Below are 143786 nucleotides of genomic sequence, written 5' to 3' on the forward strand. Positions count from 1 at the left end.
CCATATGGTTGCAAATGAGACTCAGCTGATCCTAAGGGGAACTCGGAAACTGAGATAGCCTTTCAGAGTTGTCCCAAATCAGCAAGGGGGGCAGGCCTTTGGATCCTTGAATCAGTCAGTCATTGGCCTTGGGGAGTCTACTGTGAAGGGCAATTCTCAGTGAGCCATCAGCATTAATATTCCCAGCTGAGGGATAGGAGCAGCTACAGAAAGGAGAGAATCTGGGTGGGCGATCTGGAGTCCTATCAAGGGATGTACATAATATAGGTGTTTTAGAACCATCCACCCGATACACTCCTTCATTCATTATCACAGTGATGAATGAGACAGAGGGTCAGATACGGATTCGGTCTTCATTCGGTACCTTCATACAAGTACAAAGTGATAATGACCCAAAAAATAAAGGATCGAGAAAAAGATTAAGAAGGGAGATACCAACCTCAGAGGAGGATCTGGGTCTCTCTGGGGGAAGTAGCTTTGAACTGGCCCTGAGAGAAACACTAGATTTGATAGGTAGATGTGAGGTGTAGGGCAGCTAAAACGTAGACAGAAGGAGTCATTTTGAAGTAAAGTTCATCCTTGGACAACATGGTGATTAATGGTGCTTATCCCCTGCCCAGTCAAAAGTTCATGTACAACTTTTGACTCCCCCAGAACTTAACTGCTAATAGATTACTACTGACCGGAAGTATTACTGATAACGTCAATTAACACATATTTTGTATATTATAGGCATTATATGCTGTATTCTTACAATAAAGTAAACTAGGGAAGAGAAAATGTTTTAAGAAAATCACAAGAGAAGATACATTTATAGTATTTACATTTATAAAAAATTTTTTTTGCATGTAAGTGGACCCATGCAGTTGAAACCTGTGTTGTTCAGGGGTCACCTATACTTTAAAGTCTGTGCAGGTCTTCAAGCCCCAGATTATTTTGAATAAGGAAATGCTGATTTGTCAAAGTAAGCATCTTTAAAGACTTGTGATAAAGCATAAGATGGAGTGGAAAGAAAACCCAAGAGGCCTTTCCCTGGAGATGTTTTGCATGAATTAAAACCTCGAAGATGGCAGGAAGCTACAGGTATGGAGGTGTTCCCTGGAGACCCCATAACTTTAGCATCCTATATTTAATGGAAGTTTAGTCACAAAGCCATTTCTGAGGCTGGTGCCTTGAGACGAGGTTGAGAACTTTAAGGATTGTAATAGCTGCTGCCTTCAGGGATCTGAAGGGTGCCATGGAGTGGGGTGGGGTGGGGTCTAGCACTTAGTTAATATGGATCCAGAAGGCAAATCTGAGATTACTATATGCATGAAACAGGAAAGAGATGGCTTACCTCATTGAAAGGAAAAGTTTAATGAAAGACATTGCTTTGTCAAAACCAAGTAGGTTAGGAAGTAATAAGTTGACTACAGAAGATATTTCAGCAGAAGCTGTAAATGCAGACAAGGTTAGAGAGAAGATTCTTTCTTTGGGATTCACAGTTGATCTAGATGATCTTTAAAGCCCATTTCAAGTCAGAGATGATATAACAATGACTAGCATTTATTCAGCATTTACTATTACTTGTCATAGTGCTTAGCAGAGCAGGAATTGCCATCAGACTACCCAGGTTCAAATCCCTCCCGTACCACCTGCTGCCCAAGTGACCCAGGGCAAATTGTTGAGCCATTTCAAGGTTTATTTGACTCACCCATAAAAAGCAGAAAAGCAAAAGCCTACTTTATAGATTTGATGTGAGGATAAAATGTAAACCTTTAACAGGGTGCCTGCTTGGCCTATAGTAAGCACTCAATAAATGCTAGCCATCCTTATAAATGCTGTTGAACGGAAATGTGGGCTGCTATAGAGAACATAGGAACTCCCTGCCTCGGCCCCAGTATAGGGGAGTAAGCATACCAGGCTGAGTAGCGTGGTGCTCTATGAAGACAGGATTCAGGCATTTCAGGGGGAAGAGACATCAAGGACAAAGGAAGAGGTGGGATTCCAGAACCTGTTCTGGGAGTAGAGAGGCATCGGTCAGGTGGGTTGAGAAAGGGTAAAGTAGTGGAAGCTCTGCTTGGTGAATTAGATTGAGACCCGGTCATGGGGGAGCTTGAGAACCACACTAAGCAATTAACTCAGGGGGGTTAAAGTGGCCTTAAAGTCTGAAAACGGGTTGCTTTCCACATTTATGCATCCTTCTTTTGTAGACCCTGCTGAGTCTAGTTGGAGTCAGAAAAAACTTGGAACACTCATTGCCAGGCAAAGATATAACCTACAGCTGTCTGGGTTAGAGGGTGGTTATTTTATAAATTTGGTCATTTAACAATTTGAGAAGGATTCTAGACAGCCAGCCGCCCTTATTTGTTCATAAAATCTTTAGTAAGGAAAAATTATGGGCATGGTATCATGTCCTCATTGGGAAAATAGAGAGTTGTTCCTTGCATGTTTCCGAGGCTCTAGGGGGGTTTTGGAGAGGGAAATCCTGTCTTTACCAGAGCTACAGGTGGGTTATTAATTGGGGGCCCACAAATTATTAGGGCAAGGACAAAACTTACAGACACGTGCTACAATTCTACCAATTTTCCAGACAGAGAAATGGAAGACCAGAGAGCCCAAGTCACATAGCAAGTCAGTGACATAACGGCAGACCTACCATTTCTCTTTCTCGTTCCCATTCTTTCTGCACAGTTCTCGCTAACACTATTTCTCTCCTGTAGTTTCTGAGAGTTTCTATATGTAGATATGTACTGAGTATCATATTTACAACTAAGATGTGGATCTATGTGCAGAGGTGTGTTGTACCACGTCATACCAGATGTTGGTTGCTTCCAGAAGCAAGGGTCCCAGATATCTGAAATGCAATTCAGTCAAACGATGGCGAAGAGTCTACAGGAAATAGCAAAGGTTTTGCATAAAATGAAAAGGCTATGGACACCAAAGTCCTAAGGCTAGCCAGGTGTGGGTGGCTGCACTGTAAAAGGAAGCATGAGTCACTATGACCCATGAGTTCCCTCTGGTGCAGACTTGGCCAGTCTGGGTTGGAGTGTTCATGTCCTTGCGCCTTCTGCACCTGTTCCCCTTGGGCACTCAGATATGGGGCTTCGGGCCTCTTGACCTTCTACCTGGTGTGAAATCCGTCTCTCTTCTGGTGGTGCTTGTCAGACACCCTGAGCAGGGGTTTCACTCCTGGAAACTGAGAAATGCAGAGTAGAAATGCAGCTTCTGGTACTGGTGCCCCAGACAGCCTGCAGGCTGACCTTCAGTGAGGTCATTTGATAAAGAGTAAGTTGGAATACCATAGGCTTATTTATCTTGATAGAAGTACTATTTTATTGGAGAAAACATCCTGCTATACACAAGGAAGTATTACATTGGCCTCTGCATAGCAAGCTCAAGTTCTAAATTAAACTTAATTTGTGCCAATGGGGATTGCATCAGCTGGTTACATACACACACACACACACACACACACACACACACACACACACAATTCTGGTGATTCTTACCTTCTATGTTCTTGTTTTTCATCATAATGTTTACTGTAGCAACAACTGCAAAATGCTTCTAGAGAATTCATTCCTGGTACTGGGTGATATGCTTTGACTCCAGGGCGAGGTTTATAAGCTTCCCTCAACCTCACATATTTTCTGGGAATGTCCTCAGCCTCTGTTCTCACCTTGGCTTATGGCTACAACCTGAGACAGCTCCCAACATACCTCTGAGGCTGATTAAGTCAGTTCACTTCTCTGGGCATTGATTGCCTTAATTCAGAGACAAGAATACTGACTTGAAGGATAAAAAGTTTAATAAAAAGAAATCCTTTCCAGTGTTAAGGTTCAGTGGCTACAATTTAAATTCTGCCTTTCTTACCGTGTCCAGTATAAAACTGGTAGAGTGACACCTTCCCAGAGCTCTTCAGTTATGTAGTGGCCCCTGAGGAGACAGACCCTGAGTCCAGGCATTACCCACAATGCCTCATTAAGAGCTTCCTTCCTCCATCCAGTGGCCTCTATCTTCCCTCCTGTACCCGAAGGATTCCAATTTATAAGTATAAAGCTCTTTGAAACTGTACATGGTATCGTCACAGGGGACCTTAGTGTTGCCATATACTTTAATACCCCATTGAACAAATGGACAAACGGAGGCCAAGAGACGTGACATGTCCAAGGAACCAAAGCCAGCCAGTTGCAGAACTGGGATATACATTTATATCTCCTAACTTCGGGTTCAGTGCTCTTTCCACTGCACCTGGGTGCCTGTCATCAATTGGTTACAGGCTTCACAGGAACGGTATTCACACAGATGGCTTTATGCACTAGATCTTCTTTGGTAAGATTTCAAGACGAATTTCTATTTCAGCTCTAAAATATTTACATTGGGCATCAGGGGGTCCATGGACCCCTACAGCAGTAACAGGGAGCCTGACGGGTCAAATACGCCTCACCCCTCTTCCCCAGAGTTGTGGCCTCGGTAGGTTCTAGTGAACCACTTGCTAGAAAAACATGAACTTCAATCCTCAGAGTCTGGAATGGCCATATTGAGTGATGAGAAGGTAGAAAGACGTTTATTTTGTGAATATTTTGTTCTAGATCCCATGCTGGACAAAGCTGATCAAAGCTGGGACTTTGGAGACAGTCATATAGGATCCCATTCCGGTTCCATTAATGATTAGCTGTTGAATTTTGGGCTTCTCTGCTTTAGCTTCCACATTTGCAAAATGGATCTGCTGCTGCTGTTACCTACCTATGGAGGTTGTTATTAGGATGAAATAAATTAATATGTATAAAGCACTTAGGATAATGTCTGATACCTGGTAAGTGCTGTATAGTGATTGCTGTTTCTATGCAAATTAAAAAATATGTTCACATGAAAACACATGTTTTGCCAGAACAAAATGACACACATTAAATATATTAGAACAGCTACCTATGAGAGAGAATTGCTACCTATATAAGAGAATTGCAAATCAGACAAACAACAACCAAAGCAAGTGATTGCAGAGCCCTTGCTTTTCATCTCTACAGATATTGCTTCCTTGTTATCCCGTTGTCAAGGTGAATAAACTGAGGCTAAGATAAAATATGTCAAGGCATCAAGCATTCATGCAGGGGCAGGAGGAGCACTTGGAAGGTGGGCTCCTGTACCAGATGGGAATTTTAGGCCTTTCTTTTTCATCTGCAAACTTCAGGATCTGCAGGCTGCCCATAAGTCATACTGTTTGAAGAACCTGTTCAGATTCTGAGCTTCTGCAGAGAGTAGAGTCAAGAGATGTGTTTTCCAGCTGCAGGAGGCACTGTCTGTGAGATCTAGAATGCAGGACCATGAACTTCATCAATAAGTTGTATACAAATAGGTAGCAAAAATGAAATTATAAAAGATTAGAAAAAAACACTTTAGTACTCCCAAATAGAGGAGTAGCTAAATAAATTATGTTCCACTAGATCACAGAATATAGGCAGACCGCAAGATGGAATAATATTAATTACTTAGAAAAATATTCACTATATATCGTTATTTAAAACATAGATCACAGTGGGGCATGCAGAATGTGTGTGTATGCGTGTATATATATACAGACACACATATACACACACCCATGCACAGATAAGTGGCAGTCAGGATGCATATATCGTGATATTAACAGTGATTATTTTGAACATGAGTTTTAGCAAGAGTTTTACTTTTGCTTTTATCTATATTTTCCAACTTTTCTAAATAAAACTGGGACTTTTATAAAGGAAAATAGTTTATTAAAAAATATCAGGAGAGGCACCAGGAATAAAGGCTGTTTTCCCCCACGTATATTGCTCTCGTCTTCTATCATCAGGTTGAAAATCATCTTTTCTCCTCCTACCAGGCTGATGCAATGGTACCCACCTTTGTGCAAAGGTAGTTGCTCTTGTACAAGGCTGTCCAAGTACAGATCCGTTGCATTCTGGCTATTGGGTACATACACAGTTACCACCTGGCATAGAGCCTGGTACAGGGGTGTGTTTGAAATGAATGACCTAAATGAATGAGTATGGGCTCAATCACTTGGATTTGAATATGAGCTCTCTGCCATTTATAAGCTAGATGAGTCCCGCCTCCTGATCTGTAGAGTGACAATAACGATTGTGGGTCAAAGGACCGCCAATAGTTTTTGTAAATGGCCCAATGCCAGTCACAAATGGGTGGGAGTGCAGAGAGTTTATTATTATTGCTGCGTCTATTAACAGGTCCACAGCGTCCCATCCCTGAGGTCTCTTTGGCTCCCTAAGGCATCATGGTTACCACAGCAGCCAGATGCTGATGATGCCTCCAGGGGCAGCTAGGTGAGGCTGAGCCAGCTCCCGGGTCTTCGCCTCTGCGAGCCCTTCACAGGCCAGAGTGAGATGGCCTGAAGCTCGCCTCCTTTCAGGCCCCCCACCTGCCTCAGGTCACTTAGACCCACAAACCTTGCCTCCGCAGCCTCAGTTTGGGGCCTTCCAACACCCCTTTGGAGAGTCCCTCCTCCCCAAGCTCTGTCTCTTGGCGCCCTGCCTGGTTGCTGTGGAAACAGGTTCCACTGCGGACAAAGGAGGGAGCTGGGTCCTGCTTCCTCCCGGTCCTGTCGATGAGGATTTTTAGACCGTGGAAACTGCGCTGCCCTGCCCTACACCTGCCCTCGCTCTCCGTGTTCTCGCTCAGGTGGAGCCTGCCCTCCTTTGCCACTGACGAGACCATGTGTAAAAGCGTGACTACAGGTGAATGGAAGAAAGTCTTCTATGAGAAGATGGAGGAGGCCAAGCCGGCTGACAGCTGGGACCTCATCATAGATCCCAACCTCAAGCACAACGTGCTGGCCCCTGGCTGGAAGCAGTACCTGGAATTGCATGCCTCGGGCAGGTGAGTGGCCCGGGAAGTAGGGGCCTGGCAGGCTGGGGGCACCTTCCAAGAAGAAACAGAGATATAGAGAACCCAGATGCTTAGGGTCAGTCTCGCTGGGCTGGTATAGACTGGGAGGCAGAGAAAGAGTCCCTCACTGGGAAGTGGGATACTGGAGTTTCATTCCAGCTCTTCCTCTGCACTCCTATGTAACTTTCCCTCTTTGAGTCCTAGCTACTGCTTCTGACGAAGAGGTGGGACATACTTACTAGTTCTAACCTCTGACATTTTACATATTTTCAGATTTTAATCCTCTAAATGGGTTGAAAACCAAGAGACGGGGGGCTCAAGGTCTATGGAGGTTGAGTTCTGTGCTCTGGTCCTGGGACAGTTCAATTTCAATCTATTTAATTCGGCCTGACTTAATATAAAATACTGAACACATGAGGTGTTCTAGAAACTGGCTCTACTATGAGCTCCACGGCCCTTGAGCAATTCATTTTCCTTCTTGGACCTCACTTTCCCCATTTGCGAAAGGAGAGGTTAGACTATATCCCTACCTTGTGGGTCGTGGACCAGCAGCACCAGCATCATCTAAAACTTGTTAAAGATGCAGAATCTCCAGTCCCGTTCTAGACCTACTGAATCAGAACCTGCATGTCAGCAAGGTCTCTCAGTGATTCAGATGTACAGCAATATCTGAGATGACTTTCCAGCACTCTTGTCCATGGGTCTATTATGCAGGACTTCCCTTTGGGACAGAAGATGGGGAGGCTCCATGGTGCAGCGTGGGGGTCAGAAGCAAGGCCTTACTTCCTGCCCTGGTTCAGTCCATCCAATTCAATTCAAGAAAAATCTATTGAGCACTTGTTACGTGCTGGCTACTGGCCCTGACTCTGGCTGTGTGCACGTGGAGGCCCAGCAGCAGTAACGGTGTCATTTTTCTCCTGATTTGGGTCTAACCTGTTCACAGTCAGTGTTAACAGGTAAGACTGTGCGGACGGATGGTGCGTTTCCCAGCTGGTCCAGGCCATCCCCGCCGTGAGACTTAAAACAGGTCTGAGCAGGAAGGACTCATCTGGTGCCCCCTGAACATTTTGCAGATGAGGAAATATCCCCAGAGCCAAAGCCCCAAGGGCAAGGCCTGAAGGCACTGGGATGCAGGAGGCAGGGGCCTCTGCAGCACACAGTCCTTTCCCCCTGCCTCAACCCCTCCCCGCAGGTTCCACTGCTCCTGGTGCTGGCACACCTGGCAGTCGCCACACGTGGTCATCCTCTTCCACATGTACCTGGACCGCGAGCAGCGGGCGGGCTCGGTGCGCATGCGCGTCTTCAAACAGCTGTGCTACGAGTGCGGCACGGCGCGGCTGGACGAGTCGAGCATGCTGGAGGAGAACATCGAGAGCCTGGTGGACAACCTCATCACCAGCCTGCGCGAGCAGTGCTACGGGGAGCCCGGTGGCCAGTACCGCATCCACGTGGCCAGCCGCCAGGACACCCGGCGGCACCGCGGCGAGTTCTGCGAGGCCTGCCAGGAGGGCATCGTGCACTGGAAGCCCAGCGAGAAGCTGCTGGAGGAAGAGGCCACCACCTACACCTTCTCGCGGGCGCCCAGCCCCACCAAGCCACAGGCGGAGGCGGGTTCTGGCTGCAACTTCTGCTCGATACCCTGGTGCTTGTTTTGGGCCACGGTCCTGCTGCTGATCATCTACCTGCAGTTCTCCTTCCGCAGCTCTGTCTAAGATTCCCTTAGTGGGCGCAGGGGAACTCTTCGCGGCCCAAGGCCCATGGGGGCCAGCCAGCTGGGGGGAGGCGGCAAAGAGAGACCTGGGGTGGGAGTGGGTTAAATTCTAGTGCTGGTGCCGCCATGGACTCCATGGGGACCCTGGGCAAATCACACGTCCTTACCATCCATAAAATCAAGGGTTTCTGAAGTGAAACCCAGGACCCCCAAGTTCTGCATAGCTGTTGCTCAGGGACTTTTGGATTTGGAAGGTAGGCCCGGTGAGTAGGGTTCCCATCCTGGTCACACTGTCCATTCCTGGCTCCTACTTCCTCATCTCGCCTTGATCAGAACATCTTGGAGTGGCATTTAAGAGTTGTGGATGCAAATAGGTTCAACTGCTTCAAAAGAAAAAAAAAAAAAGCTTGACCATCACAGGGCTTGGTGATCTCAAAAGGCCTTTCCACAGTGATGAGCTCATTCTTGTGCTCTCTTGTCAACCCTCGGTCCCTATGGAGAAGCCTCCTCCTCAACTCTGCCTCCCTGCACACAGCAGAACTTTCTCTTGAAGAGAAGAGGTGGAAGCATTAGGCTGTCCCTTTGCTGCTGGATGCACAGGGTTCCTTGGTTCTGTTCCCCAGACCCCCAGCTTCCAGCAGCCTCTCTCCACTCAGGATGGATTCTGAGGCCTACCTGTCTCAGAGATGGTGGTTGGGGTAGAGTTCCATAGACGAGGCTTCCCACCCATGGCTTATGAACTGACAGAGAATTTAGGGGAGGTTCGGAAGGTAGAGTGTTAGACGCAAGGCACAAAATCCCTAGGAAACAAATATATGATGCTCTGTTATAATGAAGAGTATGTAGAGTTCAGGGACCCAGCCTCACCGATTCTTCAGCAGTTCTGATGGTCATGACACCTAGGGGTCTGGCCTCCAGGGCACCTTGCTGATATGCTAGTTGAGAGGCTTCCCTACTTCGGCCATGCATAGGCCCTCTCACCAACCATTAGCTGTCCATCTAGAACCACAGGGATGGGGTGTCATTAGCAAGAGAGGGAACATTAAAGACATGAAGTGCTTTACCCATAGAGAAGTGCATAGATATGTGAGAGAACCTTGTATCACTTTAAACTGGGATGTGTATGGTTTGGGGTGGGAGGAGAGACTTTCTGAGGGTATGGGTATGGATGGGGTGTGGGGGGAGGCAGAAGGCAGGGGATGGGATGCCACCCTGCACTTTCTAGGGTCCTCATTCACCTCGCCTCTGTTAACAACTTGATTCTTCCTGTGTCCCCTACCGATCCCCTTTTTAATGGAAAGTCACCACCGTCTGTAGTGGTGGAGGGAGTAGGGCCACTTATATAAAGATGGGATACTTTAATAAAGACTGTATATCTTCAATCAGGCTTAGTAGTCATGAATGTGTGCTTGAGACCCACTACAACGTCCCTGATATGTGGTCCCTGATATGTTAGACGCCCCCTGTCTCCTTCTTTCCCCTTTCTTGGGCTCCCATATAAGGCTTTATCTAGCTCCAGCTTCAAGGTCTGGGCTGATCATGAAGGTCAGGAAGAATGCAGGCAGCGCTCAGTCAGTCATCCAGGGGACTCAGCCTAAGGCCGGTCGTACCCTTGCCCTTGCTGTAATTCTAGCACCTGGCTGCCGCCGTCCTTTGCTTTATTCACACAGTGCTCATCCCTTTGTCCAGGCCAAGTACCCCAAACACCCTCTGTCTGATAAGCCCTGATTTGGGTGCTGGGATCCAGTGGGCACTGTGACAGGCCTTGTCTCCCAGAGAGTCCTGCTTATTATTGAGGAAGTTCCTGGCCCTGGCTGTGCTTTCGAAATCCTGGGGAGCTTTTTAAGGAAATGTCTGTTCCCGGCCTCCACTTCAGTGCAACAGAATCAAAATTTCTGGGCATGAGGCCTGAGCATCTGAATTGGAATAAGACTCCCAGGTGGTCCACCTGCGCTGCCTGGTATAAGGCCTTCTCGCTGAGGAACAGACTTCCTTTTGCACCCAGTCTTGTTATGATGAGCCCTGAGGTCTCCCTTGATGGCCCTGCCTTGGATTCTCTAGGACTAGGACTCAGCTTCCCTCTTACCCCCCTAATCTCTGTCCTGGGAACTTGACTTTCCCTCAAAACTCCTGGTTCCTGCCTGTCCTCTGCTATGATGGCTTTGTCCTGCTCTGAGAGTCTCCATCATTGAGCTCGACCACTCTTGCCAGATGCTTATCAAATTTTGTTACAAGTACTTGCTTATGGCTGTATTCCTTCCTGGAATGTGACCACAGTGTGGAAGTGGCTTACCTCAAGTTCCCTTGCCAGCTAGTGGCAGAGCAAGAAGTCCAACCCTCACCTAGTTTTAGTTCAGGCCTCTTTTTTAAAGCATTAGGCCTCTTCCTCCTCTGTAGGAAGATGTCTGCAACCCTCGGAGGCTTCCACTGTTTCCTTTATTGTTGTTGCTACAGATTGGGGGGCGGGGGTGGGTCTAGGTTTGCTCACTGGCTTATGCCTCATCTTGGCAAAGGCTTCTCTGGGACAATCCTTCCTTTGTACACATTGCCCCGTGCCACATGATGAACTTGTTAGACGTGCCCTAGGCATTATAAATAAACTTCTCGGAGACATTTCAAGATCCCAGCCTCTTCCACTGGAGATTCTGGGTACTAGTCTTGATGTTCAAGCCAGGAGCAGACCTACAGGCTCCGAATTGTGGCTCCAGAGGCTGAACTCCTCAGTGTGGTGTCAGCATGAAATGCAGCCTGGATCATTTCCCTCACTCACGGGACAGGGCCATCTCCATGGGAGAACACTTCCTGGGGGTCAGGAGCCCTAAGAACAAAGGAAATCACCAGCTCAGGACAATTTCCAACATAGTGAGTCCATAGACCATCAGAGCTGTAAGGCAGCTTTGATCTAAGGGCCTTTATGTCATGGGTAAGGAACTTAAGCCTAGAGAAAGTAAGAAATTTGACCAGCGTTATACGCACAGAGTCAGGGAAGATGATTAATTCAAACTTCAGAAACAGGTTCTGCTACTTATGAGCTGTACAGCCTTGGGCAAATTACTTAAACTCCTTGAGCCCCCTTTCCCTTCTCATCAAAATGGGAATAACACTCGTGCCTTGCGGAGCTATTGTGAGAAATAAATGAGGCACTGGCAGTAACTTTGCCTGATACAGAGCATAGGCTCACCCTCTTCCTTCTTCCCCTTTGCCTTTCATCTGGCAGCCTCCCCTTTGACTCCCTGAGGGGCTCTTTCTCTTTGTGATTTCAGCTCTGCTGGTAAATGTTTTAGGGGGGGAAAAAAAAAGCAAAGAAAGAAAAAAGAAAAAGGAAGGTAAGGGTTAACTCCTCCAGCCCAAGGCTGAGACCTGGTTTATTTAAATGTAATGTAGAGTCATTTCTTTTCTTCGTCTCAAATTTATTTCAAAGCAGTGACTTCATTTTTCCAGTGGCATGGTAGCCACTCTTCATTCTTCAAAGAGAGCTATATAAAAATCACCCCAAACAGAAAACACCAGTGATTTCTGGGCTCTATTCCCATTGGCTGAAATACCGCAAAAGGAATTTCGTTCCATTCCAAGTCCCATTCTGGTTCTCTGTAGGACTCCCAGCTAAGGAAATTCCTTTGGAATCGTTTTTTTGGCATGGCGTGGGTACTGCCACATGCACCAGGGAAATGAAATCCGCCTGTTGTATGGCTATTTTGTGACAGATCTTGTGAGGGTAGGTGGGTGGTGGTTGTGCTACAGAAAACTCATTGGCCCGGGATTTGGGCAACATGGGTCCCAGCTCTGGGTTAGATGTCATCGAGGCATCTAGGCTGCTGACCTTGGGTGCCTTAGTCTTTCCCCTCTCCTGGCTCTCAGTTTCCTCATTTGTGAAGCAAAGAAGTAAGGTGATCTGAAGGGCCCCTACTAGCCTTGACCTTGCTCATACACTTTAGCTTGGCCTTCTTTGTCGTCACTCGTTTGGGGTGGCGCCTGACCCTGACCCATCTGGTGGGTCATGTAGTTCAGTACTTCAGTCTGACCAGGTGGGTTTGGAGTTTGATCCTTTTCCCCTTTCCTTTCTGGAGGCAAACTTTGAGACATCATACCCTAACTAGACCTCTCTGCAGTGATATTTGCATTTGAAAAGGCAGTTACCTTGAGAGGTGCTGCCTTATACAGGGACTTGCGTGGTAGCCATGGAATTTCAGTCTGTGTTGTTGTCCCCTCACTTCTAAAATAAGCTCAATCATTCTTCACTTCATCATAGTGGGGTTACAGTAACGTTTTGAAGACGTAATAAGATTTCCCCTGTTTCCAGGATTATTCATTCATTCAACAAATGTTTATTGGGTACATATTATACGTTGCGCTTTGTTCGAGGCACTGTGGATAGAGGAGAAAGCAAAGCCACCAAATAGTTTACTGTATGCTTAGTAGAGGAACTAGGCAATAAACAGTCTGAGTAAGATGTGTGATATATTAGGGGCTGTTAAGTACTAAAGAGAGGAATAAAGTAGGCAAGGGGGATAGAAAAGCAAGGACTGGAGTTGCCATTTTAGATTGGGTAACTAGGGAGAGTCTTGCTAAAGAGGTGAACTGAGGAAGGGGGGGGATGGCATATGCAAAGGCCCTGAGGTAGGAGCAGCCTGGAATGTTCAGCTGTGAGGAGACCAAAGTGGCTGGGGTGCAGTTCAGGCTTAGTAGTCATTACTAATAGGGTAACAAAGATTAGAGTACTAATGAGGGTCAGACCATATGTGTCACAGGGTATTGTCAAAACGTTGGTTTTTAATCTGAATGAGACAAGAAGTCAGTAGAGGGTTTGAGCAGTGGAGTAATGTCATCTGATTTATCATCACCATGTTGAGAAGACCATAGAGGAGTAAGAATAAAAGAGGGAGGATTACCTGGGAGGCTCCTGCAGTAATCTAGGAAAAGACGTGATTATGACCTGTTCCAGTGAGGTGGAAAGTTGGATTCAGTCTGGGTATATTTTAAAAGTAGAGCTGAGAGGATTTGCTGATGACTCAGACATGAGAGAAAGAGGAGCCAAAGAGGCCCCAAGGTTTTTGGCCTGGCCAACCCCCTTCGGCGACAAGGAAAGCTATGCGAGGAATAGATTTGGGGGCCATGTCGGGAGCTTGGTTATGGACATGTAAAGCTTGATATGTGTTGTAGACATTCTGTTAGACATTAAATGTAAGAAATGCAAGGTGGCAGTGGAATGTTCATAACAGGAGATCAGAGGAAAGGCGCAAGCTGGAGAGATAATTGGAGCAGTCAGCATCTACGTGATATGAAATGTCATGAGATTCGCTGAGATTTTTCAGGGAGTGAGGCTAGATAGAAAAGAGGCCAAGGACTAAGTCTGGGGCTCTCTAAGTAGAGAGGTTGAAAAGAAGGAGCAATCCACCAGGGACTGTGGAAACTGAGGCACAGAGAACGTGATTTGCTTGAGCTTTCAGAGCCATCAAGCCGCAGGGCTTGGACTGGAGCCCAGGTCTTCAGCGTCAAGGTGCAGAGCTCTTCCCCCTGGCCCAAAGCACCTTCTCTGTCATGGCTCCAGCTTGCTCTCTGGATGGGAGTCCTGCCCCTCTCCCTTGCGCGGGAAGTGTTTCGTCAAGTCTGAGCAGGACAGGGATTTTTGTTTCTGTTCTTCTCAGTGTGTTTGAAGTGTTTCATAATTTTAAAATGCACTCAAATTAAAAAGGCTTTGTGGGAGGCCTAGACAGCCAGGATGGGTTTGGGCATTGGACACACAAACTCAGACCAAAGGAAGATGTTGTCGGAGTTGTTTAAAGGAAGGATTCTGTTGTCTTGGATCCCGTTGGCAGGCCTGGGCCATGTGTGAGCACTTAAACTTGGGCATGGATGAACTCAACCAGATCGTGTCAGGAGATGGGCTAGATGGAATAATGTCACAGGATAAACAGCTCGGGGGAAGTGTAGGTCTTCTCTTTCAAAATAGGTCAGCATCTTCTGAAACTTGGGTCTGGACCACATCTACACGGTGCCCTCCAGATTCCCAGGGCTTGCTCTGTTTGATTCTGGCCTGTGGTATGGCTTGGGGTCATAACCTGTTCATTTGCAGAAGCTTCCACTGGGACTGGCAGATGTTGGTGGGGGAGATGCGTTCCCACACACGCTGATCTGTTCATTCAGCACGCTTGCCCTGCGGCACCATCCAGGCTTGACACACCTTCCTCTTGTCATAATACTGTCTTGTCCTAATACCCCATTCTTCAGAGGGGACCCCCTTGGAGCCTTTGTGATCTGCCTAGGTGTTGAAAGGGTCTTGGCTCTTTTTCCTGCATCAGAAGCTCATTGCTGGGAATTGAGCCCGTGTTTTTACATGCAAACAATTTTTCTTAACGTCTCCAAAGAGAGGCCAACACACATCAGATGCAGGAGACGGTTGCAAAAACCGTGTTTGTGTCCTTCCCTCAAATTTAGAGACGCCCATGGCTTTCTTTCTGGAGATAAACACTCATGCCTGCAGCTCACAGAAAGACCAGGGGCCTGGAAAACCATTACTGCCCTTGGGTTTTGGTCTATGCCCTGTTTTCTCTCTGCTTCTCTGTTAATTCATCCTGAAGTATTATCAGAAGCTGGGAATCTCTTAACAGTGTCTCTTTTGGACTTAGCCCTAGGTTCTCAGACCTCTGAAAAGCAGATTCCTGTCCTCCCTCCATATAGGCCTGCACTCATTCAGGACCAGAAGGTCCCTTGCCTGATGTCAGAAGCCATCTTGAATCTCCTACCTTTGGTGTCTTCTCCTTTAGTTACTTCTCTGCATTAAGGCCTCATTGGAAAAGTCAAGTGATCATATCTCCCTTTGATTCAAAAAACTCAAATGTTTCCCCATTCCCAAAACCAAGCTGAGCATACAAGGCCTGCACTTCATATCTGCCTGATGGTGTTCTCTTTTCTCCTAGTTCTTCTGGTTTTCCAGGAACACCAAGTCATTCAGATTCCCCCAAACATCCACTGCCCTTTCATATCCTTTGTTTTGCATATGCTGTTCCTCCATGCCTGGAATACTTTCCCCTTCTTCAGTTTACCATTGCAAAGTAAAAAAGACTGTTCTTTCCAGGAAAATACTCATGCAGAGATATCATAGTGATGGTTTTGTGGCTGAGAGTCAGAACATTCTGGATTGTGGGCTAGAGCAGCAGGGTGCCTACCTCACCTCTGCTTCCCAAAAGCTACATGACCTAAGTCAAAGACCCAAGCTGGAGTAAAAGAGGCTCCCAACATTCTTCAGGAGCCACACACTGGCAGGATAGCTTAGAAATGTGGTTCTCAAACTGTATGCACATTAGAGTTACCTGGGGAACTTTTAATCCCACCCACCAATGCTCAAGACTTACTCCTGGTTATATTTGAGTCTCTGGGGGCTGAGACTCAGACATTGGTGTTTCTGGTGCCTCCTGTGTGCAGCCTACCTTGAGAACCATTGGGGTAGAGCCAGTGGAACCCAGAGTCCATCAGAACTGGTTTCAAATCCCAGTTTCCCCATCTCCTGACAGAGGGACCTTGGGTCACATTTTAAAATAGAAACTTTTAATTTTAAAATAGTTCTTTTTTTAAGTTTACTTATCTTCAGAGAAAGCAAGGGAGTAGCAGGGGCAGAAAGAGAGGGAGAGAGAATCCCAAGCAGGCTCCAAACTGTCAGCACAGAGCCTGACTCGGGGTTTGATCTCATGACCTTGCGATCATGAGTTAACCCAAAATTAAGAGTCAGACACTTAACAAACTGAGCCACCTAGGTCCCTAAAATAGTTTTATAATTACAGAAAAATTGTACAGATGGTACAGAAAGTTCCCATAAACCCTTCCCCAGTGTCTCCTATTATTAACACCTTATGTTAGTATATGGTTCAATTGTCACAATTAATAAACCAGTATTGATGTGTTATTCTTAACAGAAGTCCATCCTTGATTCAGATTTCCTTCATTTTTACCTAATTTCCTTTCTCTATTCCAGGGGGCCATCTAGGGTCCTATGTCACACATTTAGTTTCAAGTATCCTTAGGCTCTGTGTTAGTTTCCTCAGACTACCATGACAAAGCACCCCAAACTGCATGGCTTAAAACAACAGACATCTATTGTCTCATAGTTCTGGAGGCTAGCGGTCTGAAATCAAGAATTGGTGGGGCCACGCTCCCTCTGAAACCTCGGGAATAGTGTTGGGGGGTGAGAATCCTTCCTTGCCTATTCCCAGCGTGTGGTTGCTAGTGACTCTTGGCCTTCCTTGGCTTCTATCCGCGTCCATCATACATGGCGTTCTCCTTCATAAGTCTCTGTCTCTGTGTCTCATCTTCTCTTCCTATAAGGTCACCAGTCATATTGGGTGAAAGGCCCACCCTACTCCAGTATGACCTTGTCTTAACTAGTTGGATCTTCAAGGACCCAGTTTTCAAATAAGGTCACATTTGGAGGTCCTGAGGATGAGAACTTCAATATATCTTTTTTAGGGATACAGTTCAGCCTATTATAGACTCCTCTTGGCTGGGACAGTTTCTCAGACTTCCAGTAGTTTTGATCACCTTAACAATTCCAAGGAGTATTGGTCAAGTGTTCTATAGACTGTCCCTTAATTGGGATTTTTCAGATCTGTTTCTCATGATTTTAGGCTGGGGTTATGAGATGAATGGAGGAAGAGTGCAGAGATACAGTGCTATTTTCATTAGGACATATCAAGGTCATATACTATCAACATGACTTATCATTGTTAATATTAACTGTGATCACCCGGCTGGGGTAATGTTTTTGTTAGGTTTCTCCACTCTAAAGTTACTTTGCCACCCCCACCCCCAGCTCCCCCATTTCCGTACTGTACACTTTGGAAGGAAATCACTATTTGTACCCCACACTTAAGGGAGGGAGAATTATGTTCCATCTCCTTTAGAGCAAATTATTTATATGAACCATTTGGCATTCTTCATGGGAGATTTATCTATTCTCCCCCATTTACTTATTCATTCAATAACTTACGCATGTAAGTATACACTTATGGATATGTATTTTATACTTTGGGTTGCAATCCAATTCTGTTTTGCTTTGTTGCTCAAAGTGTTCTTGCTTTGGTCATTAGAGATCTTCCAGTTGGCTCCTGTGTCCCTTTGACATACCCCCCATCACTGTGTGTGACTACCTTATTCTCTGGAACAACATACTCCAGGCTCATCTTGTATATTTTCTGTGCTAGTCCTAGAATCAGCCATTTCTTTAAGGATCCCTCGTTCCTTTTATTGAAGAATAGTGTTAGAAACCAAAATCTGGACATTAGGTGTGCTTGTTGCTACTGGGGTGTTGGTGTTTGTAGGTTGGTCCACATTTTTAACCTCACTGTTTTAGTTTTCTTGCCTGTAAAAAGGGGAGAAGAGAGTAAGAGTACTTTGTGAAGATAGATGAGAGAATTATGTAAGAGCTTAGTGTGGTCTCAATCAGATAGTGAATGTTCAGAAATGTTAGTGATTATCTCCCACAGAACTTTTTATATTTGAGCTACATTTAGTTTCCAGAGTTCTTTCCTATATGGTAATTCATCTTATTCTACAACCCTCAGACAGGTAATGCAAAGATTTTTCTGCCAGTTAATGGATGGAGAAATTAAGTGGATAAGAGAGTCAACCTATGCTGCACTAGAACCTAAGTCTCTTGGTTTCAAGACCTATTCTAGACCCAAACTGGTCACCATCTCTGCCACATGATCAGTATAGATTTCTCTAATTCTACCTAATCCTACCTATCATTGCTTGAAGGGCTTCTTGTTGGTGCTAATTCTCTGATTCTTGCCATCGGAACAAGATTAACTCATAGCAAAAGGAAAGTACACACTACAATTCAAAAGAGTGCACTCATAGACATGGTGCCATATTTTCTGAACCAAACAATTGAACACATGATGAAAAAAATTTTTTTTCTATTCTGGGAGTGGATGACAATCAAGAAATGTAATTTGGATGCTCAAAGATAAGCATCCTGGAATATTTTGATAATTTATAGGAATAATAGGACAAGGCGTTTAATCAGAACTGACCTGAAAAACCTAAGACCTGCTATTGTATTGACAATATGATCTCCCCCACTATCTCTGTTCATAGTACAGTGATACTAATCAGATTCAGAGAAGTGTTGATAAATGAAAGTACGACTTACCAGAATCACTAGTGCATGAAAAACATACAAGCCAAACAGGATTCTTTGACTCAACGCAGATGTTTATTGGAACAAATGTGTAGCTACTCACAAAAACAATAGCATTTGTTGCTAATGAAGTTGGCATGATCATTATTGCAAAGAACATTCATGGTATGGAATCACAGCTACAAACTCTATTCTAGGGAGGTGGAGTTTTGTTACACAGAAAAGGGACCCTAAGAGGCAGCACATTTTGAATTTGGAATGGGCTGCATTTGGAGCTAATGAGTTTCCCACCTCTAGATAAGATGGTCCTAATAGACACTCCCACCCTCTGCTTCTTTTAAAAAAAATTTTTTTTAATGTTTATTTATTTTTTGAGAGAGAGAGAGAGAGAGAGAGAGCACAAGCAGGGGAGGGGCAAGAGAGAGAGGGAGACACAGAATCCGAAGCAGGTTCCGGGCTCCGAGCCGTCAGCACAGAGCCTGATGCAGGGCTCGAACCCACAAACCATGAGATCATGACCTGAGCCAAAGTCTGGCGCTCAACTGACTGAGCCACCCAGGCACCCTCCAACCCTCTGCTTCTATAACTCTGTGAGAAGTTTGGGTTTCTTGAAACTCAGCAGCAGTGCAGCGGCTGATAAATGCTTGTTGATCAAGGGTAAGCTGGAGTTCCAGAGCACATTTAGACATTTCCTCAGAATAAGGATAAAGGGGAAATAACAGGATGAACTGGGTCCAGCAAGAAGCCAGTATTTATGCACAAATCCTGAGGCTATTTCAAACGCTATAGTTGCCTGACTTTTAGAAGAAAGGCTATTTCAGATGGTGATTCTGATCCCAGAATCAGAACAATGTCCTTTCTCTGTTCCAGGCCTAGTAAACCCACCATTTTTGTGGGAGAAGCTAGTGTAATATGAGGAAAACCTGAGTGGACATTTACTCTTGTGATCCTTCCACCTGGAATGCCTCCCTCTGTTTTACCTGTGGGAATGCCCACCCTCCTCAAAGGTCAGTGCCAACATCATCTTCTCTAGGATTCCTTCCTGATGTCCCCTCTTCTTTCGCATGCCTCCATATCAGAGTGGCTATTCTTTTGCTTCCATGCTGCTCCCAAACATAGCACTTGGCTAGGTTCCTTCTGTTCATGGTAGTCACTTGTGGATGTGTCAGTTCCACCTGTAGGAGCTCCTGGAAGGCATGAACCATGCTTCCCTCAACTTGGTATTCTCCATAGCCCCGTCGGCACAGCCTAGCACATGGGGACACCTGGGCAGTGCTGTGAGGCAGGAAGGTATGGGGTTTTGGAATGTCTTACAGCAACTCCAAAACTTTGCATTGCAATTCTTTGGTGTCTGAGATAGAGCTCCAGCTCGTCTGACATATATCTGATGAAGTTGGGTACCCATTGCCATCTTCCCTTTACAGCATGGACCGCAAGGCCCAGAGAGGTAGAATGACTTGCTCATGGAACCAGCAGCAGGCTGTGAATTGCTGTCCCTGAGCACTCAGCCTAGTGCTTAGTTTCTGTGAGTTCTCACCCCTCGGTATCTTCATCTTCCAACAAGAGGTTCTGACTGAGTCCGCCAACCGCAGTGCAGGTTAAGAACTAGAATCTCCCACGAAGACCAATTTTGATAAAATAGAAGACAGGAACCTGGGGCTTCTGACCCTTGAAGAGCTTAAATCTCAGAGCTCTGGAGGGGATGAGGTCTCCCCAGAGAGGAGGTGGTTCTTGGAGGGGAGAGGCATTCTGCCTGGGAAACACTTGTGATCTTGCAGTGCCAGGGCATTCAGGGTGAGGGACAGGGTGTGAAATCAGTGGCACTGCTGCTTGGGGTTAGCTGGGGACATAAGAAGGAAGAGTTCAGGGGTCTGAGTCTAGCCTACCAGGGCTGACCTTGTGCAGCTCAGGTTCCCAGGAAGGGTAGGAGCAGATGCTCTGCTTTGGAATGTGGAAAGTTCCCTTGGCTAGCACTTTGCTAGGTGACATTCTTGGAAACCAGGGCATGGTAGACGGGGTGGGGATGGGGAGAGCAGTGGATGCAGTATTGGGTCTGCATCAAAGCTCTGTTGAACCTTAAAGTAATTTTTGCCTTTTGGTTACTTCAGCTTCAACTCATCTCATTAGAGAAACATGTCTTTGTTGGATCCTAGACTGTCAGAGCTGGGAGGGTCCTTTCAGATGAGGGGAAGGGACTGGCATAGAGCCACACAGGAGCTGGGGGAAGAGCTATTTGTAAAACCTGGCATCTGACTTCCCAGTCCACTGCTCCTGGTCTGTCCCCCTCCTCCTGTCCTGCTTCTCTCGGGCACTCTCTCAGTTTCGTGTCCAGCTCACATTCACAAGCGCATTGCTATGGGACATGCTATTGGACTTAGAAACTTGTCACTTTTTCTTTTTTTAATAGGGAACATGGATTGGGACTGAGAAAAGTACATGGTAGCAAAGAATCATGGAACATTTTCAGGCAGATGAAGGAGATGGTCAAGGTTGAGGGGAAGGGTACACACTGAGCAGCCCTAAGACCCGACGGGATTTGTGGGAGAACTTCATTTGCCTGGTAAACACAATGACTTTTGCTAAGTCATGTTTATTGAGGACTTATGTCTGCACTGTGCTAAGTGCTACGTATATATTAATTAATTTTATCTTCATCAGACTCTTCTGAGGTAGGTAAGGTATGCCATTTTTATAATATGGACAAAGAAACAGCCATTCAGAGGTAAAGCCACCTGCCCAATGATGCAATGTCAGTAAGTGATAGGGCCTGGCTTCAGCCTTGTATTCTGATCACTCAGCTACTCTACTCCTTTACAGAGTGTGGAGAGGGGGCTGAGATACCTCTTTATTGGCCAGTAATGGGTGGGCTGAACGAAATGGGTGAAAGGCGAGGGGTGGCCATCTTGCATCAGATAATTATCCTGTGCTGCTGAGTGACCCAGGGCAGGTGGTTGGGGGTGAGGAACAGAATTCAATTCCTTATCCTGGTGACCCTCTGGATCCAGTCTGTGTTGTAGTAGATGTAGGAATACACTCCATAGCGGTCTTTCTTTCCACAGTCGTCGCCCCAGGACACCGTGCCCACCAGGTACCACTGGCCTGTCGCTTTATCCAGGGTCACCATGGGGCCTCCGGAGTCACCTGAGCAAGCGTCCTTTCCCCCTAAATGAAAAGGAGATGCATGTTAAAGCTTTCCCCTTCCTAGCCCCAAATAAATCCAAAGGAGCCTCCTTTTCCCTACGTCTGACTTGCAGTTCAGAGAATTGAACACGAGGGGGCGCAACAGACCATGTGACCCAAGCCTGGACTCCGCAGTTCTGACCGGTCTCCCGAAAGCTCAGTAATTTCAGTTATTGCAGGCAGGTTCGGGACTCTCCTTTCATAGGGGAATCCTTGGGCTTGGAAATGGGAATGATGGGAATTTCTTAGCACTCGTTTCTCTGACGCAGTGTAATTCTCCAGTGGAATCCTTCGTCTCGTGACCTCCCCCATTCCTCTCTGAGTCCTACTCTGCTCAGCCTTAAAGACTGGACAATCTCCAGTCCTTCCATTGCTGGTGGTGCCCTGTTGTATGCCATCCTCTTGACTTACCTTCCTTCTCCCCAGCACAGATCATGTCCCTGGTCACTTTCTTCTTCAGAGGGGCATAGGCCTCTTGGCATGTGCGGTGGTCAACAATTGGGATTTCAATCTGCAACATAAGACCATTGTTGGCTCTACCCCTGGCTGAGGAGTTCTTGCTGTTCTGATACCCCTAGAGCTGGCTCCTCTCCATCTCCTTCCTGGATGAGCTTAGGTCGAACCTTAGACCTGGTCTCAGAGACTATCCTATTGTGCAGGTGAAGGAACACTGAAGAATGGGGAGATCATGTTCTGCTACAGTCTTAGTCATGAACTTGCTGTGCGACCTTGAGCAAGTCTTTTGCCCTCCCTGGGCCTCATTTTTCTCATCTGTAATAATACTTGCCTAGCACATTCATTATTTCAAATATGGGAATGTATACAAAACATGGTCAATCTTGTTGACCCCTCCCTTGTAGGGACCGCTCCCATCCCTACAATTGCTGGCTGTGGGACCTGCGGCATATAGTTTACTTACTGCTTTTCAGACCTCTGAGATCACTTCCTCATCTGAGAAATGGAAGTCACACTACTTGCCATACGAATCACATGGAATGGTCCAAAGAGGAGAGGAATAAGCAGATACTTTGTAAATTACAAACACCGGATAAATGTTAAGTCCATAGGGGTTACCACTGTTTGCCTTACAGCAGGCATCACAGTAGTATGAGCTTCTGGACACTGGGTTTGCATTTTGTCCACTTCTACTTACATAGCTTGGGACAGAGTCAATACTCAGGGAATAGTCTTTTTAACTGAAGCAATAAATTGATATGTAAAAATAAGGTATTGTGATTATTATTGCCCTGGATTCAGCTTGGGGGTAAATGTTGGAGCAGATGTCTGGAATAAAATGAAGAAACATGAGAGTCTCATTTACCCACACCAAGAACTGAATGGGTCATGGGACCCCAAAGTATAGTTCTTGTTGACCTTTGCCATTTCAGTCCCTCTTGGGCCATGGCCTTCCCAGATCACTGGGGAGAGAAACTTAGGGCAGAGCGGTCACAAGCACAGAGTAGTCACAAGCACATATCTTCAGCAGACCATCAAGTGCCTGACTGACCTCTATTCATTGTTCAGGTATTAAAGTGTTATTTTCTCTGGAGAGCCCTTCTGTACCCTTAAGATGAGGTTGGATTTCCTGTTATACATTCTGGAGCCTCCTGCACTTCTTCCTCATCACATTTATCATGTTGGTAACTACTTTCTGTCCCCCTCACTTGACTAAAAGGGCAGATCCAGTCCCTATAAGATCCAGGGACATGATCTGTCCTTTTACCCCCCTGCATACCTAGTAACTAGTACAATGTCCGGTACATGGGAGGCACCAAATAAGTACCTGGAAGTTAGTGAAGGAAAGGATGAATGGCTGTTGCAAATCTGAAATTTCGAAGTGTGTTAAAATAACATATGTTGAAAGGTCAAAAATTAGCTGTGGCAGTCACTAACCCCAGTCATGTCAGAGTCAGGCAGATCTTGGGGGGGCGTCTAGCATTGCCCCTAACTTTGCAGCTCGAGATACTATACAATGATCTACAGAGGCAAATGACTTGTTTAAGATCACCCAGCAAGTTAGTAGGAACCAGTACTTGGAGCTATGGCTCCTTACTTCTGGTTCAGTGTTCTTTTATGAAATGATATAAATGTGAACTCCTAAATGCAACTGTCAAGTTTATTACTACAAGAACTGCAGCTCTCAAGAGCCCATTCTTTAGCCCATTCTCTGGTATGTGAATCTTTATGGTATACTGATGGGTCACCTTTTGGGGTGTCCAAGCCTGCTGTTTTCTGGAAGAATTTCCATGAGCTGAGTCTTTAATATGTTACAGAAATACTGAACAATGTTTAGAGACTAGTGCCCCATGTAGAACAAACAGACCAAACTTGTTGGGGTTCAAAGTCCCAGTGAACTTTGGAGGTGGGTCTGGGCCCCTTTTGTCTCTCTCACCCAAAACTCTAAATCCCTGAGGGGAACATGGAGCAGAAAGGGTCAATGCAGGGCAGAGGCATCATTCTCTATGGGCATAAATTGAATCTCACCTCCATCAGTGTCTCTGGGAACCTTTGCAAGAACTGTTTCCCCCAGCCACTGACGATGACCATGGCACCTGGAGGAAGGAAGACACAGTGAGAGAAGAGAGGCTGTCTGTGGGGTTCTCAGAGGGTTGAGTCTTGCTGTCCCATCATTCCCTGCATGGGAAGGAAGGGCTGAATTTGTCCCCTTGGAGAACGGCAGCATGGTGGAGAGGAGAACTGCTGGGTTGGAGCTTACCTGCAATAGAGGTTTGGACATTTGTTTCTAGGACTCATTAGCTGGCTAATTTGTTGTCCAGTTTCTCCCGCTCCCAACTAGCATGGAACTTAGGCTCCATTAAGTTAGTAGACTCAGCTTTCTCTCTCTTCCCTGCTATATCCTCATGCCTCCAGCAGTGCTGGTGCATAGTAGGTGTTCAATCAATAATGGTGAGAAATTAAAAAGTTCAGCCTAGTCCACAGTGTGCTCTGATGCCTTCGGGGAGCCCCCTCACCTCCCTCCCTTGCTGAGGCTTGGCTTCCCTGTCCATAAAACAAAATGAATTGGCTGGACTTGGTATTCTCTAACACCTCTCCCAGCCCTGATATTCTAGAAGTCTATGAAGTTGGCAAATACTGGGACAGTGTGGAAATGGGTTGAGCTCTGATAGAGCAATCATTTCTTCATTTGAAAAAGAGCCTGGACACTGGAAACAGCATTGGGTGTTAAGAGGGAAAACCTGGCTTCTGGTCCCAGCTATGCCTCTTACAAACCGTATCTTGGGTAAAGTCACTTCACCTTGCGAGGACTCATTTTCTCATCTGGAAAATGGGACTACAATACCACTTCACCAGGCTTTTAGAAGTAATAAATAAATTAACAAAAGCAAAGCAACTGGTACATGGTAGGCACATGACATCTGATAAAGTAGAGTCATCGCTGTGCCTTTCCTGTTGGCTCAGCTCTATTCAGCCATGTTTTATAACTTGATCAAACCGAAGAAGGTTAGCTACGATGCGGCACTACTGGGTTTAGACCAAGATGAAAAGAAAGCCAGTGTGTTTGAGTGTATTATTGAACTTAAATATCACAGCCACCCTATGGGGTATTATCCTCTGTGTAGAGGTAAGGGCCTTGAGGGTCTAACACTGTCTCAAGGTCACCCAGTTGGGAAATGGCAGGGTGGGGTTTTGAATCTGTGTGGTGATGAAACCATTGTCTCTCGGGCCCAAGCTTCCTCTTTACTCTGCTTTGTGATGCTGCAGATGAGGCTCTAAAATGGGAGTTGTGCTTTGTTGAGGAGGAGGGGTCCCAGAAATTGGGGGCGTTTCCAGGAAGCCTTGCTGTTACTGTTGGCATTGCCCTAGCCCTGGGGGCTGGCCCTGGCTATTTCCCCAGCACCTCAGCACAGGGCTTTCTCCTCAGGCTTCTGAATCCCCTTTCCAAGTTTCTAGGTCCTGTGACTGCCCCCTCCCCCCTTTGTTCCCCCAGCCCCAGGAGGGGTGGGTTCTTCCTGTGGGTACTACCTGTGTTACATTAGCATTAGTATCCCCCTTTACTGCCCTAGTCCTCCAATGCCCTGTATTAAATTCTCTCTCTTGCGATAACTAGTCTGGTTTCTGTCTTCTCATCTGGATCCTGACTGACATAGTATTTACAGTACTGGTCAAGCCTGCCTATTTACTGTGTCCTGCCATGGAGCCGGTTCTGACTTAGCTGTTTTAGGGGAGGCAGCGGAGGGATCACGCAGACATGGTCAGCAGGCTCGGCTGGCACCAGAACCTCCCCAGGGCTGGAGAAGAAGTCCCTGTGAAGGCACCTGCTGCTCTGCAGAGGCAGGAGCAGGGGTGCGGCAGAGTACCTTCCTGTGGGGGCCCCTCGGGCAGACAGATGGGCATCACATAGTCGTTCAGCACCGGGCTCTCCAACAGCTCCACCAGAGCCACGTCATTCTCAAATGTGTTGGGGTCATACAGGGGATGGAGGAAGAAGCGTTTGACTCTGAGATGCTGTTCATTCTCATCTGACCGGCGCCTCCAATGCTTACCTGGGCAAGAGAAGGCCCATGAGGCATGGGGGTAATGGAGACATGGAGGGTAAGATCACACCTTGTCCCCAGTCACCCCCTGTCCCACCCAGCCTGCTTTCAGCCTTAACCCTTTTCTGCCTCTCACTGCTCTTTTTCCAGCCATCCCCTTACTCGACTTCTGCAAAGTCATGGGCTCCTACCTCTGGCTTTCTTCTTGAACTGATCCCATTGCCTTATAATCCTCATTCTGATGATCATTGCCACATGTCCAAACTATATAATCACACTTCAGTGCCTCAGTCAGGTGTTCCCTCCTCCATGAAGCTTCCCCGATTCTTGCGTTAGATTCTTCAGTTAGAAGTCTCTTTCTTGTGAATTCCAATGGTACCTCATCTGTTCCCCTCCTATAGGACCCTCTGCTTCCTATCTTATACTAGAGGTCTCTGTGTTCATATTCATAGTAGGCTGTAAGTTCCTTGGGGTGCAGGAACTGGCTCTTAATTACACTGTGTTCTTAGATCCCGGCATAATGTCAGTAGGTAACTATGTGCTGAACCGAACTGAATCAGCTGATGGTCTAGATTTTATAAAAGAGAGGGTCAGCTTGGATCATCTGTGTGTGACTTACCTGAAACCATGGATTCATAGAAGCCTGAAGTGTCTTTAGAAAATATCTAGACTGGGATCCTTATTTTACTTATAAAAACTGAGGGCTGGACTTCAACGACTTGCTCATGGTCTCACTACCTGCAAATCATAGCCTTGGGCTAGGACTGAGGCCTCTGGACTCCAGTTCTAGCTCATTCTTCGTCCCAGGTGTCCTGCCCTGATGAGTGAGTGAGTGGACACAGTCTATGCCCGGAACCACTGTTGGCTTTAGGAGTCAGCCTGCCCCTCACTCACCCAGGATGATTTTGAAGTCAGAAGGTCTGATCAGGTCTGAGTCCTGTAGGGCTGGGTATTCTGGATTGAGTAACTGGTGGAGGCAGTGAGCCGCAGTCACAATCCAGCTGGAGCCTGAGAACAGAATTGTACATAGGTACTGCCCTAGACTGCCCCCTCCTGCCTTCTATTGCCTTGAGGTGAGAGCTTCAGACTACTTCAGGCTTTCCCCTTTCCATTGTGTTTCACAGCCCGAATTCAGACACTCATTTGACCCTAATCTGAAGATGAGGATTTAAATCTGTGATTTCATCTATCTATTCTAACCAAGAGGCCAAGACTGAACATCTTCAATGGGATTTTAGGGCTCCCTTAAACCTATGGGCTTGGTGAACTCCACACAGCCCAAGATGGGTCCGCAAAAAGCCTTGTGCTTACTGGCTACCCTTTAGGCATCAGCCTCAACTGGGAACTTCTTAGAAATGCAGACTCTCAGGCTCTGCCTCAGATTTCCTGAAATAGAATCTTTATTAATTCTATAATAAAATCTGGGGATTTTAACAAGACCCTCAAGTAATTCCTATTCATATTAAAGTTTGAAAAGCACTGATCTAGCACGGACATGTCCTTACCTGACTGTACTGTCAGGAAGGTGAGTCAGTGAGAGACAAGGCTGGCAGCCTGGGAGCTGCCCAGGCAGATGTGGACCCATTCATGCCTTCTGATCTCTCAGAGATCAGACCAGGAACTGGCCAGGGACTCTAGGTTGCTATTCATTTTTCCTATGATGTCAGAGCTGGAATGGATCTTTGATCATCTGGACCAAACTGCAATGGGAAGAGCTGTCAGCCATTTCTTTCCCACCCTTACTCCCCTTCCCACCCACGTTCACTCCTTGCAAAATCCTGACCGTCCTATTTCCTAATCCTTTCGAATCTGCCTTATTTCTTTCCCTTGTCCCATGTCTTCATGCTGAGGCTAATGACTTCCCTCCCTACAATTGCAATGGCTACCTCACTGAATTCCTGGCTTCTGGATTCACTCTTCCTTCAATCCGTGTTACCCCGGCAAGAACTTTCCATAATATGTTTATAAATCTGCAGCAGCCTTCAGGAGAGATCTAAATTCCTAAATATGGCACTCAGGGCCTTTGTAAATCTCCCTTCCCTGACTTCTCCAGGGTGAGTTTCCTGGTTCTCCCCAGTCCCACAGCCCTAGTCACCATGCCTTTGAGCTGCACATAAGTGCCTTGTAATTCATGTTTGAGGGTCTGACTCCTTGACTTAGTCCTTCCCAGTGCCAGAGACTGACCAGGACTTCATAGGTGTTTGTTGACTGAAGGAGCAACCTAGAGCAGGAACACATGTCTCCTAGCTGCAGTTAAGGACTCTTCCTACCACACTGTCCTTCTGGGTCCTGCTACTAGTGTGGACAGTGATTCTCAATGAAGAAATCTTGATCAGTCTCTAGAATGAAGGTTGGTTCCCTTCACTTGCACCCAGTCCCCGAATCCTGGGTCCCCCACCCTTTCCACATCTCCTTACCTAGAAGGGAGCCCCCACAGAAGGGCTGCTCACTCCAGTGTGACAGCATGGCAATCCAGGGGGTGGTGCCCTTCTGGGCTGGGCGTCCATTGAAAATCCTGGCCATCAGCTTCCGGGAGAACTTGGGGAGCCCACACACTGCAGCCAAAGGAGGGAGGGACAGATCACACTCTGGGCTTCATCTTGCTCTTTGCTAGAGGTATGAGCTCATCATCGTCTTTTAGGAACATCTATTATTTTTGATTTCCCAGCATTCACTGCACTTTAAGTAATAGCACCCCAGTTTTCCTCTGGGGTCTACTCTTCCCTCATTCTTAGTCCATTATGTCCTGAGTTGGAATGATCTTACATCTGTTTCCAGACATAGGAATGTGAGCCAGACCTAATGAATTAAATCTTCTCATCCTCTGGGGACAACAATTGCTCAGAGATGGGAATGTAACCCTGGCTAGCCCAATGAAAGCTGGCCTTGGGAATTTTGCTAAACGTATTAGAAAAAGAGAAGGCCTTTCTCTATTGGGGTTGCTAAGCTGCTGGTTATAATCCAAGATCTATCAATGATCACTTCATTGAGAGTCTTCAGAGAATGATGCTACTAATGGAAAAAAGTGGGTCTAGATGATGAAGGATGAAGCAAGAGAGAGATTGTATCTTGATATTTGGGTTCCTTGATCTAACCATACCTGAAGTCTTGTGATTTGGACTTTTTAGCTATGTGAGCCTATAACACAAACACTCTCTCCCTCCCTCCTTCCCTCCCCCGCCCTCTCTCTCTTCCCTAAGCTATTTGTATTGGGTTTCTTTTACATGAATGAAAGAGTCCTGACTATTAAAGAATTTTCATGCTCTATCCAGGGGGATCTCTTTTCAGAGAAGCCCTTCCTCAGGGCCTTGGGGGGTTGAAGACCCCTCCAAGGGTCTCTCTGATCCATATTGTTTCCACTGACTTGGATTCACAGACACAGACACACAGCACCTTACAGCTGAACAGCCTTGGAGACCATCTAGTCTATCCCTCTCATCATACACCTAAGGAAACTGAGGCTTTAAGAAGGGAATTAACTTGCAAAGAGCTACTCTATGAGTTAGTGGCAAAATTCTAATCTAGGTCTCCTGACTTCAGGGCTTTTCCCACCATATCCAGCACCACTAACTCTTACTATGTGACTTCCTAGAGCACTCATACCCTAAGCCCCTGGATCCAGATAGCCATTTGCCTTCTTGGTAGCTGTCACCAGGCTGCTGAGTAGGGCTGGGGAAATCCCAGATGGATGTGCTTTAACCTTGACTGCATCTTCAGTATCTTCCAGTAGCTTCATTCTACATGCCCTTGGCTAATGTCCCAGGCTAATGTCCTGTCCCCACTCCCAGCAGAATATCAGAGCCCACTGGGTGGGAACTCTCCCAAGCATTCTCTCTCCATCTTCCCCTGTCTATAAACCTTCTTCTCTTCAGAACTAATTCTGGACTCTGGATCTTCTCACTTCCACACTCTTGGGGGCCTGGCTTGGGAGATTCTCATCCCTCTCTGATATCTTGAATCTTTCCTTTGCCCACACCTCCAAAACATGGCCGTGTTCTCATCCTGAAATCGCACTTCCACTTTCCTGGCTTTTCATTCATTCTACAGTCTCTCCTTCTCCTCCCTTCCATAGCCAAACTTATGGAAAGAGGAATTGACAGTTAGTCTCCACATCCTCTCCTCTCCTTTGGAGGTGGATTTGGAAGAAGAAAGTGCCAGACTGTGCATACACTTGGAAATAAAGTGGCTATTTGGACATTTAGTAGATCCACAACAATATATGGAGGTAGAATGACTCTGGACCCATACATGGGACTTCAAAAGACATGTTTTCATGTGTAGGAAAACAGGATTTGAAATTTTCTGTCATATATTCTCTATGTCCAGGAATTCCCCTTGCCCTCTGGCTCCTTATTATTAAAGCTGAGCATCCATTGTTTTAGGTGAGGCTGGATACAATTCTGACTTTTGAAAGAGCAAAGTAGAAAGAAAAGTTGGAAATTTAAACTTTCATTTGAAGAGTCAAGGATTGTGGTAAAAGATTTGTAGGTTTCAAGGAATCCAAACCCAGAGAACTAAGCATATAATCATATAAATTTTACTGTAAGTCATAGAGAAAAGTGGATGTAAGGATAGTTGCCTGCCTCAAGAGAGAGAGATAAAACCTAGGAAAAGTGTGGAGACAGAGGGGGGAAATGAGGGAGGGAGAGAGGAAGGAAGGAAAGAGAGAGAGAGAGAGAGAGATAAGAGAGGAGGAGGAGAAGGAGGAGGAGGAGGAGGAGGAGGAGGAGGAGGAGGAGGGAGAGTTGGAGATTTAAACACAGCAGGGGCCCTGCTTCCTAGAGCCTCTGAGTGGACAGTAGAGGCTGGGTCCTTGTCCCTGGGGAGTGTCCTGCTTGGAGGTTAGCTTCAGACTGTCCTGTGGCATTGGCACTGCTGACTACTGTACCTTTCCTGATACTGCCTCCTTGGCTTCTGAAGCACTTCTCTTCCTGTGTTTCTGACCCCTCTTTTTGGTCTCTTTCTTGGAGTTTCTCTTCTCTCCAAGCCTTCCATGCTGCAGCACCCTTGATCAGTCCTTGGCCCATTCTTCTGGACACTTCCGGTAGATAATAGCAATCTCCTGTGCCATCCTACTGTACCCTGATGGATTCCAAATCAGTATCTCTGACCTGGCTTAACTTCTCAGTGATTCCCTTCTTGCTTATTCATTCCTTACATCTCCAGCTGGATTGCTCGTGACCTTCTCCCCTCTGATATTCCAGATGTCTGTTAAAGTCTGCATAGATTGCATCCTAAAGCTGGTAAAAAAAAAAAATCACCAGGGGAAGTAGAGAGTAATGTGACTCCTCCCTGACATGTCACAAGGTGGTTTCCATGTAACCTCATGATACCTCAGTGTCTCAATATGTCACAACATAAAGTACTAATATTTAGAGGATAGTAAAAATCTGAAACACATTAGAACGCAAGACAGGATAGTGCTCGAGACCAGCTACATATACAATGTCAAGCATAATTTAGGATTCTTTTAGTTCTCAATAGTGTAAAAAACATGATATTTTCATTATGATACGAACCCCAAACAAAGGCAAACCATGAGCACATCCATGGAGAGCCCTCATGAGCAGGTTAGCTGTGCCCCCCCTCCCCACCAGCTCCGTGCCTGCACTATTTCACACCAGGCCTATACACTGAGCCCTGCTGAATACATCATTTGGAGGTTTTAAACTCCCCCAGCTCCCACATCTGCAATGGCTTAGCCATAGGTCTGGTGGGTTTGCACCTTTTTCTCCAGCACCTTCCCCCTCCCCCCACTTCCCACACTGTGCTGCCCACCCTCAGAATCCTCTGCCAGTGAGACCCAGGAATCTGCATTTCTAAGGAGCACTCCAGGTGATTCTAATATACTCCCAATTAGAGAGTCACTGGTTACAGGACATAGTACAACCATTGTATGGCCTTTAAGACTCCTTCCACCTTCCCTGATTCCCTGATGCACCTCTCCACTCAGGCATGCTTCCCTGCTTGATCTTCATCCACACTGGCCCTTCTCTCCTGTCTCCTGGTGTGTTCTCTGCAGCCTGTTTATAAAGCTCCCCAAATCCCCTTCAGCCCTGTGACTCTCCCGCCTTCAAGTGCCCACAGTGCTGTGATCTCTACTCTTCTTACGACACTTCACTGCTTTCACCTGTGTGAGACAAGGATGCACGTGACCCTGTCTTGCATGCTAGTTTGGCCTCTTTGAAGTTAAGGACTTAAATGACAGGTGCTTCAGTGAAGTCACACAGCCTTGGGGGACACATGTCCATAACTGACTCCATTCCTCATTTTACCCTTTCTTGGATGATGTCCAAATGACAAAAAGTTGTACCTTTTCTGTAATGGGAGAGATAGTAGCTTAATGAGGGGCCAGTCTCCTTCAAAAGGTCAAAATACACAAACATCAACAATAACCAAACCTCAGAATGAAGGCTGTTTGTTATCCACAGAGGGTTTATTTCCACTTTAGACCCCTGACAGGAGAAACAGAGCACAGAGGCACCTTGCAGAGTAGTGAAGCTTGTGGTATGAAATATACAAAATACAGCATTCTCTATGTGCACTGTTCATAGACATAGGAGTGTGTTTCATGGACTGATTGGACAAGCGGACACTTCCCAATGTTCTCTTGGAATTCTTCTCAAGAGACTTCTCTGGCTGCCTTTCTCTGATGGAGAATCTCCAGAAAAGCAAGCTCTGGGGAGGAGGAACACAGTCAGCCCTGTGAGAGCCAGGGAAAGGCTCTGGCAGTCAGAAGACTGAATGCTAGCACTAGAAGAACACTGAGAGGGATCTGATGTCTTCCTTTTCTAGATGAGGAAACTGAGGCCCAGAAAGGGAAAGTGATTTGTGAGAAGTTATACAGCCAGTTAGGGGACTGGAACCCAACACTCTTGGCTGTCTCTCTCTCTTCCCTGCCTTTCATGGGCAAGTCTCTGCTTCCCATGACTCGGGCTCCTGGAAACCGGAGGGGTGGATCTCTCTGAACATCCATGCCAGGTGGGTTCTCTGAAGAGCTCAGACTGTAGGCACGCTGGGCAGTCTGGTGAGATCAGGTTACTCCTAATGTCCTGAGCCCACCCTTCTTCCATTTTCTTGCCCAGAAGCCCAACGGGACACCGTGTGGGCCTTCTCTTTTTCTAAACAATCCAGTTGGGTCTCCATGCCTAGGGCTGGGGCTCAGGTCGCCCTTGCAGATGATACACTTCAAAGCTGGAAGTTTGCTTCATGCTTGTCTGGAGCGGCAGGTGTGGACGCCCATGTTGTCAGCTGATATTGGAGAGTAACATATGGGTCTAAATGATGTGTTCAGAATTGACAATAGGAATTTATCAGGGATGGGGGGCCTCCCACTGATATTCTCCTCCTCCTGGTCACCACAACACCTTCCCAGCTTTCTCGTTGTCCTTTGAAATTCCTTTAATAGAGAACACAGGCGTATGGCTTGGACTACAAGAAGCTTTTGGGAGAGAAACCTAAGGAACAAAAGTACTCCAAGGCATCACCCTAGGAGACAGAGCCTCGGGGGTCTGATCCCTGTCTTCTAAAACCCTAGAAGAGACTAGACTTGTCTGTGCCAGGGCTGATCAGGGAAAACATACGGACTCAGCATTCAGCTCAACATAAGGAAAGATTTTCTAACAATCAGGTCCCAGCTCGGGCACACCAACAGTGCGAGGAGTGCGTTTGGTAAGTGACTAGGAGTGCATAAGGCCACCGGGGTCAAGTGCTCCCAAAGAGGAGTGCTGGGATTGGCCAGAGGTCTAGTCTCCCTCACTGTGCTGCCGGGGAGAGTGAGGCCTACAGAGGGGCAGGGGCTTGCTCAGGGCCATGCACCCAGGTCTCTTATACAGCCTTTTCCTATTCCACACTGCTGGCTCTCATGGCCCCTGGGCTGTCTTGGGAGGATGAGAACAGCGCGTTCCATTCCATCTGGTCTGGTGAGTAACGTGGAGTGTGCTGTCGGAAGTGCGTGTGCAGACTCACTCGGGCTGGGGTGGGGCAGGCAGGCCCTGAGGAAGTCAGTCAGCTCACCGTTCCACCTGGAGCGCCCCCAGGCCTTGTGGGGAGCCCATCTGCTCCCATAACCAGTCCACGTAGTTGGAGACCTTTGTGTAGACCCCATAGACCTGCTTGCTGCCGCATTCTTCAGGGCCCCCCCATGACACCAGGCCTTGGGCCACCCAGCGCTGGGTCAAGTCATCCAGAATGACAAAGGCTCCACCGCTGTCTCCAAGGCACGTGTCCTTGCCACCCTCATAATAGCCGGCACAGAACATGTTCTCCGTGACACTGTAGTTACCCGATCGAGACTCATAGCTGGTTTTGCACTCAGCGTGTGGCACCACAGGTAACTTGACGTACTGCAGGACATCGGACAAGGTCCGTGTGCCACTGCTGATGATTTCATCCACTGTCACGTTAGGATTGGAGATGCCCCACCCAGCTACCAGGCCCAGCATGTGGGGCTCTGGGCCTTCGGGCTCAGGGCTTGGTAGGCAGATAGGCATGACGTGGGGTCCCAGGGGCACAGGTTCCTGAAGCTGCACCAGAGCTATGTCATGGTTGTAGTTCTGGATGTTGAAGTCTGGGTGGAGCACCACTTGTGCAGCTGAGCTGTTGACAGCGCCTGATTTGTCCCGCACATCGTGCAGGCCCAGGTAGACGGTGACATGCTCCTTGGAGACCGGTGTCACTGTGTTGTCTCTTCGCTGGGAGCGCAGCACATGGGCTGCTGTGAGGATCCAGGACTCGGAGAGCAGAGCCCCACTCCCAAACCACTTGTCATTTGGCACCCTTGAGGTGTCCTCCACCACTATCAGGGCCTGCCACGGAAAGAGGCCAGGCTCGGCATTCCGACCCCCAATGATTCTCTTGACCAGGTTGGGCAGAGAGCGGGAGGGCTGACCACACACTGTAAGGAGAAGGAGGGAATGGGGACAAGAGACAGAGACTGGTCAGGTCAGACATATGGAAAGAGCTGCTGAAAGAAATTCACATCATTCACTGTAGATTATGCCACACAGGACCCTACTCTACATCACAGGGCCACACTAGCCTGGGAGAGTTCTGCACAGGTGTCATCTTCGACTTGTCTTTCTGGTCTGGCCTGTGTATGGTCTGGCCCTTCTGTAGCCAGTGCTATCGACAGACCAGACCATTTCATGTGTGGGGGCTTCACCATCCTGAATCATTTCCAGCCAACATCACTTTCGGCTTTGACCAGCTCATATTCCAGAAGAGGCCCATGCTGTGGATACTTAGAAAAGTTCTGAAAACCATAGGTCATGGGCTTTGAGCGATGGAAGGAAACTAAAAGACTGTCCAGCGGGTCACAGCAAACACTGGGCTGGGAGTCAAGATACCTGGGGACTTGACCCAGCTTCTCTCTCCTATGTACTGTGTGACTCTAAGTAAATTTGTCTCTTAATTTTTGATCTGCTAAATGAAGCAGTTGGCCAATATGATCTCCATGGATCCTTCAAATTCCAAATTCCCTCAATTTTTATTTCATTTTCCATGGCCATCCCCATTTTATGGGAGTAAAACTCTCCAGAGGCTAAGCAATTAGCCCAAGACACATGACCATTAAGTTAGTAGGGGAATTAACTAGATTCTAAGATCAATGTCTTGTCCCATATCCCACAGTACCTCATTATGTATACAGATCATGGTCATGGGCTCTGTAACTTTTTCTTCTTTGGCCTAAAGGACTCATGCTATGAATGCATGCCCAGGGCATCCAAGGTTAGGGGAAAGTGGCATAATCTACAAGCAATGATGCATGGGCTCTGCTCTGAGCCACCCATCATTGCACCCAGGAACCATGTAGTACCTTCAGGGGAAGAAGAAAGGTCTGATCAAACTTCGTTCCACTGAGTTGTACCCCGAGCATGCACATGCACCACCAGCCTCCTGCAGCCAAATGTCTTTGGCCCATGAGCAGAGAGGGTCTTCAGTACCAGTCCCCTGCTGGCCAAGAACAAGCTCACATGGGCCTTCCCAGCAGGGCTCTTAGGCTTGGGAGGTGAGCCTGGTGTGAGTGTGGGCTTCCTCCTGGTTGCAAATGGCCTGGGGACTTTGGTTCTGGATACTTTCAACAATTCTTTAAAGACCAAGGAATATTTGTTTTCTTGGCAACTTTGGGAGGTCAGGCTTTCAGCAACCCAATGTTTTTCAGATGCTCTTCTTCCTGATGCCAAAAGCTTCTGACATGATCCTTAGGCACTCTGTCCTTCACATCAGGCCAGATGTGAGCTGGCCTTTGCTAATTCTCTGTGGCCTGGTCTTTCAGAGTTGAAGGCCAGACTCCCAATTACAAGCAGCAGCCTACAAGGTGACATCTCAAGGCAATCTGTGACTGGCCCTGCACAACAACTCATTTAGTGCTGAAAGGGCCTCATCTGGTAAGGGACATGCCTGTGGTTGAGTTCATGCTTACAACAAAGCCAGCTCTGAATGGTGCCTTTCTTCAATGTCAGAGCTGGGGAAGCTTGGAGCACCACTAATTGACAGATGGAGAAATCGAGGTTCAGAGAAGGCAAGTGACATACTCAAAGTCATTAGTGACAGAGCCAGAAGTAGAGCCTGTTTCTTCTAACTCTTGTTTTATTTTCTGCACTAAAGTCTGTTTTTCATCTTGATGTGCTTTTGTCCTTTCAAGAGGTTGAATGATGCAACAAGCCTTGAGCGAGCTCATTGAAATGGGAACTTCTTTTTGGCTGCTACCCTTTTCCATCCAATCTTTCCTGGAATAAAGGAATCTTCTTGAAAAACTAGAGCTTCAGCTGCACTGAAGCCAAATTCAGACTCTAGAGCACTGGAGGTACTGAGGGAGGGCCCTTAAAACAAAAATATAATATTCTAGAATTCTGGGTCCATGAGGATGCCATGAAACATAGAGTCAAGAATGGCTCAACATTGCTTGTGTTGACAGCAAAATTCTTGGCTTCATCTTCCAGCTCTGCCCCTAACTTTGTGGATAGCTTTGGATAAATCAGTGCTCCTCACTGATCCTGTTTTCTCACATGTAAAATGAAGGGCAGAGAGTATTTGCTTAATAAGATTCTTTGGAAAGGTGGATGTTATGATGTTAAATAAAATGGCTTTCTCCTTTCTGGTTTGCTTTTGGGTTCAATTTTGGTGTTTTAGGAGGAAAGGATTTAGAAATCTCTGGCATGGTCCAATGGTAAACCACAGTTCTTCCCAATACCAGGTGTTAAAAGAATTTCATGACTCACTATATCCAAGATGCTTTGTGTAAATATAGAGGATGATAACCATTGAAGGTTATAGAATGTTATGGATCACTTGGTCCTACTCCCTCACTTCTGAGGTACGGAATCTTAGTCCCAGAGATTACTTACCAAAGATCACAATAAGAAAATGACAGCACCAGGACTAGGACCCAAGCCCCTGACTCCCAGCTCAATGCCTCTTCCCCTTCCAGAGGTTGCAATATGGCTGCCCAGGATGGAATCCACCTGCAATGCTTTTACCTTTGGCCCACATAGTATTTTAGCAACATGGGGATTTGGCTTTCCAGTTTTCCACAGCTCCACCATTCCCCATCTTCTCTGAGGGTTCACATTGGGTGTGCTCTGTGCCCTTGGGTGTGCTCCTGGCTAAGCCTGAATGAGATGATGGGGATCACCAGAGTATGAGTGGGTTGACCTTTCCTCTGCTTCACCTCCTCCAACTTCTTTCTTAAGTATAAAACCCTCCCAAGTGAAGTCTTCCTAACCAGTCCTGACTCCTCCACTCCCAGACTACCACACGCAGTGAATTCCTCCTTCTGTAGGATCTCATAGCAACCGTGATGGCCAACATAGAATGCTAACATTTTCTTTGGCTCTTACAGATAATGGTAGACAACCCTATAGTCTTTCTATTTTAACATCTATATCTAACATATAGAAGCCTACTGAGTGGATTTTGAGGGTTACTAAAATGTACCGTTCAGATAATACACTGTCTCAGTTTACCCCACACTCTAATTCAGTAAAATACAAATGCCACGCAACATTTAACTATACTGCAAAGCTCCTGCTGTTCCAGCAAATATGTAGGTGGGGTCAGCATCACTCCTCAGTGCTGTCCTGAATGGTTGTATCTTTTAATGAATTCTGCTTGATTAATTAAGTCAATTCTGCTATTTTTGCTTTTATTAAGAGTGTATATTTCTGTGCCATGACTATTAATTTTCTTTTTGGTGTGGATTATTTGTTTCACCCTACAGAGTGTGTTTGAGGCTACAGTTTTCTAGAAAGTTGATTTGAATATATGTGTGCACTATGATTGCAATGCAAATCACCTATATTTTTAATGCTAACACAAATATCCACAAAATGTCTCCCAAATCTCTATGCACAGTGACACTTTCTGTTACCACAAAGTTCTTTTTTCATCTTAGAGTGGGGTGAGTAGGTGAGCCATGGGGCTGCAGTGGTCAGTAAGACTTGAATACATTGCTCTTTGGAGGAACTTCTTATTCTGTCCCATAGTTGTCCATTATTTGTCCTATGTTGCTCATCTCTACAACACAGTGAGTACTTGAGGACAGAGTGCCCACTTTCTTGATTTCCCTGGTGCACAGGAGGTGCACACACAAACTGTTGGAGGGAAAGCCTGGTGGGAATGGAGCAGAACTGCAGAGAGAAGAGACAGGAAGGCTCTTGGCATGATAACAGAGGCTGAATGTAGAGGCTGGATGGTTTGCCAAGACCTGATCTTGGGCTCTCTGAGGTAGCCCTTAACAAAGGACCAAAGCATCATGTTCCCCATCCACTCTCCATCAATAGCCAGAGCACCTTGGATGGGAGACCTGGAGGCAGAGGACTTGAGGGTCAGGTACCTGGTAGACATGTGGGCTGGCTTCTCCCCAGTACTTCATTCATCCAGACTCCTTGGGCAGAACAGGTATATATACCTGGGAGAGTGAAAATAGATGGGAGAAAAGGGAGAGAATGGTTGATTTGTAGCACATGGAAAATAGATCTGGGTTCTTGATTCTTTTATAGTAGGCCATTGCAAGGGGTCTCTCTGATGCCATTCTCTTTAGGCCAGTCCTCTCTGCACCCTGAAGGACCTTTCTAAAATTAGAATCTATGCCTTCCCTCTGCTCACAATCACCAAGAGCTCCCCATTGCCCTCACAAACAAACAGCACACTCCTCAGCATGGTGTCCAAAGCTCTGTACAATCTGACTCCTGTCTGTCTGGGGCTGCCCCTTCCTTTGATCCAGCCCAGCCCCTGGAAGGCACTTCCTCCTCCTCAGTCACCAGACCTTTGCTCCTGCAGTTCCCCGTGGCGCACTTGTCTGCCCTCCTCTCCCCACTTAATAAACTCGTGTCCACACTTGTGTCTGCCATCTCATCTGAGTCTCACATGAGCTCTACGAGTTCCCCTTTTGAAAAGTGAGGGCTTTGAAGCTTAGAGAATTTTCTTAGTACCAATCTGTGGCAGAGGCTTTGGCTGATTGGCTTTACCGTCTCCCTGAGGGTTCCTTCTCTGCCAGGGGCTCTGAGTGTGCATGTGAGGGTTTTGGGGGTGCCATGTGGCCTAACCCGTGGGATGTCAGCTTGAGGCAGGGAGAGGTAAGACATGCCCCCAGGTGTTTCTCCTTCCAATTCCTCCCAAACTTTGGCCAGTAGACTGGCTGCCTCATCCCCCCGTCCAACCCTGAGGCCCAAATGGTACAAGGTGGGAGTGGGCTGGTTTAGCATGGAGGGCTCACCTGTGATATTGTGGAGCATCTTGTAGTAGGGCTGCTGGCAGGAGTATCGGATCTCAGATTTGTATGTGGTAAGTTTGTTCCTGGTGGAGAAGCTGATTTGCCCATGTTTCAGCTCTGCTGGGGCTCCACAGTCTGCAACTGAGAGAAGAGAGTAACACCTCTTAATTACCCTGTGCTCTTCTCCTTGGGGCCATATGAAGGATCTGTCTCATATAGATGTGCAGGTTGTGCACTGCACACAAGTTCAGAGAGCGGTGCTCTAGTCTATGAGAATGGTACCCTAGAGATTTTACAGGGCCTTTGCGCCATGAGTAGCTGTGCTTTTGGGGTCTCTTCCATCTACTGTGGCACTACTGTGTGGCCAACTCACCTGGCCTCGTGTCAACTCCAGGGCAGGGGCAGGGCTGCTGAGATTTAAGCAGACCCCAGTCTCTTCCCCACATAGTCCTTTCCTTGACTTCCAGTTCTATTGTGCAATCCTCTTAGTCTCTCCTGCCCAAGCATGAAGCCTATAGCTCATTGAAAAAACTCTGGCTGACACGAACCAAGGAATCATCAGTTCTTCCAGACCCGACCACATGCTGAGCAAGAGCAGTTAATGTGCTCACATTGGTGCCTGGCATAAAAATACCAAAAACAAACAGAAATACAGCAGCTCCTGCATGAACACACAGCCCCACCCTGCTGGCCTTCTGTGGGCATCTTGGCCACAGAAGGTGGGAGGTGGGGCCCAGGGTGGGCTAAGTTTGAATCGTTCACCTGCTTATGTTCTCCAATTGTTGGGGCTGGATGTTGGGCTTGGCGGTAGGATGCCTGCTCCTCAGAGGTGGTCTTAGGGGGTTGCCAGCACAAAGTCCAGTACAAGTCTGTCAGAAGCCCAGGTCATGGGCTGAGGACCCAATTTATCAAACGGTCTCTTCAGGGACTTCTTTTAGGGGGTGGTGCTCATTTCTAAGGGCATCTTCATTTTAGGGCTAACAGCCTATGTCAGAGTTGAAGAATCACAGAAAAGTCATAGATAGAACTTTGCAGTTCATAAGGAACCCCAAAGGTGGACAATCCAGAATATATTTACAGATGAGCCCAGAGAGAAGACTTGACTGGCCTAAGGTCACACAATGAGGTACAATCAGAAAACTAGACCTGATTTTGAATTCAGGTTTCTTTTGAGAAAACCAACTAACAATTCCTAAGGATCTGTTTTCTAGGTAAAATGGCTTAAAATCAGTATTATCTGGGTAATGATGGACATTAACTATTAATCTTCTGATAATTTCAGAGGACAGCATTCCACAGAGCAGAACTTCCAGAATCCCCCCTCCTTGGGAAGCAGAGAGAGGGCAATTTCCCCCTGAGATGCTACCCAGAATTTGTGATTTTTAAGTTTAGAACTCTAAATTTATCATTTTGATCGAATAAAGAGTTACCTAATTTAAAACATAGATGGCTCCAAGGCCCTTCGATGTGGAGGAGAGCGGTGACAGCTGAGGGTAACAGCAGGTGTCTCCTATCCACAAGGAAGGCAAAAGCCAAGAGAACTGGCTAATGTTTTGTCTCGACCTCTAGTCTCCCTAGACAAATCGTTCCCACTCATTTTGATAACCCAAAACTAAAGACACTGTTCTACTCTGTATGATGAAGGTCAGCACTAGGGTCACCAGAGGTGATAACATCTATTATTTAAAGCTATAAAACAGTTTTAAATGTGCTTTCCTGCTGAGTCTCAAAGCAGATCTTTCTTCCTTTTTTAGGAAATACCATTCACTGGTGCCTGGACCTTGGTATTACTGTTGTGTCTCTGAGCTTTGGTTCATTTTACCTATCCTCTGGACCTAATACCTAGTTCCAGGGGGAGGAATTGCAGGGTTGGGCTTAGATCCTAGAAGCCCTGGCTAGAAGTTCAGTCTATTGAGAGACTGTTACTTGGCCAGCAATGGTGGGGAGATATTTCTTGAGTACCTGCTTTCTCATCACTCTAGAGAAGGAACTTTGCTGGCCCTCTAGGCAGATGGAGGTAATAAATAGTATATAATAAAGGGTCGCTTCAGCTTGGGACTTCTCCCAAGTCTATAGTATCAGGTGAAGAGCCATGCCTCTCTGGGACCTGGAGACAACTTCCCTTTCCCAGGGGCCTTGAGCCCCACCTGGTGCAGTCAAAGATGCTATACCCAGAGCCTCCTTCCTCAGCTAGCCTAGCCTCTTTGCTTTGGAAGGGGTCTCATCCTTTCTCTCACACTCCCTCTGGCCGGTTCCCCACTCTGGAATCAAAACGCTCTTCCTTTTTTCCATTCCCTTGGACGCCCTTTCTCATCATTCCCTGGGATGGGACGCACCCCACACACTGTCTCTGCTGTCACTACTGGCTGCCATTTATTTTCCTTCAGACACATCCTTCTTGACCTGCCATCCTGAGTGTGCTTTGCCACAATCTGGGGCTTCCTGCAGAACAATGCACCATGGGCTCCCCTGGCACTCACCCCAGCATCTCTTGGTCCCCACCCTCGGTGCACCTGTGCTCCAGCATCACACACCCTCACACTGCCGCTCACTCGCCTGCTTTCCCCACACAGGAAACCATGTGGTCCACGCTCTGGCCACCCTTGAGGCCTTGATCAAGCGCTGCTTCTTCTTGAAAGCCTTTTCTCCATCTTCTACTTGGAGAGGGCTGCCTCCCTATTTCCCCTTGCTGAGGCCTCTGTTCATCTCTCTGATGCGTGCATCTTATGTTGCCCAGTGTTGCAATTATTTGGGTCCATATCGGGTCTTCTGACTAAGTTAGGATCCCCTCTATCACACTGAGTAAAATATCTGTTACACATTGTGGGCTTAAAAGTATTGACTTAACTGATGCCCGTCTTGACTGCCCACCTCATCTCTGCTCTCGGGGGCACCCCGCCCTAGGCTGGCACTGCCGTCTCCGGACCTGCCATTGTCCACCTGTGCAGGATTCTGCCCTCGTCGAAAGCCCTCATTAATCACCACATAGACTGACTGACTGGTCACAGTAATGAAGGGTTTCTCAGATGCGTCTATTCTGATTTTGTTCAGGCTGAAGCAGAGATTCCTGCTGCCACTAACAGAGCCCTTTATCGTGACCCATTGATGGCCCATGGCGCGAGAGCTGAGGACTGTGCTTTCAAGCGTGATACCTATCTTTTGAAACCTTTAATCAGGGAATTTTCAGAGATGCAAAATTTGTAAGCCCTGGTCCAGAGGAAAGAATACTAATAATGATAATGATAATGGGCTTTCAGTCCCGTGTTAGGTCTAGGTGGAAGCAACACTTCTGTGGATGAGAACAGGTCTAGATTTCCTAAAAAGCCATGCTCTAGGAGTTATGGTTAGTTTCACACCTACTCATGGTTAGAAAGTAGCAACAAATAAAAATACTAAAGTCATAAAGTCACAGGCCTTCTGGCCCAGTTCAACTTGAAGTGTGGAGTGGATGAGGAACCAGGGCTCACTTTGACCTGGTCAGCCTAGTGATTGTGTGATTGTATGTATATGAAATCTTGTGTCTCTGGAACCAAAGTCATTTTTCCTTTGAGAATTGTACGGTCCGCTTGGAGGGTGCTAAAAAAAATCCCCCTTGGCTTCTCATTATTTTCCAGAGTAATGTTTGAATGATGGGTGGGCCCTCCAGGAGGGAACCGTTCTCCATTACACAGCAGTTTCAACTGCTTGACGCTGTGTTGCCTTGTTCAGCATCCACACTAATCCGCACAGAAATTGGAAATGGAGCGTTGGTGGGGTAGGGAGGGGTGGAGTAGCTCTGGGGCCCCAGGGTCTTGGGTATGGTCCATTCCTGGATGTCTGCACTCTGAGGGGTCCCGTCATTCACTCTGTCTCTTGCTCTGACCCGAGTTCGTTCTCCTCATCCATTTCGGTTTCTGCCACCGTGGTGAAGATCAAAGAGGGGTCAGGAGGTGCAGAGAAAGAAAGCAGAGAGAGGAAGAGAGGGAGAGAGAGAGAGAAAGGAGAGAAAGAGAAAAATTAGCAAGCAAAGCAGAAACAGTTCATGCAGGAAATACAGAAATCGCTCCACCAGATTGATTAAGAATGCAGTTTAGGTACAGCCAGTGTGGATGACAGTTTGGGATTGTGGAATTTGTACCATTCTGAGAATTTGCAGGGTCATAAGTCCTGGCTCACAAGGATTCCAGCATTCTGCCCCTGAAGCGAGCTTTGTTTTCATCTGGTTTGAACCTTCATTTGACATATGGCATTCAGCATGGAGAGTACTTGTGTTGGGTGGCCATGGCAAGGTGGAGGCAGGTCAGGATAACCCTCCATCATTTCCACTTCCTGTTCCAGTGCAAGTTTCTTCACTACACATGCACACTTCCTGTTCCCAAACTCTTGCCCCACAATCCCTAGGGACTTCAAATTTCTTAGTCCTACTCATCTTTGCACCTAGGACCCAGCATATGTCTGGGACGCAGAGATGCTCGGTGAAAACCTATTCAGTGAATGAGTACAGGTGCCAGGTATGCCTGAATTGGGATTCTAATAACCCTAATCTGGGCTATGTTGGGAGAACCAGGCCATATTCAGGAGAAAAAAAAATATTCCTCTTATTTAGTACAAAATGACGGCCATTCTTTTGTATACTAACGTAAGTCACTTAAAATAGTACCATCAAATGAAGTACTTCTGTTGTAATCGAAGTGTGCATGCTTCATTGGGGAAAAATTACTATTAAACTTTTCTACCTTCCAAAAGTATGAATGAGAGAAACCAAACCTCTGCCTAGTGAGGAGTTTGGATGTGGGGGGTGGGGAGGGAAGAGAGAAGCTTTTATGAACTTTCACTTATTCCTGGTGCTCCACTGGCACAGTAGGTACATTAGCCCAACTGGTCTTGAGAAGAATCAAGAGTGTAGGAAACTGAGGCTGGAAGTCTGAGTAAATTGCTTAGGGACACTCAACTGGTCAAGTCTGGATTTGATCTAGAACTTTCTGACTTTACAAACATCCTGTCTTCTCCACACCACATTCTCTTTTGCTTCCTCCTTCACAATGTGCCCTTGTTTTGCCTTGTACAGTATTCACACAGAACTTAGTCGCAGCACTACACGTGAGCCAGGCGTTGGAGAAGGTGGTGGACATGTCTGCTGGCCTTTGAGTTCCTCAGTTTCTGGACCTTTCTTTTCTACCTGAATTTCCTGTTTCCTATAGGCATCCAACTAGTGGAAGCCATAAAATGCACCCCTCCCCCCCGCCCTGCCTTTTCCCACCCTGAGCTCTGACTCCAGCCACGTTGTCATATAAAAAAGAAAGATTTGAAAAGCAAGTGTATTTTCTAAAATTCTGTCTGGGATTTGCCTCAAGAGAGCTCCTACTGACAGAATCCCCCCCTGGGGCTTTGGGAGTGGATCTGCCTGCCTAGAGAATTTGAGCCATTTAGTTCTCCTAACTACAGGGAAGTGGGATACTACTCCACTGTTTATGGCAAGCCATGAAAGGGGGGTGGGTGGGACCAACTCTTGCCTTTTCACCTCTCCCTCCTAAAGCCAACCCTCTCTTTGCCCCTTCCCTTTCTTCCCTTCCCACCCTCCCGTCACCACACCTCTCTTCCCCCATGCTGCCATAATGAGTTTCCTAAAACTGTGGTCTTCACAAGTCTCTAACTGGAGCGACCTGGGTAGGGGACAGGGTGGTGGCTGGTAATCTATACTTTCACAGTGCACACTAGGTGATTTATGTGGAATATATTATTTGAGAAACGCCCCAATGTATTCTAAAGTATGAAAGCTAGTTCAACTTTTTATTGCACATTTGAGGTGAAGGATCTTGTCCATGATCACGGGGTGGGTTAGGAGCAGAGTCAATGCAAAATCTCAGGGTCTCAAGAGCCAGTACAGAGCTGTGCCCCTGGCCCCTGCTTCGCACAGTTCTACTGACCTCACAGCCTTTCCTGACGGGCCCTAAGTCATGAGCTGTTGCAGAAACCTTAGTGGGTATGGCTGATGACCACATAGAGATTGGCAAGGTCATTTGGCTCTGAGCACCGGTGCTAAAATAGTTTCCTGAATTAGTAATTGCCAGAGCTAGTTTCGGAGCTGGGGACAAGCTACTTCTTTAGCAAGTTTGGCAATTGCCTGCAGGCAGAGGTAAAGTTAGTATTTGGGAAGTAAACTGGGACCAACAAGAAGTTTCTTTTGGAATCCTAATGTCGTATTCCCTAAACAAACAATAGTCTTTCGGTCCAGCCCTCACGTGTCTGCTGAGTTACTGGCCCTACCCCTCATTGAGCACACCTGTCAGGTTTTCACCCTTGTGTGGTCTCTGATTGGAACCCACCAATGCTGGGGAGCTCATTATCCTTATCATAGACCAGTTTTGTTCTCTTACTTTTACATGTGGGAATCTTGTTACTCCATGTCCCATCCTTCAGACACTCGATCTGGAATGTGTCCATCTCCACATTATCCTAGGAAGAAACAGGAAGAAGATGTGGCAAGAGGGAGGAGGGGTGGGGTTGGTGGTTGTTCCCCAGTACAACCGGCTCAAATTCCATACCCAGTTGTCTTCGACTAACATTTTCCAACCACTGGCTTCCAAGGGCAAGCTTGACTTCATGGAAAAGACAGACTCTGAATTCATGGTGCCCATTCTGACCGCGGAAAGGGGCAAGGGCTGCGTGTGAGGAAGGGCTGGGGCAACTGTCCTGGAGGGGAAATCTGTACCCTTGACTCTCTTTCCAGAGCAGGGCCTCTCAAATGTGCATAAGCATCCGTATGCCTAAAGACTTTTGCACAAACTGCTTGGCCCCACCCCCGGAGTCTCTGATTCAGTGGGCCTGGCTTGGAGACTGCTGTTTGCATTTCTAACGAGTGACGTGATGCTGTGGTGGGGACCCCACGTGGAGACCCATTCTGTGAGAGCTCCTCCAGCTTGGCTCGCACTGGACTCACCTGGGTAACATAACAGAAAAACCAATCACTGGCCCTGCCCCAGAGATCCCACCTTAATTCATCTCAGGTGAGGCCTCGGAGGTGCTTTTGTTTCTATTTTCCAAGGTAGCCAGGAGGCTCCTGGGAAGAGTGAGCCATGTGCCACCTCTCAAATCTCTGCTTCCCATCCCAGTTTCCCCCAATCGGCCTGACTGATGAACTCCGTTAAGGTTGTTTGTCCTGATTGTAGGGCTGAACGGATCTTGATTTGTTTTTGCAATTCAAACCAGCCCAAGCTCTGATAAATGACTTTTGTGCCATTTCTAGAAGTGAGAGTCTGGGATGCATGCTTTGGATTTTCAGAGGGCTGGCATTTCTGGAACATGCTGGAGGTTTATGGGGAAGTTGGTAAATACTGTGGAGGGGCCATGGCAAGCTCCGGGAAGCCCGCCTGGCCTGGGAGGCACAGGAGCATCTCTCTGGCCTGGTGGCCCTTCCTCCCCCAGCAGGACCCTGTACCTTTAGCACTTTGTAGCCTGTGTCACAGCTGATGAGCACCTGATCTTTGAAGGAATACTTGGCTTGCAAGGGCTCGATTTTCCCGTGGACAGGAGGTTGTAGGTCTGGGCACTCATTCCCTGGTGGGGAGCAATGAAAGAGCGGTGGGTGAGAAAACAAGGAAAAGGCTGCATCAGGTGGCGAGCCCCTGCAGTGCAAGGTATGGTGCAGGGGAGACCCACAGAACTAGGTGTTGGGGGTCTGTACCTACTAGGTTCTGAAGACTTATTCTGGAACCTTGAGCAGGTCACTTTCCAACTTGGACCTCTATGTCCTCATCGGTAAAATGAGCGGGTTGGCCAAATGATTTAATCACAACACATGGTAGGAAGGATATTAAATGTCATTGAGTGCAACCCTTGTCTGAGGCCTCCTTTACAACATCTTCCGTGGTAGATGTCAAACATCTATTTGCATTCCTACAGTGACAGGGAGCTTAATACCTCCCAAACCTGTACCTTTCCTACTGGACTCCTCTGATGAAAGGAACAGTGTTTTCCTATTTCACTGAAATTTATATCCTTGTCATTGGCACTCACTGGGCAAAGTTTATTCTCTTGGGCAGCTCAGTATGACTTAATCGCTCTTTCTCCCCAAGACCGTTCTTCAGAGTGTTAGAGAGAGACCGTGACCATATGCTTCTGAGTCCGCCCTTCCGAAGCCTAAATTGGACAGGATTCCCAGGCCTGGCTCTACCCCTGGCATTTTTTCCTGGACAAACTGTTAATACACTCTCCATTCCCCTCCCCAGAACCAGGCATTGATGTGATAATGCAGGCAAGGTCAGGATATCAGATCTATGAGATCAGCCACAACCAGTATCCTCTTTTTCCTCGGCTTATTGCAGACCCCTGGGGCACATAGCTCTATCAGGCTTTGGGCCAGGACTGGCTGCCTTGGGGTACTAGGGAATGAGGCCTATGGAGGCTGCCAGTCTGGGGGCCACAGGAGGCAAACCACCATGAGGAAACGTTTTGAGCTATAGGCCCGCACTCAAATTCCTGCCCCAGACTTGGAGAGGGCTGAGCTGGGAGGGTTCTCTCCAGGCCCAATGAATCAGTGTGAAAGAGTAGAGTTCAGGAAATAAGGTTTTTTTTGTTAGTTAGTTTGTTTGTTTATTATTGTTCTTGCTTAAATCTCTTTATGTGATTCTGAAGTGCGGCAAGTTTGAAAACTATGTCTAGTCTAATCCCACCATTATTGCTGCCCTTGCCCCCATTTTCTGGATGGTAAACTGAGTCAGGAGACAGAATGTACTTGGCCCCAACCTCCTTTATAGTGGAGCTGAGGATCCTGTCACGTCCCCAGAGGAGTCCCAGGCCTGCATCCCTCCTCCCTCAGCTATTGTCCCATGAGGGCTGAGCATGGTGACTAAGTGTGACCCATGGGGGAAGAGGCTGTATTACCTGTTGCCCTGTACGAGAGCCTCCAGCCCTGGTTCTCACCAGAGTTGTCGCTGCGGAACAGGATCTGGACACTGTGGCTCTGGGTATTGATGGGTTCTGGGGCTCTCTCTCCACAGAAGGGCCCCCAAACTTTTGGGTCAGCTTTAATCTGTGAGGGGCAAGATAGAGAAAAAGGTCACATCTGAGCTGTGGTGGCAGCTGCTGGGACCATCTCTGTAACTGAACCCTGGCTTTCTGGAAGCTTCCATGTGAACCCATAGTATTCACTCATGTTTTTAGCGGGCATTAGCATTCACCAAACAGTTCCATCTCTACTCTCTCACTTACAGATCACAATGGACTTGGAAGTGGACAAGGCAGTCCTCTGCTCCAAGATGAACATACTATGTCTCAGAATGGGACAGAGTCCTGTCTAGGTGCATAGGATAGAAAAGGCTTCTGCTCTCAAAGAAACTGCAGTCTAGTCGAGGATGGAGGCGAGGGGGGGGACTAACAATAAATAAGCAAAATAATTATAAAAAATAATCATGATGGTGTGTGTGTGTGTGTGTATATATATATGTATATATATATATATATATATATATATAATACAAGTATATGCTATATATTTCTAATGTATGTAGTAAAATCTATGTAACCTATATAATTCATCATTTATATAATAGATAAAATATTTATTTGTTTATTTGTAGACAAAACTTTAAATAGATGGTCAGGGAAAGTTTCTTCAAAGAGGTGACACTGGATTTGAGACATGGAGAATGAGTAGAAGATTGTCACTTGAGGAAGAGAGAAGAATACTTTCCAGGCAGAGAAAACAGTATATGTAAAGGTCAAGGCCAAAGGTGGGAAAGAGCCCAGCATTAAGAGCAGGGAAGGAAGCCAGAGTGGCTGGAACAGAAGGAGTGCCATAGCATGAGGTTGGAAAGGCAGGTATGCACCACATGATATTGAGGGGTTTATGTTTACTTCCAAGAGCAGTCCTAATTGGATCTGGATTTTATAAAGATCAGCCTTGATGTCATGGAGAACAGACTGTGTAGGGCAAGGCTAGAAGCAAGAAAAACAGCTAGAAGCCTTGCCACGGACCAGGAGATAAGAGGGATTTTCCTGGAATGGAGTCAGTGGGGATGGAGAGAAAGAAGTAGGCACTATTAGCTGATCTATATTTCCTGACTACCAGGTATGGGTCCTTCCTGTGCCTCTAACTCGTGTTTTCTTCCACCTCCGAGGACCAGGACTCCTGACCCTTCATCTGGTGACTTCCACAATCTTGGGTGATATCTCCATCTTGTCATCTTATTGTGAATGGGGGAAAAGTGAAGCCCCATGAGGTTAAGTGCCTGGAGAAGGTTTACAGCATAGCTCCTGGGATACTACGCGTGGTAGGCAGAAGTCTAAGATGGTCCTCGTGACCTTCACCTCTGGTGTTCCTTCATGGTGATATCACGTGACATGGCAAAAGGGATTTTACAGGTGGCCAAGGAGCTAGTGTTGGATCAGGGAAGATCCTTAGGCTGGAGCTGATGAAGCTGGTAGGCACTATTTTAAGTAATTTTTGGTCTTGGTCTTCTATCCTGGGAGAAACTGGAGGACCAAGAATATCAATTTTCCCAATTCAGCCAAGATTTCCCAGCATGGCCAGGGCAAATGTCCATTGTAGGCTTACCTTGATGTAGTCATAGGGGCAGGGCACCTCAGGGTGATCCTCAATGTCGAAAATGTCCTCAAACTGGAGGCTGACCATGAAACCCTCCTCTAGCTCTATCGTGTAGAAACATTCCGAGCTCTTAGGATAAGGGTTGGGGAAGTCGGGGCTGGTGATCACGCCGGTCCTCTGGGTAAAGAGGTTATCACTGCACTCCACTGTGGGAAACATACCAGAGCAAAGTGGCACACTACAGCCATGGCCACAGCAACCCCTTTCTCATCGGTTACTGTATGACTTTCCCACTGGTCCTGAGAGGCAATGGGAAGGCATCATTAGCCCCATGTTATGGATGGGTAGACTGAAGTTCAGGGAGAAGTGATGTATCCAAGGTCACACACCTCATAATATTCAGAGTCAAGACTCAAAGGCAGTGAGTGTGATAAACCTTCTCATCAGCTTCTCTGGTATTGGTGTGGGGCAGAGGGGGTCTGAGAAGGAAAAGTTTTGAGATAGACTGGTAGGGGGAAACCTCTAGACCTCCTTTGTCTGTTCTCCCCTCAGCCCAGAACTCCATTAGGTCTCTGTTCAAAGCCTTCCTGATCCCTCATCCAACACGGGACACTCACACATATCCGTACTCTCTGGCCCCTGACCTTGTTCTGTTTCTCCTCATGTGGCTGACCACTGCTTGACATTATGCAATATATTTGTTGGGGGATTTTCTTGCCCCCAGTAGACTGTAAGTTCCCTGAGCTCAGGGATTCTGCTTTGTTCGCCACTGTAGCTGCAACCAAGGATCCAGTGTCCTGGGACCCTGGCCATGGCTTAGCCCTGCCAAGGCCCTTTATCTGCCACTGAACCTTTGTCCTTGGGCTGACCCCTCCCAGATCTGGGATGTCAATCCTTTCTAAACCCTTGTTTATCCTGCTCATTTGAATATGAGAAAATTATGGCTCGGAGAGGGGGCATGGCTAACCTAAAGTCCTATAGCTGTGAGCTGCAGAGTATGGTTAGGATGAGGCCTCTTGAATTCCCACCTCTTTTCATTTCTTACACCAAGCACTCTCTGGGGGGGTGGCATTTAGCCCATGGAGGCTTTTTCATTTTTTTAGGCAGGGCTACTCTTTTTATGCATAATACACAGACGGGACATAGAGTATATAAACATATATACGGTATTATCTGTGGTATTAAAATTTCATGGGTAGGGGAAATTAGGAAGATAATGTTTTAAAAGGCTCCTGGAGGCAGAGGAGAAAATGAAAACAAAGACTGAGAAGCCTTGCTCATTCTTAGTCCCCACCGGACTCAGTATGTAGTAGATACTCAATAAATACCTACTGAATAAAAACCAAGGAAAATACAGCCCTCTTGAAGAAAACTCCTGTATGTGCCTCCTTTATACTGATGGATCACATGAGGGTTGTATTCAGAAGAAAGTAGAAATTTTTTAAGGAGGAAGGAAAAGAAGTCTTGTTTCCAGCCTTTCTCTCCTCCAATGATCCCCCACTCAGCTTCCAAGTGACCCTCCTAAAACACAGGTCTTTACCCTGCAGCCATACTGATCTGATGGCAATGCCCCAAACATGCCAAGTTCTATCAGGACTCTGAACATTTGTTCCCTCTGCCTGGAGCACTCTCCTTTTCCTTCTTCTTCCCACTCTGCCAAGGGCCACCATCTCTGGGACATGTCTGCTCACGGTACCGTGCAGACTTAGGTCACTTGTGCTGAGCCCACAGCATTTGCTACATTTCACCACTTGCTTCTGTGCTGATAACCCCACTAGTCAGGGAGGCCCTCATGGAAAGTGGCTGAAGTCTTCCATTTCTCCATCCTCGCCCTGCCCGGAGGTGGCAGCAGGGTGAGCGTGTTGATTAAGACAGGAAACCAGAGATAGAAGGAATGGGGCATGTTCCTCACTGTCTCTGTCTTTGCCTCTCTCCTTCCTCATCTTTTCTCTGGACTGAGGTTCTCTCGATCACAGAGGAACTTGTGAGGCCAGGGGAGTGAAGAGGTAAAGGAATGGCTGGGTGAGGCCGGGTGCATGGCTGAGAAAGGACTGGGAACCCAGCTTTTCCCATAACTGAGGCCAGGCCAGTTACCTACAGTAGGAGAGCAGAAGTTCCTGCTGTCCAGGAAGAAAGATGGCCTAGAGGCTTCACAAATGTGGTCCTTTGAGAACCTGAACGCAGACTTCCCGGCTGGCGGGCATTTCAGCATCTTCAGGCATAGGGTATCTGAGGCAGAGCTCTCTGGCTTCATTTTTACTTGTTTCTACTCCATATCTGTTCCGCCTCTGAGCCTCCCCTAATCTTATCGAGAAACATGGCACAAAGTGGTGATATACGGAGTCATCCTTGGGCCCCACCTCGGCAGGTCCTGTTGTCCGTGTGGAGGAGGTAGCCAAAGCGGCAGGAGCAGTAGTAGCCGCCGATGTAGTTATGGCAGTAGTGGTCGCAGGACAGCTCCTCGTCCTCCCGCTCAGTGCACTCGTCTACATCTGCAGGGCAGGTAGAGCCTTTTGGTCAGTCAGTCCATGTGGGACGATGAAGACAACAGCCATGTACAGAGCACACAGTATGGGCCACTCCCTGTGTTAGCCTCACATAAAGCCCCAAAGTAGCCATTGTCTCCATTTACAAATGAGGCAATTGGAACTCAGAGAACGGAGGCAACTTATCCAAGACTGTCGAAAGCCAGGTTCGAGGCCAGGCAAGCTGCCTCTCACTGGTGCCATTACCCCGTAAGAGTTGTGATAATAGCAGGTAGAACTCTTACCATCCCCTTTCCACAGACGGTGAAACAGACAGTTGGGGCCTTTAAAGAACTTACTCCAAGTCATAGAGATGATAAAAGGTGGAGTCAGTATTCACTCCCAGGTAGGGTAGCTCCAGAACCCATTCTTTCTTTCTAGTCCATGCAGCCCCTCTCTCTATATATATATCCCACTTCCCTGGGCAGTGGGAACGTAGACATTAAAGAAAGGCATGTTCTCAACCCAATTTAAAAATTTGATCATGCAAGGGCACCTGGGTTGCTCAGTCAGTTAAGCACCCAACTCTTGATTTCAGCTCAGGTCACGATCTCATGGTTGTGAGATCAAGCCCCACATTGGGCTCCATGCTGTCAGCTTGGAAGCCTACTTCGGATTCTCTCTCTCCTCTCTCTCTGTCCCTACACCACTCCCACACTATTTCTCTTTCAAAACCAATAGATACACATCAAAAAAATTTTGATCATACATTTCCCCCTAAAAGCTAAAAGAATGGCCAACAGGCACATGAAAGGATGCTGAACATCACTAGTCACCAGGGAAATGTAAATCAAAACCATAATGAGGTACCACTACATACCCCATCAGAATTTTAAATTTTAGAAATTAAAAAATTGACATCAAACTCTTGTACATTGGTGAAGGAATATAAAATAGTACAAAAACACTTTGGGAAAGGCCTGGTGCTTTCTTATAAAATTAAATATACACCTGCCCTATGACCCAACAATGCTGCTCCTACCTATTTACCCAACAGAAGTGAAAACATATGTTTACAAAAAGAGTTGTACAAGAGTGCATAGAAACTTTATTAGTGAGAGTCAAAAAACGGATAGAGTTCAAGTGTCTACCAATGAAAGAATGGATAAACAGACAGTATTATATTCATACAATGGAAAATTACTCTGCCAGGAAAGGAGCAAGTTACCGATGCATTGCAACATGATTGAAACTCAAAAACTTTATTCTGAGTAAAGAATCCTCACTTCCAAAATATATTTTGTGTATGTTCATTTATATGGAGTTTAAGAAGAGGCAAAACTCATCTATAGTGGAAAAAAAAATCAGAACAGTTGTCACCTCTAAGGTAGATGGGACCAGACTGTGACTGAGAAGGAGCATAAAGGGACTTTCTGGGTTAATGGTAAACCTCAACATCTTGTTAGGGGCTTGGGTTACATACAACATAAAATTTTTGAAACTCAACAAATGTACTGAAGGTTTATGCATTTCACTGAATGTACATTTTACTTTATTTTTAAAAAAATTTTTTTAATGTTTATTTTTGAGACAGAGAGAGACAGAGCATGAACAGGGGAGGGGCAGAGAGAGAGGGAGACACAGAATCTGAAACAGGCTCCAGGCTCTGAGCTGTCAGCACAGAGCCTGATGCGGGGCTCGAACTCACGGACTGCGAGATCATGACCTGAGCTGAAGTCAGACACTTAACCGACTGAGCCACCCAGGCGCCCCTGTACATTTTACTTTAAAAGAAAGGAAATTGTGAATAGATATTGAACTTCAGCAAAATGAAATGCACGGGTAAGTATTTAGGAAAAAGTGTACCACTGTCTGTCTGCAACTTACTTTGAAATTCATCAAAAAGAGGGGATTAATAGCTTGATTGAGGATGGATAGATGGGTAGATATGTGATAAAGCAAATGCAGGAAGATATTAATGGCAGAATCTCTATGGTGAGTATGTAGGTGTTCATTGTAAAGAAACGAGCATGAGGTACTCTTAATCTTTAGAGAGAAGGGGAGACCTGGGGTGAGCCACCCATTTCTCCAACTTACCTACAGCCATGTAGTGGGCATCAAAACCTGTGAATCGCTCCTCATTGGAGAAATCTGACCGGAAAGTGATGGACATGAAGGAGCCCGGGGAGAACACTACTTCCTGGCCAGGGGTCTGCTCTGTGTCTGTGGTCTCCCTGCCACAGAAGGTTGCCAGCACCTGCTCTTCGGTTTCTACCTTTGGGATCAAAGAGGAAGGGAACAAGATGAGTAGCTTCCAAAATTAGCTTCCCTGCTGGTGTCTAAACGAAAAGAGGGAGGGGCTGCCCACGAACAGACCAGGCAGCCTGGGAAACCCAGAGAAAGAGGATTTGGGACTCTGGGACTTGAGGAAAGACCCAGTGCAGGTTAAGTCCATGTGGCTGCATAGTCACTGCCTCATTCCTTTGTTTAGGTCCATCAGAAGTAGCTTGACATTTGTCATCCTATGGACAAAAAAATGACTCATCTGTCAAAACTAACTCACTATTAGAACTCAGACTTAGATAACCTCACAGATGGATTCCATATGCAACAGAAACTGACCACATTACCAAAGACGAGAAACTGAGCATTCTGTGTGTGCCTGCCACTGAGTAAAGCATGGGAGCTGTGCCTGGGGAGCCAATATTCAGACTGATGCAAACACAGACAGAGCTGTTATACGGTGCGACAAGTGCTTTAACGGGAACGCAGTCACTGGGAACGCACTGGCACTCAGAAGATGAAAGATCCCATCAGAATGGAAACTACAGGAGAACGAGACTTTGTTTTCTTTGTAGATGTGTTTTTAGTTCATGGAGCAGGACCTGGCACCTAGCAATTACCCAACAAATGTTTGTTACCAAGAACTAAAGTGTGAGGCTCTTTCTGAGAACAAGAAGCCAGGGAGTCTGTGGGAACATAAAGTCGTAGGAAAGGTTGAAACGAGATTATGACTGACTTTGGATACCATAAGAACACTATGTGACTCTTAATTCTGAGTAAAGAAAAGACACTGGAAACTTTTGAACAGGGAAATTATATAATTAGAACTATATTTAGTAGGTAGTCTTAATAATTCAGAAATGACTGGAATCATCCCTGAAACATTTGTGTTTGTGTTAAGACTCAGATGCAAAAATTACCTGTTTGCTAAAAGAATTCCCTTCCTTGGAGGAGCCAGAGACCCTGTGTAAATTCAGAGACCCCAGCGGAGAGCCTAAATTGGGTGCCTAAAGCTGATTTTGTGTGAGTTTGGTTTGGGAAGTACAATACGGTAGCTGGTTGGTATGTTTATTTGACTATGAATACTTGGCCTACCTACCACTCTATCATTACACTGACTGGATTCTTTTGAGGCTGTATTTGTGTTTGCAACCTCTAGATTGACATTTTAGCCAAGATGCGTGAGAAAATCTCTTACCAAGAATGATTCTGATGCCTTTTAAAGTCATTAAGGGAAAGTTCTCAAAGGCTCTGCGTACCTCTAGTAGCTTCTAATGCATTCATTGTTTTGTTCATTAGCCTAGTATGTCAGAAGTATCTTGACATTTGACACTTCTGTTTTGAAACTAATGATTTATTTATTTAAGATAAGTGGGAGTTTTAAAGAAAAACAATTTGCCCTGGCAACAAAACACAAGGACAATTAATCACTAACTTTGGGAATTGAAGTGTAAACAGAAGATGAGATCATGGCTTTGCTGTTTATTCCTCTTCTCTGCAGATACTAGCCAAACTCACACCAGCCTTGTTACTGTAGAATGTACCTATCTGTACACAGTCACTTCCTTGACCACCATGGCTTGTTTGTTATTTTGGTTATCTGAGTTTTCCAGATAGCTGAAGTTTTACCTGACCATAATTAATAATAATAACCATCATCATCATCATCATTATTATTTAGTGTAATAATTTTTAAATTATTACATATAAAAAGCACTTTTTAAAGTGCTTTATACAAATCCCTGCTTTTGTAGGTGAAACATGCTAACCCTTTCTTGGCGACCCAAGGACATTATTATGAATGTCAATCATTCTGGGGATATTGAGTTGTTTAATGTCGCATGCCCTGCATCGAATATTCCTGGACTATAATGCCTTTGCAATTCTTAGGTCTCCTTTATGTAGTGTTTTATTTTGTGTCTTTTTAAAAATCAGTTTATTAACTGAAATATGTTGTAAAATGGAAACCAGAGTAAAGGCCTAGGAAAGGCGTGAACTGGAGGACCCTATCTTGGTGACCTCTAACTCTGAGTTCTAATATTGATAATATAAGATATCCTGACCTGGCAGTTGAAGGTCCTGAGCTCTATTCCTGACTCTACCATAAACCGTCACAGGGCTGCCTCCTCTCTACTCTCAGTTATCCACCTGATAAAACAGGGGTTTGAACTAGCTGAGCTATATATATGTTCTCTTCTAATTGTGACATACTAGTATTCTAACAAATCGTTACACCCACACATTCAATAGGCCAACTGGAGGATGGTGAGCAGAATTTTCAAGACACCAATTGTTTTCTGCTGAAGAACTTGGTGAACTTGAACTTGTTTGTGGTCTATAACCATGCCATACAAAGTCAGTTAGTTAACGAGTAGTCATATGACTTGAGCATTAACACTTCCAGACTCAGCAGCTTCCTGCTTGTACTTTGGTATCCCCCAAAGTCTCTTGGATCCTATAGTGCCTGGGGCATGGACGCTTTCAAGTGAAATCAACCAGGGATAACTTGGATCATGGGGAGACATAATGAGGGTCTGTGATAACAAACTCCCTCATAACTTGCAGGATAAAAGACATTTTCATGATGGCAGATAAACAGTCATCATGTACAGAGCCACACTATTCCAGACAACAGGTAAGCATGTTCTGGCTGAGGCCCATGGGAAAATCTCAGCCATCTATATCTTTAGGAGCAGGGGATAGAAGGCTCTGGAAGCCTGGGAATTCAGCCTGCTGCTCAGAATAGAGTCCTGGAATATCAGAGCTGGGAGAGAAGGACCTGTAAGAGCTATTTCAATCCCCCTCCTTCTAGAGGAACCTGAGGTCCAGAGTGGGCCCGTGACTTGCTCAGGAGTAGACAGATAACCATGAGCATTTCCTGATAGCACTTTTGCTTTTGGAACTATTCTGACCCTGGAGAAAGGAACCCACCAGCCCAGAGAGTACATGACAAAAGACATAGGCACTTTGCCAAACAACTTTTCTGGCTCGAGGGCCTCTTGAAACTTTATCTTGGGGGCATGGACTGTCTCCCAGAGAGGATGTGGCTCAGTGACAGCTCCAGTCATAACTTAAACAGAGGGGTCATTGACCTTGGTTAATATTTGCAGCCCCTGCTAACAATTGTAAAATTCTACAAAAATAATTTACCTCTGAGCACAGGCAAAAGATTGAGCCCTGGCTTGTGTTCGGACTGTCCCATTTCTAGGGTCATCATGTGAACGTGATGATGGGAAGTACCTTATCAAATGAAGATACAAAATTCATAATAATAGAGAACCATCTGGCCAGGGATCACAGACTCTTCATTTTTCTATTTCTTATTATGGCAACCATACCCTTTCAGGCTATTGTTATTTAGGGCCCCAACACATGGATGCATGTCCTCAATTTGTTTTCTTTCAACTCAATTCAAAAAATATTTATGTACCAAATTCTGTCTGGACTGTAATGTGGAGGATGCCAAAAATTACTTATTTGTTGCATGAGCTTAATGAGCAAGTCCCCTGCCTCTGGGAATGTGAAATTTAGTAGGACAGTAAGATAAGTACTCAAATGGGTATGTGTTCAGGAACTGTCAGGGCATAGTTATAGCAATGAAAGATAGGAAGCCCCAGGGGTTTAAAGAAGGAAACAAATTCCATCCAGCTGAGGGGAATCATAAAACATTTAGGAAGAACAGAATGTTCTTTGAACTGAGGCCTGAAAGATGAATAGGAATTAGGGAGGTAGAAATAGTAGGTAGAGTTGGGGAAAGCAGGAGGAGCTTCTAGGCTAAGGGAATAGTGAAGTCCTGGGGGTATTCAGAGACTCAACCATCCCTCCTTTCCCATCACCACCTGCCATAGGAAAGGTGTTGAGGCCAGGGAGCTGGGAAGAGAGATCTAAGGAAGAGAAGCCAGGGTCTGTTTTCTATGAATTTTCAACTTAGTAGAAACAGCACAAACCTTGGCAAAACTAAGACAGGCCAGCAGATATTTTAATTAGGCAGATATTCAGGAAATGTGCTGGATTATTCTGCGGTCAATTTAGTTAATCTGGGAACGATATTTCTCAGAATCTCCCTTTCTGTATAGCTCCAGGGTAGAGGGGGCCAAAAGAGAGGCTTGTGTGAGTTTAGAACACAACAGTCCTTACTCTCTGAAGGCATTTTTGTGATCAGCTACGGAGAATGAACAGACGTAGATGCGCCCAGTGGGTTCCTACTTGCCCTCACTCTCCTCCACTCTGCAGTCAGCGCTTCTTTCCAACTACTGGCTCTGCTGACCAACAGTGGCTCAGACCCACCACCCACTCTGAACAGCTTCCACCTCTGTGGGTGGTTCAGAGGTGTTCAGAGTCAACAGCTTCTCACAGACCTCTCCCCGTGGGCCCCCCTTCATGGGCCTACTTTGGCTTCCTAGAAGGTCTTGGATTCTCACATTCCCCTGCAGGTGCCAACATCTCCACCCACGTCCAGTTTTCAGGAGCACTGATTAGTGACCGTGGTCCTCCGGCTCCCCAGTTCTGCTTTCACTTTCCCAGCTTCTCCTCTAGTCATGTGATTTCTGAGGCCCCAAATAGCTCTTACGTCTCAGTGCTCACAGAGCAATTTCTCACTCTGCTTTCCTCACTGAACTCTGGCTGATACAGGTACCGGCTTCAGAAGTACGGGGCTGTAGCAAACAGGACCCTTGGCTTGGGTTTTGGGACTGGCTAGCAAGTAGAGGTTAGAAGAGCAATGAGCAAACCGCCACGGGGGGAGCTTGACAAAGACAACCTGCATCACGTAGTGGCGAGACGATTGGTACAACCTGCCCGTGGCAATGTAGATGGCAGAAAAATGTACACAGTGCACTTGTGGATCTGCTAAGGAGATCTCTGGACAGTGTTGAAATCGTCAGTATGTGTTTCTAGCTATACGTGGCAAGGCGCTTCTGGAAGGAGTAGTCCTTCAGTGTGCAAGCCTTGTGACTTGCCTTGACAAAAGGCATGTGACGTGTGGAGCTGGTGTGCCACTTCCAAGGGGCCCTGTGGCTCTTGCAGGCATCAGGGGGCCTTGTAGCTCTTTCCCTGTGTGCCTCCATGTGAGGAAGCCCTGTCACGCCTACTGGAGAAGCAAAGGTCACACAGGCCAGAGAGGGATTATCCCAATTGAGGTCTCTAGACCAGCCAGCTGACAGCTACCACCATCTGCAAGGTCATCTTGGACCTTCCAGCTTCAGTTAAGCTTCTAAATGACTAGAGCTACTCGAATGACCTCAGGCAAATCCAGCCAAAGACCATCCTGTGAGCCTAGCCCAGACTTCTGACCAAAGGATCTGACCAAGTAAAATGGATGTTGTTTTAGCTACTAAGTTTTACAGTGGTTTGTTGCACAAGAATAGATATGCTATGGGGAGTAGGAAGCGATTTGGGACAAAGGGAAAGAGTGACATTTATGAAGTGATACTTGGAGAATTACCATCTCATAGGTTCTTGGGGCCTTGAAAGCTACTTGGCTTGACTCCTTATCTCCCTATCACACCCCTATCAAAAAATCATGCCGCCTTCTTGAGATCAATTGCAAAGATGAGAAACTCACTACCTTCTAAGACAGATCAGGCTGTTTGGATTATCCTCCACCTACAAAGTTCTTGCTTGGCCTCCTATCTGGGAATAAAACATAGGGGAAGTTACCCTAAATGTGGAAAAACCTTTTGTGACAAAGATGTTTATAGCAGTCATGTATAATAATAGAAAACTAAAAAAAAATGGTAAATATCCAATTCTAGGGGAAACAGTCTAAATGAGCCTTAACTTAATAAATATTAGGCATTAATTATCACATTAGTGAAAAATTTGCAATGATCTGGAAACTTAGTAGGTTATATTACGCATATTAGACATATACATGGCGTAATTACCACAATGCATTATGTCGAAGAAATGCATTGAAAATAAAAAGGAGAAAGAATTAGAGCTAACTGTTAACAATGGCTAGTTGAACTGCAGGTAATTTTTCTTTCTTCAGTTTCTATATTTTAAAAGTATTTTAAAAAGAAACCTGGGCCCAAAGCTACTTCCTTCTCATTCTACCAGTGGCACAAAATTGGTCAGTTTAGGTCAACAAACACGGAACACACAAGAGCGGCAACTAACCCAGCCTGGAAGTTCAGGGTTGGTTTGCGGTCCCTCTGTCTCTCATAACCACCCGAATCTCTGGTATGGTGACTCCTCCCCACTCTGTCACCTCCTAACGTTTTCTTCTAGCCCTTGGGTCCCAACAGAGCTGAAAAAGAGGTGAGGCTCTTTGCTTTAATTCCACACAGATAATATGGTAAGAAGTAGAACTCTGATAAAACAATCAAGAAACTCAGAATAACTAAAATTCACATATGGAAGTGCATGAATGGTTTTTGTGATCATGAAGTCCAAGGGGGAGTCAGTGGATGGTGTGTAAGTGGATGGAGGAGGGGAGACAGAAGAGTTCTTTGGTGTGGAGTTCTTGGAGACTGGGGGAAGAAATAGAAGGGGGAGAGAGAGACGGATTGAGAGAGAGAAAGCGAGGTGGGGGCATATAAGAGTAAAGTAAAAGCATTTCTGTTTGGGTTTGGTTTCTCAAGAAAGTGAGTTGAGTTGTGAATTGCTTTCAATTTTTAAATTTCTCTCTCTCTATACACACACACACACACACACACACACACACACACACATATCTATATATCTATATATCTATCTATATATAGATATATAGATATATATATATAAAGTGTTTGTTTACTTAGAGAGGGAGAGAGTGAGCTCTAGCAGGGGAGGGGCAGAGAGGGGGGTACAGAGAATCCCAAGCAGGCTCTGTGCTGTCAGTGCAGAGCCCAATGTGGGACTCAATCCCATGAATCATGAGATCATGACCGGAGCCGAAATCAAGAGTTGGGTTCTTAACCAATTGAGCCACCCAGACGCCACCAAAATTTTTCCTTTCTTCTTCTTCTTTTTTTTTTTTTTTAACATAATCCCTTACTGACACTGGATCATGTGGGACCTCATCTTTACATGAGTTGCACATGAGTCTTCACCAGTTATTAGATGCTGGGAAAATCATTCAAACTCTCTGCATTGTAGGTGAATTGTGGCCCCCCCTCCCCCATAAGATATATTCAAGTCTTAACCCTTGGATTTGATTCGACCTTATCCGGAAGTAGGTCTTTGCAGATGTAGTCAAGGTAAGATGACCTCATACTGGCTTAGGGTAGACCCATAATTCAAAGACTGGTGTCCTTATAAGGGGGACGTTTGTTCACAGAGACACACACGGAGTCAAGTGTGAAGGCAGAGGCCGAGATTGGAGACATTCTGCCACACACAGGGAATGCCGGGGATTGCAGTCAACCACCAAAAAGCCAGAAGGGGCAAGGAAGGATTCTTCCCTAGAGCGTTCAGAGGAAGAGTGGCTTTGCTAACACCTTGATTTCAGACTTGAAGCCTCCAGAGCTGTGAGACAATACATTCCTGTTATAAGCCACCTAGTTTGTGGTGCTTTGTGATGGCAGCCCTAGGAAACGGCTACGCTCTGTATACAGGTTTTCTCATCTGGGAAATGGTGACAGCGATAGCATTAATATCACAGGACTGTTGTGAAAGTGACATGAGTTAATACGCGTAGAACACTTAGAAGGGCACCTGGAATCTAGTCAGCTCTCAGGATATCAGTGAGAAGAACAAGACTGCTGAGATCCGGTCATCCAAGATGACCCCCTTCTGCACTCCCTGCTGGGTGGGCATGGGTAATTTCACTGTTTGAAGAAGAGGGAGAGACTGGAACTGTCCCCGTATCCCCTCTGGTTTCCAATTTCACACCTTCATTCCCGATCTCACTGAAGCCATCAGCACAGACATCTCATCCTGTGAGGACCCCAGAGCCCAGGCCGATGGAGAGGGAGGAGCACCTTGAGACCCCTTACAGCCCGGCCACTTCATTTGGCAGGTGGCGTCTATCTTAAGTTCCTTTGGCCCTCTGCACTCGAGGCATCTCCTGGCAATCCCGGGAGGTGGGTGACAGACAGAGGATATTACACTGATTTCACAGAGGAATGTGAGGGAGCTCTCAAAGTTTCCATCCCGCAAGGGAATATAAGTCCAGGAATCTCCTCACTTCCCTGTGTTTCAAAGGACTGTTCTATTCCATGGGGGAAGGGAAGGGGAATAAATAGTTTCAAACAGAGAGGGAGGGAGTCAAACCACAAAAGACTCTTAAATACAGAGAACAAACTGAAGGTGGACCGGGGGGGGGGGGGGAGAGGGAAAATGGCTGATGGGCATTGAGGAGGTCACTTGTTGGGATGAGCATTGGGTGTTGTATGTAAGCGATGAACCACGGAAATCTACCCCAAAGACCGAGAGCACACTTTACACACTGTATGGTAGCCAACTTGATGATAAATTATATTTAAAAAACAGCAACAAAAACAAAAAACAAAGGATTGCTCTAGATGTGGGAATTTAGGTCGGGGATTCACTTGCAGCCCTGGGCTAGGACTTCTGACTCGCAAGAGAGTGCTCTGTGCTCCTGAAGCCACCCTCTCAGTAAGTCTATCACCTCCAGGGACTGGGCCAGGGCTTGACAGCTCAATCTTCTACTTTACACACTTGCCCAGATTTCAGTTAAAGATCACGACAAGGAGCAAATTACGGGTACTGGATTCCAGACAAGAGCCTGGGACTGGAGAAGAAAGGAGGTGTGTGTGTCCGTATGAGTGCGTTTTGTGTATTGCATTCTGGAAGCTCTTGAAAGCCATGGAAGTAAAATAGCACAGCTGGTGGGTCTAAGGCTCAAGTTGGCCTTACCCGAGAGGGGCTGGAGGTTGATGTTTGGGTTTCAGCCAAGTCATTTGGTCATAAGGTAATAATAATAATAATAATAGCACTGGTAACAGTCATTTCCCTCCTCTGTGTGGAACTTTCCAGCTGACAGGTATTTTCACCTTCTTTATTATATTTGCTTCTGCTGGCTCTCTTGCAAGGAATGCACTTCAGGCACACATTGTGATTCTGAGCCCAGAGAGGTGACATGAGTGCCCAAGGGAACACAGCCTAGGAGTAGCAGACCTGAGACAAAATCCTGATATCCTGACTTCCAGCCCTGGTCCAGTCACTGGAACCAGAGAACCACAGAAGGTCAGAGATAGAAAGGATATGAAAGGCTACCAAGTTTATCTCTTCTCTTTCTTACGTGGGGAAAGTGAGGCTCAGGGAAACGGAGTAACCCCTTCAAAGCCACATGGCCTGATAACGGCAGGGGTGTGTCCCATAGTCCCAGTACGGTATTCTTACTTATGTGTTCATCACAGTAAAAAGCTCCTAACAGAGCTGGGTAAGCCCCTAAGAAGGTATTGTGTCCATGGAAATGGCACACATCATTAACGGCGTGGGGGCCTGAGCCATGGCTGGCGGGTCCTCGGAGTCCAAGACTCCCACTGCTCCCGGGAAGGATTGCCCTTTTGCAAGAAGGGCTCTGGACAGAAAAGGGGATGGTCTCCAGGCAGCAGGAGCATGGGGAGAAAAAGAGGGCTGGCAGGGAGGGGCTCTAAGAGCCTGGGAAGCGGGGCGTCCCGCAGGTGGGAAACTGGCAATGCCCACTGTCCCAGCAGGAGCGGGGTAGAGAGGGGGTAGGCGGGAGAGTCTGGGAACTGGGGCTGGGCAGGAGGGCCAGGAAGGATTCACTCTCTCCAGCTTGTGAAAGACTCCCCACCCCGTGCCTTCTGGAACTTCAGAGCCAGGCTCATTCACATGCAAATCCTCTCAGAGACTGGGGGTGGGGGGGGGGCTGGGCCTCAAACTGTTTGGAGCCCTAAAACAGTCCAAGGGCAAGAAAACACAGCAGGGTTGTGTTCTGCAGCAGAGGCAGCCTGGCTCAAGGTATGTCACAGTCAGGCTGGGGGTGTAAGCCGTGATTGAGTAAGGGCTGAGCGCAGCGAAGGGGCCTGCCACAGGCCAGGGTCCCCAGGCAGAGTTCCCAGGAATGTGTGAGCTGGCATATTCTTCTGCTCCTGCCAAGGACCCTGTCCAGCCCTGGCCCTCATGAACATCCTCAGATCTTCACGGGAAAACTGCAGAGCACAGGAACAAGGACCAAAGGACCTGGGTGCCCGCCCTGCCTCTCATGGCATGTGTCACCCTAACCTCCCCAGACAGTAGGGTGGCAGAGCTGGCTGCCACCAGTTTATAAGTGCAAAGGGTCAACTTTTTGGAGATTTTGCAGCCGGTTGTTAAAACACAGCCATCGTTAACAATTCCGTTTCAGAAAGTTGCAATTAATTAAATTATATTGGAGACAACTTCTACAGAAGGTCATCACCTCCCATTGTCAGTATTTAACTGGTTACCTATGCCCTGGAGGTAATGAGTGTCTAGGGTACCTGAATGGTGAACGGTGTGTGAATTCTGAGCATCTCTTCTCCCTGCCCTCCCCGCCTACCCCCAAGTCCAGAGCCACTTGTTAATCATTGACAAGCACACCTCTGTCATCAGGCCTCAGTGTTCACAAGCATCTAAGGTGGGGGCAGGATGTTAATAGTGTCCTCTAGGAGTTGAGAGGTCATGAAACACTGGCATGAAAACAGCTTGTAAAGTCTGTCATGCCCAAGCTGTGGGCGCTGAGCAGGGACCCTATTTCCCAGCCGCCTGGTGATCTGGCCGTCCTTCCCGGCTCCCTTCCTGCACCTGTCTCCATTTCTCATCCCTGTACCTCCTGCTCCGGTCACAGTGCTTTCCTTGCTGTTCTTTAGACAGACTGGCCACGTGCCCCTTTCAGGGTCTGCGCCCTGGCTGTTCCTTCTGGGTGGAAGGCTTTTCCCCAGGAAGCCACATGGCTAACTTCCTCAACTTCTCCAAGTCTTTGCTCAAGGGTCACCCTGTCGATGAGGACTACCCTGACCGACGTGTTTATTTATTTTAATTTTGTATTTTTAAAAAGTGTGTATTTATTTATTTTTGAGAGAGAGAGTGTGTGTGAGCGAGTGGGGGAGGGGCACGGAGAGAGGGGGACAGAGATCCCAAGCAGGCTCTACACGGTGAACCCGACGTGGGGCTCGAACTCACGAACCATGAGATCATGACCTGAGCCGAAATCCACAGTGACACTTAACCAACTGAGCCGCCCAGGCACCCCCTGACCAACGCGTTTAAATCACAACCCTTGCCCTGCCTCACCGTGACCCTTTATCCTGCTGCATTGCGTGTCTCTGCCTATCGCCTTACTATGCCCTATATAATTTATCTATGGATTATGTTCGGTGTGTATTGTCTGTCTCCCCCCAGGGCAATATAAGAACCCTGCAGGGGTTCCTGTATGTTTTAATTATTGCTGTACCCCAAGCTCTAGTAACTAGTTTTCCCTCTTTGAGCACACCAAAGTAGATTCAAGCTCTGCTGTTCACCGAGGTGGAGCAGAGATCGGTCTGCGCACACACAGGCATGCAGATTTGTGCACCAGGTGCCCCGGCACCCCAGAGCACCCCCGCTTCACACCCATCTGAGTGTGCCTGTGTGCCCTGCCCCGGCATTGGGACCTTCCTTCTGTTTTCCATCCCCCAGAGCCTACGCTGTTTGCCCTTCCTGCATAAAATGAGCATTTGTCACACTTCTCTGAAGCTCATTTCCACTTCCTGGGTTCTGTGTCCCTAGCATTGGAACCCACTATCTCAGGAGTGGAAGAATACCCCCAGGGACTACAACCGAGATTCATGAGAAACATCTCCCCTCCTCTCGTTTCCTTCAGAGGCCAAGGCCGCCTGTCCACTCCCAGAGAATTAGCAGAGCTGCTGCAGTAGCTGGGGTCAGCCACAGCCTGAAGGTCGAGGGCATGTTCTGAGTAAACACAGAGCACTGCACAGAAATTAGGAGCCCGGGGGTCAGGGGATTCGGGCTTGGAGCAGGGCCATGGGAGGGACTTATCTTGCCATTCCACAGCAGGATGCAGACTGACCCTATGAGGCCTGGAGAAGGGAGCACTGGACTGAGAGCTGTAGGCCGTCAGAACTGGGAGGGGTTGGAGATGCCCACAAGTCCTCTTCCCTCACTGGGCAGCTGGGGAAACTGAGGCCCAGAGCAGGGAGCTCACTCGTCCAGCATCTCAGCAGGAGTCAGTGGCTGCCTTCTAGGCCAGGGCCCTTTCCTTATGCTCACTAATGGGACACATAGGCCTTTTCCTGCTCTGCCTGCTCTCGCCGCTGGAAACAAATCTAGACATGGGTCCTAAGGTGCCAGCGCTGACGGTCTAGTGAAACGACCTGGAGTTCACTGTTAGGGCTTGTGTACCACACACAGATAAATCAAGCCCTCATCCCTCACAGCTCAGTCTCCATTTCCTGATAGTTTTGTAAAATAGATGTCATCTCCAAGTGAGGATAAAAGAGAAAGTTCTTTAACAGATTCTAGACAATACCAGGACCCTCAAAGTCCTTCTGTTTTACCAAATTTTACTAAATTACCCTGACGGGCAGGGTTGCCTTAGGAGTAATACATAGCCAGGAAGCATACCAAAAGGTCTCTTCTAGGACAAAGCCTGTTCTAACAGAATGACTAAATGGAGAGACAAAATTATGACTTGGGGGTAAGCAGACCAGGGCCTGAGAACTGGCTTTCTGTAAAGACTGGACAAGTCCACCTGGGTTCTTTGCACGATTTCTTTTTCTGTAAAGTAGGTGTAATGATCCCCGCTCTTCCCCCAAGAATCAAATGCCGCAATACATGGGGAACAAATGTGTGTTACTGAAAGGTAACACACAAATGTGTATGACTGAAAGGTAAACACACAGGAGAAATGACCTCTCGCATCTGACCAGTCCTTTCGAAATATTTCCCCATAAGTTGCCTGAAGAAACCGAGGGGCACGAGCAAGGTCATGGGTAGCCAGTTAGTGGTACGGGCAGAGTGGATGAGAAACGCGATGCTCATGCAGCACCTGGCGATACCAGCAGGCACTTTATTATGCACACGGTTGCCATCGTTACCGCTATGACAACATTACTGAGTGAATTCCATACGTGTTAGACAGATGTCATTAAAAATTCTGCCTCGTTTGGCATTTGCGATAAGCCCATGAGGTAGGCATTATATTATCCCCCATTTTGCTGTAAGAGGTGGGTGGAGGCAGGACTCCCTCCCCCCCCCCACCCCGCCCCGCCCCAGCCCCAGCCCCGCCGTCTGACTTGCTCTAAAGCCTGATCTCGGAACCACTGAGTGTGCTTGCCCCTTGTGCTATGAATTCTACTTCCAGCCAACATTTCGTTTAAACCCTCCCACCACCTTCCAGGAAGGTACCATGTCATGATAAACTTTTGGTTGTTGTTGTACTAGCGATAAAACCAGTGCTTGGGGAGATCGAGAAGCTTAGGGAGTTGCGCTGTGAATTCCTATTTATTGTTATTTAGTATTATTCCTATTCCCCAGCCTTTCCTGAACACCTGGAAATGACTGCTCCCTGACTTGTATACTGCCTCACCCCCTTTGTGTTACTTGCACAGCTTTGATGTATTAGTTAGATATTCGTCTCGTGACTCGCTATGAAACTGCCAATTCCTGGAGGGCAGATACTGTCTCACTCATCTCCGTGAGCCCTGTCTTTGGTGCAGTGTCCTGCTTACAGTAGGTTTTCAATGGGATTCTTGGACTGTATTCCATAGGCCATGGGGAGTCACTGAAAGATTAGAGAGTGTCACAGTCAAAAAGGTGTTTTAAGAAGATCTCTCTGAGGGCATCTGGGTGGCTCAGTCAGTTGAGCGTCCCGCTTCGGCTCGGGTTATGATCTCCTGGTTTGTGAGTTCGAGTCCTGTGTCAGGCTCTGTGCTGACAGCTCGGAGCCTGGGGCCTGCTTCAGATTCTGTGTTTCCCTCTCTCTCTGACCCTCCCCCACTTGCACTCTGTCTCTGTCTCTCTCAAAAACAAATAAACACTAAAAAAATTGTTTTAAAAAAAGATACCTCTGGACACAGGCAGAGGGTGGACTGGATGGGGAAAGACTGACAGCTGGTAGACGTTTAGGAAGCAATTGCAGTAGACGTGGTGAGAGGAATAAGAATTAGAATGGAGGTGCCAACAGTGGGAAGAATGGAGGAAACGCCGAGCGCGTCGAGGACAGAGGGTTAACAGGAGAACACTGGTGAGACGTCACAGGAGCATCTGGCAGATGCCAACTGAGCTATATGTACTCAGTGAGAAAAAGAGAGAGAATAGAAACCAAATGTAGGTTGTTATTGTCTCTTTTTCCAGTGAACAGATGTTGCGAAGTGAACTTGAAGATAGGGTGTGTGACTTTGGTGTTCCCTTGGGGGTTCTGGTTTCTCAGGACCTTTTTCAGTGACCATGGCTCCGGGGACCTTCTCTAGGCACAAGTCACCACTTCATCTGATGCCCAACCAAAGGACCTAATTTGCTGTATTCCTGCAACAAAAGGTTCTTCTGTGCTCTATTGTACTGAAGAGACCAAATAGGATTGACTAGAGACAATGTTGGCCTTCATGGCACTTACTTACATTTACATTATGTTAAAAACCTAAGCACCCACCCGGTGGGACTTCACTGTTAATTTTTTTTTTTTAATGTTTATTTATTTTTGAGACAGAGAGAGACAGAGCATGAACGCGGGAGGGTCAGAGAGAGGGAGACACAGAATCTGAAACAGGCTCCAGGCTCTGAGCTGTCAGCACAGAGCCCGACGCGGGGCTCGAACTCACGGACCCTGAGATCATGACCTGAGCCGAAGTCGGATGCTTAACCGACCAAGCCACCCAGGCGCTCCAATTTTTTTTTTTTTTTTTTAAAGAAGAAAAGACTGAGAGTCTTGAGATACAAATTCTCAGTGTGGCCCTGGCCAACGAATGGCCCCTTCCCTAGGCTTCGGTCATGCTGGTCTGGTCGTGGAGTTGAACCATGATTTCTGAGGTCTTAGATGCATAGAATATCCAGGCCGGGGTGGCTTTGGAGACTGTCTGTTTCAACTTCCCTTGTATGAGAAAAGAGGAAGTTGAATCCCCTCTAGAAATACTTGCCCAAGGCTAGTGAGTGGAGAATGACCCCAAGAGTCCAACCCTTCTGACTCCACCACAGCCAGCGTCCGTGCTGTGTCCCGTGCCTGCAGTGCTAACCAGCTGTGACTCATCTGCCTCATCTGTGCGCTGCAGGAATCCACACATTGCAGCCACATTCCAAGGAAGCAGATGCTGTCGTGCAGATGTGCACACGCCTCGAAGACCAAGGACTGCGGGAAATCAGGCCAGAGAGGAATTTTCATAAAATGAGAGCATCCGGACCACAGCCTTGGGGTCCTGCTCTTCTTCAAGCCTCTGAACTATGGAGTCAGCAGTTCCATTATTGTTACCCTGATGGGCCTGGGTGGGAAGGACAGTCTGTCTGTGAGTTTAGGCTGGGCCAGCAAGGGTCCCTGTGAGCTCGAGGGTGCTTTAAATCTACTCCTAGGCCTGCCAGGGGAATTCAGTCACAGAGTGTAAAAGCCTCAAAATAGGGGATAATGTCCCACCAAAGGGACATCAGGGATATTTAAAGTTGCTTGGGAAAGGACAGTGGTGGCATGGCGTGTTTACAAGTTTTCTCTAAATGACATCCCCCGCGGACGGTAGGCTCTCATTGGAATGCTTATGGCCACAGAACTTGGAGAAGTGGATGTTGTAACATATGATTACCATTTTCTGGCATTATCCTAACTAGGACAATGAGGGTTTGGTGGGGTCATCTGGAAAGTTCTGGTGAGGAGCATTAGGGTTAGAGTCTAGGAATTTAAGAGACTTTAGGGATCATCTCATGTCACCCCATTGTGGAACAGATGAGAAAATAGAACTTTGGAGAGGAATGTTGACTTACCCAGGAGTGACATGGCATGTTCCTGCTTTATTCAGATGGAAGGGAAGGAGCTTCCCTCTCATTCATAGCCAGGAAAGGCACCTTTTCTGGAGGGCAGAGGGAGGGGGGCAGTTAGAAGTGAATGGATTTCAACTGTATGTGGAAGGCTTCTGGGTTTGGAAGTTCAGAGGCCAGAGTACTAGCCTTGTGCCAGAATTTGGAGCTCCCAGGCTCCTCTTCTGTCCGGTGGGGACTAAAGCAGTATTCAAGTCATAAATGCTGACCTTCAGGGTGCCCCAGGAGGATGAGTGAGCTTCAGAGCCACCTTCCACCCGCCGGCCACTCTTCTGTTTTCTCTATCGCACCTCCCAGAAATTTGTTAGACGAAAACTTTCACGGGGCGGAAATGTTTGAAAAACAATAATAACAACAACAGTGGGGGATTAACTGAGTCTCCTGAGGGCTGAGGCAACTTGACGTTCTGGGAGTTCATGACTCCAGACAGGAACTCCGCCAGGTGCCTGTGGGCAGGGGCACAGAGCGTGTTGCTATGTTAGCATGAGTTACCAGCCAACGAGGGTGCAACGTCCTGCGAGGGGAGGCCTGCTCAGGTCCCGTGGCCGTTGGAACCTTTGTAGGGAGGCTAATGCTGATGCCCGGGATAACATTCTGGAAGGCAGTCAGCACAAGAAGAGAGATACATCTTGCCCTCCCTGCCCACTACATGAATCCCTTTTCGAATTGGGAAAAGGTGTCTGAACCAGAGACGCGAGGACTGTGGGGCACTTCAGGTAGCAGACTGCTTCCTTGCTATGTCCAGGGGTTACAGTCTTATTCTGGAGTGAAGAGAGTGCTATAACGTTTCCTTCATTCAGGAGTCAGTGGCAGACTGGGGACTAGACCAGGCGTTTCCTGGATCCCGGGCAAGCATCCAGGACCATGCTGCCCTTCCAGAGGACCTACCTCCATCTGCCTGGACTTTCTTGAAGGTGTCTCACAGTCCCTGATAGAAACTATCAGTTAGTTTCCCAAGTATTCTTCAGCTAGAAAGGTCAAGCTTTGGGTAGAATACTCCAGGGTCCTTAATTCAGTGTCAGAAGAGGTCTTTGGGTTCTATTGTTGGACTGGAAAAGTGCCTTGTCGTTTTTTTCCCATTACAAAATGCAGCTGATGTCAGCTCCCTAATCTGCCTTGCCAGGAGACTCCATTTATTTGGGACAAAGGAATGAGTTAAATCCTCTGCTGTGTGTTTATTATCTCTATAAAGGAGTCCTAACAAGGTCAAGCTTGGCATCTGTCTGAACAAGAGGAAAACTGGTGAGAAATGATTGCTCAGTGTGTATGAATTGAGAGTCAATTCTCCGGGTGGAGGAAGGGGGGTGGATAATGAAAGTAAGTCATTGTTACAGCTAACGAAAAAAATTCTGTAATTTCCACAGTCTTAAGGCCTCAGCTACTAGCAAAAGCAAGTTGTTTTTTGTTTTTTTTCCACTGCAAAAAAATTCTAGATGGTTGACATGTTTGAAAATAAGAAGAAAGCAGTTAGGAAGTTCACATCTAACCTTGTTTAAACCTATGGAACCTACTGTTGTATTAAGCCAATGTTTCGTCATTTTCCTTCTGGTTAAGACCACTTTCTAATGCAAATATTTGAGGATGCCATGGTTTTATGACCAGCATTAGTTGGGGGAATGGCCTGGAAGAGTCTGCCAACCTAATGTCCCCTACCCATAATGCATCTTCTCCTGGAGTCTGGCTATGGGAGAGGCTAGATTACATCCTGGAAGACATAACTAATGTATTTGTCAGAAATTTCAATTTAGGATGATGAACACTTCAAGTCTTGCTCAATACTGCTTGCTGGATCCCTGTGACTCTGACCAGTTGGCTCCATTTTTAATTAATTTAGGGAAACTATATGTCAGTCTAGCTTGCCAACCCACATCATCTCCTAGAGCATCCAGATCTACCTCTTCTCATTCTTGATCTGTCAATCTTTTATTGTCATTATTCTTTTCCATCTTATGCAATGGCCACTCTTCTAGGCTCACGTCTCTCTGTGAGGGACCAGATCTTTTGTATCTTTAAATTCTCATAGTCCCTAGCATAGGACATTCACAGAGGGGCGGCATCACAATGAGCAGTAGTTCTCAAACTAGGAGATGCTGTCCCTCTGGAGATGTAGGCAACTTCCAGAGGTGTTTTTGGTTGTCGCAACTGGAGGGGGAGTGCTATTGGCATCTAGTGAGTAGAAACCAGGGATGCTGCTAACAATCCTATAATTCGCAAAACGGTTTTCCTCAGGAAAGAATGATCTGGCTCAAAATATCCACAGCGCTGAAGCTAAGACACTCTGTCATAGACCACCAATTTGGGAAAGTTTTTAATCTTAGAAACCTTGCCGTAAATGAGATAGTTGGTGGAGACCCAATGTATAAAATAAGCAATACACAACATTTAAAATAAATTTAAACAGGGTGGGGATTCATAGTCCCACTTATCAGCCTCCTCTAGCCCCACAGTGGTCTTATAAGCCCCTGCAGTATCCTGGGGCCCAGTGGAGTGTGACCTGAGAGCCGTTCGTTTGGTGTAGCCAAAAGAACATGGAAATGAAAGTCACAAGACATGGGTTTATAAATTGACCCACCGCTTCACCTTCTTGGGTTTGTTTCTTTGCCTGTGAAGTGCCTGTCTTATAGAATTTTTTTAAAGATTGAATGAGATTTCAAGTATCCATGTACATTGTAAACTCACTGCTTTGCTGTTGTCAAACATTCTGGTTAATACAAGGTTAACTCTTGTTGAATTCCTGGCTGTAGAAAACAGAGACTACGATAATACTGAAAATATATAAAATCTACTCTGGAGTGATTTGGTGAGAACTTTTCCAGAAAGCCAGAGAGAGCTTAGAAAGTAGATTAGTAGGTCTCCACATCTTTTTGAGCCAGATACAACCTTAATAAATTTGATCTCCCAGACGTACTCCAACCTTTCTCAGCCCTACTTTCAGAGAACAGCTTCCCATCCATGGAAATGTTTGTGGGGTCCCTCTAAAGTTGAGGCAATATTGCTTGGATGCTGTAATCATTTCCTGTTCCTCTTCCACATGATCTTTACATGCACTTCTGATTCTGACCCCCCAACCTTGCCCACACCCTTTGCAGAGAAAACCTAAACTTCTCAGCATCACATTCAAGACCCTTCAGAATCTCACCCCAATCCAACCTGACCTCACCTCCCACTGTCTGCTACTGTATACCCAGCCTTCCCAAATACCTGATCATTACTTAGGGAAGTAGGCAAGGCTTTCAAATGCCTCAGCTTTAGACATGATTATGGCTGTGTGTCAGTCTGGTTATGCTTACTCTGGGGTCTCTGCCCTTTTCTTGCTGCTTGTAAAGGTGACCTTGGAGCAGAGGTTAGTGGAAACGTTAAGGACTTTGAGAACAGAAAGAAAACAGGGGAGGTTACGTTTGGCTGATTTACACCTTGCCCGCCTCAGTTTCCCTTGTGGTCCTTTCTAGATCTCCCACTCAGCCTGCACCTAGCATATCATCCCAACCTTCGTTCATCATGTTGTAACTTTGTGTGCCTTCCTCACTGGACTGCTACCCTGGGAGGGAAAACACAGTGTTTAATTCTTCTCTGACTCCCAGTAGAGAACCTGGCGCAGTGAGGGAATATCAGGGGGTCTCACCTTCACATAGTCATATTCACAAAGGTAGGAGGACTCCAAGTTGAAGTGCATGAAGTAAAGCTTGATCCGAAATCCCTCTGGGACAGTGATATTCCAAGTCACCTCTGAATCACTCGGATAGGAGTCTGGATAGCCAGGTGACTGGATCTGACCAAACATATTGTTAAGTTCCACGGTGTGGGCCGAAGCTTTCAACAAGGAGAGGCACAGAGTGTGACAGAGAAGGAGCCACCTGAAAGACATGAATGGATCTACTTACGTTCATGGACACAGGTCCTCACCACTTAACTAAGTCCGCAGCCAGGAGACCACATTGTTGGCAGATCTCTGCCGCTGACGTGTTGTGGGTACTCTTCCCCGCTCTGGGCTTGCCTACCCAGTCTATTCGACGGGGAGATGGTAACTCCATGATTCCTAAAGTTTCTTCTAGCTGTGCTCTTCTGAAGGTTTGTTAACAGTATCCAGCTCTCCTAGAAAGTCCCCTAGTCGCGACTCTGACACGTATCATGTTACTGTTGAAAACTTAAGTTTCATGATTAGGTAAAAGTGGATGTCCTTCCTTCAACTCAGCTTCATTTAAGGATCTTGGACTCTGGATTCAGTTTTGTCAAAAGTGAGTAACAGTGACGTGGTAATGTTGGGAGGAGACTTATGCTCCAGGATGGGATCTTGCAGGACCTCGAACAGATTCGACAAAATCGGTCAAGGTACGCAAAGTTTGGAATTAAGAAAGAGTAAGCAAAACATGTTCCCCCCTTGGGTAAGTGTTCCGATGAAAGGATCAAAACCCTGAAACTTATTTCCAGCTGTAGGAATCAGAGATAACGGACTGTTAAAAAAAATTGCTTCAGGGGCAAGGAAAACCCAGTAAAACTCACAGAACACACCCCAAGTGGCGGAGGCAATGGCGAGGCAGAATGTCCACGGCTAGTCAAAACCCGAATGGTCAATATGCACCACAGCAGGCCTCTAATAGATTGTTCCTCTGCAAGACCCGAGGACCTTGAGCTCAAACACCCCAAACCTGGCTCATGAACGTCTTGCCTAAGTCCTCTTTATTCTGCTTCATATGTCAGGCCATCCGCTTCTCTTCCGTCAATTACGTTACACATTCTTATCTGACCTATTGTTATTGCACCCTAAGTAATCTCCCTGTCCCCCACTTGATACCATTAAGCCCTTTGCTGCTGAAGCTGATTTTCCAAAACACACACGACCATGCGGCTTCACTGTGGCTGTGGTCTCAGGCTTCTGTCCCTCGGATCGTGGACTAGCCCGTTCTGATCTAGGGCTGATCTGCGGGTCCAGCCTCAGCTCGGGGCCAGCTGTGCCCTGGCATGTCATTCTGAAAGCATGCCATGCCTGTCCACGCCTCGGCCCCCTTGCGCATACCATCCCCATTCTTCGTCTGCTTGTCTTATTTATCTTCCAGCACCCAGCTCACAGCTTCCCAGGCTATGGTGCGCTCATCACGCCTCCAGATCCCACAGCTCCCCGTACATGTTTCCTTTCTGCCTGCATCACCCTGGGCTGCTTCAGATGCAGCCCCTGGAGCGACGGATATTTGGGTTCAAATCCCAACTCTTCTACTCACTGGCTGTGAAATACCAGATAAGTCTCTCTGAGCCCCAGTTTCCTCATCTGTTATGTGGGGAGTATGATCTCTAATTATAGGACTCCCATGAGCATTAGAGATGATGTATATAAAAGACCTAGTATACAGCCTGGTATAAAATAGGGGATGGGCGAATAAAATGAATGAATGAATGAATGGATGGATGGGTGAAAGTGTGCCTGAGTCTTCTACAGCCTAAGTCAATACTGGGAAATTATACCAGCATCTTTGGATGACAGTAATCCCGCTTTATCTACGACCTCATTTTTTGTGGTTTCAGTTACCCCTGGTCAGACCCAGTTCAGAAGCAAGATGATCCTCTTTTTGACATATTGTCCAAAGGTCAGTAATAACCTAATGCTACATCACAGTGCCTACATCATTTTCCTCATTGCATCTCATCACATAGGCATTTTATCATCTCCATATCCTAAGAAGGATGAGTACAGTACAGTTAAGATATTTTGAGAAAGACTTATATCGGGGCGCCTGGGTGACTCAGTCGGTTGGGCATCCAGCTTCAGCTCAGGTCATGATCTCGCGGCTTGTGAGTTCGAGCCCCGCGTCGGGCTCTGTGCTGGCAGCTCGGAGCCTGGAGCCTGCTCCGGATTCTGTCTCCTCTCTCTCTGCTCCTCCCCTGTTCACTCTCTCTCTCTCTCTCTCAAAAAATTAATAAACATTAAAAAAATTTTAAAGATACTTTGAGAAATCACATGCAGGTGATTTTATTGCAGTATATTGTAAGTGTTCTATTTTATTATTAGTTACTATTGTTAATCTCTTCTTGTGTCTAATTTTTAAAGTTTATTTATTTTGAGAAAGAGGGAGAGAGAGAGAGAGCAGGAGAGGAGCAGGGAGAGAGAATTTCAAGCAGACTCCCCATTGTCAGCACAGAGCTGGACTAGGTGATGGAACTCACGAACTGTGAGGTCATGACCTGAGCTGAAATCAAGAGTCGATCGCTTAACTGACTGAACCATCCAGGGCCCCTCTTACTGTGCCCAATTTATAAATTAAACCTGATAAATTAAACCTTATAAATTAAACCTGATCCGTATGTATATAGAGGAAATACATTGGTTTCAGGTATCCAGGGAGGGTCTAGGAACCTATCCTCCAGGCATAAACAGGTACTATTGTAATGATTCCATCATTGCTAATCAGAAAGTTGTTTCTACCAACTCTCCCTCCACAGCACACAGATGCATATATACACATATATGAATTTTTGAAGATGTAACACAAGATAACTGTAAATATAGATTATCTAGCCATCTCAATATTGTATTTACATAAAAGGTAAATAGGTAAATGCAAAAGGCCTAGAAGGATATTAACAGGATATTAACAGTGGTTATCTCTAAAATGGGAATATAAATATTTTAAATGTCATCTTTGTGTATATGAAATGTTCACACTTGTCAGGAAGGACCTTGTACTGTTTTTTCTTTCTTTTAAAAAATTTTTTTTTAATGTTTATTTATGTTTGAGAGACAGAGAGAGACAGAGTGTGAGTGGGGGACGGGCAGAGAGGGAGACACAGAATCTGAAGCAGGCTCCAGGCTCCGAGCTGTCAGCACAAGCCCCATGCAGGGCTCGAACCCACGAACTGTGAGATCATGACCTCAGCGAAGTCGGACGCTTAACCGACTGAGCCACCCAGGCGCCCCGCTGTACTGTTTTTTCAAGAAAAAGAAAATAATGAAGTTATTTAAATTTTTTCCAAGGTCCCTACAATAGTAACATGTAAGATTTCAACAAAGGAAACAAAATGTTTTAATCCAGTTGCCAGTGTCAATATTTTCTAAAAACCAATCTAGGAGGGAGGGCCTCCAAGGCAGACAGAAGGGAAGGCCTAAGTCCAAGCTCTCCAGTGCACTCACAGGAAAGCGGAGTCCAGAAACTCTATCTTTCAGGGCCCAGGCAGCCCCACATTCAAGCAAGGAAATGTACCGATGCTACCAGGGCGGGGAGTTCTGGTTCAGTTCCGCCTGGGGAGGGGAGGGCACTGGTCTTGGGTCAGAAGAGCTAGATTCAAGTCCAGCCTTTGACTTGATTTCTCTGCCCCATCTTGGGGAAGCCAGGTAATGCCTCAGTTTCCTCATCCCGTAAGTGGTAATAACGACTTCCCTTAGGGCTGCTATCAGAGTAAAGGAGGATTAGAAAGTACTTTGTTAACCGTCCAGCCCTCAGCAAATGTTAGTGATAATTACTCCCATCATGCTGCTTCCCGAAAAGCAGCGGTTAGGAAAGAGCTTTGGCTCCCAAGCTGGACTTTCCTGCAATAGCGACACCCAGATTATGCAAGGCTGAAAGGTCAACTTTCTCCATGCCTGCTTTTTCCAGACCGCATGGAGGAGACTCGGAGCCTCCTAATGCTGGTTTTGTCAAGAGTTGACGGCTGACAGCCCCATTCAGCCTCAAAGGCCCACATGTGGTAGGTAACCAGCCAGTGTGGGAGGAAGGCCTGCAAAGCTTTCTGTTCTATTTTGTTTGCATCTCAAGACAGTTTCAAACATAGGAAACAAATACCTCCTTGCACATAATGGGTTTGAGCATATGCTTGCTTGCTTTAGGGGCTGCTGATCGAAGAACACAAGTGGACGCTTTTGTTTCCCGTGACACTCTCTGAATGTTTTTTGCTTCTTACACACCACGCACTGGCTGTACAATTCCCCACACCTGCGACCTATTCTTGAGCTAATCAAAAAGTTTAGCTACATTTGCTTGAGATGTCAAACATAATACATAAAGCTGGGACTTGATGGACCCCCCTGCACGAGGAGGCTCTCCGGAGTGCACAAAATGCCTGTGTGTGTGTCAATGATTGCGGAAGAAATAGCACTTTCTATCCTCTTTATTCCCTCCCCTCACTTCAACCTACACTGCACCAAAACTTTTTTAAGTAGAAGAGTTGAAAGCCACTGTATAGGTAGATCCCTTGGACAATGCCCTTATTTGACGGATGATGAAAAGGATATCCCAAGAAGTGGTATGTAATGCCCAACAGCAGATGGTGAATTAGCTTCCACAGAAGAAGGGAATCACAAAAGCTAACAGAGGAACCTGCTGGGTCCATGCCCATATCATGCCCAGGCATTTGGCCAAAGCAATTAATCCTGTGAAAAATAATTAAAAAACTCATGGCTTTACATAGAAATTAAAAGAAAAGATACTAATAACAAAGCCCCTCCCCAACAAATTCTAGTTTAATTGGTCTGGAGTGAGGTCTGGTCATCGGCCCTTTTGAAAGCATCACAGATGATCCTAATGTACAGCTAGAATCAAGAGCTCTTGGTATAGGATAATACACTTGGTTGAGAGTCTGGTGGAATGTAGCAGAAAAAAATCTTGGACTGGGAGTCCAAAGACCCAAGTATGAGTCGGAGCCTTTTCAAGATCATCAGGGTGGCCTCGGGCAAGTTGCTTAACCGCTTTTATCCCCACTTCTCCGTGAATCCTCATCTCATCTAAAATCTGAAGACCAGATGAGACAGGCCTATAAAAGTGCTTCTCAAACTCTGAAGGGCTGTGTCCCCGAGAGGCAAGACCCTTTGGAGACTTCTAACAGAGCACGTCTCCACTGGTCGCCAACTGAATTCTGCTCAGCTACTATTTTTTGAAAGCCTAATAGGAAACAGACATTATGCTAGGGGCTGGGCACACTAAGATAAACAGACCTAGATCCTATACCTTAAGGAGCATTCAGTCTTGGACGAGGAGATAGATAATTGAGCGGTGAAATATTACAAAGACGAAAAGAGATGTAGCTCCCAGGAACAGAGACCGTGCAAAGGACAGGATGCTTATGTTGGGGATGTTGGCCAGGGCAGAGGACATCATGTTTGAGCTGTGGCTTGAACAGTCGGGTGCTTCAGGTGGAAAATAAGGAGGAGAGAGGTTCTGCACTAAGGGATGATACAGAACTGTAAATCAGCCTGTATATTGGCATGCTGGGGCATTGGCTGGTACAGCAGGATTTGAATAGTGACACATCAGTCAAATTGTCACTCCACGTAGATGAACAGAAATCCTATCTTTTTGCAGGATAAAGGAAAACAAAGTTCGATGGGAAGCTTAACGCTACAATGGATTTTAAAAGAACAGATCGAATGAATCGTAAACACCTGATTATTTCTCTGAACCACAGGTAATCTGAGCCCAAAGAGTTAACACAGTCTGAAGCCCCCCAGTGGCCCCAGACCCAGAAAAGTTGCTAGGTGACTTTGCAGAAGAGAAACAAATAGAAACTCTTTTTCCAATTGAGAAGAAAATCAATGGGAAAAGAGGTGCTCGGGGACTTAACACATCTGCAGGGTGTTTTTCTTTTTCTGTCTTTTTCCCCCCTGATTTTTTAACAGCATTAATGCTTAGAAATAGTAAAAATAATTGCACTGGCTGGGTTTTGAGACTCACAGAGGAAAACTTAGAAGAAATGCCTGGTAAGAAGGATCAAGTAACTCTTAAGTATAAGCTGAGGAATAGGAAATCTTGAAGAGTTTAAAAACAATTAGAATTTAGAGTCCTAGATTTAGAACGCCAAAGACTCCTTTTTTTTTTCTTTTTTCTTTTTTTTTTAATTTGTGGTATCCCTTTAAGAGCCATTCGGTGCAATTCATAGCCTGATTCATACCACCAGCTGCCTCTGATTTCAGTGAGAAATGCAGAAATTTATAAGGAACTGTAAAATGGGGACAGGTTTTTCGTCTTCTAAATTGAGGTTTTGACTGGCAAACTTCTGAAGGTTTAAGAAACCACAGAGCTGAGCTGTGGGAAGCTGGTTTCTTTTCCGGTCCGAACAAATAAACACACAAACACATACCTAACTCACAAAGTGTTGGAAGAGATAAATCAGTGCTCTTTGCAGAGGAGGAAAACAAAAAATCAGCCTTGCGGGCACCGGAGGAAAGTCACATCTGCCAGCAGACAGCACCCTGTGCTGGCAGAGGGGGAAACTGAGCTTCGGCAGTGTCCCGGCAGGATTTGCACAAAGTCTCCTGTTTCGAGCTGGGGTGTCCCCGCCGTCCCAGGGCAGCGCCCAGCCCGCATCTCCCTTCTCAAAGCCCCAAGGATTGACAAGAACCCCCTGCAACACCCCCAGGATGCCCAGGTGAGTCTGCCTAGAGACAAGGTCAAACTCTCCAGGGCTGCTTGATACCTGGTTCCTGAAAGGGCACCCGTGCCCACTCCTGCCCTGGCACTCACCTCATTTTCCAGCCTTGGGTGCTCCTAGCTGCCTGGCCTTGGTCCCCCCGGTCTGACTTTCCTGTGAGCTTGTCCCCGGTGTGGTGTCAGCGATGCCTTATCTTTGTTCTGAGGTCCCTGTGTGTCTCTGGAATTGGCTGGCATTCTCCATTCAGGTCACGCCTTCCCCTGCCTGCAACAGATCCCCTCTCCCCCTCTCTCCCTCTGCCTTTTCCTCTCTCTCCTCTCTGTCTCTCCCTCTCTCTCTCTCTCTCTCTCTCCCTCCTCTCTCTCCCTCTCTCCTCTGACTCTCACTTACACACACTCATAGGAACCTGACAGAACAGAATCTGTCTTCTTCCTGAAAAGATCTGCTCTCCCAGTTCCTTCCTTTATCCTGTGTGGCTGGCCCCAGCTCTTCAGAGAAAATAACTGGGAAGCTCAAAAAGGTATTTGTATCTGTGTGTGTGTGAGAGAGAGACAGAGGGAGAGAGAGAGAGAGAGAGAGAATGTGTGTGTGTGTGTGTGTGTGTGTGTGTGTGTGTGAATGGTGGAGAGGGACAAAGTCTAATTTCTCTTTAGTCTCCCCTGCCAGATGGCTATAGTTTTCTGCTCGTCTTCAGGACACCGGCAAAAAGACACCAGTGAAGCAGAAACAACCCACTAAGAAGGCAATTCTGACATCTACACTAGGAAAGAAAAAAGGTCCAAATCCCAAAGCCTCAGACAGCCTGCAAACAGCAACAGATTTTCCTGCGAACAGAGCCACTGGCCAGGAATGGGAGGGAGCCCCAAGTCCTACAGTTGGCTAGTGGTTCTCCTCCACCTAAAAGCAAAACTTGTGCTGTTTACCAGCTCAGTGTGCGGAGATCTAATTCAGCCCAGTGCGGGTCCATCAACAGCAGGAGAGCCTGCACCCTATGGGGATAGAAACACCTGGGCCTGTGTACCAGCCTACACCCTGAGATTGTGGAGAAATGCAGCACCAGATCTAAGTCGAGCTGAATAATAAGACAGTTACTTCCCCACGACAATGGCAACCAATACTCAATACGGAGAGAGACGTCTGGGCGTGAAAAATAGATTTTGCGGAGAAGCTTTTCTGTGTTAGGAACAGCGCTAAGCATAAGCATGGTCTCAAGTACTCCTGAGGATTTGTAAGGGTCACCCTATTGTACTCATTTTACAGATGAGAAAACTGAGGCTCAGAGAGGTTCTACACCGTGCCAAGAGCATCCAGCTCTTTTTTACTCCTTTGCTACTACCGCCAAGAGTTGACATTTGTTGAGCCCTCTGTGTCGGGGACTGTTCTAGTAATGTGTTAATTTCCTTCAATCATCTTTATATCTCATAGAGTTGGGTAGTAGGCTTAGCCCCATTTTACAGATGAGGAAACCGCCCAGAGAGATTAAGTAGTATACCCAAGATCACACAGTTAGAAAGCGACAGGGGACAAATTTGAGACCTTACCCACGGTCTTGCACTGCTCCTCACTCATATATTATAATGTGTCTGGCATTTCAAATACAGCATCCACAGGGAAGCTCGACTCGAGGCATTCTGGAAAGAGCAGTAGGCTCGGAGTCCGAATTTAGCTGTAATCTTTCCATTCTGTGCGAGCTGACTGTGCACCGTTGGGCCCAATGCTTTATTAACATCTCTGATCCTGCTTTGCATCGGGGAAAGGAGGCTTGCTACGAGGCTTCAGGGTGATTATGTTTGTGGAAGTGCTTTGCTAGCTGCCTGGTGGTGTATCTGAGAGAGGGCCCCCCACCCGGTCTAACCCAGGTCACGGACACAGGTACTCTCCACGCTCGGGTACTGCTGCCTTGGCAGGTTTGGGGGAACAGGGGTTTGAATCCCCCCCCCCCCCCCGAATTCTTCTTGCCTCCGTTTTCTCTCCAGTTTCTCTATTTTAACACTTTCAAATGTCAGTCTTGCCAGGCCTGGCATTAGTGAGAGGCTGTGGTCGATAATGTGGGTGCAAATATATGAGATGAGAGAATATGTTTGAACTCAGGCACTGTTTTAGCAAAATGTTGCTTTCTGTTTCAGGCAGGGTAGGGGGAAAAAAAAGTTTAAAAGTCCCATTAAGAAGCCTCATAGGCTCCTCAGACATCAAATAACTCTCGCAAAACAACATTTTAATGATTTAAGTGTAAATGAATCAGAAACACATGGATTGCATTTCTCTTGGAATACCCCAGGGTTTTTAAACCGAAGGAGAAAGAACTTGGCTCAAAGCACAGTGTGCTATGCAGAGGGCCCTGCCCGTCACAGACATTCCCTCTATTCATGTGGCAGCAGGACTGGCCCTCTCCTAATTTAGGGCACATACAGGAATATGCAATCATTTGTACTGGGCACAGAGGGAAGAGCTTGGGAGAGAAAGCCATCAGCGTCTCCTTGTAAGTGTCATAGAGCACTTGAGCTTCCCAGAATAATTTCCTGGCCAGATTTTTTCAAGGCTGCCAATGTTCAATGGGAGGCATTTGAAATACGTTCTAAGCCAAAGTTCTGCCAATAGACAGCAGATCTGATATGTGTTTCCCTGGGAGTTCGCCAAGGCTCAGATGGAATCTGCATGAAAACAGGAACTGTGTGTGGCTGGCTCAGTGAATGATCTGGGTGAGATTCAGGGAAGTTTCCCATTAGACTAGAAGACATTGGTGATGTTGTCCTGACCTTTTGATTTAAAAAAAAAAAAAACAACACTCTCTGAAGTATCATTAACAGACCATGAGAAGTGGGAGGAACACAAGGGAGATTGGTCTGGGAGTAGGCTCGGTGTCAGTAGGCTAACTTGTATGTGACCTTGGGCAGCGACTTTCCCGGCTGGGGGGAGGGAGGGGAGGGTCATCTCTTTGCTCCACTATAAACTCAGGGATTGGACCCCGTTGAGATGATGGAACACATATGAATGTGGATGCGAGAACTGTGGAATAACCCTGCAGTGAAGGTAGTTGCGAGGGTTGCTCTCATGACCTACGAAGAGAGTCGAGTCTAGAGCGGCCAACTAATCTCGACACTTGCTTTATCTGCGATCATCACACATGACATTGCTCAGGATTCTGTCGTGGTTATTCAGAAAAATAATTTTTAAGAAGATTCACCTAGGTTTTTAAAAGTTTGACAAAACGCTTAAAATATACATCCAATCAACTAACAGTACCTCATTTAGAATCCTAAAATGTAGAACAACAGAGGTGGGCTCAACAGCCCCAGGTTAGAGTGCAAGACAGGGGTCAGAAATACAGCACTAAGAGGGTAAATGTGACAGCATTCCTACCACTAGAACCGGGCTTGGTTTATATGTTGTACCGAGTATTTATTATATACGACTCCTGAGCCGAGACTTTCTGGAATCCCATGAATGTGCTAGAAAATGTCAAGTATTTGGGCAATGGGATTTTGTTGGCAAAGTCTGAAATCCAGGCTTCCTATAGAATATCTAAGAAACTGGTAAATAGCCCCAAAGATGGCACCTTATAATTATATTTTGGGTTATACAATACATTGACTATGTTGAAAGCCATTGCTTCAGAGCCTATCATATTTTCAGAATAATATTGGGGGGGGGGATTAAAGAAATACCAATCCCTAAACTTCGTCCCAGGAGATTCAAATTCAGTGAATTTGGGGTGGAGAGCCTGAATCTCTAATTTTAAAAGCTCTCCTAGGGGCACCTGGGTGGCTCAGTCAGTTCAGCGGTTGAGCGGCCGACTTCAGCTCAGGTCATGATCTCATGGTTCGTGGGCCCAAGCCCACATGGAGCTCGCTGCTCTCAGTGCAGAGCCCGCTTTGGATTATCTGTCCCCCCCCTCTCTCTGCCCCTCCCCGGCTCGTGTTCTCTCTCAACAATAAATTTAAAAAAAAAACGTTAAAAAATAAAAGTCGTCATGGCATGTTTTTGCCTATCTGGGTACATACACCATAATGGTACATCTTATCATTGATGGCATTTTATTTTAGTTTTTAGTTTTATACATATATATTTTAACAATTGTAAATATTTATGCACCCAACATGGGAGGACCCAAACATAAAGCAACTATTAACATAGAGGAAGAAATTGATGACAATACAATATTGGTAGGGGACTTAAACACCCTACTTACAACAATAGAAGGATCATCCAAACAGAAACTGATGGCATTTTAGATTTGATGAAGTATCCTTAGCATGTGCCAGATGCTTCCATATACATTATTACATGTAGTAGTCACGTATTTTTACAGAGGAAGACACTGAGGCTCAGAGAGACCGTGCCAGTAAGAGAACAACTGACATGTGGAGTCTAGGCCCCCTGACCCCAGATCCAGGACTCTTTCCCTTCACCTGCAGGCTCCCGATCCTGCCTGTGGACTTTGAACACCCATGAGCCATGCTATCACGTGTCTGCAAGAGTTCAGGGAAGGCAAAAAGCATATCTGTTGAAAAATAAACTATTAGGCTCTGTTATGAGCTGAAGTGTGTCCTTCCTAAATTCGTACGTTGAAGCCCTAACCCCCAGGACCTCGGAATGTGACAATTTGGAGATAGAGACTTGAAGAGGTGATTAAGCTCAAATGGGACCATTGCTGGGGGGGGGGGGGGGGCCGGGCCGATCTTACCGGTAACTGGCATCCTTATGATAAGAGGAGATTAGGACACAGACACCACAGAGGAAAAGACCATGTGAGGACACAGTGAGGAGTGGCTATCTGCAAGCCAAGGAGAGGTGTCTCAAAAGAACACCTTGAGCTTTCACTGGAAAACACCTGCCCACACCTCGGCTTTGAAGTGCTGGTCTCCAAAACTATAAGGAAATAAATTTATGCTGTTTAAGCCACCAAATATGTGGTACTTTGTCACGGCAGCCCTAGCCCATGTTCTCTTACACAAGGGTCTCGAAAAGCAGGCAGCACATGCCAGCAGGGTGTCAGGCCGATTTCAGATGCCACGGACATGGGATTCAAAAGTGCCAGGGAAGCTGATATTCTGTTTGGTAGATAATAAGAGAAACCTCGACTAATGTTCAAAGAGAAGTTATTTTCCTCACATAGCTAGAAGTGAGGAGGGACATAGGTCTGGGGCAGCTGCTGGGCATTGTTTTCTTTCTTTTTTGCTCTGCCAGCCTTAGGATATGGGCTTTTAGTCTCATGCTTGCCACCTCATGGTCACAAAAAGGCTGCTGTGACTCTACATGTCACGTCCACATTCTAAACAGAAAAAAAGGAAGAAGAGGGAAAGGGAATTGGTGGACTTCTCCTTATGTCCCACAGACCAGAGTTGGGTCACATGGGAAGTCCAATTCTTAGTTTTACAGCTTACATAGCCGAGACAGGCAGCAAGGAAGACAGGGGTTGGAAACGGAAATTGCATGAGTCAACCTTCGGTGTCTGTCACCACCATATGCCAAGAAAGTCCTGCCTTCTTCATTTCCCTTTCACTCCTGATAGTATTGAGAAGAAAGTCTGAGGGGCGCCTGGGTGGCGCAGTCGGTTAAGCGTCCGACTTCAGCCAGGTCACGATCTCGCGGTCCGTGAGTTCGAGCCCCGCGTCAGGCTCTGGGCCGATGGCTCGGAGCCTGGAGCCTGCTTCCAATTCTGTGTCTCCCTCTCTCTGCCCCTCCCCCGTTCATGCTCTGTCTCTCTCTGTCCCAAAAATAAATAAAAAACGTTGAAAAAAATTTAAAAAAAAAAAAAAAAGAGAAGAAAGTCTGAGGGTGATGCCATTATGCCATAAATGCTAATTACCCTTTTATCAAGGACAGGTGGGTCCCAAATTCATAGTCTTGCAGAGGCCATATTATTCTTCTAGAGTTTAGCAACGTTTTATTCATTATTTTTATTTTTATATTTAGAGCGGCAACATACTTTCACATATATGGATTTCAGTTAAAAAAACAAATCTGGAGTAGATTTAAATAAAAATATCAAATAAATAACAATAAACATGTTTTCATGTATATGAAAAAAACTATAAATGTGGCCAAATATTGGAAGCATTGCTCTAGAGGGGGGACACAATAGAAGCAGCCTGGCATGGCCTATGAGTCAGGATGCTGAGAACAGAGGTCACATTCTGCCCCAACCCACTGAGAAATCCTGAGCTTTTTGTCTGTCCTCCTTAGGCTTTGGATTTCTAATTCGCAACGATGATGTTGGATTAGCTGTCTTGTTTTCGTTTTTGTTTTATTTTTTTTTAAAGGGTATCCTTTCTCAAACACTTTAAGATCACTTTGTTTCAGTGTGTGGAACCATACCCGATGCATTACTATCCATACTGGACTAATGTTTTAGATCTCAAAGTGGCTTTACAAAGAGGGTGTATTCTGGGATATAACAGAAGAAAGTATTTTCGAGAAGAACGCTTTCCTCTTGAAAATAACCATTAAAGGGCATGCCTTATTATCGGCATTTTACGTGTATGATTAATAATATTGAGGTGACGTAACAGAGGCCTAGAGAGAGAAATGTGTTGTCCAGGGTCACACTGAAATTAGGTGGTGAGCTGAGATATGAGTCAGAGTTTCCTACTCCAGTGCTCTTTTATGTTAGGTTGTAGGCCACTCTATTTGAAACTGAGTACTTTAAAAAGAAACTTGCTTGTTTTTCGGAAGACCCCAAATGACCCTTGCCTGGCCAGCACAGCTGGCTCTCTATTGCACAGTTTTATTGAACAAAGAGGTATGCTGAGGTGTTTGGACCTCTCTTTAAGAGCAAAATCTTCATGCTTCATCAGTTGCCAGTAGGCTTATAGATTCTAGAATCTACTTTGGGCTCTGTATCAGAGAAGATACCCCTCCCCTTTTCCCACCTCTCAGCCCAACCTGATTCCCACCTTCTTCCTTATTCTTTAGGCTGGAGTCTAAGTTTATGAGTGGAAATGAGTCAACTGGTCATACACATCAGCTTCTCTTGCTTCCTGCCTTCTTTTATTGAGTGAAAAAAACCAACAACTAGGAACTAGCCTTCTTTAGGTCTTCTGGCTCTATCTTTACTCTTCTTTCTCTATGCTCCTTGCCAAAGAGTGATAAGGGGAGGATATTAGGATTTAAACTCTGGCAGGGGGTGGGCATGCTCTACTGAAACTTCTGACTCAAGGAAGCCCTGTCATCTAGCCCAGCTTTACTGGAGGGCTCAAGTCTGTGGAACCAGGAACTAGCCTCATCGGTAACACAGGGTACCTGGTTTTCTGTTTGATGACCTTGCAGGAGGACAGGTGACGTTTCAGGAATGATCCTGGGATTCTTAAGTGGTTGAGACATACACCATCTGTTTGGGCAGAGATTTTGCCCCTCCCAAATTCATTTGTTGAAGTCCCAACCCCCAATATCTCAGAATAGGATAACATTTAAAGATACAGCCTTTATTTATTTATTTGTTTATTTATTTATTTATTTATTTATTTTAAAAAAAATTTTTAACGTTTGTTTATTTTTGAGACAGAGAGAGACAGAGCATGAACAGGGGAGGAGCAGAGAGAGAGGGAGACACAGAATCTGAAACAGGCTCCAGGCTCTGAGCTGTCAGCACAGAGCCCGACGTGGGGCTCGAACTCCCGGACCACGAGATCATGACCTGAGCCGAAGTCGGACACGTAACCGACTGAGCCACCCAGGCGCCCCTAAAGATATGGCCTTGAAAAGGTAATTAAAGTTGGGGCACCTGGGTGGCTCAGTTGGCTAAGCATCTGGCTCTTGATTTTGGCTCCGGTCATGATCCCAGGGTGGGGAGATCAAGCCCCATGTTGAGCTCCAGTGCTGAGTGTGGAGCCTGCTTAAGATTCTTTCTCTCCTTCTGCCCCTCCCCCCTGCTTGTGCTCACTCTCTCTCTCTCTCTCTCTCCCTCGAATTAAAAGAAAAAGGTAATTAAAGTTAAAAAAGTGCTGTTGGGTGGTCCCTAATCCAGCATGACTGGTGTCCTTTTAAGAAACGGAGATTAGGACACAGATGACACCTAGGGACAACCGTGTGAGGACACAGTAAAAAGGTAACCATCTGCGAGCCGAGGACAGAGGTGTCAAAAGAACCCAAACCTGCCAATGCATTGATCTTAGACTTCCAGCCTCCAGAACTGTGAGAAAATACATTTCTGCTGTGTAAGTAACCCAGTCTGTGGTATTTTGTTATGGAAGTCCTAGGAAACCAATAAGCCCTCCCAACCTCCCTTGCCCTTGCTCACCTAAGTCCATTTTATATCAACAGTAGTTTCTATTCACTCATTATGTCTTCCCTCTCCCAGAGGTTCCCCAGATGCTAAGGCCACAGGGACCAAGCAGATCCAACCACAGGACAGAGTTGTTTAGACCATAAGAAGCAAATGGACAGTTGGGGTAAGACCGTGGGGTGCGGTTGGGGGGCAGACTCGGATCGTGGATGAGTCAGGGTCCTTACTTCCCTAACTCTCTACTGCTATTTCATGACTATTACTTTTCCACCCTCCTTCCAAATTCCCCTGCCCTTCTATCACTCTGGCAAACTGCTCATCGCTGTTACTGCCACCTTCCAATCTCTTGTTCCCATCCTTTGCTCCTTTCTTTAAGAACTTAGGCGTGTGGCACCATTGCTTACCTTTCTTTCCGCGTTCCTCCTGACATCCTGAGTGACCCTAGGCCTTCATCCTTTAACATCCTCATCCTCAATGATGACTTCTTCCACTTGACCCTAACCACCTACTACATCCATAGTCACATCCACCTCTGAAGTCCTCAGCTCATAAGAAACGCCCCATTTTCTGACCACCATGTCCTATCTTTCTAGGTCGTTTGCTCCTTCCATCACCCTACAGATTGCAGTAACAGTAGACTTCAATCTCATCAAGACATACTGTTCTTTGACACCACTCTATTTTCAGTCTATCAGGTCCTCCTGCCTTTACATCTTTTCTGAATCCCACAACCAATCGCCAGCATTCTTTTGCAGATGATTCTGTTCTTTTTTTAAAAAAAAAAAAATTTAACATTTATTTATTTTTGAGACAGAGAGAGAGCATGAACAGGGAAGGGTCAGAGAAAGAGGGAGACACAGAATCTGAAACAGGCTCCAGGCTCTGAGCTGTCAGCACAGAGCCCGACGCCGGGCTTGAACCCACGGACCGAGAGATCATGACCTGAGCCGAAGTCGGACGCTTAACCGACTGAGCCACCCAGGCGACCCCAGATGATTCTATTCTTTCTTTCCCTATTTTCTCAGCTCTCCTCTTGCTTCAGAGGAATGATTCTTTATCTTCCTAGTGAATCATTACGAATCTAATGAAAGCTAGATCTCCTGTCTGGAATACCCCCCATAAAGCCCCATAGTTCCATCCCTCAACTCCTTCAACTCTTTCTAAAAGTGTCACCTTCTGGGGCGCCTGGGTGGCGCAGTCGGTTGAGCGTGCGACTTCAGCCAGGTCACGATCTCGCGGTCCGTGAGTTCGAGCCCCGCGTCAGGCTCTGGGCTGATGGCTCGGAGCCTGGAGCCTGTTTCCGATTCTGTGTCTCCCTCTCTCTCTGCCCCTCTCCCGTTCATGCTCTGCCTCTCTCTGTCCCAAAAATAAAAAAAAAAAAATTTAAAAAAAAAATAAAAATAAAAAAAAATAAAAGTGTCACCTTCTTAGTGATACCCTTCCTGACCACTCTATTCTATCGCTTGTATTTCGACCCACACTCACAACCCCCAGACCTGGTTCCAGTTTTTTTCATGGCACTGATCACCAGCTAAGGTACAATTTATTTTAATTATTATTTGTTTGTTGCTCCCTTCCCATCCCATTGGAATAGCATAATCTCCAGGTGGACAAGTAGTTTTGTATTTTTTGTTTACTGCTCTGTTTCCAATTCCAGGCCACTGCCTTTGATTTGTACTTAGTAGGACCTTAATAAACATTTGTGGAATGGTCTTTCCTCCCAGGGAAAAATTTAAATATGCACACACTCTTAAAACTTAGCATACAATGTCTGGGTCTTGATGGCCTTTCTGAGGCCCTGAAACTCAGAAGCTTAGTGTTAACCCTTCTTCCTGAATATTTCTCATGCACTTCATGACTACAATTTTAAATGCTGTTGTATACTGATTACTTACAAATCTATTTCTGTAGTCTATTATCTCCCCACAGTTCCTCGCCCACCGATCAAGTGTCTGTTCACACCTCCATCTGAGGTTTCTACTGGGCAGAGGTTACTATCTTTCCATTCTCAGTTTGCTCGTTCTCCTGCACCACCTATGTTTGTGAACCACCATTAGCTCAGAAACTCACGCCAGATATTTGAGAGTCAGCTCCGATGTATTTTTTTCCTTTCTCCTCATGTGCCATTAATCAATAAGTCCCATTATTTGCATGTAAGTCTTTTGCAAATCCAGCATCCTAGTGGAAAGCTTCATTAATTCACACTGGCTTGTCTCAATAACCTCCTAATTGGTTTTTCTCTCTACAGCACCATTCTTAAAAAAAAAACAAAAAACAAAAAAAAACTCATTAATTCTCTCCTTTGTTAAACCTTTTCCTAAACGCCCTCCTTTGCTTAAAGAGGCAAATAAGAGTGTCTCAAAATAACATTTGAACCCTGAAGCCTCATGTTGACATGAGGTGCCATGAGATTGAAATAGTCTGCAGTGTTGAGACAGCATGTGGAGGACAGCTGCATTGGCAAGTGCGCTGGGTCCACAGCACACTTTGCATGAGTGAGAAAAAAAAAACTGTTGTATAAAGCCACAGAGCTTTTGGTTTTTGTTTGTTTCTGTAGATGATCTAGCCTAGCCCAACTCACACGATGCTCTTATGTCGAATTGCTCTTTTCACGTCTATATTCTTCCCCTCACTTAGGCACACACACTTTAATGTCTAGAACTGGTACCAAACTCATAGTTTATTCCAGATTCCATTATGCTCTTTCATGCATGCGTGAACTTATATACTTGGTTCTCTTGCTCTTTACTGCTATTTTCTTCCTCATTTTCTTGTAGAACGTTCTCTAATTTATCATTTGAAATCTTGCGTAAATGTCAGCTTTTCTGGGAGATCTTCTCTGATCACCCAGCGGAGAAGTAAATACTACCTTTGTTCCTTATACATACTTTAAATTATTGCATGTGTTACATTATAAAAGTGGTCAGCAAAGTCATGGTGATATGGCAGCTGAATAGAATGAGTACACGTCAGCTAAGGAAGGGTTGGTGGGTTCAGAAGGGTGGACTATATTACCTGGACATCAAGAGAAATGGAAATTTCCAATTTCTGTACCCAATCCATAGACATACTAAGAAAGACTAGAAATGAGAGAAATAAATGAACAGCTGCACTCAGAAGCAAGAAAAGGAAAGATCTGTGGATGAGAAAGTCTGTACAAGGAGGTCTGTAGATGAGAATTTGTAGCAGTGATCCGGGGAACCCATCCTGACCATGGGAACTCATCCTGTGGGAACCCATCCTGACCATGTGGAAAGCCATCAAGGTCCCATGGGGAAGCTGGATTCTGACAAGGCTGTATCATGAAGTCACTTGTTAAGAAATAGAAACCACCAACACAGAAAGGGCACCGAGCAAGCATCAACAGATATTTTTTTTAAAGATTGTATATGGAAAAAGGATCATAAATTCAATAAGAGAAGAATGTTATGTAAGGAAATAGGGTTAACAGAAATGTAAGAGCAGCATTTTAAAGTAAGCTATCTCTGGAGTGCTAAAGGAGGGTGTATCATCTATGAAACAAGAAGAGGAGAAAGATCTGAAAAAAGAATAGATTGAAACACAAAAAGAAGTAATTGGATAATCAGTGAAATTAAACCAATAATTTTGTATTTATTAAATATAATTATGTTAAGTACACGTATTAAAATTAAAAATAAAATGCAGTACTAATATGATGGATGAATGGTCACAAGTGAATGATCTGAAGAATCCAGCTGAGGAATTTCCCCAGATAAAGAGATCAGAAGTATGGAAAAGTAAAGGGAGTATAGAATCAGAAGATCCTATGTGTGTCTAGTGGAATTTTCATTAAAAATGGAATAAAGAGAAGGGAAGGGAAGAAATCTTTGAAGAAATATTGGTCTCATGGGGCTCCTGGGTGGCTCAGTTGGTTGAGCACCTGACTTTGGCTCAGGTCATGATCTCTCAGTCTGTGAGTTCAAGCCCCGTGTCGGGCTCTGTGCTGACAGCTCAGAGCCTGGAGCCTGCTTCGGATTCTGTGTCTCCTTATCTCTCTGCCCCCACTCCTCCACTCTTTGTCTCTGTCTCTGTCTCTCTCTCTCAAAAATAAATAAACATTTTAAAAGAAAGAAAGAAAGAAACATTGGTCTCAGTTTTCCCAGAATTGAGACAAAACCATGAATCTCAGACCGAAAGGATCTACCGAGCCTCATGTGAGATACATACATAAAATTATACATCGATTCCTTGCTGTGAAATTTCAGTATATCAGAGGTAGAGTTAAAATCTTAAAAATTACCAAAAAGAAATAATGAAAACCAGATTAATATCCAGATTTTCTGCCAGCCACCTGGAAACGAGAGGGAAGGAAAAAAATATCTTAATGTGCAAAAGAAAAATCCTTTGAGCCTGTCATTCTACACTAGCCAGAGGATTATGTAAGTGAAGCTGAAATACAGACATACTCAGGCTCTAAAAGCTTATCACTTGCAGGTCTTTTCAGAAAGAATCACCGGAGGATGTTGGAGATGGTTAGTGTTGACGAAACTGTGGAGAAATAGGCACACTCGTATATTGCTTGTAGGAATAGACAGTGGCATGACCACTTGGAGGGCAAGCTGGGGGTATCGGTAAAACAAAAATGTGCATAGCTTACAAATCAAGAATGTTACTTCAGGATATCCGTCTTAGAGAAACACTCACATGGGCGAGCATGTTCCTTGTGGCATCATTTGTAAGGTGAAAAATGAACCTCGGTAAAATAGTGATTAGATGTAGCATGGAGCACCAGTGAGAGAAAATGGGAAAGATCTATGTACAGCAACAAGAATTTATCTCCAAGACTTAGCACTGAGTGAAAAGGGAAGGTTGAAGGATGATATACATGTGTTAGGATACTATTTATTGAATGACAAAACAATAGGCTCACCAAATAATCCATATCTTGTACATATCATAGACATTTTGCATGTATTTTGCATATGTCTTAGAAGGAAGCATGGGAAGGAGATCTAGCCAACGTAACCGGTTACACGTGTGGTGGATGTGGTCAAGAGAGGCTTCATTCCTAGTTCCCAAACTGCAAAGCCTTTTGTGCCTGGTCAGGGGCGCTCAGGCAGCAAAGTGGCACAACCCAATTCACAATGATAAAAAAATCCTGCTGGGTATCATGAGGAAAATGGATTTGGAGGATGGGAGGCAGGGAGGCCAGGTAGGAGGCTGTTGTAGTGGTTAGTTACAGGACTCATTCATCCATTAGGCATTCCCGGAGCCTGGAGCCTGTGAAAATGTTTTAATTAAAAAACAAACAAACAAATATATAATAATGCACTTGGCTTGGATTACATTTGCCTTTATACCAAGGCATGGCTAAAATGTGATTTTTATTCATGTTTTAGATGGATGGAGGGGCTCATAAAGGCAGAAGTGCCTAGAGCCCGCAAAAGTCATAAAGCAGCCATGATTGGGAGAGAGTAATGCTTGCACGGATCCGAGTGGAGCCAAGTGGACCAAGGCAAAATATGTGTTGTGATAAGAAGAGCCCGAACCTGGCCGTAAATGGAGAGTGGGGAATGAGGGAAGGGAAAAAGCAAAGATAGAGCGCCCGGAATGCTCACTTCAGGTGGCACCGGTACCACTTACGGAGACAGGGAAGAGAGGAGGAGAGCAGGGCTTTCCAGATCACCAGCCCTGGGCGCCACACCAGCTGTGGAAAAGTCACCACTGGTCCGGGATCTTGAAAGGGTTGAGGACTACCGCTGAGTCTTTAGGCAACAGGAAGGCGGAAAAGATTTTTTAGCGAAGGCTGACATGATCAGACAGTATTTTAGACAATGCATGTTTGGAGGCACCTGCGTGGCTCAGTTGATTGAGCCTCTGACCTCGGCTCAGGTCATGAACTTGAGGTTTGGTTCATGAGTCCAAGCCCCACGTCGGCCTCGCGGCTGTTGGTGCAGAGCCTGTTTCAGATCCTCGGTCTCCCGCTCTCTGCCCCTCCCCCACTCACGCTGGCTTTCTCGGAAATAAATAAACGTTTGGAAAAACAGTAAAAAAAAGAAAAGAAAGGAAAGGAAAAGAAAATGCATGTTTGATGAATGAGCACACGGGGTGATTAAAGTGAGTTGGTCGGATCCTGGAGGATATCCCGGGAGCTAATAATACCTACGTAGCCAGGCCCCCCGATTCTCCTGCCGCTCCCAGACTCAGGAAAATGAAATGAAACGAAGGCAGTTTGGGAAAGAGCTGGAAAGACCTCCCAGCTCGACCCAGCCCAGAGCACAGCTTGGCTGAGGCTCCGGCTCATGTGGAGCACATGGGGCTTGTGGCTGGCTGTATTCTCGGGCCAAACCACAGGGCAAATTCAAACCCTTCGGTTGTCACAACACAGCAAACCTGAATGACCACGGCTTTTTTTTTTTTTTTTTTTTTTTTAAAAGCAGGACCTTACAAACAAAATACTTCTTCACAAAAAAAAAACATCTCAGGAAAGCTGGCTACCCCTTAGGCAATTGTTATAAAGGTTGGGCTCAACCACAGCCAGCGTCGAAAGGGCATAAAGCTCTGTGGACCTTCTGTCTTTACCATGTCTGACCAAGAAAAAAGGGTGACTCATCTGAAGACATTGCCGATAGACCCTGTTAGGTAAGCACTTAGCACATGATGCTTACTGCTGCATTATTAGGAGAGCAAGGCATTTGGGTAAGCCATGGCGTGACCCAACTCTTTGGGCCTGAGTTGTTTGGATTTTCTTCCCATAAATGGGAGTAATGATAACACTTTCCTTACATACTGTTTCAAGGACATAGTTATTCTTAAAGGCTTTTAAATAATGCACACCTCTGAGAGATCTAATGAAAATTGTTGCCCTCCAGAGAAAATTGTGTATTCAAATAAAAATGCTCATATACCTGTTTGTAGGATCAGGGATTACAACTTCCCTGGTAATACCTTTAAATTTTTTTACAATGTTTATTTTTGAAAGAGAACGAGTGAGAGAGAGAGAGAGAGAGACAGACAACGTGTGAGCATGGGTGGAGGAGGGGCAGAGAGAGAGGGAGACGGAGAATCCAGAGCAGGCTCGGCACGTCCAGCACAAAGGTCAACGTGGGCCCGAACCCAACGAACCGTGAGATCATGACGGAGCGGAAGTCGGATGCTCAACAACCAACTGAGCCACCCAGGCACCCCCCCTGGTAATATCTTTAAACCACCCACAAAATGACCGTCCATTTTTGGGGTCTCAGCCTATAGTAGTAATTATTAGCATAGTTGGAAAGTAGGGTAGAAGGATCATGAAAGGTATATGTAGAAAGTGGCCTTCAGGTTGGGACTGAAAAACAACAACAACAACAACAACAACGAACAGGACTTCAACAGGCTGATGGCAGGGCAGGAGCTACAGAAATGGCAAAAAGTGAGGTGGGAAGGCCAGGGATGGAGGCATGATGCACAATGAATAATAGAGCTGACCGTTTGTGGAGCCTGTGCTGTGTGCCAGACAGTATATGCATTCTCTTATTCGATCTTCACAAGTCAGTTATCGTTAGCCCCATTTTAGAGACAAGGAAACAGAAAATTAGGGTGGGAAACAATGAGATGATAATGGAGGTAGGGACTTAGCTTTAAAGTCTCTATTTCAGTTCTCTGTGCTGTTCTTTTTAGTTTTGGGTGTGCTTGAAAATTTTCCTGATACAACATCTTTAAAGTCTCCTGCTCCTTGGGGCGCCTGGGTGGCTCAGTCGGTTAAGCGGCCGACTTCGGCTCAGGTTATGATCTCATGGTCCGTGGGTTCGAGCCCCGCGTCGGGCTCTGGGCTGACAGCTCAGAGTCTGGAGCCTGTTTCAGATTCTGTGTCTCCCTCTCTCTGACCCTCCCCCGTTCATGCTCTGTCTCTCTCTGTCCCAAAAATAAATAAATGTTCAAAAAAAAGTTTTGTTTTTTTTTTTTTAAATAAAGTCTCCTGCTCCTTGCAATTTCTCCACCACAAGATGGCTTAACGGAAAAAGCGCTATAACCTAACACCCGTTAGTTGTGCAGCTTTGGACATGTCGCTTTCTCTTTCTGAGTTTTGCTATTTATTCTCATCTGCAAAATAAGGGGGTTCATCTAGAATTATCTCCAAGTACTCTCCCAACCTTAGAGTCTATGATTTTTTTAAAGTTTATTTCTTTTGAGAGAGAGAGTGCAAGAGTGAGAGCAGGAGAGAGAGAGAGGGAGAAGGAGGGAGGGAACAAGCAGGGGAGGGGAAGAAAGAAGGAAAGACAGAATCCCCAGTAGGCTCCATGAGGTCAGCACAGAGCCCGACGCAGGGTTTGATCTCACGAACGATGAGATCGTGACCTGAGCAGAGATAAAAAATCTGAAGCTCAATTGACTGTGCCACCCAGGCACCTCGAGTCTATGATTTTTTTTTAAGGAGAAATTATTCATTATTCAATAAATAATTGTTTTTCATGTGTTCATACTCCTATTTTCTCAGTAGCTTGTGTCATTTTATTTTTAAGACAGCTGTTTTGAGGTATAATTGACATCCAGTGAGCTATGCAAACTTAATGTGTGCTATCTGATAAATTCTGACATATGTTTGCACCTCTGAAGCCATCACAATAATCAAGACAATGAACATTTTCACCATCCCCCAAGGTTCCTTGTGTCCCTTTGTAGTCTCTCCTTGCCCCTCCACCGTGCCCCTGCTTCCCTAGGGAAAAACTGGGCTTTTTCTGTCAATGCATATGAATTTGCATTTTCCCCAATTTTGTGCAAATGGAATTGTACGTTATGTTCCCATATTTGTCTGGCTTCTGTCACTCAGTGTAATTATTTTGAGATTCACCCATGTTGCATGCACCGCTAGTTCACAAGCCACAATTTTTTATCTATCCATTCATTAATGGATTTCAGTAACTACAAATAAAGCTCCTGTGAGTGTATTCACATGCATGTATTTGTTTGGAAACATGGCTTCATTTCTCTTGGATACATTTCTAGGAGTGGAATGGCTGGGTCGTATGGTAGGCACAGTTTCCCAAAGTGAACATTATAGTTGTGCCACATCCTTGCCAACACATGGTAAGGTCAGTCTTTTTCATTTTAGCCATTATTGTTTTTTAATTTTTTCATTAACGTTTATTTATTTTGTGACAGTCAGAGACACACTGAGCACGAGTAGGGGAGGTGCAGAGAGAGGGAGACACAGAACCGAAAGCAGGCTCCAGGCTCTGAGCTGTCAGCACAGAGCCCGACACGGGGCTCGAACCCACGAGCCGTGAGATCATGACCTGAGCCGAAGTCAGTCGCCCAACTGACTGAGCCACCCAGGCGCCCCTAATTTTAGCCATTCTTATATATTTTTAGAGGTATCTCGCTGGGTTTTAGTTTGCATTTCTCTAAAAATGATTTTGAGCATCTTTATTTGTTTGTTTTCTGTATCTCTATCTTCTTTGGTAAAGTGTCCGTTCAAACCTTTTGCCTGTTTTTTCAATCATATTATTTGTTTTCTAATTATTGAGTTCTTTATATAACCCGAGACCATTGTATACACAAATCCATTTCAGAAACATGATTTGCAGATATTTTCCCCTAGTCGGTGCCTTGTGTTTTCAATGTTAATGTCTTGCAGAAAAAAAAAGCTTTTATCATTATTATTTTGAGAGAGAGAGAGAGAGAGAGAGAGAGAGAGAGAGAGAGAGAGAGAGAGAATGTGCATGAGCAAGTGAGGGGGCGGGAGGGAGAGGACTCAGTGCAAAGCCCAGTGTGGGGCTCAATCTCATGACTGTGAAATCATGATGTGAGCGAAAATCAAGACTCAGATGCTTAGCTGACTGAGCACCCAGGTGCCCCCAAAAGCTTTTAATTTTGATAAAGTGCAATTTAGAAATCTTTTTCCCTCTGGATCATGGTTTTGATGTCATATCAAGGAAATCTTTGCTTAACCCAAGTGTCTGGCATATTAAAGCACTATATATTGGGTGGTTTAAATAATAGACATTTATTTTTCATAATTCTCTAGGTGGCAAAGTCCAAAATCAAGGAGGCAGCAGATTTTGTTGCTGGTGAGGGCCCTCTTCCTGGCTTGCAGACTACTTTCTTGCTGTGTCCTCACATGGGAGAAAGAGAAGAGAAGCAAGCTTTCTGGTATCTTCTCTTATAAGGACACTGATTTATTATGAGGGACCTACCTTTATGATCTCATCCTGTCCTAATTTCCTCCCAAAGGCCCCCTCTTCGAGAACCATCACTTTGGGGGTTAGGGCTTCAACATGAATTTGAGGGTGGGGCACAAGCATTCAGTCCATTGGTCATAATGATATTTTTCCCTGTATTTTCTTCTAGAATGTTTATACTTCTAGCTTTACATTTAGGTGTATGATCCACATTGAACTGATTGTTATATATGGCATGATAAATGGATCTAGGAGAATTTTTTTTTTTAATTTAGATATCCAATTGTTCTAGCATGTTTTGTTAAAAAGACTATATTATTTCTCGATCAATTTGCCCTTGCACTTCTGTCAGTTGTCCTGTATGTGGGGATCTATTTCTGGTGTCTCAATTCTGTTCCATTCATCTATTTGTTGATCTTTGCACCAACACCACATTATCTTGATTACTGTAGCCTTAGAAAAAGACTTGAAATCATGTAGTATTAGCTCTCTAACCTTTTTCCAAGGTGTTTTAGAAAAAGCTTGTCAATTTCTACCAGAAAGCTTGCTAGGATTTTGACTGAGATTGTGTGGTACCTATAAATGAATTTGAGGAGAGTTGACATCTTAAAAATATTGAATGCTCTGACCCATGAACACAGTATGTCTTTTCATTTATATCGTTCTTTAATTTCTCACAGTGATTTATTATTTTCAGTGAATAGTTCTTGTCTACTTATTGTCATATTTATCTCTAAGTATTTCATAAATTTTTATTTTATTGTAAATGATTTTTATTATTATTTCTGATTGTTTATTGCTAACATATAAAAATACAATTCATCTTGTATGTTGATCTCATATACTGCAACCTTGATGAATTCACATTTGAGTTCTAGTAGCTTCTTAAAATTTAAGATTCCATTATATTTTCTACATGGATGATCATATCATCAAAAGAATGAAGAGAATTTTACTTATTTTCTAATCTGGATGCCTTTTATTTCTTTTTCTTGCTTTGTTACACTGGCTAGAACCAAAAGTACAATAGTGAGTAGAAGTGTGAACATAAATGTCTTGCTTTTGATCTTATGGAGAAAATACCCAGTCTTTCGCCACAAAGTAAGATGTTAACCATAGGCTTTTTGTGATTGCCCCTTACCAAGCTGAGGAAGTTTTCTTTTATTCCTAATGTGCTGAGAGTTTCCATCAGGAATGGCAGTTGGACTTTACCGATTGTTTTTATTTTTCATTTTTGAGATGGTCATATGATTTTTCATTTTTTGTTTATTAATATTGTAAATTTCACTGGTTTATTTTCTTCATTTTTCCAGAAAGTTAGTTCTGCATTCCTGAGATAAACCCCACTTGGTCATGATATATTATTTTTTTCATATGTTTGAATTCATTTGCTAAAAGTCTATTAGATTTTTTTTGTATCTATGGTTATGACAAATATTGCTCTGAAATTTTCTTGTAACATTTTTGTCTGGGTTTCTTGTAATATCAGCAAAACATGGCCTCATAGTGAGTTGAAAAATAGTCCTTCTTTTTCAATTGTCTGGAAGTTTATCTACATAAATAAACAAATTGATATTATTTCTTCTTTAAATCTTTAACAGAATTTACCAAAAAGATTATCTGGGCCTGCCCCTCCCTTTTACTTCATGAGAAAAATTTTAACTGCAAATTCAATTTCTTTAATAGGTATAGGAGTATTCAGATTATCTAGTTCATCTTGAGTAAACTTTTCAAGGATCTATTCTATGTTGTCAAACTTATTGGTATAACATTGTGCACAGCATTCTCTTATTATGATTTCAATATTTGTAAAATCTTCAGTAATGTAACCTCTTTCATTCTTGAATTTGGTAATTTGTATTCTTACTCTTTTTGTACTGATCAGTCTATATTGAAATTTGTCAATTTTATTACCTCCTCAAAGAAACTAGTTTTGGTTTCATTGATTTTTTTTCCCTCCATTAAATTTCTGTTTTATATTTCATTGATTTCCTCTCTGACCTTGATTTCAGCTCAGGTCACGATCTCACAGTTCATGAGATCAAGCCCCATGTCGGCCTCTGTGCTGTCAGCCTGCTTGGTATTCTCTCTCTCCTTCTGTCTCTGCCCCTCCCTCACTCATGCTCTCTCTCTCTCTCAAAATAAATAAATAAGCATTAAAATAATAATATATGTTTCTTATAAACAGCATACAGTTGGGTCTTGTTATTTAAAATTTATCTGACAATCTTTGCCTTTCAGTTATGTGTTTAGATCATTTACATTTAATGTGATTATTGATATGGTTGTGTTTGAGTGTATCATACAAGTCTTTGTATTCTATTTGTCCCATCTGTTGTTTGTTTTTCTTTTTCCTTTTTTTAGCTTAATTTAGATTAGAATAAGCATATGTGTTATAATTTAGTTTTATCTCTTTTGTTATGTGCTAATTCGGTATAATTCCTTGTTTTGTTATTTTACTGGTTGGTTTAGGGTTTCACGTATCACAGTTTACCTTCAAGTGATATTATACACATTCATGTATATTATAAGAACCTTACAATAGCATAATTTCATTTTCCTCTATGTCACTATACTGCTGTTGTCAGTAATGTTCCATATACACATGTTACAAACAGCTTAGTATGTTGGTATTATTATATTTTTAAAAGATAATTGCATTTTATTTTGTTATTTTTTTAAATTTTTTAAGTTTACTTATTTTGAGAGACGGCATGAGCAGGGGAGGGGCCGGGGCAGAGAGAGAGAGGGAGAGTGAAAATCCCAAGCAGGCTCCACACTGTCAGCACAGAACCCAACATGGGGCTCAAACTCAGGAATCATGAGATCATGACCCAAGCTGAAATCAAGAAACAGATTCTTAACCGACTGAGCCACCCAGGTGCCCCAAAAGATAATTACATTTTAAGTAGATTGAAATAATAGTAAAAAAACTCATGTTTTTTAAAATGTACTTAGCATTTCCAGTGCTCTTCATTCTCTTGTGTAGATCCATATTTCCATTTGGTATTATTTCATTCTGTATGATGGAGTTCCTTTAACACCTTTAACACTTTTTGTGTGTGTGTGTGTATCTGATGCTGATGAATTCTTTCAAATTTTGTATATCTGGAAAAGCCTTTATTTTGCTCTTGTTTTCTAAAAGATATTTTCACTGGAAGTAGAAGAGTCTATACTATTTCGAGGGTGAGAGAGGTATAATTAAAATAACAGTTCACATATATCAAGCACTTACTATATGTCACCCTCTGAGTTCAGTATTATTATTATTTGCATTGTACAGATTTGGAGATTGAAGCTCAGAGAAATTAGGTAAGTTGTCCAGTGTCAACATGCCTATCAAGTGGCAAAGTGACATTATTCACATGAATCTAGTGTGTCTAATTTAAACCACAACATTCCACTGTCTATCAAGAAATAGAAGACATGTGAGTACACACTCCTGGAGATGCCTCATGCTTGTATTTCTGAGAAAAGATAAAGTCATTTAAGAGTCATTCCAGATTCTTTCCAGGACAATGGTCTCAACAGGAAACTCCCAGAGCCCTGTGAATCTGAACAACTCTCCAGAGACATGCTTATAGAGAATATGATCAACAAAGCTCCACAACACAACTGGTTGGCTCAGAACAGTCCAAAGTAATTCCCAGTGCCTGGGAAATGGTCTATAAAATCAGCTATTCAAGGAGCTGGAATGGGGACTTACGATGTATGAAAGATCCTTTCCAACATATCCTCAGGGACGTGGCCAAACCAATTGGTAGATTAATAGGACTAGTAGGGAGCAGAAGATCAGGGTTTTAGTTCTGCCTTTATTATTTTTTCTGGTGGTGTGAACCTTAAAAAATAAACTTACCCCCCTGCGACTCAGTTCCCTCTTTAGAATATGATAACAATAGTAACATGATAATGATAATTCTAGTGCACTCCTTCGAGTTTTCCTGGAGAATCTGGGAGATAAAGAGTAAACATACTTGAAAATCCTCTAAATCACTCTCTTATTTGTCATCTGTACAGGAATCCTCCCTTACTGCTCTCTCCTTCACACCTCTTCAGCTAGAAGGGTCCTTTTTCAACTTTCAGAGCCATTCTACATTCCTTCTGAAGTCATGTATCTCTGCCGCCCTTGCATTTCAGTCATTTATATCTGTATTTTATACTTTGTAGTACACTGTAAGCTCTTGAGTAATATACTTATAACTACATCATTGCTCTAGCCCCCAAGCATTGTGCAATGCTTCATGTACTTCGGCGTGCTTCACACTCCCTAAACATGTGTTTAATCAATAAAAGATTGTCAGAATGAATATTGTTAAAAATGATTGGGCTGGGATTTCAGAAAGACCCCACTGGACCCAGGTGAAGATGTCCACAAAATACCCCCGATGGGTTTATATTATTTTTATCCTCCTTGATTGGAGGAATTTAGAAAAATGGATCCATTTTGACTGGTGTCCTTCACTGTGCCCTGGCTCAGAGTTGCATCTGCAATGTACTCCAAGTCCATTCTATGATGCTCAGAGAAAGGTTGTTAATACCCTTAACCAACCTGTTCACAGCTGATTATCTCTTTCTTTCTGAGAACAAATACCGTGGGCTATAGGAGCTTCCCTGTGGATGGTGGCATTTATCTTCATGTTAACACCCATGCCAAGTCTCAGCAGAGGATAGGGCAGATGCTAAAATACCTCCACATCATCATCCCTCTGCCACTGTCCAAGTCCAAGCCCTTACTGTGTCACTGGGAACTTTGTGAGCACCTTTGAACTGGCTTTCATTTTTCCAGACTTGCAACTTCCCATGTATTCTCCACCATGCTCATCAGTGATTCTTTTCAAACAGATTGAGAGGTAATTTGGGTTCCTGTACCCAATTCCAAAGCATCTCAAGCCTCAAAGCAACTCAACACCATCAAGCAACTCAACTCAACTCAATTCTGGCACAATCTGCCTAGAGACAACATCAGATTCCGATTCCATAAGTTAACAACTCAGTCCTATAAGATTGTCCCCCTCTCCCCCGACTTGAGATGCCAGTCACAAGTCCAGGCTGTCACCGGTGCTCCTGTCCAACCAGCTATAGACTGAAGGTTCCAACAACCCCCTCCAACCCAGGGTGCCAATTGCAAGTCTAGGTTACTTGTGCTTCTGATCAACGGGCTATAAATCAAAGTTCCTATGATCGCCTCCTCCAGTTTGATTAGTTTGCTACAGCAGCTCACGGAACTCAGAGAAACATTTTATTTATTAGAGTATCAGTTTATTATAACAGGATATAACTCAGGAACCAAGGATATAACTCAGGAACGGCTGGATAGAAGAGATACATAGAACAAAGTAGGGAGAAAGAAGATGAAGTTTCCATACACTCTCCAAGCAGACTATTTTCCCCAGATCTCCACATATTCATCAACCTAGAAGCTTTCTAAATCCTATCCTTTTGGGTTCTTTATGAAGGCTTTTCTACATAGACATGGGTGATTAAATTATCAGCCTTCAGCAATGGATCCAGCTTTCAGCCCCTCTCCCCTCCCTGAGGTCAGAGAGTGGGACTACAAGTTCCAACCCTCTAAATCACTGGGTTGATTCCTCTGGCAACTGGCCCCCATCCTCAGGCAGGGTCCAAAAGTCATCTCATTAACATAACAAAGGACACCTTTATGATTCATCACTTGGGAAATTCCAAAGGTTTTGGGAGCATTGGGCCGGAAATGGGGATGAAAGCCAAATATGAATTTCTTATTATAAATCATAATATCACTAGAGGCAATAGTGCATGGAGGAGGAGACATGAGCTTGCAGCCTGACAGACCTGGCTGTGAATCCAGACTGCCATTTCCTGGATATTTGATTATGGGGAAGAACCATTTTCCCTTCCACTTCATCCCTCATTTGTTGTAAGCATTATATGATATGTTACATGAACATCTCTTAGCAGTGTGCCTGGTGCATGGTTTAGTTCTTAAATTTTTTTTTAATGTTTATCTATTTTTGAAAGAGAGAGAGAGAGAGAGAGAGAGAGAATGCAAGCTGGGGAGGGACAGAGAGAGGGAAACACAGAATCTGAAGCAGGGTCCAGATTCACAGATATAGAATCTGAAGTAGGCTGAGCTGTCCACACAGAGCCCGATGTGGGGCTCGAACTCACGAACTGTGAGATCATGACCTGAGCTGAAGTCGGATGCTCAACCAAGTGAGCTACCCAGGTACCCATTTTTTTTTTAATGTTTTTTATTTATTTTTGAGAGACAGAGCGTGAGCAGGGGAGGGGCAGAGAGAGTTGGAAACACAGAATCTGAAGCAGGTTCCAGGCTCTGAGCCATCAGCACAGATTCCGATGCAGGGCTTGAACTCGTGAACCACGAGATCATGACCTGAGCTGAAATCGGGCCGCTTAACTGACTGAACCACCCAGGTGCCCCATCCCACGGTTTGGTTCTTAAATTTGAGTAGTTGTTACTAATTCCTACCTTTGTCACAGTGAAATGTTTGTGGCTTTGAGTAAGTCACATTTGGTGTTAGAACTTCAGAACCCCCGTGTGAAAAATAAACAGATTAGTTAGGATCTCATTCAGCAACAGCAGTTGATAATTCTTTAAATGGACTATGAATTCAATGCCATGTATGAAAATTTAGATTTGGGGCTCTCCAGAATAATCATAATGTTTTTCACGTTCTGATGTTCGAGAAGTCCCCTTCACTGCTTGACAACTGCACACTGAGAAATCAGGGCTTGTTGGGAAGGAATGAGTGCATCCTAGCTCAGCATCGTCTCCTGGCAGGGCTTTACCCAATCACCCCCTCTTCAGATCTCTGTGGTCTGAGGATAGTGGAGAAGGGCTCCTAACCCCTTCTGGCAGTGTAATCTTAGGCTGTTTTGACTTCTCAGAACTCCAGTACCTTATGTCAGTCCTTAGACAATCTCCAAACTCCTTCCATAGTCTTGGTTCTAAGGGGGCATTTCCCAGTGAGGAACTAATCCACACTCACATGAAAAGAGAGCTGGTTGTGTAGGTGGGTGGGCTATTGACGTTGGGTGGGGTGGCATGTTTTTTTCTCCAATGCTCTGTGGAAGAACGATGGGACAAAACGAGGACTGGGTCTATACCCACACTACCTGGATGGTTGGACGCAGCTCTGAGAACTTGGGCATCCCATGTAACTTGCCTGTATGTGTTTCCTCGTGGGACAGGAGTCATTGTTCAGCCTACCATTTGGCACCTTTAAAATGAGAAGGACTGTTATGGCTGGTGTTATTTTTCTGAATATCTCAGGCTTCTGCCCAGAGATACAGTGAAAACATTGTATATCACATGTTAAAAAAAATGAAATCGACACAAAAAGCTTTTATGCCAAGTTAGAATTTGGAGCAGAAATTATTTATAAAAGAGGCATTGCTACTGGGCATGTTTTGGTCTTCAATTAAATTCTTTTTAAACTCTGGCTCCATGGTGTAATGGCTTTGGAATTAGCAATAATGAAACATTAGTTACACTGGTGAGTAATGGTTTTACTTACAACAGGATGGAAATGTTAACCCAGTGGTGCCCAGAAGCCAAATATAAGACCTCTAAGTGTTTACCATCCTGTATGTTAGAAGTCACGGTCGTTATCTTTAGCTGGGTGGTTGAGACACCCACAGCAGGCTGCATTTTACCTTATAGTTTTCCCTGGCTGTTCTCTCTCTGCTTCAAAACCCGTTAGAGAGTACTTGATATCAACTTCTTTTTTTTTTTTTTTCCCCTGGCAGAGGAATTCGGTCTGAGAAATATTGATTTGGCCAAATTCACACAGATTGTAGGTGACAAAGCCCAGAAGGTCATGAGGCAGTAAACCAGTGGAGAGAGCGGGGTCTGAAGTCAGGTGTCCGTTGATGTGGATACCTGTGTAAGTTGGGAGTAGTTACTATGTGTGAAGGATTTGGGGGGGGGGGGGTGGTGGTAATGCCTGCTTCACAGAGATAAGTGCTTAGCCCAGGGCTGTGCACTTACTTAAACAATAAAAGTGAGATGCTTCTTCGTTTTCTCCTCCTTCCTCTTCATCTTTTGCCTCACTTTCCACTCGAGCACGTGGGTGTTGACAAACACGGGCCGCAGCCAACCTCCTACTTACGCAGCTCCCCCAAATCACCCGGGAATGTTCCCCCTACAAACCAGTTCGGGATTGATTAAATTTCCACTTCCCTTTCAGCTCGTGTGTCCTGGGCTTTGGAGACGTTCCTCCCCTCCTGTCTTTCCTGCCTTCTACTTTTGCAGTCAGCCCTTCAGCCTGAGCCCTGACCTTACATGGCTCTGGAGCCTTCCCATGGGCTAGAGGGAAGCCTGCCAGGGGCAGTGCTTTATTTTGGGTGGAAAAGGGGGAGGAAAAGGAAAAGCTGGAGCAGCTCCTCTCTCTTTAGCCTTCCTCAGGAAAAGGTCCCTGCTCTGATCTCCCGGAGCCCAGCCCAGATGTCACCCTCCCCCAGACCTGAATTTCTTTCTCCTTGGCTTAACTCCCTTGCTCCAGCCCTTAGGGCCAAGCTCCCTGGCAAGTCTGCTTTGCCTCTGCAACATGGGGTGTGTAGCTATCCTTTGGGTTTGCTAAGAACTCATGTTAGCAGCAGGATCACCTGAGAACGTGCTAGAATCCCACATTCTCTAAAGTTCTGCACCAGATCTACCGAAGGAGAACTCTGGAGACAGAACCCAGCATTCTGGGTTTTAACAAGCTCCCCACCCCGCCACCCCCGGTAATTTGGATGCACCCAAAGTGTGAAGACCACTGTTGTAGGGAAACTGAGGACCCACGTGCTCCATCTGATGTCTTGCTATTCCCAGGGGGAAGCTCACAGGTTTTCTTAAAGGCTGTGTGCTTTCTCCAGGGTCAGGGCATGGCGGTGAGAGATGGAAGGTGGAGGAACTCAGTGAATTCTGCTCTGTGGGAAAGGGGCAAAGGGGCAGGAATCAAATATTTCCTGAGTCTTTATTACGAGTCAGGCACTTGGCATCTACTGTTTCCTTTCCTTTCCTCTTTAATTTAACAATTAAAAAAATAAATGTTATTTACTCCTATGTTGCAGACGGGGAATCTAAGCAGCTGGGCTGGGAAAAGGGTGAAGAGAGGGTGAGACTGACATAGACCCGGGGCCACAAACTGGACCACAGATAGGGCAGGATGTTATATAAAAAGAGTGGGGCACCTTCACGTTACGAGTGGTGAAACTGAGGGCCAGAGAGAAGAAGGGTCCTGCCCAAGGTCACATGGAAAGGCAATGTCTACTAATTTCCAGTCCAGTGTTCTGCCCCCCCCCCCACTATCAATAAGCAGTTTCTTGCATTTTTTACAAATTGCTTTTAAACTTTTTTACTCTGAAGTCATTTCAGATTGACAGAAAAATTGGAGAAGCTGCATAGATGCCCATTACATCCTCTCTCTGCTTCCCCTAAAGATAACATCTTACATACGCATAGTGTAGTTAGCAAGAAATTTTAGGTCTCACTAAACCTTTTTTTTTTTTTGAGATACTTGTGGATTTGCGTTCAGTTAAAATAAATAATCTAGAGTCCTCGTGTATCCCTCATGCAGTTTTCCCCAATGGGAATAATCTAACTAGAACTTTTATGTTGGTGGATACGCCTTTGTTTTATTTTTCAAGTCCGTCCTCACTCGGGAGAAAGCTTTCAGATTTCTTCGGAGGGGCCACAGAAGACAGAAACTAAAAAGAAATCAGAATGATAGTGGTTTTCTCAGCAGGAGAGATGAACATTGTGCTTTTTCTGGACCCACTGTTGCTTCTCCAGGGACCTCCCATGCCTTCCAACAAAAACCTCCGGGGCAAAGGTCCTGCAGGTGCCTTTGGGAGAGAGCCGTGCAGGCAGGAGGCAGGAAGGAAGCAGTGGCAGTGCTCCAGCAACTTCAGACCTCAGGAAGCTTGCCCTTGAGAAGTACCTTGGAGGTCAGCCGCCCAATTCTGCATCTGAGGCTTATGTCTCTACCAGCCTCTGCTCCAACTTTGCCAATGCTGAGAAGCTGCCCTTATTCGAAAGCTTTGATAACTTGCGGTGCTAGAAAGTTCTTTCACTAGACATGACAGCAGGACCATATTGTCTTGTATCCTGTGAGATTCCTACCCTCCCGACACAGTGCTCAATAACACTAGGTGCGCGAGTGGCGGAACGAATGAAGAAGTGAACAGACATTCTGCCCAGTTTATGAGGTTGGAAGCACTGTCTCCCTCTGAAGAGCCCAGCGTGCCGGGGACAGAGCCAAGTGTCTGTGCCTCGTCAAGGCTAGGAGCCCTGGAACTTGATAGGGATGGAGACCTCCAGGGTAAGATGTCTCTGGGGCGGGGAGAGGAGTCTTTCAAGTGTTCTGAGCGCCTGGCCGAGCGGCAGCCTTCTTCCATGGCCCTGACTTATTACATTCCTGGGTAAGTTGAGGGAAATTCAATCCGTATGTTCCCAGGCTTATTTACATGACTCTCAGCAAGATGCTGCCATTGTGTAAGAGCCATTTGACGTCCGTGGTGCTGCCCTCTTTTTTCCATTCTGAGAAGAGTCCCTGAAGAAAAGCCAAGTCTGCAGTCCGTGGGGAGGGAGGAGTAGGAGCACAGAGAACAGTCATCTGGGGCCGGACCCACCAGGCAATGCAGCGTCTGTGGAGACCTCTTTCAGTGAACCTGCAGGGGGAGGCTGAAGAGAGAGGGGAAGACAGGGGCTTTGGCGGGTCACAGCCCCCAGCATTCCTGCCCGGTCCTGTGCCCATGTGAGCTGTGCCAGCTGTTGACTGCAGGACCTCATTGCAACGGGCGGAGGTGGGAGCCCCTTGAGGATTCACAAAACAACAGGAGGGGTGGCTGGAGCATCAGGAAAATGGGGGCTTCTGGGAAAGGCACCCCAGTTTGCATTGTAGCACAACTGTGGCCAACTTGCTTCCTCCCTATGGGCCTCAGTTTCCTCTTCTGCAAAGTGTGAGGCTGTACTCTATTCCACAGTCTTTGTGGGTGCCAATAGCCTATTCGAGAACCCTTTTTTGTGTGTATTATTGTATTATCAGGCACTGCTTAGATAAATCATTTTCAAGAAGATATGTTTGCCACAGTCATCGGTAAGAAATACACTTTACACACTCACCTAGTACATACAACCGAAACAATATTTTCACAAATCAGTGTTTATCCTTCCTACAAGATGGACATGTAGATCAATGGAACCGAAGACAGAGTACAGAAATAAACCTACATATTTATGATCAATGGATTTCCAATAAAGATGCCAAGGCAACTCAAGGGGGAAAGACAGCCTTTTTATTTTTTAAAAAAAATTTTTTTTTTCAATGTTTTTTATTTATTTTTGGGACAGAGAGACACAGAGCATGAACGGGGGAGGGGCAGAGAGAGAGGGAGACACAGAATTGGAAACAGGCTCCAGGCTCCGAGCTGTCAGCACAGAGCCCGACGCGGGGCTCGAACTCACAGACGCGAGATCGTGACCTGGCTGAAGTCGGCCGCTCAACCGACTGCGCCACCCAGGCGCCCCAAGACAGCCTTTTTAGATGGTAGTGACACCATTGGATATTCACAGGCAAAAATACACACATATACAAATGCATAGACTTAGACTCTTACTTCTCATGACACAAAAGTATGAGTTAAAAAAATAGATCGTAGACTGAAATGTAAGAGCTGAAAGTAGAGAGCAAACTGTGTGTAAGTCCTCACAAGCGTTAAGCAAAGTGAAAGAAGCCAACTGTGAAAGACTAAGTACTTTGGGCTTCTCTTTACGTAGAGTTTCTAGAAAAGACAAAACAGAGACAGAAAATAGATCCGAGGTTTACACAGGCTATCAGGCTGCCAACAGGCGTGAAGGAACTTTCTGGAGGGTGGCAGGGTTCTAGATGGCGGTGAATGGTTGCAGGGCTGTGTAAATTTACAAAAAAAAATATATAATGGATGGATTTTATATAAAATCTAACTCAAAGAGACACGTCAGCCAATAAAAGTAAACTTAAATGGTAAAGATGGTAAATGATTGGTCCCTTTTTTGGGATCTTTGGGTGGGATGAGTTCATTCCAAACCACCTCTTCCTAACTTTACCCATCTCTCTCCGTAACACCCACGGCATCATTACGCATGGATATGCTGCTCATAAATGACTAGCCATTTGAAAAGATTAGAATAGATATATAGAGATTTGTATTGAAAACTAAACTCTTTTGAAAAAAGAAGTTTATAAATCTAAGCCAGTCTTCCAACACTTTTATATGTGATACCAACACATGCCCAAAATTCTACCAAAATTATAAAGTCTCCCAAAAATTTGTTATAAAAAAACTTTATAAAAAATTTTTTATAAAATTATAAAGTATACCAAAATTAGCCATAGCTTCAAGCACGTAAGTCGTCATACTCACTAAAGACACGATCTGTTGGTTCTGAATACCTATGAAGCACAAGGAAGAATGTTTTGTGTCTCTTTAGCAGCTTAGGATGGGAATCAGACACCGCCAAAGATTTCCTAACCAGTTAAGTGTCTTCTAAACCTCACTGTGTTTCATTGACACCCCCCCAACCCCCCCGCCAAGATCTACCCAATCAGAATCTCTGTGAGGCCAGACAGAAGGTCTTGGGGATGTCTTCTCGCAAAGCTCCCCAGGTGTTCAGGGAGATTTGTGAACTTGGTTTGGTGAAATCAGTTCAATCAGTTTTGAGATCCATCACAAGGAACTGGCTTCCACTTATTGTTAAAATATCAAGGTTTAGGGGCGCCTGGGTGGCGCAGTCGGTTAAGCGTCCGACTTCAGCCCGGTCACGATCTCGCGGTCCGTGAGTTCGAGCCCCGCGTCAGGCTCTGGGCTGATGGCTCGGAGCCTGGAGCCTGTTTCCGATTCTGTGTCTCCCTCTCTCTCTGCCCCTCCCCCGTTCATGCTCTGTCTCTCTCTGTCCCAAAAATAAAAAAAAAATAAAAAAAAAAAAACGTTGAAAAAAAAATATCAAGGTTTGCAAATGAGTTACTTTAAAAAACATTTATTAAGCAGAGTACAGACTAAGCTGTCTCAACAATCATACCACCCACTCTTCCCCACCGTCGCGTCTTTAGAAAAGTGTGAAAAAGTAACAGTGGATAGGCTAGAATTTTGCTAAATCCTGGGATCTCACATTGATAACCTGACGTCCTTAGCTTTTAAAAGCCTTGTAATCCTTTTCGGTCAAGTGGAGAATATTGTCAATTAATTTTTTAAACCGTTGTCTGCTGTTCAGTCAAGTTGCCCTTCTGTGCTTGTGGAAGCTGACTTTTAAACCAAGTACAGAGTTCATGTCTGCTAAATTAAAGCTGGGTTTTAGCTCTTCACTCTAGACACTTCACATCTCTTTGGATCTTCGTTCCGTTGTTTAATGATCTTACTATTTCTCCCAGATTTATCTCAACTCAGATTTTGGCAAAGTGAGTTGATATATTTATGGTATTTGTTATCTTTGTACTTCATTTGAATCACCCTGCAAACCTGTTTTCAAGCACACCTTTCCCCTCCCTCTCCCCACTGGCCTTAGGAGAGAGGGGCTCTGGACCTCACCCCAGCTCCCGGTCCTCTCCAGGATGCTCCCTTCTCTGGCCACCCTTCCCTCCTGGACCTTCTGCTGTGATCTTCAGCCACTCGGCCTCCATACCATAGAGAGATAGTCAACTTTTCCGACCCGAACACCAAAATTCTTCTCTGGCACCTATTTCCGTCCCCCTCTGGCTTCCATTCTCTTTCTCATTTTCTTTCCAGGTCAGGCTTCTAGAGGGAGGGAGAGCCCCTGAGTGTCCGTATTTCTCTTCTCCAGTTACTTCTGACCTTCTATCGTCTGGCTCTGTCCCCACTGCTCCCACAAAACCGCTTGCAGGATAGTCATTAAGGACCTCCTCATTGCCCAAAGCCAATCACCGCATTTTCTCTTCATACCTAATTTAACTTTCCTGGTGAGTTTGCTTTGGGGAACCATTCTGTCCTTAAAACAATTTTCCTGTGGTCTTATAGGCACTGCTTGTTCCCTTGTCCCTTCCTTCCCCTCCAATTGTTCCTCTGTAGCTCCCACCACAAAGCATCTTTTTCACAGCCCTGTCTCTCGCTGTCCTTGGCCCTTGCTCCCCTCATTCTTCTCCAGTGGTGTCTCAGGTGCGGCCCTTGAGTCGTTTGTAGCAGAGGCTTAATTCTTGCTAAAAATGCCAAGTGCTGGGGCACAAGCCCAGACCTGCTGAAGCCGAATCCCAGGAGGGGTCCCGGGACTCTGCTTTAGAAGCTCTCCCTCCTGGAGATCCCATAGCACACTAAAGTTGGAGAACACCAGCTCTATAAACTTTTCCTGGGCCACGTTCTTTATTCTAATGTTTCCGACTTCATTGACCCCACTGCTGCCCAGACCCCCATTTCATTGTTGTCTTTAAAATCCTTTGCAGGGATTTCACCCCTAGAAACAGAGGCTAAGCTCCCATGTCCTGGCATGAGGAGCCCTTGTGAGTTGGCCCCCGAGTTTGCCTTTCTCACCCACAACTCTCACATGCATCCTATACTCCAGATATACCCTTCCCACACCTACTTGTTCACACCTCTGGGGCTGGCTTTGTCTGCTGTCGGATGCCCTCCACCAAGGGCCACCTCCATTCACCTTCAAGTCTCAGAAACTATCTCGAGATTCACAGCCTCACCCCAGTGTTTTCTCTCTGCCCTTAGGGTACCTCTGTGTAGGACTCCCCACATCATATTGTGATCCATACTTGACCTTGCTGGGTCTCCTCCCTGACTGGAGCACCACACGATATGGACCATGTCTTGTTCTCTTCAGGACCCTGAACTATAAGGGGTCCACAGCATGGAGTAGGAAGACAGTGGTCATGGTGACAGGGGCAGCAATGGTGCTCCTGGCCCGCATGCATACTGTACGGCTCATCTGGGTGATGGGGAACTTCATGCATCTGTCCATGTGTTCCAGGCTCCAGGCTGGGTCCTGGGATACAGAGTGTTGAACAGTCTCTGCTCTCAAAGGTCTCTTTTTGAGTGAGGGATGCAGAAAAGTCAGTAGGACAACCTGGGTACAGAAGGCCATTGCAGAGGGAAACTTAGAGGACTTTAGGAGCACAAAGGAGGGCATTCAGCCCAGACATTGGTTCCAGATGGAAAATTCCTGTCCTGGGAAAAGGGTGAAGTGGAACGAAAAGTTAACATTGCACAGGGTGGGAGAATGCTCCGGAAGGAGAATGGGAAGGCCTGAGCTTCAATGTAGTCTCTGCCACTGATGAGCCACCTGCTATATTACTTATGCCATCCCTGAGCTTCAACTTGCTTGTCAGTAATGGGCGGAGTTTGAACTGAGTTCAGTTTTGAAATCGGTAAAAAGCAAAGTACAAACTTAGTACGAAGTCTGTGTTGTAAAAGGTGCATTCATAAGTAGTGACCACCAGGTGGCACCAGAGAATCACTTTTAGCACAAACCCCGGGGTTTCGCCTCCTTTACTGAACCCTGGAAGGGGTGGGGCAGCATCCTTTAGAATTTGAGGCTGATGGATGCCACCAGCTCAAGGCTTGGCTTCTATGTAAGGCTCTTCTGAGACATAGGAGCAGAAATCTCTTTTGAAACACGCCACTTTGGGGGAGCTAGGCATTAGTTGTCTTTACACGAAGTATAAAATCATCTTCTATGCCTGCTGATGTCCTCTGGAGCCTGTTCCAGCATTTGCATGCTACCGTTCCGGCTCTGACCCCATGTGTTGGACACGAGGAGGGAGAGGCATTGCTCTAGTCCCATTGGGTCCACCTACTCACTTTTCATTCTCTGTGGGAGGCAGGCAGTGACCACAGGAAACAGTATGCATTGTCTTGCTAAGGACATGTCCCATCCCTGGGGCTTTGAGCAAAGCCAAGTAGTTGGGAAGATGACAAGTCCATTCTAGATCTTCATGTGGCTGGAACTGAATCAGAGACTCCTGTCAGGATCTGATGGAAGCCATGGACCCTCTCCTTCAGAACACTTACAACATGCATGTTGTTTCAACTGCTTCCAGACCTTTGCCTAAGGGACCCAGGCTGTGGTCCTTTCAGGGTTTCACTGGACCTTAAGAACTTAATGTCGTGTAGTCATTCTCGATGGTCAACTATGCACATTAGCCTCTTAATTTGTAGTAAGACTATTTCCTCCTGAGACGGTTATCTCTTCCAGAGAACAAAGAGTGGCAGTGATGGGTCCCGAGTCTTAGGATGGGTAATATCTAAACTGTGGACCGTGCACAGATGAGTTAGACATAACCCTGATGTGTTTGGATCTGGCTTTCATGGGAGCACCTGGGCTGCTGGAGGAGGCTCCATTCTGGAACTCTGCTCCAGGAGAGGCTGAAGAGCTGCGAATGTTCCTGGCTGGGGACCGCGTGCTGGGAACGCACCTTTGCTGCACCAGGAGGACTGGGAGCTTCTGGCCAGCTACTCATCCACATCTCTGTCCTTTCTTTGTGAATCTTGCTTGGTGCTAGAAAGCTCCAGAGGTTCTGCCTGTGCCCTGTACAGCTGCTCCACACATAAATGCCTTTGGGATTCTTGGCTTCCTGAGGCTAATGACCTAGAAGCATCATAAGACAAAATAGCTAGCAATGACCTGGGATGAGTGTCTCCACTTGGGCCTGGCTCTGCCATTTATTAACTGTGAGACTCTAGGCTTCAAATATAAAATGGGGATAATGACTTGTCTTCTTTGCTTCATAGCGTTCACGTATTCAACAAATACGGATTGGGCACCTGTTATGTGCCACTCACTGCTCTAAGCACTGTGGATGCACTGGATGAAACAGACATGATTTCTCTTGTCTTGATGAAGCTAACAGTCTAGGGCAGTTTGAGAATCCAATCTGAAAACGTATCTGAGTACCTTCTGTTGTCTCTGTAGTGTTGGGCTGGGCTGCCATTCATACACTCTTCTGACTCTTTGTCGTTGTTGTTTAATGGTTTTGTGGCCCACTGTGGCAGGAGACACAGACTCAGGCTCACAAATGTTACCAATGTGGGAAAGTTCCAAACAAAGTTGATGGCTCTCAACTCCAGTCAATGGGAAATTGTAAAGGGGCTGGCCACACCTGTCTTCCTTCCTCCTTCATAGTCTCTCTCCTGGAAGATAAATCGGTGGGACTGAGACCTCCATTATTTAAACAAGCCACAAAGTCTATTGAGGTTTGGACAAGCAGGGAGATCTTCCGGAGCATGTAGGTAGGACACTGCCATCCCAGCACCACAGGGCATCTTGCGTTTCAAGTCTCTTGAGGGTTTCTCTCTCTGATCCCACTGCCCTCACCATATCTGATGCTGGGTGCACAGCTTCACGCCCTCCCCTACTCTGCACCCTCGCCTCTTGCTTTATTTATTTATTTCTTTTTTAGTGAAAATAATTTAATATGGCATGGGGAAGGAATCTTGTTAACAACCGAAAGGAAATAGAAAAGAAAATACCAAGCTGTACCAAATGAGACCTGTTCATGGAGAACAGGGTCTTGAGCAGAAGCCAACACTAACATCTTCCACCCGAATCTCCTTACTGACCCTGCCCCATCTTGTTTCCTGGTCACTTAGGCTTGGGGCCTACTCAAGGACATGTCCAAGTTTTTGACATGCGTTGAGGTCACAGCTGATGGGAAGCCACCGCCTGCTTTTCTCTGTGTTTCTTGTATGCATCCCCTCTCCTTAGCCCGCCTCTGCAGAGGATTGTTAGATGATATACAAGGATTGCTTCTTTGGATCTGTGCCCTCTGGTTGTGTCTCTCACATGGAATTTTGGCTCAGCCAGGACACTTACTTTGGAAAATGGAACACTAGCAAACTTGATGCAAGCAGAGGCTTTAAAAAATGCCTGATTTCTTTAGCTTTCACTCAGATGTGCCGAAACAGCAGCACAAATGTATGGCAAACAAGCCAGGTTGTCCCTGAAGGCACTAGCTCAAAGATTGGAAACAACCCAAAGGTTCCCATGTACTGATTTGAAAAGATCACCATGGTTTAGTATATAAAGAAGAGTAGTATATCCAGCATAAGAAGGTTTTGTGTCCAAAATATGGGAAAATAAGAACATACATTCATGTATGGTTGTGTCCTCATTTAAAAAAAAAAAAAAAAAAAACAGTGGAGGGGCGCCTGGGTGGTTCAGTCGGTTAAGCATCCAACTTCAGCTCAGGTCATGATCTCGCGGTCCGTGAGTTCGAGCCCCGCATCAGGCTCTGTGATGACAGTGCAGAGCCTGGAGCCTGTTTCAGATTCTGTGTCTCCCTCTCTCTCTCTGACCCTCCCCCACTCATGCTCTGTCTCTCTCTGTCTCAAAAATAAATAAACGTTAAAAAAAAATAATACAAAAATAATAAAAAAAATATAAAAAACAGTGGAAAAGTATATGATAAATGAATAAGAAAGTGTTATCTGTGGCTGGGAGCGGGCTGGGAGAATAGGGCAGACTGGGGACAGGAACAGGGAGGAAGATTTTTCACTCCTACCTTTTTACAATGTTGAACTCTGTTTTGATCAATTCAACTTCTGTATTAAAATGCTATTAAAGAAAATACAAGGAAAAAGTAAAAAAAAAAAAAAAGTCTGATTTCTCACTTAGGCCTCCGCCACTGCTCTGAGAACATGTTTGGGCTGGGCTGCTAGAGGGATGTGACAGAGAGCTGACCAGAGAGTCCCCAAGCCAACCTGCCAGCCGAACAACCACAGACACATGCATGGGCCCAGTCAGAATTAGTCAAGTAGGGCTTCTAGGTGACCTGTAGGTATTGAAAAATAATAGGGAGTTTTAGGGTGATTTGTTACTCAGCAGTTCCTAGCTGATACAACTGCTGCTCAGGCCATTATTATGCCTTTCTTAACATAGCTTAAGAAAGGTATTGGTAATTTAATAGTAATTCATTGGAATTTAATGGTAGCTCATCTCCTGGCCTCCAGGCAATGTTCTTCCAGTCTTGCCTCCACTCTGATGTCAGAATGATCCACTCATGTTATGTGGGACTGAACTGAATTATTGAAGAGGCCATGAGGATCATCTGATCCTTTTCACAGATGAGGAAACTGAGCCCTAGAGATGGAAAGTGACTTTTTCATGTCACAAAGATTCAGGGACAGCCCCCATCAGCCTCAAGGCGGGAATATAAATCTCTGGGTGCCTGTTTAAGGCTCTATCCCTGCACTGGAAACCTGCTACATGATCAGAGTAGCTCCTTGCCATCTTCCACTCTAACAGGTCCATTCCCTGGTAGCAAAGGTCTACCCTCTCTTTTCACTGAGGAGCATTGGGAAGGTCCAAATGTCTCTCCCCAAATGTCAAAGGGGAGAAGTGTGTGATGGCCCCATTCCAGTGACACCCCTAGGAAATGACAGCTTCCCCCAACACAGCTCAGAGGCAGGTCTGGGCCCTGCTCAGTGTGGGAGGTGGGTCCTCTGTTCTGGGACAGCTATCCCTAATTCCCTAACCTTTTTTGATGATTCCACAGATATGACCGGTGAGGTCCCCTTGCCAGACACGCTCCTATGGTTCTTCCCAGGGTTACAAAACATGCCCAGCTCGAAACTTTAATTCTATTTCATTGACTCCTTTAAGAAGGCAAATGGGACAGGATGAGGGCGATATTATCAAAGGAAAAACCTTGTTGGCACCTTGATTTAGAAAGCAGTGAATTACTGAAGAGCTGTGTAGCACGGTGCCTCCAAGAAAGCACTGCCCTTGTCACCGGGGTCGCGCGCAGGCTCTCTCCTGGCTGTAACCGAACCCATTTTAGGCGTCCTGGGCACTGGCAACAGCAATGCTTTTGTGTCGTGTGTGTTCTTCCTGCAACGCCCAAGCCTTCCAGGCAAAACTATTCTGAAAGCAACCAGTTCAAGGTTTCCATTGGATCTTATGGATCTTATGGTTTCCATTTGATCTGCTTCATGTGGTTCTAAATTCCCACAACCATAGGTGGTATAGACAAAGTACACTGATATTAATGGTGGGGATCTGCGAGACCCTGGACCCCCACTTCCTGCTCTTACCCCCTTTCCCCTCCAGCAAGGCCGTCTTCCAGGCCAGGCTCGTCTCTGGGTGAGATGCTGTCGGTGAACAGGCTAACACTGAGTAGCAGCAGAAACCCAACCGCCCAGAGGACTCTGGACTAGAAATCAGGGCACCTCCTCACCCCAAGTGTTTGCCAAGGTAAAATATAATCCCTTTCCTCTCCCTAGGACCCTATCAGTCATTTGAATACCCACCCCTCTTACTGGGTGGGCTTTCAAACCACAATGTGGTTTGCAGAGGGGGGTCTGAGTGCACTCAGGAAGGGGCGGAGAGGGGGACCCGTCGCTAAAATCACCTTTGTATTGAAGAATAAAGGACTGGAGCTATTCTGTTCTGTGGAAATTATTCTGGAAACTAATTTTCCTGGACAGATGGAAAAAGTAGGGAATGCAGGAAAGAATGATTAGGGGTTCTGCAAGACGAGCCCTTCTCTCTTGTTTCTGAGAAAATTGAGGCACTTTGGTCCGTCCTGTTTTGAAGAAGACATAGGTGCAGGAGATGTGTACAAAACAGGTTACTCAATCGCCACCCTGCCTCTGTCCCCAACCCAACCCATGCACATACTTGAGCGCACAGAGAGTATCTCGTGAATCCTGTGAGCTGCTCTGAGGCCCCCATCCTTCCAGGCACTCGGCCCCCAAACTGTACTCCACACTCTGTCTTCAGAATTACAGCCGGGGTGGTCCTGTAAAACACAAGCCACATTAAATCGATTCCCTTGCAAACCCTTTCATCAAAACAAAACCAAATTAAAACCCATTCATATTCTCTACCGATGGCTGGACCGTTCTTGCTGGGCTGTGCAGAATCTGCCCATGCTCCGTTCACCAGCATTAAGTACCATCGGCTCTTGGGTTTGGGCCTAATTCTCTTATTTCCTCTTAAAGGCTGAAAAAAGTCCTGAAAATGAGAGAACACCAGAAATAGGCTGAGAACTCTTTGAGGTTATTAATTTTTATTTCCCGCTGGGTAAATTGGGCCTGAGGTTCTCCCGAGAAGCCCAGAGCAGTGATTTCAGAGGGCCCTGCCAGGGTAGGTCCAAGGGATCCATCCAAGGCTGCCACAAGAGAGCAATTGGAGGAAAACCAAAAAAGCCCATGCAAGTCAACTGGAAATAAATGAGGCTTGGATAAGCTTCATTGCCCGGCAAGTCTCCCCGCTTCCCCGGTGTCCTTCCTTTAGGGGGCACTCTGCCAACCAAGTTCCTAGATCTTCAGTCTACAGAATCTGATCTGAATAATAGGAGGTAATATTATACAGGAGACAATGGCTAATAATTATTAAGCACTTACTTTGTGCCATACACTATTCTAAACCGTTTCTACTCAACCATTCGTTTGTTTACTCCTTCAACAGATATTTATTGGCACTTAATACATATATAAATAAACACAAAACAGAAAAATAAACCCCTGCCCTTCACAGCTTACATTCTGGTACAGGGAGACACAAACTATACAGTAAATGTAATGAACAGGTAAATTGTATTGTATATTAAGAAGTGATGGGCTAAGGGAAGGAAAAGGGAGTATTGGAGAGCAGGGATCAGTTTGTTTTTTTTTTTTTTGTAACCAAAAATTTTTTAATTTTTTTAAATTTTATTTTGAGAGAGAGAGAGCACAAGCAGGCAAGCAGGGGGGAGGGGCGGAGGGAGAGAGGGAGAATCTTAAACAGGCTCTATGCTCAGCGTGGGGCCCAACATGGGGCTTGATCCCACGATCCTGGGATCATGACCTGAGCTGAGATGCTCAACCGACTGAGCCACCCAGGCGTCCCAAGGGATCGGTTTTACATAATTGGGCCAGATGGGCCTTACTGAGGAAGTGACATCTGAGTGGGGACAGAGGTGGTAAGGTAAGGTGGTAAAGGGAAGGCTATCTATGTGGTTAGCTGGGGGACCAACACTCCGGATAAGGGAACAGCCAGTGCAAAGAGAACAAGCCGGATGCTCTAGGACCAACAAGGAGCCCCGTGGCTTGAGCGGAGGCAGCAGGGAGGATGGGGAGGTATAAAGTCAGAGATGTAAGGGTTTGTAGAAGCCGTGAGAGTCTTAGGGGGCCACTGTAAGGGTGTGGCTTTCTCTCTTACCAAGTAAGGAGCCACTAAGGATTCGACTTAATGTGACTTACATTTTACAGAATCTCTCTGACTGCTGTGTTGAGCACAGAGTGTGGGGGGCAAGGAAGAAATAGGGAGACAGTCAGGTGGCTGCTACAATAATCTTGCTGAGAGATGATGATGGATCAACAGAGGGGACGAAAAAGGCTTAGATTCCAGATATATTTAAAATTAAAAAAAAAATTTAATGTTTACTCATTAAAAAAAATTTTTTTTAATGTGTATTTAGTTCTGAGAGAGAGAGAATGAGCACAAGCAGGGGAGGGGCAGAGAGAGGGAGACACAGAATCCGAAGCGGGCTCTGGGCTCTGAGCTGTCAGCCCAGAGCCTGACGCAGGGCTCGAACTCACAGACCACGAGAACGTGACCTGAGCAGAAGTTGGACGCTCAACTGGCTGAGCCACCCAGGTGCCCCATGTTTATTCATTTTTGTGAGAGAGACAGAGAGAGACAGAGAGACAGAGCAGGAGAGGGGGAGAAGCAGAGAGAGAGAGACACACACAGAATCTGAAGCAGGTTCCAGGCTCTGAGCTGTCAGTACAGAGCCTGATGCAGGGCTCCAAGTGCCAAACTGCGAGATCTTGACCTCGCAGTCATGCTTAACCGATGAGCCACCCAGGAGCCCCAAGATACCAGATATATTTTAAATGTAGAGTCGACAGAGCTTCTTGGATCTGTGGTCAGAAAGAGAGGAATTAAAAATGGATATCAGGTTTTGGCCTGAGTGCTTAGAAGAATAGAGTTTCTTTTAGGTGAAATGGACAATGCTGGTGAATAAGCTTCTGGAGGAAGATCGGGAGTTCCGTTTGGGACATGTGGTGTTTACCAGAGTGGGCAGTGCATATGTGAGCCTGGAGTTCAGGGGAGAAGGCCAGCTGGAGCTATAAATTTAGGGGTCATTGGCACACAGGTGGTAATTAAAACCTTGAACTTGGATGAACTCACCCAGGGAATGTGCATAGGTAGAGGGTGGGTCAAGGACCTTGGGGGTGTCTCACATCCTGGGTCTGGGAAAAGATGAGGAACCCCCAAGAAGAAGGAACAGTCAGACAGAAGGACAAAGCCAAGAGGGTGCTGTCCCAGAAGCCAAGGGAAGGGAGAGTGTCAAGGAGGCAGCAAGGATCTGCTGTGTCAAATGTCACTTGCTCACAGATAGGAGCAAGACGGAGAGCTGGCCGTTGGGTTTAGCAATGTGGAAGTCACTGGTGACCCAGACAAGAATGCTTCGTGGGGAGTAAAGGGCATCCAAACCTAGTCTAAGTATGTTTAAGGAGAAGTAGGAGAGGAATTGAACACAATGAGTACAACATAAGAATAGGTAGAGAGGGGAAAATAAAAGCTCTAGGAGAAAAAGAGGAGTACTGTTGGAACCATGTCTTTGGATCACCTAAACAGGGTTAAGAATCCAGTCACTTTGGATCACTGAAGGGCTGGCTTTGTCATCGTTTTCTAGGGCTGCCAGAACAAAGTACCACAAACTGGGTGGCTGAAACAATGGAAATGTACTGTCTGTCTCACAGTCCCAGAGGCGAGAAATCCAAGGTCAAGGTGTTGGCAGGGTTGGCTCCCTCTGAGGTCTGTGAGACTTTCTTCCAGCCTAGTGGTTTGCTAGAAACCTTTGTCATTTCTTGGCTTGCAGGCACAGGACCCTGTTCTCACCTTCTTGTTCATATGACGTTCTTTCCATGTACACGGCTGCGAACAAGTTTCCCCTCTGTGTAAGGATGCCAGTTGCATTGAATCAGGACCCTTCCCTACTCCAGTATGACCTCATCCTAACTATGTGCAATGACCCCATGTCTAAATCAGGGCATATTCTGAGATGCTAAATATTTAGAGGGCACAATTCAACACATAATAGCTTTACTATTTTTTATTTCTTAAACTTTCCTTTTTTAATGTTGATTTAATTTTGGGAGAGAGAGAGAGAGAGAGAGACAGACAGAGACAGAGCATGAGCAGGGGAGGGGTAGAGAGAGAAGGAGACACAGAATCTGAAACAGGCTCCAGGCTCTGAGCTGTCAGCACAGAGCCCAACATGGGGCTCGAACCCACAAACCGGGAGATCATGACCCGAGGCAAAGTCGGTTGCCCAGCTGACTGAGGCCACCCAGGCGCCCCAACACATAATAGCTTTAGATAGGGGATGGGCAATATATCTTTCGTAACAGGAGAGAGGGTAGAGTACTTGTCTGAAATTGCTGCCAGGCTTATAGATACATTTGTGAAAGTCTGTGGACCTGCCCTTCTGATTGCTTTAATTTTTTCAGACATGCGCAAATCAAGGTCATTAGCTGAGAGTGCTGGCAAAGGCAGATTGAGGAGAGGGATGTTGTCAAGTTGTTTCCAGCAGGGTGAGAGTGAGTGGTCTAAGGAAACACAGTATGACAGCTGGGCAACTTTATGGGCGCACCTGTGGTCCTTGGTCCTGTATCTAAAGCGGGGCGGTTTGTGTGGCGTTGAATTTTTCTCAAGCTCCCTTCAGCCACACAGGGGCAGCAGAGAGTGTGGGGAGGGTTGTGATTTACTAGGGCCGCGGTTTTACAAAGCAGATTTCAGCAGGGGAGGAAAAGAGGGGAGAAGGGAGTTGAGAGTAAGTGCAAGGAAGTTGTAATGATAGACTGTGGAAGCAAAACTGGCTAAGAGGGAAGAGAGGACCCTACGTGGAGACACTATGATTAAGCCAATTTTACAGAAGAGGAAAGGGATAGATAGAGAAGTGAAGTACTTTTTCGGGTTGGATTAGTGGCAGAATCAGAATCCAAACCCAGCTGTGTGGCTCAGAGCCCAAGTTTTTAGAGGCAGGACCAGAAAGGTGGGAGGAAAGAGGCAGGATGGAGGACGCATCAGATTAGTTTGGGGACTGTTCATTCCAGTGGCTCAGCTCATAACCATTCTTAACCACAAGCAAGGCATTCCTGATCCCTGTAACATGACATTCTATGATTCCAGTGGTTTCCTCCTCTTTGGAGAAGGATCTTTCTCTTTGATTCTGACGGAAATAGGTCTTTTATTTAGGACAGATATCTGTTTCCCTACTAACCTCCCACACTCACTTCTTTTCCTCTCTTAAATGTATATAGTGTTTCATTGTTCCAAAATACTTTTATATTCATTTTCAGTCTTTGTGTCCACAGCCACCCTACTATGGTAGTTATTGTTATTCCTATTTTCAAGATAAGGCAATGAGGCTAAGCCTCATTTGGAATTCAAGAGTCAGACAATGGGGCGCCTGGGCGGCTCAGTTGGGTAAGCAGCAGACTTCTGCTCAGGTCATGATCTCACAACTCGTGGGTTCGAGCCCCTCGTCCGACTGTGTGCTGATAGCTCAGAGCCTGGAGCCTGCTTCTGATTCTGTGTCTCCCTCTCTCTCTGCCCCTCCCCTGCTCACACCCTGTCTCTCTGCCTCTCAAAAATAAATAAGCATTAAAAAAAAATTAAAAAAAAAAGAGTCGGACATTGCTGTGACCAACATGATTATGGGCAGGAAGGAGGGTGTAAGCAGGCAGAACTAGGGGTCTTCTGAGCTTCTTGAAAGATGTAGTAACTTCATCCAGGCTTGTGGTCAGTCTTGTGTTCCTCTAACCGACAGACAAAACCAAAGTCTTCCTGTTTGAGAGGGAAGTACAGAGGACTGGTGTGGATGAGACCCGGCCAATGACCTGCTGACTGATGGATTCTTGGCCTTCAATTTCTCCTCCCTGGGCCATCCTTCATAAATTACGGAGCTGATATTGCTAATTGTAATTGTTTTGTGAATGAAATTATTTTTCTTTATACGATTTTACGTCTTCTGTACTTTCCAAATTTTCTACAATGAGAATGTCTTAACTGACTTTAAAATGTGAATGTATTAGTTAACCTTTAAAAAAGTGAAAACGAAGGAATTGAAGTAAATGGCTTCTGAGATCCTTTCCAACTAAAAATATGACTTTATTATATTTTAGTTTTTTAGAGAGAGGGAGGGAGGGGCAGAGGCAGAGAGAGAGACAATCTTAAGCAGGCTGCACATTGAGTGGCTCATGATCTGAGCCAAAATCAGGAGTTGGACACTCAACCAACTAAGCCACCCAGGCGCCCCTCAAAAATATGATTTTAAAGAAAGATTAGAGGGGCGCCTGTGTGGCTCAGTTGGTTAAATGTTTGACTTCGGCTGAGGTCATGATCTCACCGTTGTCGGTGAGTTCGAGCCCCGCGTCTGGCTCTGTGCTGAGAGCTCAGAGCCTGGAGCCTGCTTCAGATTCTGTGTCTCCCCCTCTCTCTATCCCTCCTCTGCTCACACTCTGTGTCTCTCTGTCTCTCAATAATAAATAAACTTAAAAAAAATTTTTTTTTTAATAAAAAAAAAAAAGGAAAAGTTAACAAATGAGGTCACAGAGCACAGAGCAAGCTGTGAGCTGCCGCTGAGCAGTTACGCCAGCTCTTACAGCCGGAGCATCGACAGGTGAAACATCGAGCAGAAGTTCCAATTACTTGGAGGAAAGAGTCAGAAGTCCACCCTCTGTGTGATATAAGTTCAAGATGGAGACAGTGGACAACATGAATGAAAGAAAATCAGAGATTTCACTGAGGAAAACATCCCAGTACCAGAGAAGGGTACATAGGTAGATTGAAAGAGCACACGAGGCTTCTGGGTAGTGAGGAGAAAACTCAGCCCTAAACTCATCCGAGTGAAATTTGGGGAAATGAAAGGAACAAAAACCAAACACAATCTAAAAGCTTTCAGAAAAAAAACAGATTTATCTAAAAAGGAAAAAGAATCAGATCACCAACAAGCTTTTGATTGTCGATAATGGCTGCAAGAAATAATGGAATGATGTTTCGTGTTAAGAAAGAAAATGATCCTGAGCCTGGACTTCTATAATGACCCGAGTGATCATTAAAATGTAAGGTCAAACTCAAAGCATTTTAGGCATACAAAGTCTGTACAGTGACTCTCACTACCAGAATTTCTGAAAGCTCTAGTCTAGCAACCGGAAAAAAAGAACACAAGAGAAAATTATTGCAGAGAGCAACATTCTTGAGTAAAGAAACAAGGACAACTTAAAAATAAAATTAGTGTTGACTATTAAAAAATTAATATTATGCTGGATTTCAAATCCATAATGATCCCTATGTATAATCTGGGGTAAGAGGAGGTTAACATTTCTGTTAGAAATAGGGGGAGATATAGATACAGCTCAATTTTAGGTTGTAGAAAAATAGACTTAGTGTATTGTTTGGACTGCAGCACTAAGTGTGAATTGCTTTCAGACTTTGAAACGAAGATCGGGAAGTTACATATAAAAGAAAAAAAAAAGACTCTGCCATCAAAATGGAAATAGCAGTCTTACCCAACACCCCCGATCGCTGAATAACTCCTTAATTTGCCTTCAACACCTATTGGTTGACTGGTTAAGAGTAAGGATGGAGGGCTCTCAAGTTTTGCTGTACAATAAGATCAGCTGGGTAACCGTGTTTATAACTCTCAATAGCAGGTTTCACTCCCTATTAATAAGGTCAGAATCTCTGGGGTGGGACACAGGCATCAATAGTTTTTAAAACTCTCCAGGTAATCCCAGCATGCAGCTGAGTTAGCTAAAAGGAAAAGGTCTCACTTCATGTGGAATTAGATGGCCAAGTGACAGTGGTGAGGTCCTTGCACCTTCTGACATTCCTCTTACCCATCTCTGCCCCGTAAGAGTTAACATGGATGCCCGCCATGGGTCCTGCCAGAGCTGAGAAACTGATTGTCTAAAGCCAGTTCCGAAAGAAGAGGGTGTGTTTACTTCCTTCTGAAATGTATCACAGGGGACCCATCTGAGTACGGTGCTCACCCCCTTCCTGGTCATCAGAGTTGACACCCACATTATTGCTCTGTCTGCCCTATTATAGCCAAACTTGACCCCCTTCTCATTAGGAGCTTATTAGGCAGCTGCCCACAGCCACAGGTTGAAAAGCCTATCAAGACATTCTTGACCTAGAATAATGGTTAGCCCCCTTGCTGCGCTCTGCTGTTGGTCCCAATGCCAAGCCTGAAATACCTTCTCCTCTCCTCCCTGTCTATTCAGGACATACTCAGCTTATCTAGGAAGACACTGTTTTGTTTTGTTTTGTTTTGTTCTCTCTACTCACTATCTTGGCTCCTAAGTAGACACCAACCTCCTTTTTGCCAATTATTTTTAACATCCTCCAAATGCTTGTTTGATTGTAAGTCCAATATTATGAAGAGGCATTTAAGCCTGCAGTCTTTGGTTTTTTGTTTGTTTGTTGTTGTGTTTGTTTGCTTGTTTGTTTGCTTGAAGTAATCTCTGTGACCAGCTTGGGGCTTGAACTCATAACCCTGAGATCAAGAATCGCATGCTCGGGGCGCCTGGGTGGCGCAGTCGGTTAAGCGTCCGACTTCAGCCAGGTCACGATCTCGCGGTCCGTGAGTTCGAGCCCCGCGTCGGGCTCTGGGCTGATGGCTCAGAGCCTGGAGCCTGTTTCCGATTCTGTGTCTCCCTCTCTCTCTGCCCCTCCCCCGTTCATGCTCTGTCTCTCTCTGTCCCAAAAATAAATAAAAAACGTTGAAAAAAAAAATTAAAAAAAAATAAAAAAATAAAATAAATAAAATAAAAAAAAAAAAGAATCGCATGCTCTGTTGACTGAGCCAGCTAGGTTCCAGGCTCCCCAAGTCTGCGGTCTTTAAATGCGTTCTCAACACAACCCACCCGAGTGTATGTCAGTCTCCTGCATGTCTTTTCCTCTTTGACATGGTGAAATCTAAATGCCTTTGCGTGACGTCCATGCACTCATCAATCTAGCGCTCATCAACCTCATGAAACACCACTTTCTCTGCCTTCTGGTGAAATCCATTTTCCAGTCATGTCTCCAAGTCTCCATGCCTTTACTGCTGGGAGAACATGCTACCCACACAACCTCTCCACTCATCTTCTCTGAGAAGCACTCTTGGAGGCCGCAGTCAGAATTGAGTTTACCTGCCTCTGTGCTCCCATACTACTCTTTTCCTCCCTCTATGATGGAAGTCATGACTGTGTGTTATAATTACATTTCTCATGTGTTGGCTTCTCTTGCTAGACCACAGGGAACTCTGTCTTCACCCATGACTATCTCAGTGCCTAATGTTTAATAAATACTTATCAGATGAATGAATGAATGAATGAGAGAAATGATTTCTAGATCCTAACTGACTTGGCAAAAAAAAAAAAAAAAAAAAAAAGACCTTGAGCTTGGTCAAAAATCAGGCTTAACGTGAGAGTGTGTTAAAATGCTTATTCCCAGGCTTCCGTCCATAAACGTTTTCATTCGGTAAGATGGGGATAAGACCTGGCAATCTGCATTTTCAAAAGCCTCCATATATGAGTCTGATTTGTCAGATCTGGGGACTTGCCATAGCTTGGGGGATTTTCCCTGGGAAATGATGTGTTTTTGCCATTCTTCCAGTGTGTGGAGTCCAGAGCAACGGGGCTGGTCATGGGGCTGTTTGGCCTCTCCCTTTCCAGGAGGTTCCAAGAGACCAGCTGCCCCTCCAGCATGCTCACCCGAGTGACGAAGAGTCTGTCCAGCTTAAAACGTTCTATGGGCTGTACCCTAAAGACAGCAGACCTGTGCCCATGCAGACTTGCACGGTCATGGAGCCCAGCCTGACAGCGGATTTGCATTTTGGCTGCCTTCTAATCCAAGAGGATCTGAGGAAAATAGAGCAACACTTTGCTCTCTGGGTCCTGTCATCTTTTCACTTTCTGATGTGACTGACAGCCTGGGCGTGGGCAGTCTGTTTTTTCAGCCTCCATCCTTCTCTAAGTGAATATTGATGCTGTGTTTACCTCTAATTAATATTCATTGCAATAAAAGAATTACACTCATCACTATTAATTATATCCTTCTTGCAGAAACCGGCTTTTAATAACATATATTCCAGGGTGGAAAAAACAAGCTGCCTGTCCCCAGCTTTGTCTGGTGCCAGGAAAGCTGCCTCTGTGAGTGATACAGGCGGTTTCAATTTGTTTACTTGGTGCGGTGGGAAGAGCTGTGGGTGGAACGTTAGCTCCCCGAAGTTCTAGCTCCAGCCCCACTGCAGCTACTGTGGGTTCTTGGGTTAATCCCTTCCTGCCTGGGCTTCACCTTCACGTCTGAAATGTGGTTGGACCGGATCAGTCATTCTCATCTATGGCTGCACATTAGGATCACCTGGGGGAATTAGTGAACAAGGCCAAAGCCCTGACTATATTCCAGATGAAATAAAACAAAGTCTCTGTGGACTGGGCCCAGGCACTGGTCCTTTCTGGAATATTCTCAGATGGAATTCTTTTGAACGTCGAGAATTTCAGGGTTGGTAACTGCTGATGTGGGAGTCCTCCTTAACCAGTCTCCTAGTTGCTTATGGCTCCTGCACAGCATCCAGAAGGATGCTCAGCTCTGCCCTGGTTCTCCCTTGTGCTGGGGGCTTACATCTTGGATTCAGCTTAGTGGCGTTCCCTAGGAGCGGAGAAGAGGGAATAATATTCACCAGACACCTGCTATGAGCCAGGCACATCCAGTATCTCATCTGTCGGTCATCAGACACATGTCTCATGTCTGCTATGCGCCAGGCATGGGGTATTTAATGTTGGCGAACAAGGAACCTTATGATCTAGTAGAGGAGAGAGAGTTTAAGCTGATAAGTAGCAATTAATTACAGGAGATTAAAGAGTTGCAAAGTAAAAGTAGAGGTTATCAGATCACATAACGATGATGCTGGGGAGTGTTGGTCCAGGAAACCTGCTTGATAAAGGCACATCTAAGATCTAAGGCCTAAGAACAAGCAGGGCTTAGTTCACTTAATCGACTGGGAGGAGCACTGGAGTCAGAGATAACGCCCTCACGAGGCAGATGCTGTGGTTCCTGTTTTACAGATAAGCCAACTGAGGCCCAGTGCTTTTCCTGAGGTCGAGGCAACCACCTTAGTTCTAACTTTTTGGCCGGGAGGGGTTATTAGACGCCACTGAAACCACGTGATGGGGCAGAACGGGTCGAAATGACCTTGGCTGCAGCTGGACAGAGTAGGAATCAGGTTGGAGCGGGGATGGAGTGAAGCCCCAGGCCCAAGGTGGGCCGCAGGTAGAAAACGCCACCTGCTTGGTTGTGCGGCAGACTGAGCGTGGTCCCGGAACACATCATGGTGTTCACGCCCATCTCGGATGGGAGTAGCATTCTTGGTAAGGCAGACAGGACATGTGGGATGCAAGGAGGGGTCCAACAGCAAGGGATACTCGGATGATGCCAGTAACCGGTCTCCTCCCCTTAGCCTGGAGTTCAGAGATGGGATCCCAAACTCTGAGAAAGGCAAGACAGTGCCCTGCCAGTCAGGACTAGACAAGCCCAGCGATGCAACTGCCTCCGGGAACAGGGTAACACCACATCTTGACAACTGGCCAGGGCTCAGAGGTGAGAGTAAAACAGGAAGTCAAAGCCAGCGTAGCGCCGCCAGACTTGATGCTGAGGTCCAGAGTTTTGACCCACAGGATCGGTGTGGGAGGTTGTGGGCGGGCTTACCTGAAGATGGGAATCAAGTAGTTCCAAGTGTGGAGGGAGCAGGTATACGGAGGGGGGAGGCAGGAGGGGTTTGACTGTCCAATCCAGTGGTCCTCGGTGGTTATGCGATTCTAGTATCTCCTTAGAATTTTCTTCAATATGTCTGGGGTAGAGTGCGGGCACCCGCGCTTTTAAGAATCTCCATAGGCAACTCTAGTGGACGTAAGAATCACTGATTTAGACCAATCCCTTCAGTGTTGCAGATGAAGAAACTGAGGCCTAGAGAAAAGAGACTTGCCCAAGGTCATATATCAGACTAGCAGAAATAGGATTTAAACCCTGGTTTCTTCATCCCCAGTCCAAAGTACCTAAATGTTCAAGTTGGCAATTAACGTCAACAGCAGTAACAACAGCTCCTTAAGTGCATACCCCTAGGCCTCTGATTCCATCTGATCTTCACAATCAGGGACTATTTATGCCCCAGGCATCAGATCAGCAAACAGAGACTGTGTGACTGGAAATAATTTACTTGCTCAAGGCCATGCGGCTGGGCTGGGACAAGAACACCTTCTTTCCTAGTCCTGAGATCTTTCTCCGGTGTCAGATGATAAAAGTAGGCTTTTTTCCCAAGAGGAAGGCCCGACCCTTCTCAACCTGGACAGTCTAATGGCCCCCAATCCATTTCCTGTACATGTCGCCAACAAGCCCCTAATGGAGTGACGCAATAAGGCCAAAGGGGAGCCTGGTAATTAGTGGCCTAGAGGCATAAGTGACATTTGGACAAGTGGACAGCTGGCTGCAGTGCATTTGGCACCCCAAGGGTTCCAGCAACCGGAGCTAAAGCGCCAAGTACATCAAACTCAAGTGTCACCAAGGTCTGAGCTCAGCTGTTCCCTTAGCATTTGCAAAATGTCCTGCCCGCAGTCTGCCCCTCGCATCCTCTGTTGGCCATTTTCAGGAGCAGATGAGCTGAGGTTACATGCAGCTGATCCCAGACCTGCTGGTTAATTATCTTGGCCTGTAATTAGTGTTTCTTATTCCTCGCTCCTTGCCAACTTCCGCAGTTAATGTATCATTCTCTCCCGGCAGATTCTCCTTTGGGAGGGCGCCGAGGCCACGGAATGAAAATTTCCGGTAGTGGCAGCCTTTTGGAGTTGTTCGGTCTGCGGACATCACCCCTGGCACCATCCCTGATCCCTCTCTCTGCCTCACAGTCTATATCAGTCACCAAGTCTTCCGGTCTCTCCTGAACGTTTCTGTACCACGCCTCTGTCTCCCCATCTTTGTGCGCTCCGATTTGCTCAGGCTTCGTCGACTCCTGCAGTATTTTCTTAATGGGCTTCCTGCCCGGGTCCTGCAAATATCTCCTATGTGATAAAGGCAGAATAATCTTCCTAAATTGTCTACCAGGCTGTGTTGCTCGCCCATCTAAAGCACAACCTTTTTAGTTGGGCATGTAATGCCCTGTGCAGTAGGCTCTATTTTTCAACTCTTTCTTTCACATGGTTTTTACACTTTGCTAATTCGGAACTGCTGTAGCTCTCTCCTCCTTCCCTTGCACATCCCAACATATATGTATATGTGTGTACATGCACACACGTGCAGGCATCATCCGTCCACGCTGCTCCGTCACCGGGAGGATGGAAGAAGGGGCAGGAAGGGGGCCTGATTGATGTGGGTGCACCCTAAGAACCATCCTAAGGAAAGGGAGAAAAGACTCTATGTGGCTTTGGGAGATAGGGCTAGAAGCTGTAAGTTCTTTTTAATGTACAGAATAATTATTCAATGGTCAATGGTGTTTGAACACAGGGTGGGCTCCCCCAGGAAATAGTGAAGGTGGCCCCTGGGGGATTCAGGAAGAGACTATCTGTCCAAGCTGCTGGAGGTGCAGTTCTCGATCTCGGCACAGTCTGGGAGTCCTTGGCCCTCCGCTGACATTCTAATCCCAAGGTTCCGTTAATTTCTGATATGAAATCCGCATGAAGTTTTGCTGGATCCACGAGTTATCTCTTTGGGAAAATCTCTCACCTCTCTGCACTCCGTTTCCCTAGATGCACGCACACAACTGCTCTGCAGACATCCCCGACGTGGGCGATCTCTACGAGGCACAGGGAACTGTAGCACACGCTGCCTCACACAGCTTCGAGTATCTAGTGGAAGCTAGAGTCTTACACTCATGCAGCTACGCAAGCTTGAGGGAGAAGAAGAGCAGGAAAATCATTCGAATAATGCGGGGACGCCACCTGGCCTTCCACTTGGTACACAGGGCCCCATGCCGGGAGAAGTGTGGTGGCAGGTGAGAATGTGCCGATCCCTCATCACCATCTCATTCCCCGAGTGCTGCTTGGGGGTGGAAGGCACCCTCAGCGTTGTGGCGATGACACCAGCCACTTCATCTAAGGCATCTCCAGAAAGTTCCAGCCTGGAAAGGCCAACGGGCAGTGTTGGACTCAATGGGAAACATTACGTCAGGTAATATGGGGCTTCCTGAGGGAGTTTAGAGGGAAATTTGGGTGCAGTTTGATTTTCCCTCAGATGCCAACTTGAGTTCAGGTAGAACTCCACTACGTAAGGCCTATCACCATTTCCAGTGTGGACCACAGAACTTCTCTCATCCTCCACAGAAGCCTGAGGAAGCATGGTCGCGCCCCCCCCCCCCCGACCTCCCCCCCCCCACCCCCCGCCCCGCATCTCAGGAATTAGTGATGAGTAATTGTTTAGAAAACAAGCTACGTTAGTCTTTCAGGATTACTGTGGTAGAAAGAACATTACTCTAATGGTTAGTGACCCCAGTTATGGTCCCTTACCAGTTTTGTGATTTTAGGTAAATCTCTTCCTTCCCCGGCTCGGTCTCTCTATGTGTGTTGAGGGGGGAGGGAGGGAATAAGGGACTAAATGATCTCTGTTCTTCCTTCCGATGTGAATGTGCTAGAATGCTCTGATTTCTCTATGTCAAAGGTCAACAAACTTTTTTCTGTAAACGGCAGGATAGTTAAGAGTCTGCATGCCCCATGGTCTCTGTAGCATCTACTCAGTACCATTATTGCATGAGAGTAGCAATGCCCCATGGTCTCTGTAGCATCTACTCAGTACCATTATTGCATGAGAGTAGCAATAAATTAACGATCGTGGCTTTGTTTCAATAAGACGTTATTTATAAAAACAGGTGGCAAGCTGAATTTGGTTTGCTGACCCCTGGTTTGTCGACTCTTATTCCAGACGATTCTATTTTCCACAAAATAGGACTGTCTCCAGCCTGAAGTAAGCGGTGGGACTCCATTCTATTCCACTAAGTTGACTCTTTCATGAAGGGACTCGCCCAAGGCTCCTTCCTTCACCTCTGCCAGAGTCAAGTGGTTCCAGCTTATAGTCAGCCTTTCCTTAAATCATCTCTGAGTTCTCTTGAATTCAGAACCGAGAACCATGTGGTAAAGTAGTGGGTGTTGACCATTTTCACTCTGTAAAGTAAGTCTAGGTTTTCAAGATTTCTCAAACCCCTATGATGAGTGGAAAATGTAGTGAATAATAGAGTTATTGAATCTTTCCAATAATAAGATCTAGAGAGAATATCTCAAGAGTGAGGCACATTGATCTTAACTTGGCATTATCCTCTTGATCTAACATCAGTGACTTTTATAAATATATCCTCCTATAACTATCACCGACTATTGTATCAATTTTATCACTTCTAAGCTGGGTGTCTTCAAAGAAGTTAATCTCTCTGGGCTTCAGTTTCTTAATTGAGCGAAACAATCTGTTTAAAGAGCTTTGCACAGCACCTTACTGGCACACAGTAAGCAGTTGATAGATAGATGCCTTGTCCTGTGAATATTCTCCATACTTACCCATCTCCGGGCCTTACTTGTCTTCACCCTTGCGCATCTGCATTCTTCCCATTCTCCAAGATTAAGCGCAAATATTAATTGGCCAGAAAGTGTTTCTTAATCTTCCTGGTGAGAAATAAACTTCCCACGACCCGCTAACCCCCTTAACGGAGACTCCTACTTCCTGGTTATTTTCTCCTTTGTCAGAGTGTGCTGGCACCTGTTACCATAAACCTGTTAGGGACAGAAAACCTCACCAGTTCTTGTCTGGATTCTCCCCATGGTGGGAGCCCCGTGCCTAAGCACACAAAGGAGTCTTTGTTGGGGTTGGTCAAATTAATGAATCAAGTAAATGATGAAAAGCCTCACTAGCCAGATTCGACTTTCTCTTCCACTTTCCATTCTGTACTTGGTTTCGTGAGGATGGGGTCTCCTGTCAGTTTCCAGTAGAAATCTAACAAGGCTCATTCGTCTTCAGATTATATTAGATACGATAACTGACAGAGATGTGATTCTTAGGTTCGTTTGAGTACGGGTGGATGGTTTTTCTTGATAACTTGCAGCTATGAACTCATCCATTTATACCACAACCAGGCACAGACTGGAGACTTGGAATATGGGCCTGGGAGACAGCAGGAGCAGGTGGGCTTGAAGCCTAGGGCTCAAGAGAGGATTTGTCACATTTTGCTAATTAAGTCTGGGGCCCCTCTTTCCCTCAGCCTGTCAGGATGATGAGAATGGGCTGCAGCTAGTTATTTTACTAGAGAATTCCCATTGTACATTTTTTTCCTTGTCCTTAGTGAAAGAGAAGTCTGTGTGCACTAGCCACGTATTCAGGCCATACTTTACCCCAATTTAGAATGTATATTTGTTCCTACTTGACTTCCAGCTTACGGAGTTTAGTAACTTTGGGGAAATTTTGGTTCCCAGGCCTATGATACTTCCACGTGTGGCATGAATTACAGACTTTAAGAAAATTGAAAAGGGACTCGGAGATCAACGACTCTAAAGTCCAATGCATTCCTTTTCCCCGAACGTCTCTAAGGGAGGGCCATTCATCTCGCTCTGAATGCGCCCAGGGACAGGGAGTTTTACTGCTGTGTGACAGCGCATTTCTTTTTCATTATAACACCAGTTCTTATTGATGTTAATAGTCACATCAGCTTGCATTTTCATAGTGACATACTTGCAACAAAGTATCTTCCTGTTCATAACGTTTTGACTTTCACAAGGTTGTTGGGAAGAGGCGTCGGCGCATTCTGTCGGCAGTCTTCACTGATGACGGATGACTGCCACCACGCCAGGGGGTCTCTTTTTTCAAAAATAACAGTTGTTTTCCCCTTCCGAACTATAAATAGTGGAGCGTATGTTCTCAAAGTGCAGAGGGGAAAGAAAACACTCTGTTTTGAACTCAGATGCTGTCTCAGTACTCCTTTCAGATGGCTTGACCACGTGGCCAGAGTTCAGGGACCAAAGGAAGCCTGGAAGAGGTCCCACCTGCCCTGACTGGCACTTCAGTTGCCATGGAGATGATTCAGGCAGTCACCTGGGATCTGCCTGCAGCAGGTGATGGTTCGCATCTCAGAGAGCCCGGGGGCCAAGCCCGGGAGCCGCTGGCCTTGAAGTCAGTGCAGCGTTTTCAGCCCCAGGACCGGCTCTCAGCCCCTGCTGGCACCAGATGTCCTGGGTGGGCCAGGCCTGCTGAGGGGCGCTGCTCTTTTGCAGCATCCTCTTTTCCCTCTCACGAGCCTGGATAAGTTCATGAACCCAGTGGCCTTCCCCTTCCTTAATTCAGGAATCCTAGCCTGTCTACCTGTTGCCATGGGTCTACCTGGAGAGGGTCTAATGCCTTTCAAGGCCTCAACAGCCCAGCCTTAATTGTGTTGAGGGAACCTACACTGGCTGAGGGGGCTGACAGGTCTAAGCTGTGTTCATAAGAATGAAAGTTAATAATAATGATAATAATAACGCTAGGCATTTCACGGAATGAAAGGAAAGCTATAACATTGACACATAAAAATAAAACAGAGCCCATTTAAATAGAATGGAGGAAAGAGAGAGCAAGAATGAGAACGCTTTGATACAAATTTTGAGTGAGATTCAAGATGTTACAAAAGAGAAATAATGAGAAATAACAATAGAGGCGCCTGGGTGGCTCAGTCCGTTAAGCCTCTGACTTCAGCTCAGGTCATGATCTCACGGTTCGTGGGTTTGGGCCCTGTGTCAGGCTCTGTGCTGATGGCTCCGAGCCTGGAGCCTGTTTTGGATTCTGTGTCTCCCTCTGTCTCTGCCCCTCCCCCGCTCGCACTCTGTCTCTATCAAAAATGAATAAATTTAAAAAAAAATTAAGAAATAACAACAATAATAAGAAAGAACCCTCAAAAGTTAGGAAATGTAGTTTAAAAAAATAATTTATAAAATTGAAATGTTCCACAGAAGCAGTGATAACATATGCAGGGACTGAAAACTGGATTAGTCATCTAAGAAATAAACCTAAAAATATAGTCCAGAATATAGACCAAAAAAGACAAATCAATGAAAATTTTTAACACAAACAAAAGAGAAATGGAAGGTGGACTCAGGAAGTATAATTGACAAAGACAAATAGCTCCAAAAGAGGAAAAGGAAAGAATGGAGAAACAATAATTAAAAATTGTGATTTCTTGGAACTGAAGAAAGAGAAATACTTTTGTATAAAAAGTCACAGGATTATAGATGTAATTAATAAAATAATACGAACACACGTTTTGTGGTGAAGTTTTAATTTCCAGAAACAAAAAGTATATTTTACAAGTTTTTCAAAAAGAGAGAGCAGGTTACTTACAAGGGGAAAGAATGATTTTGACATTCATGTTCTTATCCGCAGCAGTGGAGGCTGGTAGACTTGGGAAGTATTTAAAGAGGATCAGTGGAAAAGCAGAACTGTGATTCCTTTGGTCCTCCAACCAAGGGCTGCAAGGGCTCAAAAGAGTATGCACCTGTGAACATCTTACAAAGGACTTGAAGATCTATGCCTTCTAGATTAAAATTTAATCAGGAATAAAAGTTCAGATGGGGGAAAATGAAATATACAAGAAAAAAATGCTGATTTTCAATGAATCCAGAAAATCTCATTTTAAAATATAACTCAAGTTTCTTAAAAGAGAAGAAATCAATATTTTAACAACTCGGACTAAAAATTCCAATCCTGTTAACAGGCAAAAGGAGGATGGAGTGAGGGAAGGCATGCCAATAGTCTCTTTGTGAGGGAATATAAACACGGTTAGTAAAAGATTTGTAGTTGGATAGGTTAAAATAAGCAATCCCTAGGAATCTGGTTTTGGATGAATGAAGAAAATAAAAATATAAAGCACGAGGAGTGGGAAAAGTATAACAACAAGAAGACTCTAAATGAAACGCATAATTCTTCAGGAGAGTTGAAATAACAAAACTGACTCCAGACAGGGCTCTCTGGCCTTCCCCACCGTGCATTTCTGGGTACAGGGGCATCTGTGGGCGGGGCCTTTGTGCCAGCAGCTTCCAGTGACTGGGCAGTTCGGTTCAGGAGGCCCCCATTTGGGCTGCAGAGCTCAGCATGTCCTTCGGGCCATTTCTGCCAGTATCGTAAGGTCTACTATATTTTCATTCCCTCCTGGGTCCAATGTCTACTTTTCAATGTAACCTGGAAGTGGAAGGAGGTGTGGATAATTAGCTTTCTAGCATATTCCAGAGTGTAAACAGAAGGAAAAATTTCCCGGATGTTTTAATAAGACTGGCATAGACCCGACACCAGAACTCGAGAGAGAACACACACACGCGTGCACGCACACACACGCACAGATACAGACAGCTCTGATTTATGAGTGTTATATTCATTTTGTCAAATGGACTTAGGGAAGACAGCGGAGCTAACTCGTTCATGTTGCTAACAAATATGGGAGTGTGTCTTCTGGCATGCTGAAAATAGGCACTTGAAGCTTCCTGTGTGCTGCTTCCAGGTACCCTTTCTCCTGGGTGGGGCAAGGTGGTCCCCAGCAGGTGCAAGCCGGCAGTCTCTCAGTGGGGAGCCGCAGCAGAATAAGAGCCACGTCTGTACTGACAATTCCAGTACAAGTCCTGAGAAGGGAACTTATTGGTCCGGCTTGACTCCCATGTCCATTACTGAGATTCCTTCTGTGGCAGATCTGGTGCTCCAGCAGGCCCGGAGGGCACCATGGGTCCACGTCCAGAACAATGGCAGAGTTAGCGTAACCTGAGCCTCGTGGGCTCAGAATGAGTAAGCGGTAACTGTCCAAATGAAAACAGGGCCCTTTATGAAGAGAAAGGAGAATGGAGTCTGGGCAGATGGAACAAAAACAAGTCAGACACACACAGACAACAAACAAAAATACAGGGGCGCCTGAGTGTTTTGGCTGGTTAAGCGTCCAACTCTTGATTTGGGCCCAGGTCATGATCTCATGGTTTGTGAGTTCGAACCCCACATCGGGCTCCGTGCTGACAGCGTAGAGCCTGCTTCGGATTCTCTCTCTCTCTCTCTCTCTCTCTCTCTCTCTCTGTCTCTCCCTCTCTCAAAATAAATAAATAAGCTTTAAAAAATACAAAACAACAGCAGCTAATGTAAGGTTAGTCATAAAAATCTTAGCAAATCAAATGTAGCTGTATATTCAAGGAATAGTACACTACTAAAGTAAAGAGTATCCCAGGTATGGAAGGATGGCTCAGCATTGGGAAATCCATGAGTGCAAATCAGAACAGTAATTGTTTCAAAAACAAAAAGCAGAAAACAACAAAACAACATGTAGGGGAAAGGCATTGGACCTGATTCAGCATCTATTTCTGGTTGACTCATTCCTCCAGCAAATATTTCTTGAGCACCAACTATGTGCTAAGCACTTTTCCAGGTAACAAAATGGAAAATGGAAAAGTGAACAAAATGGACAAAACTCCCTGCCTCATGGAGGTCATGTATTGGTGATTAAAATGTCATGCAAAATAGTTAGAATGTGAACCATCCTAATATTATGGTAAAAAATTATCTTTCAGATGCTAACAGTAAACTTTATATTAAATATTGAAGCACTAAAGTTCTTCACATCCTAGAGTTCTTATTTTATTTATCTTTCAGAGCACAATTTTAATAAGATTTCTGAGAAGCATCAATATAGGTACTATCTGAGTCCTTGCTTGTTAAGAACATCTTTTTACCCCCTCGCAAGTGAAATAACTTGATATATTTTTCAGCCTTGAATATTTTCCCTTTAAACTTCCCAAATGTTGTTTCTTTTCCTTCTGGCTTTTAATATTAATAAGAAATGATCTGAAGCTAACTTGATTTCTGTTTCTTTTTAGGTGAGCCATTTCTTCTCACGTTTGCTGGGATACCTGTAGGTTTTTGTGTTTCTTTTCTTCCTCTGATATGAAAAAGAAAAAAAAAAAAACAACTTACCAGAGTATGTGCATGTGTAGGACTCTTAATGAATGATGGCCTTTCTGAACCCTTTCTTTCTTTTATTTTTTTAAAATAATTTATTGTCATGTAGGTTTCCATACAACACCCAGTGCTCATCCCAACGGGTGCCCTCCTCAATGCCCATCACCCACTTTCCCCTCTCCCCCACCCCCATCGACCCTCAGTTTGTTCTCAGTATTTAAGAGTCTCTTATGGTTTCAAACTGAAGCATAAGTCTTTCTTTGAAGCATAAGTCTTTCTTTTTCTGGAGCTCTGTATTTTTTGCCAGGGTTCCTTGTGTGACCTGGAAGTTTGTTGGGGGCAGTGGCCTCATTTGCCCGCCTTCAGAGTCCACTGGCACCAGGCTCATATGTCCTTGGCCATGCTCCAAAGTAAGTATACCCTTTATGCTACAAGGACCAGGAAACTTAATTCAAACAGATTCGAACAATAAAGGGGAATAACAATGCCCAGTTCCCTGAGATAAGGTGAACTCTTGAAGAGTGTTTTGCCAGGGCCCAGTGATGTTGTCAAGAACCAAGTTTCTTTTGATCTCCCTTCTCTGCCTCTGAAGCGTCAACTTGGCTCTGAGACTGAACTTCCTCAAGGAGACAGAGGAGGTGCATGCAGTAGGGTCCGGAGATCCTATCTGCACCCTACACGACCCAGCAGGAGTGGGATCTCACCGGCTCAGAATGGGCACCCGAACTTATAACTGTTGAAGGGAAATGCACTTTCACTGATAGGTTTAGACCCATCTTGGCCCCCCTTCAGCCCCCAAGGCTGAGATGGGGTCCATTCACTGCTGTTCCTTGCCCCACCACACCACAGCATTATGGGTGACAGGGAGTTACCTATAATATATTCAGGTTTTTAATGTTTCTTTTAGTGTGTTCTCAGAGTTGGAGGCAAGTTCCAGAAGTGGTCTAAATACTGCAGAAGCTACAGTCACTTAGCTATGCGAGCCTATTATATTAATTACCCAGTTTATGAAAATTGTGTAAAGATTTTGAGAGTGAGATTTTGGGAAAGCCCCTTAGCCATTATTTTGGTTTTATTCCACTTTCATAGTCTGTCAATCCAAACATCGATGAGAGGGGAGCCAAGAGGTTAGCCTAGAAGAATCTCATGGAATAACACTAAATTTCGATATTAAGAAATGGATGTTTGGGTTCATTTATTTCTGTAACAATTTTTTTTTTCAACATCTGCTACTTTCCAGGTATTTCATTCCTCGATGTGAGGGTACAATGTTGTACCAGGTAGAAAATGCTCCCGCTCTCAACGTGTTTAAAGTCATAGAAGAGATTGGCACAATGTGAATTTATTTCTAAGTGGGAAAGTGTTATAAAAGGAAAACATCGGCTGCTCTGGGAGCACATGAGATGGGCACCAAATCCAGGCTCCGGGAAGGAGTAAATGCTTATCTGTTATTAGAGAAAAAGACATCTGAGATCAGCTTTCCGGGAGGGGTGGTAGTTGGCCAGGTGGAGATGATGAAGGAGTCTTCCAGCCAGAGAGAGCAACCTGTGGAAAGGCCCAGAAGCGAGAGGCAGTAGAGCAGGATTCTAGAGTTAGAGCCCATGGTTTCGAATCCTGGCTTAGCCGCTTAGCAGCTGTGTGACAGTGAACGAATGAAGTTCTTGGTGCTTCCATCTGCAAAACGTGAATAAGAATGGGAGCTACCTCATAATGTTGTGAAGAGGGAGCAAGTTAGAACAGTGCTTCATTTGTTACATAAGAAATAAACCTTATATAAAAAACAAAATACATCTTTCCACATTGCATCAGCCAACAGTGAGTAAGAATTTACTCTCTGGTGTCTCTCATTCAAGATAACCATGCTTACTCTCTAACTTCCAGAGCAGGGGGTCTGGCTGCCTAAACAAGGCTGCCTGCTCGATCCTTCCCTGGACTAAACCGGCTCACTCAAGGGGCAGGCTAAAACACAAGACCAGAAGAGGAGTGAGTGGGAAATGCAGTTCAGTCAATAAGTCAGTGTGAAGGGGGTCAACGAGGATCCAGAGAGATGGTCATGGAACAACCAAGATGGCGGCAGGGGCAAGGCAGCAGTCAGTGAGCCACACCAGTGGTCCAGAAGGCCTGACAGCAGGTCCTTGTCAAAGCTTCTCTACCCCGTGAAAAGGCAAGCCTCCATCTCTGGGAGGCCTAACCAGGACTAAGTCAGGCTCAGATGCAAGGACACCACAATACAGGCAGGTTATCAAAGCAGTGACTCATTCTTTGATTCATTCATTTAACAAAAAAAATTACTAAAAAGCTTAGCATGTGCCAGGCAACAGGTCAGGTCCTAGAAGTATTAATAATAACATGATATCTTTGCTTCTAGGTGTCTAAACTGTTCAGAACAGTGAGTAGGATAGATAATACCTAATACGGTGCTTTGATAAAAATATGCACAGGGCAGGATGGTACCAAGCCCAAAGTTCTGATCTCACCAAACCCAGTTGCAAGGATGAGGGGAGGGGCAAGGAAGGGGGGCAGGATAGAGAAAGAGGATTACGAAGTCTTCACCAAGGAGAAACCCAACTACTAATATGAGATCAGCGCTAGCTGGCTTCTCGAATGGCCTGTTGAGGCCACTCTTTAATATGACTCTTTCTAGAGCTTAGGTTGGAGACTGCAGGTTGCAGTGTGCAAGGACAGAATCGTATAATAAAGTTAGGGAGAGTACCCGAACAAGAAAAAATGCGGAGTGTCCATAAAATATGAACAAGCCTCAGAAATATCATCGGTTAGAATAGTATTCAGCAACAAAAAAAGAGTGAAGCACTGAGATCAGGGATGCTGCTAAGTATCTTGCAATGCACAGAATAGGCCCCCATAACAAAGAGTTATTTAGCCCAAAATGTCAATGGCTGAGGTTGAGAAACCCTGGCCTGAAGAGGGAGGCAGAGGTCATGAAGAGT

General features: G+C 45.6%; 2 protein-coding genes and 1 long non-coding RNA gene across 9 annotated transcripts; 2 read left to right on the forward strand and 1 right to left on the reverse strand.

Moving 5' to 3' along the window:
- Nucleotides 1–3857: 3857 nt before the first annotated feature.
- RTP1 (receptor transporter protein 1) lies at nt 3858–9954 on the forward strand. Its single transcript, XM_058730805.1, has 2 exons — nt 3858–6852; nt 8054–9954. The coding sequence occupies exons 1-2, from the start codon at nt 6581–6583 to the stop codon at nt 8571–8573; spliced, it is 792 nt and encodes a 263-aa protein (XP_058586788.1). The 5' UTR covers nt 3858–6580; the 3' UTR covers nt 8574–9954.
- Nucleotides 9955–18760: 8806 nt separating this feature from the next.
- Nucleotides 18761–81816, reverse strand: MASP1 (MBL associated serine protease 1). Of its 7 annotated transcripts, XM_058730807.1 has the most exons (16): nt 81704–81814; nt 74884–75115; nt 55185–55362; nt 52983–53114; nt 50632–50828; nt 48960–49107; nt 47515–47633; nt 46454–46532; nt 40101–40238; nt 39219–39293; nt 28801–28938; nt 27278–27391; nt 26207–26392; nt 24372–24439; nt 22299–22398; nt 18761–21869 (listed from the first exon to the last, which is right to left on the reverse strand). In XM_058730807.1, the coding sequence occupies exons 1-16, from the start codon at nt 81706–81708 to the stop codon at nt 21679–21681; spliced, it is 2100 nt and encodes a 699-aa protein (XP_058586790.1). In that variant the 5' UTR covers nt 81709–81814; the 3' UTR covers nt 18761–21678. The 7 variants fall into 7 exon arrangements, with proteins under 7 accessions (XP_058586790.1, XP_058586792.1, XP_058586789.1 ...); XM_058730809.1 differs by lacking the exon at nt 26207–26392; XM_058730806.1 differs by lacking the exons at nt 18761–21869; nt 22299–22398; nt 24372–24439; ... (1 more) ...; nt 27278–27391; nt 28801–28938 and adding an exon at nt 32799–35279.
- LOC131512310 (uncharacterized) lies at nt 75725–100587 on the forward strand. Its single transcript, XR_009262081.1, has 5 exons — nt 75725–76840; nt 80546–82131; nt 82278–86236; nt 89911–90001; nt 99806–100587. It is a non-coding gene; the product is annotated as an uncharacterized LOC131512310 (long non-coding RNA).
- The last annotated feature ends 43199 nt before the right edge of the window (nt 100588–143786 follow it).

This window comes from Neofelis nebulosa, chromosome 5 (assembly GCF_028018385.1).
Source record: "Neofelis nebulosa isolate mNeoNeb1 chromosome 5, mNeoNeb1.pri, whole genome shotgun sequence".
NCBI lineage: Eukaryota > Metazoa > Chordata > Mammalia > Carnivora > Felidae > Neofelis > Neofelis nebulosa.

What these genes read in the sequence shown, in the direction of transcription:
- RTP1 (XM_058730805.1), top strand. Translation starts at nt 6,581, where the DNA reads ATGAGGATTTTTAGACCGTGGAAACTGCGCTGCCCTGCCCTACACCTG. An exon ending in GAATTGCATGCCTCGGGCAG is followed by an intron (nt 6,853 to 8,053) that starts GTGAGTGGCCCG and finishes CCCTCCCCGCAG; the next exon opens with GTTCCACTGCTCCTGGTGCT.
- MASP1 (XM_058730806.1), bottom strand. An exon ending in GTGAATATGACTATGTGAAG is followed by an intron (nt 55,363 to 74,883) that starts GTGAGACCCCCT and finishes TTGATCCCAAAG; the next exon opens with GTAGAAACCGAAGAGCAGGT. An exon ending in CCAGCCCACATGTCTACCAG is followed by an intron (nt 35,280 to 39,218) that starts GTACCTGACCCT and finishes TTCTCCTTACAG; the next exon opens with TGTGTGGTCAGCCCTCCCGC.